General features: G+C 47.5%; 1 protein-coding gene across 1 annotated transcript; it reads right to left on the bottom strand.

Annotated features, from left to right (window-relative positions):
• Window positions 1-3,933: 3,933 nt before the first annotated feature.
• UBE2G1 (ubiquitin conjugating enzyme E2 G1) lies at window positions 3,934-101,275 on the bottom strand (the record flags this gene model as incomplete). Its single annotated transcript, XM_059149971.1, is given in 9 exon segments — window positions 3,934-6,946; window positions 10,759-11,044; window positions 18,249-18,370; window positions 22,025-22,203; window positions 28,089-28,186; window positions 37,174-37,276; window positions 100,960-101,013; window positions 101,016-101,103; window positions 101,105-101,275. Coding segments are annotated over 7 exon segments (780 nt in total), but the record flags the coding sequence as incomplete, so codon positions are not given.
• Window positions 101,276-102,189: the final 914 nt, after the last annotated feature.

The raw sequence follows: 102,189 nt of genomic DNA, 5'->3' as shown, positions 1-102,189 counted from the left end.
AGTGGCCCCTCCACGGATCTCACCATGGACCCAACTGGTGACCCCAAGTGGACCTCAGTGCACACCCCAGGACTCCTCTTTGGACCCCACCAGGGACCAGAGGTCGTTGCTTAGTCATTTAAAGCCCACAGAAGAGGACCCAAATGGGCCAAGAGGCGTCAGGAGACCAGATGATGACCTGAGTTCATGGACCAGAGAGAGACACAGGATCTGGCCCGAAGGCTCCACGCTGTCTCCTGTGCGTGTGGACGGGTGCTTTCCCAGCAGAACCCCCCTTGGGCTGAGAGCACGGATGATGGTGCTGGCCCGGCCTTGGGATTCCCTGCCAGACAGATGGAGCGGACAGCTCAGGTGTAGACAGGTAGGGGCAGGGGGTAGGGTTGTGAAACCCAGGTCCCTGTCCTGTCGAGGACCAGTGGGGAGGCTCGTGTGCCAGGTGGCAAAGGGCAGCTCCAAGCTCGGTAGCCCCGGGATGTGATAAGGTCCAGGACAGGGAGTGCAACACACCTGCCGCAGTGAACAGTTAGAAGCCAGGGAAATTGACTATTGGGACTGAGAGGTAGGGGAGGGAGACCCTAAGCCAGGAGCCAAAACTTCAGTGACTCTGGGGACGTCCCACAGCAAAAAACAAGGTTAAGGAGTAATAGGACCAAATAGCAGAGACCTATCCAAACAGATTTGGAAAGCTAAAGGAGACTCGAGAGAACAGTGGCAGCCGCATCTCTGGAAGCACGGGGACCACAGGGGACACGGTGGCTGGGAGAAGAGCCAAGGGAGAGATGGAAGTCTGAGAACGGCAGAGAGGTCCCAAGCGGGAGAAGCCGTGGGTGCTCTCAAAGGTAAGCACCAGAGGGTAGGAAGGGGGAGTAGAGAAGGGATCTGGAGTATGTTCTGAGGGAGAGGGAGGAATTCTGGCCAAGGGACACGCGGGAGAGGGAAGAGGAGAGGGTGTGGAGACGCGTCAGGACAGTGGCGCACTCAGGGAGATGCTGCTCCAGCTGCGGGGGGACACACAGGTGGGCGGGACGTGGGCCAGGGCAGGTGGCCACGAGGGGCGAGCAAGAGGCACTTAGACCACTGAGGGTTAGGGGAGGACTTGCCGGGCGTGCGGGCCAGGCCAGAGTGCCCAGCTTCTTCGTCTGTGAAGAGTAGTTTGGAGGTGTGCCACACGGTGAGCCACTGGGGTCATCGGTGTGGCCTGGAAAGCCTGTCCCCTTCGGCCACAAGCAGCCGTGGCTATTTGAGCGGGCCCTACGGACACGTGCTGGGTGGTGGCCAAGGAATGAGGGGAGTGTCTGGGAAATAGCATCACAGCTGATGCCTGTTTTGTGACAGACCACTTCCTGGGTCTCACCAGTATCAGCCTGGCACGTGACACGGAGACTGCTGGGCGTTCAAGGTGTGGTTGCCGCCGAGTGAGCTACACCCGCAGTCAGGAGAACACGGTGCGAGTTCTGCCCGGCAGCTGACGTGCTGTGTTGGTGCGGGCCAGGGCCTGCAAGCGCATGCTCCTATCGCCACTCCACCGCTGTCTCATTATGCTCGTAAGGATTCGGAGGGTCAGGACCCCTGTGAGAACGTGACGAAAACCAGGGACTGCAGCACATGTGCGGGAAGAAACAAATTTGGGCCCTTCCAGCTGGCGCCCACAGCCGAATGGAAACCCACTCAGGGGCTGGAGTACCCCCTCCTCTCGGCCTCCCTCGGGAAGCCCTCCACGACGCACGCGCTGTCCTGTTAGGAGGACCCGGAATAGACCCCGATCCTGGGCCTTTGTCTTCTGCCCTCCTTCTGGACTCCTAACTGGCTTGAAAGCCCTGAGCCACGGAGAGGCCCTCCTGGCAGAGCCCGGGACACAAAGCCACACTAGCACTGGGCAGTCGAACTCCAACAGCCCCCAGGCTCTGGGGCGCTCCCAACACTGGAACCACCGGAAGGAGAGACAGTCTGAAAACTCAGCCCTGGAACCTGGCTCACCGTAGACTTGGCTCAGCTTTTGCTCAGACGAAGAACTTGGTGTGGAGTTGTCTGGGACAGGAAGCAGGAGGAGCATGAACGGGAAATGCTGAGGCCTTAAGGGCACACGGGATCAGGCTCTTCCTGGGAGAGCAGCGCCCTGTCCCGGTAAAGGGGAAGGGACGGGATCTCTCGGAGTCCACTGAATTGGGCTCGAGTACCGGCCTTCACGTGCGCATGGTCTGTGTGACCTGACGCGAGGGGTGGCAGTACCCGGTATGGGAGGTGGTGGAACAGAATTCCAGCCGTGAAACTTACTTGCTCTACAGTTTTAACACTGACCTGCACGTGTTTCCGTGTGAGAAAGCATTACTTTGGAAGATCCTTGTAAGAAAGGAGCTAGGTCCCTTAGGAGACACACCTGCGCAAGCCTGCCTCGAAGCAGAAGCTTGAGAAATAGGAATGAGATCTCTGGGGCTCCTTAGGAATGAAGGAGATGCCGCTGTGAACACACAGCACAACCACACTTATTTCTAACGGGATACTGCTGGGAAGGGAGAAAAATCAAGGGTCTTGCCTAGGACTTTCTGTATGGAACCTTGGTCTAAGAGCTGTCTGCTGTTTTGTGAAAGTCTTTTCCTTCTCCTGTGGTTTATTCTGCCGGTGTGAATAGGATTCACATCGTTTCTCATCTTACTACAGCTCTGTGGGACATGCTGGTCCAGTGAAATGAAACAAAACCAAAACCCTAACCCTACCCTGGCATTCATGTTACACACATCTGAAACTGAATAACCAAAAATACCTTATCCTGGAAATAATTTGTTCTGCAAACTGTATTCCTGCTGGGGTTTGCAGTCCTCTGGGAAGGCCTGTCTTTCTGAGGGTGAAGGGGAAAACCAGGGGGTCCTTCCTTAAAGCCCAGAGCCTTGCACACAGCAGACCTAGTCCAACACTGTTTCTTTGCGCTTATTGCTAAAACCCTGGGCAGATGACTGTGCATAAAACTGGCATCTAAAGGGGTGCCTGGGTGGCTCAGTGGGTTAAACCTCTGCCTTAGGCTCAGGTCATGATCTCAGGGTCCTGGGATCGAGCCCCGCATCGGGCTCTCTGCTCGGCGGCGAGCCTGCTTCCCTTTCTCTCTGCCTACTTGTGATCTTTATCAAGTAAATAAATAAAATCTTTAAAAAACCAAAAAACCCCAAAAAACTGGCATCTAAGGTTCAGGAACATCATCTGGACTCTTACAATTTATTGCAAATATATTTATCAGGAAAATTAGATTTTGATAATGACCTCCAATCCACTTTCAAGGACTTTCTGTCTCTAACTCAGTTCTGATTAGAGATTTGGCTTCTTGTTCTTTTCTCTGGAAGGAGGAGGCCTTCACGGCAACAGGCAGCGCAGGTCCCAGTGAACACGACCTCCCCGCTGTGACAGAGCTGTGTGTAAGGGTGCAGGGTGGAAAGCCCGATGGCAGCGTCCTCTTGGGGAGAGAAAAGAAAGGAAGGAAGGAAAAAGTACTCAGTCTTGTCTCTTTTTGCCCTTCACTGACTCAGTGACCCTGGGCAGGTATCCAGGTATCCAGTCTGCTAGTCTGTGCAGAGGAGGGTCGGTGGCACTTGAGATGGTGCCTGCGGTCTGGCCCGCTTCCCTTCCGAGTCTGGGTTCTTCGCCTTCTGGCTCATTATGTCTGTGGTAGAGCCAGTTCCGGCTAAAGAGGAAATCCCTCAAAATGCCCTCAGTCAGCAGGCACAGAGCGCTGGTGAGAAAGAGTGCTTGGCCCCCTCCTAGAAGTTTTAAGACTGTTTCATCAGGTTGGAAGTCAACTTCCCACCCCCTTTCCTCCTTTAAATGCAGTTTGAAGAATTCTTTTTCAAGATTCCCCGGTGGACCTTTTGGTATCATGTGCTGTTTAGAAATAATCCCACAAAGTTGCTTTTGAGACCTGCATCCTAAAACCAAAATAGCTCGTGATACAGCCTCTAAGTCATCATTTATTGATTTACAGAGCACCCACCACATGGCGCAGGGGCTTTACAATACAGCAAACATCACAACAGAACTCACACAGTTAAATACAATCAAGGAGTTACAGAACTAAAAACAGCTGGAATGAAGCAACATTGTGTCAAATTTCAAAGATGCTGGGCGGTGTGGCAGGTACAAAGAAGGTAGTTCCACCAACTGGAGACCAGACGGGCAAAGATAGATACACAGGCAACACTGCCCAAAATGTGATCTGTAGGGGGTGAGTGAGCACACAGAATAAAATTTCACACCCGAGAATGAAGGCCATTGAAGATACCAGGACACCCAAGTGATCAGAGAACTCGTGGCATCGCCTCACAAAGAGACTGCCTTGTGATGACAAGGAAACCAATCCTGCGTGGATTTTAAACTCACAGAAGAGAGGCCAGAAAGCCACTGAGATCATCCGTCCCATTATGAGCACAGACTGAGATCTATAAGCCTTTACAAGAACTTGGAATCAATTTAAGAAACAGCCAACAGTTCTAAAACCCATAAGACTGTGTAGATGTTGTTGATAGTTGGCACAGAGTTGGGGAGAAAAATCCTTTCCTAAAGCAGAGAGGACTCGCCTCACACTAGTGATGAGACACTGGTGGCACAAAAGCCACCTGGATCAGTGCCACCTGAGAGTGGTTGAGTATCAAACATGGAGGTGTCAAGTTCACTGTCAGATGAACACGGGGAAAGGCACGGGAGACGCCCCTGGCAGAGAACAGGCCACACCACCTCCTGAGGCCCGTGTGTCCACATGCAGCACGCCAGGGCGCCAGGTGGAAAGGAGCGCGAAGGGAGGGGCACTGGTTCCTGGCTCGCCCCTTCCACTCCCCTAGATCTAGCCCCAAAACATACACGGTCACACCGAAGTACCTGCATGAAAGTGGCACTTAGGGTTCAGTGAGAGTTGTCCCTGAGTGAGTAGGTCACTGGCTGCTCCCTGAGGACTCAAACCCCAGGTTCGAACCCAACAGACCACGAGCAGGATCACAGCCAAGAGGAGAGCAAAATTCAGACTCCGTTCCGCCTCCTGCAACCATGTGAAGTTTCTGATTTGAGAGTAAAAAGGACTGCATTCAGATCCCAGGAGGCTGTGCAGCACCAGCACTTTGGGGCAACAAGTTTTACAGCCTCTGAGTAAGAAAAGTCACAAAATGAAGTTCTTGAAGAAAATCAGCTCCAAGGGATCCAACACTTTCCACGTTCAGTCATTACACATTGATGGGTCCCTACAATGCTTCAGAGTGCAGAACAGACGGACTCAGAAAAATCACTCTCTGCTGCGTCTACATCCTCAACCATTTTACTTCTGCTGAAAGAAGGACATATGGAGTCGCAGGGATGGGCAACTCGTAGGGACCCTTCACTCTCTGCCAGAGTGTCTCTCCGAGCCCCATAGGCCAGAGACGCGCCGGTCCTCACAGAACCGTGTCCCATTGGGCACTGCTTCCGTTTCTGTCCCTTGCCCGCCAACTACTACACTTCCCAGCCCCAACCTCACACCCAACACAGGGGAACCTGGGCCTGCCGTTCACACCGCACACGGTCACTTCATCACTTCCTGAAGCTGCTTTAGAAGACATGATATGAAGTACACTTATGCTCAAACGTTAATAAAATCCAAGTGCACGGTGTCAGTGACAGAATCGATGTATCAGAGAGCAAAGCATTCACACCCTGGAATGCTTTGAGACCCACATAAGAACCTAGATAGAGCCCAGTACATACACTGCCATGGCCATGGGATTTTCAAGTATTAAGTCTGTTTGCATAAGGAATCAACCTGAGATTTTTCTAAACTGCACTTCTCTGGCATTCAGTATTATAACCTTCATTCAATACAATAAAAGTCAACAACTTGACGATTATTGGAAAAAAATTATATTTTGGAAGAACTCACTACATAAGGTGACAGAATTCCAAAATCAAATTACATGAAAATATACATCGCCATTTCTTTGTACAATAAGTGAGAAAAATCTGCAATATAGAAGAGTAGAGGCAAAGAAACGCGGAGGACCGTGGAGAAGGGGATGGGGGGTCCACAGCATCTGTAAGAGCAAACTCACGAGTTAAGCAGAAAGCCTGCAGCCGTGCACACTAATCCATCCAACCTGAACGCCCAGGGACCAACGGGAAGGCAAAAGCCAAACCAAACCAGATTTTGTTCTGTCTGGGGCAAATTTCAGTAAGTTGAATTCTGAACCAACTCTCTGTTGTTCTCAGGGATGACGGAGTTCAAGAGCTCTCAACAGCCAAAATGTGGTATTGTTCCACCCGATCCAAGAGACGGTGCAACCAGAGCACAAAACGACAAGCACCTAGTGATGACCAATGCTCTGAAGTCCTCGTCAAAATCAAGTAGTTGCTTACTAAGTGTTTCAGTACTGGAACTAAATGACTTGATAAACCTTCCGGCAGAGAGAAGAGAGAAAAGCAAAAGGGAGTGTGTCAAAACAAAGAAGATACAAAAGTTTAGTAAGTGAAAAGAGTTTAATGAAGCCTCAATGGTTTAAAGGAAATTAAATGGAAACTTTTAATCCTAATTGTTTTTCATCTGACATGCTTTAAGGAGTCTTTTAAAACTGATAAGAAACAATGAATAGGGAAAGAAAACCTGCTAAAATCTTTGAGAATTTACACGATTCTTGTCCTACTACAAGAGAGCATTATTTGGTACAAGGTGTATTGGTGGATGTACATGAATGGTATATATATTATCCGGATCATGTTGTGCTATGTACAGGTCTTTACAAGTCTTCCTGAAGGCTAAAACAGTTCATGAGAATTCAAACTGCGCAATCCCCTGTAAGTTGGCACTTGTTAGGCTCTTGTCAGCACGGTACTGGCTTGTTCTACTGCAGCCCAGCTCCAGCCAGTGTCCGCCAACTTGTTACAACAGAAGTCCAGCAATAGGTGGGTAGAGTGCAGGAAAACAGTGCCATGTTTCTCAGTTGGAGACCTGCAACGAAACAACAGCATTACATCATGAATTTACAAATCACAAAAGAATCAACCAGTCAGACATTTTTATTTCTGTTCTAGTTTTTCGGAAACAAGCTCTTAATTTCAACTTAAGCTCATTTTTGTGCTCATCCAACATGGCAGCCAGGTAGGGCCATTTTATGTCAGTTTTAAATTATATAAATGAAATTTACATTTTCGTTCAAGTGCTCAATATGGCTGGTGACTACCATGCTGGACGGTACAGAGGTACAGCATTTCTACCTATCGGCACAGATAGCTCTATGGCAATTCCCGACTTTACATCATTTTCAATATCCCAAATGTCTTTCAACTTATATTGAATCTAGAGTCAAACACAGAAATACTTACAAGTCATGTGATTGGGAAATTTATTAAGGATTTAAGGATATTCAGAAAAACAACGTAAGATTGCCACATTTCGGGGCACCTGGGTGGCTCAGTGGGTTAAAGCCTCTGCCTTCAGCTCAGGTCATGATCCCAGCATCCTCAGATCTCTGCTCGGCAGGAAACCTGCTTCCCCCGCTCTCTCTGCCTCTCTACCTACCGGTGATCTCTGTCTGTCAAATAAATAAATAAAATACTAAAATAAAAAAATAAAAAAATAAAAAAGACTGCCACACTTCCCAACTTGTTAAATTTTATCCAACCCCAGAGGTTCAGTCTAAACCCATTTTCTACGTGAGGCTGCCCGCAACAGACCGTCTACTCCAAGTACAGGTACTTCCACTATGTTGCGTCTGGCCAGTCTTTTGCCCTCAGCCAGCCCAGATGTCAAGAACCCCGTCTACCTAAAAACAAACTTCTCTGGTGCAGTGTTCAGAGGTATCACACGAAGGAACTTCCCCCTATTTCACAGGGTAACTGAGACAAGGTGACGCCGCTGATAAGGGCAGGGTTTCCTGCTCAAAAACTGAGAAAAATTAGGTCCAAGTTAAGAAAAAAAGTCTATGTTAATGATTGGACTTCCATTCAGAGTTGCTCCTGTTCTACTGTGTGCTCTGAGCACACAGGGCAGCAGGGGGGGGAGCAGGGAGGAGAGTGTCGGTCTTCTTCTCTCCGGTCCAGGCGTTCCAGAAACTCACACACCTGTTGTCTGCCAAGCACGCTGCTGGGCACCAAGAACCTGAAGAGAAGGTGGCTGGAGACTCCAAGGATATAATAAGCTCCTAACAAATAAGTCAGGTGTACTCAGAGTTAGGACAAAAATTTAAGTCACACCAGAGTGTGTCTTCCAATGTCCTGAACTAATTTATCAGCACCCAAGTTCAACCATATCACAGCTCTGCTGTGGACAGAAACCAAGCAGCGGGCCTGTCCATGCATGGCCCTGCATATGCCCATTTCCCTGACTTGGGCACAAAAATAGCGCCTGCGAGGCAGGACGACTGCTCAATTTCCTTCCAAAGGGGCTGTGCCAGCTGACACGTTCAGCCCTGGCAAATCTGGCAGTGCACCAGAAACGCGCGTATCACCGTCCCCAGAAGCGGGATCTTCCACTGGCACAAAGACACACAAAGTGTGCAGATGTTCTGTTGGAAGACGGAAAGACGTTACTGAAATGAAGAAACACCATCACAGAACAGGCGTCATGTAGTTTTTAGGTGATGTTACTTGAATGCTTTCCCAAGGACTCGATCAACCACACCCAAACTACTCCCTGGCCATTTAACCTCTCAGGGCTGAAGGAGAGCTGGGGACAGAGACTCTAATCATTCCCCGAGGACATGAACACAAAATTTCAGGGCTCTGAAACAGTCATTTTAAACGGTCTCTTTGTAAGGTTTTAAAAAGAAAATACTCCAGAGGGGACTGACTGCTCAAAGTCATTAAACACCTAAAATCAAGCAACCCAGCTTTAAATAGCATTAACTTTTTCAACAGGAACAGAAAAATCCATTTTCCCCTCATGAACAAAAGGTTCAGTACCGAAAAAGCAAGTCTGTCGGCTTTTCTCTAAAAAGATAAATGTGAGACTCGCTCTCCTGGCCACACCCTGTCCATTTAAACAGATGCTGCTGACCTCCGACGTCACTGACAAAAGTTGTGCATTGTCCTATCTCCAACCGCATCGGCCTGTTACTAAAATCACACACATTTTATATTAATTGAAATTCTTTCAATTGTATGTCTTTATGAAATAACTTTATTTTTTTTTTATCTCAAAACTTCGTATTAGTCCCTATTTTTAATCTACAAATCTGAAGATGGTTTCCCTCTACAGGACATTGGTACCTTGGTCTATTTATTTCTAAAACTAGAATCAAATGAATTTCCTATGCGGCTACACAACTTAATTATTTTTTAAGTCTAAAAAAATACAAATCAGGCGAGCATGCTTCCAAATAAAAACCACTTTTGATGTTAAGGATAATAGTACAAGGAATTCCACACTCTGGAATAAATGTTCCAGTAATCTCAACCATTCTCCACCGAGAGCAGTCCCTGTGTGGGGGGAGCTTCCCACTACCTTCCATACAGAGGACCCCGGTGCCCCTCTGCTTCCTGCCAGGGCCCTCGTGACCACCCAAAGCCACTTCCTTTCTGAGGCCCAAAGTACCTCACACAGTCTGGCTCCCCTCCTGTGACCAGCCAGCCCACAGGTTTCTGTTTCTTCCTTCTGCCCCGACACGTGGCCCTTCTACATGAACGTCCTGTCTACTCTAGGGCCTTCCCATCTCAGCAGGACCCTCCCGTGGCAGCCATATGCCATATATGCCACGCTCTCCCAAGACAACACCACCTGTGCAAATGGAAGGAAAGGAACCAATATTCATTCACAAGAACGGACATGTGCTCAGGCCAGCTGTTCTTGGTGTCAGCTCCCATTTCAAAATACAAACCTTCATCCTTAATGATATGCCACTGTTAAAAAGCTGACCTATGTTCTCACACTGATACACATAAATCATATTGAACTAGCGAAGTATCAGAAAACCATGTTACATTTTTAAAACGTACTCGTCTCTGCCCACATTATTATACGCCCGACAGGGACGAGTCGTGATACATTTTTAAAACGTACTCGTCTCTGCCCACATTATTATATGCCCAACACGGACGAGTCGTTATCACACACCCGACACGGACGAGACGTTATTACACACCTGACACAGACGTGACATTATCACATGCCCGATGCTGACGAGATGTTATTACACAACATGGATGAGACGTTATTACACGCCCAACATGGACAGACGTTATTACACGCCCGACACCAATGAGACGCTATTACACAACACGGACAAGATGTTATTACAAGCCTGACACGGACGAGACATTATCACATGCCCGACACGGACGAGACATTATCACACACCTGACACCGACGAGATGTTATTACACAACATCGACGAGACGTTATTACACGCCCGACATGGACAGATGTTATCACACGCCCGACACCAATGAGACGTTATTACACAACATGGATGAGACGTTATTACATGCCCGACACGGATGTAACTTTATCACAAGCCCGACAACGACGAGGCATTATTACACAACATGGACGAGACGTTATTACACGCCCGACACGAATGTGATGTTATTACACACCTGACACCGACGAGACGTTATTACACAACATGGACGAGACGTTATTACATGCCCGACACGGATGAGACTTTATCACAAGCCTGACACCGACGAGACGTTATTACACACCCGACGCCACGCCCAACGCATACGTGAGTGTCGGGAGGAGTCACATCTCTGAAGATGAAGCCACCGTGTGTCAGGGGTTGACCCATCTGGGAACAGAACTGGGGCCATGACAGGACTTACTTTTCCTCACATGGACAAGCTTCCATCTCCAGAGTGTTGTCATGCCAGCTTTGTCCCTGTAGCTGGGAACAGGAGTGAGGACAGAAGAGGGGCAGGATGAAGAGGCAGGCAGGGAGCAGTTGGGCTGAGAAGGCACCGGGGCAGAGCCCTAGCTTGCATGCGTGAGGATGGAAGACACTTCCAGAGGTACTGTCAACAGTGTCAAGTCAAAGAGATTAAGAATCAACACCATGTGAAGCCACTGGGGCCAACACGCTGTCCCCAATGTCCCGGTCAGTTTAGTCTCCTGAGGGGAGGACAGAAGATGAGCCAACTGTTAAGGGGACAAGGCAAAGCCCCTGCTTCCAGTGCACTCCTCCTCCCAAAGTTAAGTGCCACTGCAATCTTTGCGACTTTTGTGTGTTTCCTCAAGTCCCTGCTTTAGGAGAGAGAGCTCTTTACCACAGAGCAAGTACATACTTTTAACTTACATGAACAGCACCTTACTTGACGCTGTTTTTTCTTTTTTGCAAATTATTTTCCTACTCAAGACTATTTCCTGAGATTGAACCACCCAGTGACCTACAGCTAAGCCTGTACCACGCACACAGCCGGCTGCAGGTAGTTCTCCGCTGCATCAGTCCCAGCTGCGCACACTGCTGACGGGCCTCGTGACGACAACACACAGCATGGCCCAACGCCATGGCTCTCCAACGCCAACACGCCTGCACTCTCGCCCGACCTCAAGGACGCCGCTTCCACAGATCCTCAACAGCACTTGGGTTTCTCGGACATTTTGATTTCTGACAACCCAGTCCATGTGATGGTACCTCCCTGTATCCTCCGAGTTCTGATTACAAACAGTTATTTTTCACATGCGTAACAATTAGCTTTCTTTAGTACCGAGGCAGGTGATTTTCCTTAGTACCACTTGTTTTCTCACCGATTTACCCAAGCTGGTGTAGATTCTAGATACAATCCAGAACATCAGGTGGACGGTGATCTTTTCCCAGTCTATTGTTTTTAAAAGTCTACTGTCATAATATTTAAGTTTTCAGTTTTTTTTTTTAAAGATTTTATTTATTTATTTGACAGAGAGAGATCACAAGTAGGCAGAGAGGCAGGCAGAGAGAGAGAGGAGGAAACAGGCTCCCTGCTGAGCAGAGAGCCCGATGCGGGACTCGATCCCAGGACCCTGAGATCATGACCTGAGCCGAAGGCAGCGGCTTTAACCCACTGAGCCACCCAGGCGCCCAAGTTTTCAGTTTTGACACAGATCGGTTTTTTCTCTTTTTCAGGTGTTTCCTGTGCCTAACAAGTCCTTCTCTGCCTTGCAATTCTCCCTTATTTTGTTCTACAATAGCAATGTTTTTCATACTTAATCTGTTGCCTTACCGGAGATGGCTAACAAGGTAAGGCTACCTGCTGGTGGGGGGGGCCATGCTCCAAAAGCCCTGCAGTGGATTGGGCCAAGTGTTTCTTATGCAGGCTTGCGGCCACACAAGAGGTTAGAAAGATGCAACACGGCAGGAGCCGTGATGGCTGGAAGCCTAGGTGAGACGTGGTATGAAACCCACCAAGGACGCAGTCGGCTTGGGCCCATCTCTTACTCCACATGTGGTCTTGACTAACCACTGGAGAGAATACGCACCCCCCACCACTTGTGCTTTTCACTTTCTCTCAAATAAAATCTTTTTTTAAAAATACTGTTTTGGGGTGCCTGGGTGGCTCAGTGGGTTAAAGCCTCTGCCTTTGGCTTGGGTCATGGTCTCAGGGTCCTGGGATCGAGCCCTGCATCAGGCGCTCTGCTCAGCGGGGAGCCTGCTTCCTCCTCTCTCTCTCTCTCTCTGCCTGCCTCTCTGACTACTTCTGATCTGTCAAATAAATAAATAAAAATCTTAAAAAAAAAAAAATATACTGTTTTAAGCCCGAGGATTTTAGGTAATTTGGAACACAGCGCTAGAGACTACAATAATCCCTCTGGCCTTAAGGCAGAGCAGTGCACAGAGTCTTGCCGTCTGGTGGCTCAGATGTGGTCCCACTGCTCATCCAAGGGATGGGAGGGAGGGTTCACTCCTCCCCTGTGTCCTCTCTTCCTCCCCTCCTGTACCGGAGGCCATTCAGGTCTTTACAGAGGACGAGGTACAAATACGAAGAAAAAGCGCAATAAGGAGACACATACAACAGGACCCCAGTTCTAGGAGACACCCAAGGAACCAAACTCCTAGACGGGGCCTGACGGAGGGACTGGAGAGTGAGAAAAGCGCTTCCGTCAGGAGGAGGGTCTGTCGTGCACCAGGGCCGGTAAGAAGTGGGAAAAGGGCAAACCCATGTTTTTTAAAAAGTGAAATAACGTCCGCATCAAGTTCTTGAATGGTGATACTTCCATCTGTAGAAAGCACACGTCGTGGATCTGGACGGAGATTTTTTAGAACAATTTTATTTTAAATTTTTTTACTTTTTTTTTTTTTTTTAAGATTTTATTTATTTGACCGAGAGAGAGAAATCACAAGTAGGAAGAGAGGCAGGCAGAGAGAGAGATGGGGGAGGAAGCAGGCTCCCTGCAGAGCAGAGAGCCCGATGCAGGGCTTGATCCCAGGACCCTGGGATCATGACCTGAGCCAAAGGCAGAGGCTAACCCACTGAGCCACCCAGGCACCCTTTTAGAACAATTTTAAATCTATTTTTGCTTCACCGCAGGATTTATATTTCACATCTGCAGTCTATGGTGCTGACGGAAGCTGCCGAGGACACGCAGAAACCGCACGGTGATGAGTCACCAAGAGAACCAGACTTTATGAAGAGCCTGAGGGGCAAGCCCACCTGGCCAGGCCTGCGGCCATGCCCCAGGTTCCTGTGATGTAGCCTCCCGCGGGACCTTGACAGAAGGACTAAGGGCACATGAGGGTCTTGCAGGCACCTGAGTCCAGCGTACCAGCGCCATGTGTTGCGGGGGTGGGCGGGGGGCGCCACAGACCTGCTTTTAGAAGGCCTGAGTTGGGGCGCCTGGGGGCACTCAGTGGGTTAAGCCTCTGCCTTCGGCTCAGGTCATGATCTCAGGGTCCTGGGATCGAGTCCCACATTGGGCTCTCTCCTCAGTGGGGAGTCTGCTTCCCCCCCCACCCCCCTGCCTGCCTCTCTACCTACTTGTGATCTGGTCTGTCAAATAAATAAATAAATAAATAAATAAATAAATAAATAATCTTTAGAAGGCCTGAGTTAAGTCATGGATTTTGATGCAAAATTTTTAAAGTCCAATTTTCAAATGGTTTCACTCTCCGTTAATCCAGAGATGACTGGGCTCAGGTGCTCACCGTGGGAACGTGGTAACAACAGGAGTAAAAGAACACTCATCCGTGACTGTGAGTTAGGGCCCTGAGCACTGTGAGGCTCGGGGCGGGGGGAGCATCTGTTGGAAGGGCAACTGCTTCATGAGAGGAGGAGGCCGAGACGGGCCTCGTCCCAGCACGTGGCAGAACGAGGAGACGGGTGCCAGGGCCCAGGTGTGGAAACTAGCTCCCTCCCGCCACACTCAGACACTCCCCGAGTGACGGGAAGATGCGTCCCAGCGAGAGGAGAGCTACAGGAACAAAGGGGGAAACAACTAGGAATGTCTGACACACAACAGAGCTGGGGACTTGCATGCTGGTCGGGCAGGTCCGCATTAATATGCGTTGATCAGTGTTTCCCAAGGAACGTCGGTCGCTGCCCAGGGGTGAGCCAAACAGTCCTTCTGGTGAGCTTTGAACTGATAAGATACTAACTCCTTCATTCAGTTCTTACCAACGTAAGACACACACATTTCAAGCATGATCCTTTTTACCCAAAATCCTGAGCTTAAATAGTAACTACAGTGATCATTCACACAACTGGTTTACTAACTTTCTTTAAAATTCTGCTCTATCAAGGACTCTGGCTGCCAGGCCCTCTGCGGCGACACAGAGCCATCACAATGCACCCGGTGGACAGGCAACACCCGAGGGTGTTCTGCTACTGGCCTGTGTCGGTCAAGATTTCCCATCACTGCTTCCTTCCTCTCTCATGGAGGCTCTCGGTCCAGTGCCCTCAACCACAGTGTATCATATTTTCACTTAACCTGTTCTAGACCATCAGGTATTTTGAATCAACATTATTTCCTGCCTCCATCTTTCTGATGAATGGACTTCACTCTTGGTAAGTATGAACACGTGTGTGTGGTTTTTTTTTTTAAAGATTTATTTATTTATTTGACACAGAGACAGAGATCACAAGTAGGCAGAGAGGCAGGCAGAGAGAGAGGGGTAAAAGGCTCCCCACTCAGCAGAGAGCCTGATGCAGGACTCGATCCCAGGACCCTGGGATTATGACCTGAGCTGAAGGCAGAGGCTTAACCCACTGAGCAACCCAGGCGCCCAAACACCTGTGTGTTGTGAACGGATATAAACTAACGGTAATTCCACTAGCAAAGGAAAGTATAAAATTCCTTACAAAATTTGTCTGTGGCCCCTCATTAGTATGTATATTTAACTAATTTGAAATATACTATCAAGGTAAATATAATAAAATTCTTGGTTATTTCTTAAATCTATTAAGTAGTTTAAGAGATGGAATCGCGCGTGTACTTGGGCTTCAGTATCTGCAGTTCTGTCGCTGTCCAGCCCGTCTCTGACTGGGAGACCGTGTGGGAAGAGTCCCTTAGGATGTGGCCACACGCACGCAAGCACCAATGCAAAGATCGAGAGGACGACCGGCATGGTGGGGCATACAGGACAAGCACCTGGATGAAGGACGGGCAGGAACACCCAAAGTCCCCGCAGACCGAGACATGGTCCAAGAAGAACAGTGGAGGGCACCTGGGTGGCTCAGTGGGTTGAGCTGCTGCCTTCGGCTCGGGTCATGATCTCAGGGTCCTGGGATCGAGCCCCGCATCGGGCTCTCTGCTCAGCAGGGAGCCTGCTTCCCTTCCTCTCTCTCTCTCTGCCTGCCTCTCTGCCTACTTGTGATCTCTGTCTGTCAAATAAATAAATAAAATCTTTAAAAAAAACAAAAAAAACAAAACAAGAAGAACAGTGGGAAGCAGGGACCATGTAGTAGACGGGAGGGAAGGACGCGAGGACAGGATGACTAACAAAGCGTGAGCAGGCGGGACAAGGACAAGCTACTGGAAAGCAGTGTGAAGGCAACGGGTCACTGCTATCCTCGGTCGCAACAGAAAGGAGGGCTGATCAGCGTTTCCGGTTATTATGAGGAGACCAGAAACCAGGGATCTCAAACACGGAAACAGGACAAGTGGTAGGCAGACTCAGTCTTTCTTCTAATTTGTACTTTGCATTTGATATAGTCATTATAGAAATAATAAAAATTAAAACAACATGAAGCTAGTTTAGGAGTAAGACAGGCCAACTCACAGAACACATTCAGGTCCGAAACAGATGAACACACCTGGAAATGGAATTACCTAGGACAATGGACCCTGAGTGTCAGGGGTGACAGAACCTGCCAACAATGGACGTGGCCCACGGTTTCTGCCCGGGGTGCGGACACAGCCACGCCCTGCATGCCCAGCAATTCCAGGGCTTCAACACAGATACCAACGGGAAAACCGTATAACCTTCACCAGACAAGATGCAACGCGAATCTTCTGGTGTTATATAAGAAGCTATAACACAAAACCTAGCTCTGTGCAGGAGAGGTCTAATACCTCTGCATTAAGATTAAGGATCTCCGTTCATCAGGGTGTCTGGGTGGCTCGGTTGAGTGTGCTTCTGGACGTCGGCTTGGGTCATGAGCTCAGGGTCATGATGAGCCTTGTGTCGGGCTCCGTGCACAGTGCCGTCTGCTTGAGACTCTCTCTCCCTCTCCCTCAGCCCCTCCGCTGGCTTCTGTGCACACACTCTCTCTCTCAAAAAATCTGTTCATCCGGAGGTTCCACAAAGAAAGGGAACTGACCAGGGGACAAGTCCAGAGCTAACAAAACAGCCCAAAGAACAGGAATTTCGCAAACAGCCAAACACATGAAACGACAGTCAGCAGCGCCGGCCACACCCATCAGAGCAAGGGATCACCCACCCGCTTCCATATGGAAAACTTCAGAGAATGCAGGGGCAGCTCTGGAGTAAATGGGAACATTATCCTTGTGAAAAGGAGTGAAAATAGATGCAGAACTCTGGTGACAACTTGGCATTATCCACTCAAAGTGATGTGCACAGACCCGAACTCAGTAACCCCACCCCCACACACACAGCCAGAGAGCTCTCCTCACGAATGTGCACCAAGAAACAAGCCAGCCACACCCGCTCTGGCAGGGACACAAAGCAGACATGGGGCTGACAGACCTCTCCCCACACCGGAAGACAACTGCAGTCAGCAGCGAGGGCAAGATGGTGACTCAGCGACTGAGGTCTCACATGACAGTGACAACAGTTGGTACAACCAGACCCAACACAGGCCAGTGACAGGACAAGTCTGGGAGCAGTGCATGGCAGCTCCATGCACGGCGTTCAGAGGCCGGGGGCACACTCTTTAGGACGGACCAACCAGATGAAGGGACAGCGGAAAACCGTGGTAAGCCCAGACTGGGCATGGGAGAGGAGGCTGGGGCAGAGGGGAACGTGGGGTAAAACAGGCGGCAGGTCTAGCATGACTCATGATCCTTTACATGCTCCAAATCCTAAATAATTTTATCACCCCAACATTTAAAAAAAAAAAAAAAAAAAAAAAAGGAAGAAAAGAAACCAAATAACTAAAATGTCACATATTTGGTCAGTGGTCCCCACCGTGTCCCCATCTATCCTAGACTCCATACTGGGTGCAATAAAAGCCTCTGGACACGGTGTACAACCTGAGAGAGTGTATGACACGAGAGAGAACTGTCCTACTGGCCCTAATAGTAATAAACAGGGAGATAAAGACCAATGAAAACATGGAAACTAGCAGCGTCTGGGTGGCTCAGTCAGTTAAGCATCTGCCTTCGGCTCAGGTCATGATCCCACGGTCCTGGGATCAAGTCCCCCATTGGGATCCCTGCTCAACTGGGAGTCCGCTTCTCCTTCTGCCTCTGCTCACTTGCTCTCTTTCTCTCTCTCTGCCTGTCTCTCAAATAAATGAATAAAAGCTTAAAAAAAAAAAAAATTAAGAACAACATGGAAGATGATGTTTAATGGTCTTGCCAGTTCATTACAAAATATAATCTTCCTTTAAAAAAAATTAGGAAATGAAAATTTACATCATCCTTTGCTATAAACCACACAGAAATAGGCACTTTCGTCTCTTACTGCCAGTGAAAAAACAGAGATCACGACCCCACGCCAGCCCGTGTAACACAACTACCTAGATGAAGACGCGGAGTCTGTTGGAGCAAAACGCGATGGGCTACACGGTTTCTGTTGAGAAAACAACAGACCACTGGACACTCCCGCTAAAAAATGAAGCTAGTGAAATCAGGCAATTCAAATATCCAAATCACACAATTCCCAAAAAACGTATATGCCATTTATCACAAGGCAAAGAGTAGGATTTTAAAATGAACTCACCCTGAAATAATGAAGTTATAGCTGTTGAACAAATGTCACTCGAAAGCTGTCTCTTGGCTTTTTCTTACACAGCGGGCAACTTTCCTTTTGAATTCTCCATTTCTGTCTTCCCTCCACTCTTTCTGTAGATACAAAAGTAACATGAAGTGACTTTATCCAAGCTCTTCTTAAAATCTCAAATACAACTTTTAATTCTGAATGTTATCACTTTGGCAACATGCACATTTTTAAAACGCTGAAAAGCTGGTAAGTCGGAAAAAGCAGTCAAATACTTTTGCAGACTCTGCTGCGACCTAAGAGCAGAAATCACTCACGCAAGTCACCTGTGCAGGTGCGGTTCTCCTAAAGAAAGAACTCCATGAAGAACATAGACGGTTCTCATTACTAGAAAAGGCGGTCTTGCCTTACACATTAGCTCTTCAGGCCCTGGGAAGGGCTGCGGGCTCCCTCCGGAGGCTCCAGAAATTCGAGCCAACACGAAAAGCAAAATTTCTTCCAGAAGACCAAAAGCAGATGGCAGAAGCATGAAGCATGCAGCAGAGGACAGAGGTCTCTGTGGAACCAGAGCAAGGAGGGGCAGGGCCGACCGAGCAGCAGGCAGAGTTTAGACCGTCACTGAGATGCAGGACTGGACACAGAGGCCCAGCTCCACAGTTTGGCGTTTTCCTCCCACCCACATCCAAAAGTCAAAGGCTCTCCTGAAACGGTGACCACCGTTACGACGCACAGATGCGCGCATATATGAAGAGCTCTCGACACAGGGCCACTAGTGGGGAGCAGAGGACGGAACTGCCTCTCAGCCTGGGGCTCAGGCAGGCTCGGGCCCTCACACCTGAGCCGAGCAGGCGCTCTGTGCGTGCACGTGCTCTCCTGGACCTGTGTGTCCGGTCGTCTGGGGTCACGTGCACAGCACTGTGCGGTAAGCCCACGGGTTCTGGCGCAGTCTTCAAAATACAGAAGAAACACAAAAGAAAACAATGGCCTCAGAGAATGACCAGAATATAACTTGGAAAATTTTAATTAGAACTCCCACGAGATAGACCTATTAACTTCGTCAAACAGCGACAAGATTTTATGAAAAAGATAATCAATGCAGAAAAGAAAAAGCTACTTCAAATTAAGAGTAACAGCGCCAAAATGAGCATCCACCAGGGACTAGAGTCAGCAGCCGTGGAGGTGAAACCGAACACAAGAGTCAGTGTAGGCAACAACTGCGCACCAGAGAAGCAGCGAGAACCACTCCAATAAGAACTTGATGAAAGACAAGAGGAGAGAACGCTGCACACGAGCTCAAGCCCTGCAAGTACATACTGACCCCAGGAGGCCCCCCCACCACCCAGCCGCAGCTACAGCCCCTGTGGGCTCACCTGTCTCCCAGTCGACCCCGGGCTGTCCAGGAGCAGACAGTCCCCCATAGGACGTAACAGCAGGTCAACAGCATCCTCAGACCACACTGCTGGCTGAGTCGCTCGCCCTGCGGGCATGTGACCCTGTCACACCCTCACAAGTAGGGCGCGTGCGCAGGACACCAAGGTACTGAGAGCCCCACAGTCCCACGACTTTCATCACAGTGCACCATCCTAACTGCCCTATTTCATTACCAGTTACGGCTGTAAACCTCTCACTGAGCCCAACTCATAAACTAGACTTCATCCTGTGTATGTACCTACAGAAGAAATCCTAATGCAGATAGGGTTGGTACCTATCACTGCTTTCAGGCATCCGCCAGGGGTCTCGGAACACACCCCTCACAGAGAAGGGGGGATACCGTACAGAAATGAAAATATCTTAAACTCTACACAACAACATGAAATTCCAAAGACCAAGAATCAGAATAGAATCTGAAGGGAACAGGGAAAACAGAGGAAGAAAGAAAAGCACCCATAATCAGCGACACATCAACTTCCTCGTCAGCAACAATAAATGTGAAAAGATGAATTCTGGAGAAATCTGCACTCCTCCTCCAGAATTCTACAAACTGTCACTTAAGGCTAAGGGCAGGATAAACCCTTCCAGACAGGTAAGGACCCAGGTCTTCATTCCCACCCAGCCTTCCTGAAGCACGACTCTCAGATGAGGTACAAAAACAGGAAGAAGTCAACCCAGAAAAAGGAACTGGGATCTGGGAAACAGAAGAGCAGGAAGGGCAAGTCCAAGGAAGGCAGCTGCGCAGCAGCTGAGCCGACCTAACCCAGAGCCCACGGATGGAGGAGTCCAGGAGAGGGATCACCAAGAAAAATGCAGGTTTCCTGGAGTAGCTTTCGCTGACTGAGAGGTCAGAAAAACAAACAGAAAACCTATGAAAATATGGCAAGGTGTACAATGCAAACATGAAAGGTAAATGAAACCGTGGCTTAACTAGGAGACGACTGACTGGTTATTTCAGCAAGGGCAGCAACGGCTTTCTAGCGACAACCGGACCAGTGCTGCACAGCCCATGGTGTGCAGATCTGAGTCCCATCTGCACGGCTCAGCTCCACACAGCATCAGGCCAGGACGGCCCTTCCTCAGGAGGCCTATGGTTCCAGGACCCAACTGCCTGGAAGATGAAGTGACTTCTGCAGTCATTCATCAGATACTTGCTCTGAATTTATCCTTAACTTTAACCTTCATGAAGATTAAGATACAGTTTGTCAGTTCTGATGTTACTGCAAAGAGGTATAGCTGATCACGAATCAAAGTGAACAAAAATTAGTTCTCACTCACAATGATGACCAGGATTCCTTCTCCCTCACACGTCTCTGACAGTGATCAGACTGACATTCCACTAAATAAGAGGCTAGGATGGCATTCTGTCAATTTTTTACTTCAATTTGATCACTAAATTAAAAAATCAAAGGCATACATTTAAAAAGAGTTTATCGAACTAGTGTTTTCCCACATAGACTAAATACGAACTCACCCCAGGGTTAGTCACCCATGTAACAGGCTAGTAGCAAAGTGAATTTCATCTCCTGGCTTTGATACATACTAACAAAAGTTCTAAGAATGAGAATTAGAATGAAAGGCTTTTCAAAGGAGAAGAGAAGGCTGAGGCACTAGACTACTAGTAAAGGAGACTAATAAAACATGAACACAAGGGGCGCCTGGGTGGTTCAGTGGGTTAAACCTGTGCCTTCGGATCAGGATCTCAGGGTCCTGGGATCCAGCCCAGCTCTTTGCTCAGGGGGGAGCCCGCTTCCCCCTCTCTCTCTGCCTGCCTCTCTGCCTACTTGTGATCTCTGTCAAATAAATAAAATCTTAGAAAAAACAAAACAAAAAAACCCTACAAGAACACAAAATGAAATGAAATGCGGGTTTCCCAGATTCTGGATTTTAAAAAAAAGAAAACAAAAACCCAGATACAAGGAACAATACTGGAGCACACACCTGTGCATGCGACAGTATTATTGGAGGCAGACTTGTGCTGTGGTTACAAGGAAGGATGTCTGCACTCTCAGAAGAGGCCACAGCAGTACGCACACGTGGAGAGCCAGGGCATCGAAAGACTCATCAAACAGGTTAGGGGAAAACAACATCTCCATAACCAGCGAATCTCAGGGGAAGAGTGTTTATAGCTATGAAAGACAGGTTCCTCATTCCTAAAAGATGAGGTTCAAGTACTTAGGGGTAAAGATCAGTTACATCTATAACTATTTTTGTGCAGATTGAGGAGAAACTTAACTGTATGTAAATCGATCTGCAGATAGATACATACATACACACACACACACACACACACACTCGTCATCAAGTGTAGGGGAAGGGGAGGAGAGATTCGGGCATGACCACCTTACCGCAGCATCAACGTTAGCAGGTGAGTCTCCATTAGGGTCTGCCAGCATTGAAATGACACTAATCATGATGGTTTCCACAGTGTGAATAGGGAGCCAGCGTTCCTCTGGCTTTTCATAACCGTATTTATCTTCCCCGGGCTCATGAAGAATGGAAATGCATACATCACCATTTTTATCAACTGCAAAATTAGAGAGTAACAGTACTGTTTAAAGTATTTAAAATAACAAAACAAAAAAAAGTATTTAAAATAACATGGTTAGGGCGCCTGGGTGGCTCAGTGGGTTAAGCGGCTGCCTTCGGCTCAAGTCATGATCTCAGGGTCCTGGGATCGAGTCCCGCATCGGGCTCTCTGCTCAGCAGTGAGTCTGCTTCCTCCTCTCTCTCTCTGCCTGCCTCTCTGCCTACTTGTGATCTCTCTCTGTCAAATAAATAAGTAAAATCTTTAAAATAAAATAAAATAAAATAAAATGGTTACACATAAAGTACCTATTACAGACGTGGCCCTGGCTCCCGCAGTCCTTTATAAAACACTGAATATATACAGAAGACGATTTCCAAAATGGACCCCGTTCACCTGTGGAATACCGCAGGTTTTACCAAACAGGATGCACATGTCGGAGCCAACAGACACAGACATGGTGTTTCCCACTGGTGCAGGACTCCCTAGACAGCTGGCCCACCGACGGAATCTAGCATTTACACGCAGTGAAGACAATGAACCTGCTCTTTGTACATAAAGTGCACCATCCAAACACCAGAACCGAGTCTCTGTGTTAATGATGGCCTAGACTCCCCACTAACGGATCTACATGGGCAACAGTCAAACATTCTGAGACTCTCCTAAGAAAACAATGACAAGTAACCTCATAATGTACTTTTCAAATCACAGAAAGGCAAACTTACATTTTCAGGGAAAGAAGTGCACTCAAATTTACAAAAGGAACATGTCATATTGCTAGTGAAAATACATCAACATAAATGAAATTCATGAGGCATCTTTTCCATAAAACTAGGATTTAAAATCCAAGTCATAAATTAATTGTTGGTCAAAACAAAGGTGAGTTTCAACTCCACCAGCTCACTTTAATCACACAGACACTCCTTATTGCTCAAACTACCAGAATCGACACAAATCTCTTATGGTGAAGTTTGCTCTACTGCAAAATACAAAATAATAGTACAATAAAGTATGCTTACTTAGAAAATATAAGAGAAGACAGAAAAGTAAAGAAATTTTGGTGTAAAAAATGTCAATCAAATATCCAAATCCCATAAATCATCAATGGCAATATGTACGTCTGTTTCATTCCAAACTTCCTACCTAAAGGTCTAAGAGATTTTTAAAACATTTTATGTAATTATTTGGCAGAGAGAGAGCAAATGAGAGAGCATGCACAAGCAGGGGGAGAGGCAGGCAGAGGGAGAAGCAGGCTCCCTGCAGAGCTCCATCCCAGGATGCTGGGAGCATGACCGGAGCTGAAAGCAGACCTCCAGCTGACTGAGCCCCCAGGTGCCCCAGATCTGGGATCGGTATCATTCTCAAGGTTATTTTTCATCTCCTGACTTGGGCACTTCCCTGGCTGTTAAAAACTCTGGGGAAGCCGAAGCCAGGGTCTGCACACACTGCTGCTCCCTGACAAACCCTTCCCAGTGTGCACTGGGCACACGGGCATGGAAGCGCAGACGGTGACAACCCCATGCACTGCGGGCTTGACTGGGCTCCTCTTCCCAGCGCCCCGTAAAATCTGCTGCGTGCAGTCACTAGATCGAGAGGCAAGAAAACTAAAAGGCTGTGAGCACACTGCAAAGTCCAACACGAAATGCTATTACCATCTCTTTTAGATAACCTCCTCACACTTTACTTAAAAGGGATTTTTCCAAGTCATTTTCTTTGAAAACATAGTATTAAATGTTTCTATAAAACTCTATCAGAGAGAGAGAATCAATGTAAGATCATTTTCCTTTATTGGAAATTACTGTCATTATCTAGCATCTTTAAATGTTTAACCTTGAGTCCTTTCATTTTAAACGTAATTTTTTTAAATGAAAGGGTTCTTAGGCTTCAGACTTATTACCAAATTACAGTTTAAAATGGGAAACATGGGTGGAGCATCTGGGTGGCTCAGTGGGTTAAGCATCCAACTCTTGGTTTCAGCTCAGGTTATGACCTCAGGGTCGTGAGATCGAGCCTCATGTTGGGCTTTGGGCTCAGTGGGTATTCTGCTAGAGATTCTCTCCCTCTCCCACTAAAATAAATAAATAAGTCTTTAAATAAAAAGGTGAAAAATAATCTGGTTTCTCTAAATGCTTTTGGGGGTGAAATTTCTCTAAGTACAGAAAATACACGTATTTCCTCTGGTGCAATGTCTGTTCTTATTCTTCACTCATTTATAGACCCAAATGTCTCGCTTTTTTTCTTGCCGAACTGCTTCTTTAATTTTCCGCACGTAACTTTCACCGCTACTTTAAGGCCCCAAGAGCGGTCTTCTCCCCGCCCTCAGTGACACGAGGCTCACTTGCCAGTCCTACTCTGCATTCGCTGCAACATTTATCTTTACTCTTCAGGCCGGGGTGCATGTGAAATTTTCTAATTTTCTCATTCTTGCCCCTAACACCCAGCAAACAGCTAATATTGTTTCTTTTAAGCCGCTGGCAAGTGTAGACTCCACTCACAGATTGGGAGTTTCCATCCCGTCTTCGAAACCCTGCCCCTGCATGCAGTGGCTGCCAGCCTCCCATCCACCAGCAAACCTCGTAAAGCTCCCAGGGACCCCCGAAGCTGTGCATGGGAAATGACAGAAACCAGCTGACGCCAGCCCCTCCGGACACCCACAGTACAGTGTCTTCTCTCCCTCTCAACCTCTCTCCCGTCGCCAGGCTAGAAACTGGCTTCCCCCCTACCAGGGCACCACCACTGCTCAGGAAACGGTCTGCACAACCCTCTCCGTGGTGCTCACTGCGTCTCCCTTCCTGAGTCACAAGGACCGACCCGAGTAAGGACGGCGCCCTCGGCCTCCGCTACCACTTCTTGGCGGGCTGCTGCCGACCTCACCCGCCCACAGTCCTCAGTCCGGCCTCCAGAACGCTCCCACTCCGCAGCACTCGCCGGCTTTCTCGTGGGAGAGAACTCGTTCCTCCTGTCACAGTGCTCCCGGCCCCTCTGCTGGGCTGTCCTGATGGGGACCATGCAGTGCCGTGAGGGTGCGGCGCACGGTGACCTCAGACATGCCCCCATCACCCTGATGCGGGTCACTGTCAAGGCCCTACCCTCATGTTCACCCAATGAAGCAGACATGGCCAGGACGCCTCGAGAAAACTCCTGCGGTGCCAGTGGCTCCGTGGGTGAAGCGTCCGCCTTCAGCTCAGGTCATAATCCCACCATCGGTCCTGGGACCGAGCCCCGCATCGGGCTCTCTACTCAGCGGGGAGCCTGCTTCCTCCTCTCTCTCTACCTGCCTCTCTGCCTACTTGTGATCTCTGCCTGTCAAATAAATAAATAAAATCTTAAAAAAAAAAAAAAAGGAAAAGAAAAGAAAACGGAGCGCACGTAAGCCACACACGTCTAGTTGCACCTCAGAACCCCGTTCCCGGCCACACCGCCAGGACAGAGGCGCACGACAGTGGCGTCTCACAGGCTCACAGAGCAGTGAACTGTCGCCGCGATCCGCCCCGACGGCGCATCAGCCGGAGAGAAGGCGCATTCGCGTCAGCGCTCTCTCCCCGGACTCTGCGCCCTTCCTCGAGCAGAGGCGGCATGACCCGACCTCCTCGCTCCAGGTCTGCCCGTGCATCGCGCCCCGCTGGGCTCCTGGGACCGGCTCCGCGAGTGACGGCGTCGCCCTTGCGAACGTGCGGCTGAGGGGAGCGGGTTCCCCTCGTGCGTGCGGCGCCGCGCCCCACTGTTCGCACCGTGGGCCGTCGGGAACGCAGCTGCTGGGACCGCTCCAGGCAGGTGCTCTGCGGGCGCTTGTCCAACGCTGTGGCTTGGCTCAGCCGCTGTGGCTGCGCCTCCCGCCGGGAGCACAGGAGCCGCGCCCGCGCGCATCCCCGCTGGCACCCCTCGCCTGCTTCCGGGAGCGTGTCTGCGGCGCTACCCAGGCCGCATGACCTGGTATGTCACGCTTGGTTCTGCAGAGCCGCGGCGGCTCGCTCCGCCCTCCCTGCCACCCCACACCTGCAGCGCGGGAGAGCGACGCCACGCCTCTGCGTTCGGGCATCCACGGCCGCTGGTCACTGGCCACAGCGTGCGGAAACGCACCGCAGGCCTGTCACCGCCCAGCCCGGCCTTCCCTGGCGGCGGGTTCCCGCATGAGACAGTCACGACCGACTGCCGCAAGCCGCGCCCTCCACACGCGCTCTGGAGCGCCACCCGCGACCGACGGCCACGCGACAGCAGTATCCCCTTGGTGGCCCGGCACGTCCGTTCCTCCCACGCCCGGGCCCGGCCACCCTCACAAGGGCGGCGGCTCCCGACCCGGCATCCCTGCGGGCAGCGCCCCTGCCCGCCCTCTCTGCAGTCGCCTGTTCCACTGGCCGCTTGCCTCTGCTCCCCTCGGGCCTGAAGTGTGAACGTCCCCTCGACCCGACCACACACACCTCGCGTCTGCCGCCGTCCTCATGCCGCCCCTCAGCTGCCTCCCCCATGGCCAGTGGCCACCGCATGCCGCCCAGGCTCCCGTCCACTCCTCCAGCAGCCTCGGCCCATGGCCCACGGCCCATGACGCACCAGGGGACCCAGCGACGGCTGGACAGACGGCCAAAGCCTCAGCAGACAGCGGCTCCGCAGCCTGGGGCAGACGGGGCCGCTCGGGCATCCGCGCCCCACGGACACGGTCCGCACCAGCCGCCTGCGGGAGACGCCTGCCTCCCTCAGTGCTGCCACAGAAGGAGCAAGCCATGTCCCTCCCCGGGACACCCACCAGGGGGCACGCGCACCGCGGGGGCCCCGTTCCCGGTGGCTGTCCCCTCACCAGTCCATCTCCCCAGACCCGCGCATCTCACAGGCCACTGGGCCCCGCTATGACCCAGTCCCCGTGGCAGAGCCTTCACACCCGCCCTCCTCGGACGCAGACAGGAGCCCCTCTCCCCGCGATGCAGCACCGCCGTGACATGCAGACCACAGCAGGGCACCAAGTCAGAGGCCACAGCTCTCCTCAGGAAACACTGACTGCCAACACACTCAGCGAGGAAATGCGTGGGCTCCAGCACACAAAACAAGGCCAAAGTCCAGAGAGACTGCGCATCAACACATGGATCCAGCCTAACCTCTGGCTCGTAAAGTGGGTTTTAAATGGGGACACATCTTTGGATAAAAATATTCAGCGTCACCACATCTCAGGCACAGCAGGACTGGGCGCTTTCCAGAGCTTCCAACACGCAGTGCACATCTCATCTGACCCTGCCGGTCACTGACGAGGTGGGCAGGACGTTCCCTGCTTAGCAGCTGGTCTAGGGAAAAAGTTAGGAGCTGCCCATGGTCTAAGAATGAAGATGAGAAATATAAATTTTTTTTTTTTAAAGATTTTATTTATTTACTTGACAGAGAGAGATCACAAGTAGACAGAGAGGCAGGCAGAGAGAGAGAGGGAAGCAGGCTCCCCGCTGAGCAGAGAGCCCAATGCGGGACTCGATCCCAGGACTCCGAGATCATGACCTGAGCCGAAGGCAGCGGCTTAACCCACTGAGCCACCCAGGCGCCCCAAGATGAGAAATATAAATTTTAAAACCAGGTGTGGTTACTCCTATGCTCTCTGTAGTACCAATGAGTCACCTAATACCTTAGAAATTATCTCAGTTACAAGAGCTGTACTCACGTCAAGTATCACCCAGCAACTTGTCTCTAGTTTGGGACATCAGGATTCTCAAAAAGAGTTGAAGACGAAGTAGTAAATATTTTTATATGATCTCTATTCCTCCTGTTGTTCTAAACAAACTAATACAAGGCCATGTGCATAATGAACACAGTGAACATCACCGAGAACTACATCTTTCTTACTGACCTTGGAAACCTCAGTGACAGGCCACCACATTAGCAAACGTAAAAGTAAAACTTGATAAACTTACCATTTGGGTGCCAGATCTCTGTAATGAATTTCATTTTAGGAGGCCGGAGGGGATAATCTTTTGGGAAAGTGAGATGAGCCTTAAAAACACCACCTTCACTGGAAGAAAAAAAAAACAAGTTCTTTCCTGTAAGTTCCCGCATAACAAAGGACAATTATCAGACAAACATGAAGCCATGTGCAAGCGCTGACACTAGAAATGAACGGAATTAATAATCTGGATCTCAAGCAGATCACCGACTCACACACTCACACCTGCTATCTCACCGGACTCCCACCCAGCCAGGAAAATGAAAGAAACAGTTGCCTGGAAACAGGCGGCTGTATCAGGTCACATGACTGCTGTGCTAACAACCTTTATCAAGTCCCATGGCACTTACATCAAAGTCCAGAGGCTTAAGTTGCCCGTCAGCTCTCCCTGCTGACCTCCAACCACCACCATTCCCCCCATTCCAGGCCGTCTTCTCTGCTCTTCAAGCACAATAAGCTCTTTTTCACTCAGAACGTAAACACATTTTGTTTGTTCCCTGTGTGGAAAGAGGTGCTGACCTTCCACTCATCCATTCATTTATTCATCTCATCATTTAATAAATATTTATTCAGCCTCTACACGTCAGACACTAGCAGTGAATGAGGTATAAGGTCTCTCAAAAAGTTTGTATTCCAGTGACTTTCCAAAGCAGTGCCGTCCAATGCAGCTTTCTGCGTACTGAAGACGTCCCGAGTCATACTGTCCAAGGTGGTAGCCACAAGGTCCTTGAAACAGGGCTGGTGCAACTGAGGAACTCAACTTTTAATTTTTAAAAAAGATGTATTTATTTATTTGAGACCGAGAGAGAAAGTGCTTATGCAGGGAAGGGGAAGGGGGAGAGAAAGAATCTCAAGCAGACTCCCTACTGAGCACAGTAATGTGGGGCTTGAACTCATGACCCTGAGATCATGACCTGAGCCAAAACCAAGAGCCAGTCACTCAACCAAATGCACTACCCAGATGCCGTTGAATTTTTAATTTTATGTAATTTAATAGCACATATGGCCAGTAACTGCTATATTCGTGCAGTCTTAGGTCAGTGCCACTTAGGAACTGTACTTGAAGAACTGTCAAAGCAGTACCAGTCATACTGTGTCAACAACAAACACCAATGAGATCAAGTCAGCCTCATGGGGCATATGACTGAGTTCCTGCGTTATGTCAGTACTAACCATTTCCTAAGCCTGAAATACCCTTCTCCCCTTGTCCTCATTTACAATTCAGCTTTGGGGCCCCTCAGTGGCTCCACAGAGTTGGTTAAGCATCGGCCTTTGGCTCAAATCATGATTCCAGGGTTCTGGGATCGCGCCCCACATCAGGCTCCCTGCTCAGCAGGGAGTCTGCTTCTCCCTCTCCCACTGCTCCTCCCCTGCTCTGCTCGCTCACTGGCTCATAGGAGTAAGATCTTACAGAGAGAGACTCAGCTTCAACGTTACCTCTTGAGATATCACTGGATTACCTAGTCCGAACTCTCTGCGGTGCCCCTGCCACACTGACCCCCTCCATTTCTTTACTCCAACACCTATTTGCACACCCTGTTCTCATACTGTTCCGTGTGCACTCCTTCAGAGCAGGGCCATGTGAGTGTGTTTGTTTCAGATCCACTGAGAAGGACAATTCTGGCTCCTCAAATGGCTTTCATTCACTGAACAAAGAACACCGATTACCTGCCTGTGTGAGGAACTCTTTTATGTAAAATAATAAAACAGAGAAGACATTAGAGATGCTTGGTTTCGAGCACTTACCATTTTGGTAACAGAAGAAAGTATCAAGCAAAATACCACTGACAGCCCCTGGAATGGTCTGGGTGATCTAGTACTAAATGTTTAAACAGCCACGTGTCTATAGGATAAGCCCATTTGTCCTTACAAAGGGAAAATGGGGGAGTGCGCCTACACAACACAGAGAGAAAACCACCTGCAGACACAACCCCAGTACACAGCAGTGGTTTTTTTCTGGGGCGCGGGATTATGGACATCTTTTCCTTTCTGCTTTGTACATTTCAACACAGAATTCTAAGCACAAGTAAGTATTAATTTTTATTGCCTTTTTCTGAGCATAAAGGATTTGGGGGGAGGGGGATTTAAAAACAGAGAGGCAGATCATTAATACCAAATACCTCTCGATACCTAGGGAAGGCCAATGGGCTCCCAGCACACAGGGTTATCGTGGTAACACAATCGTGATAAAAGCAACAGGAGGCCACAGAGGGTCAACGAGAGAATGGGGTGTCAAGGACAAGCATCACGAGCAAGACAATCTGAAAAGTCTGACAGTTTAAGGAACAGGGTAACTAACTAGATGGGGAAAGAGCACAAGGGGAAGACTTTAAAAAGGAGGGGAAAATCCTATCTGTTTACAAGGAGATGGGAAGGTGCTGGCAGAAAGACTAGAGACACTAGAAAAAGCAGAACTGAGCCATCAGAAGAGGAAAGAAAGTAAGAGGAGCAAGGGGCCTCACCAAGAAAAAGAACATCTTTTCCTTTTGCACTGGAAAAAGGAGAGAATAAATGTGGTACAGATATCCAGGGGTAAAATGGAAGAAAATGGACAAACTTTATGCCTGCTATATGGCCTCCATTTCGTAACTTACACAGTGATTTACTGGAGAGGCTCTGAGAGGCACATACCACACCACCCATCACCCCTGCTACCCTGACTACGCGGATTAATGCCTGATGGGCCCGGGGAACGTTAACTGTGTGGACTCCATTTTCAAACTGGGGGTGAATCACTAACCAGTCTTTTTAACAAATAAAAATCCCAAAGAGGGGCGCCTAGGGGGCTCAGTGGGTTAAAGACTCTGCCTTCAGCTCAGGTCATGATCTCAGGTCCTGGGATCGAGCGCCGCATCAGGCTCTCTGCTCAGCGGGGAGCCTGTTTCCCCTCTCTGTCTGCCTCTCTGCCTACTTGTGATCTTTGTCAAATTTGAAATTAAAAAAGAAAAAAAAAAATCCAGCAGAAAACATGGCGCTATCACAGTCTGGCTTACTTCATCTGCACGCATGTTTCTACTCACTACAACATACACCCATGATCTCCATCGAGTCACGATGTGGAATGTTTATGATTGTGGGCTGTGGCGAAAAAAAGCCACAAACATAGAAAACAGCTAAGAATCTGTGCGAAAGGACCTCAAGAGAGCCTCCTATAGGCCCTCACACTCCATCCACTGGGAAGGCTACTCCACGCAGGAAATCGCCTTCCTCGGTCCCCTCCGTCTTGGTTGAAAAGACCCACTTTGTAGCAGCCGACTGGAATCCCTGTCCTGATAAACCGTCTCCGTCTCTTAAATTATCTTCAATCTTTAAAGCATCAAATTTCTTAACCGATGCATCTCGAAAGGTGTAAAAGCACATGGTTTTCCCTCTGTCCGCAGTACCCTCCCCACTCTGGACCAAGCACGTTATTCCTTCCAGTTTTTCTCCTATGGTTGGGCTCCTTCTCTCTCAGTTGGGCCATCCTGCCTGTTCCCCTGAAACCGAGCTCCGGGGTCCTGGCCTGCAGGAGCAAACTGCCTGTGAAGAGCCAAATCAGCGAAGAGGGACACGAACCCCGAGGACGGGGACACCGTCACCCGAACGTTAACACATGGTACAGTCACTACATTTCAAACACTCAAAGACAGCACTGCGATGAGTCAAATTGACAACCTATGACAAAGCATCTGGGAACTGAAAATACGCCCATTACACACACAGTCTCATCACACGTACGAATCGTACACCTACCGGCAGGAGGGTAAAGAGCAGTAAAACCAAAAAAGGGTCACATTTGAAGAGACTGAGAAAGCTAAGCCTGGTTCAGCTTTCTTCCACGAGCCTCGCTATTTTTATGTTGAACTGCGAAAATCTAACCTGGACCAGATCCTGTCATTCCATTCTGCCAGAGCCCACCCTTCCGTCGCATTTACTCGACTTCAATGCCACGCCGTACGCTGCCATCTGAACTTCTGCTCGATACTGTTCTCATGGAAATGTTCCTGGTGATCCCTGTTTCTTGTCCGCTTCACCTGGTGCGTTTCTCCATGTACTACCACACTCGTGACTACCATAGTCGTTCTGCTACTACATGCAGGACACCAAACATCCCTAACCCTTCCTGGCACAGGTTTCTGCCCTAAACCCAAAGCTGCTAAGACCCAGCTGAAGCCATCGTTCAAAGTCCCGCAGCTAAGGCAGGTGGTGGGGTTGGGGAACTGCGCGGAGCCCCCAGCCCGCGTTCTGAAGCCCAAACAGGAAGGGCCGGGGTGTTGACGCCGCAGCCTGTGTGTGCAGCAGTGCTCACCAGACAGCGTGCGGGGCCTGTGTGCCCACGTCGGAAGGACAACTGTAAAGGGACTCTTGACTGTAATATCATTCCCACAGTCTGGGGAAGCGACTCTACATCTTCTGCATGTACTCAAGGAAAGGCAATACAACGAAATGCACACAATCTTCATATTCTTCAGTTTCCCACACCCTGGCCAGCAGTGAGGGACAAAGGAAACCACACTTCCCGAACAGACTGACCGTTGAGATGAGAGAAGAAAAAGCAATAGAAGATGGTGCGCGTTCACCATTCATGAAGATTTTATGAAATTTATAATGACATGGTGGTTTCCGAGTGTCCTGAACTTCCTTGGAAAACGTGCTGCTGCTCTTGCCTGAAATGTCTGGTCCGTGGACACTGCCCGGTCATCGCAGGCTGGACGCAGCGGACATGCACACCAGTTTCGGCTTCCACAGGCAGACAACCCAAGGAGTCCGTTCTCCACGGATGATGGGGCAGAGCAGTCACGAACCTCAATGCCATGTAGTGACAAACGGACCGGCTGCACTCACGCTCATGGCCAGGCTCCGTGTCCCAGGAATGCTGGAATACCTGGGTTCTTGATCACCTGAACAGAAAAGGGCACAGTGCCCTCTAGTGACTACATGAAGGCTAACGACACCCCAGAAAGGACACAACTGCTTTCCAAGAAGGTTTGCACATGAGTAATTCTTGCTACCACTACAGAAATGGCCTAACTACTAAGTGGTGACTTCATTAGCTGGGTCTGGGTTCCATCTAAGCCCACACTCGCTTTAACTGATTTACACCTGGGGTCTGCGTGCCCGTGCCCAGAAGACCCCTCCACCAACTGCAACACGGCCTCGCTCTCTCCACGCTGCTAGAGTACCAGAACACCAGTAACTTCCTTCCTGCTAAACCAACACACACCATAAAATACTGGATTCCTGGCACTTTCAGGGAGCTTACTTCCAAACACACTTTCCTCTCTATCCACCCCCCTCGGAGACCCCCTCTCTGCACACACTCTCCTTCTCTCCCCACAGGCACCCCCCAGCTCCCAGCCCATCTTTTTCACTAGAGACAAACTTTGAGGATAACAGTGTTAAGAGCAGATTTTTGTTGCAGAAATAAAATGCAAGTAAGGTGAAGGAAAATGAAATCCATGATCCCAAAATTAGGGTACCTGGGTTGTATGCTAGAACCCTAACTGGTGACTCCTGTTCTCAACAGTTGTGCTCTGTCCTCAGGACCAAAGACTAACCCAAACTCTTCAGCAGTGTTTATGAACTTTGAGTAGCCCCCTCCACTCCCTGCCCAGCCTCATTTCCTGACATCCTGTGTGCTCGCCTCACTTCTTGGCCACACCACGACCCAGAGCTCCCCTGGGAAACGCTGCAGCTCAGTCACTGCCCCCACGTCTCCCCACCTCTGCCAGAACACCTCTCCGGTTCACTCTGACCTCGCTGCTACTAGTTCCAAATCCTTTCCACTGCAGAACTGGTCTCTCCCAACTGCAGCCACTTCATTCATCTCACCAGTTACTGGGTGGCAGTGAGCAAGACTGCCACACAGGAGGCAAGAGCCAGTCAGCCGCAGAGCTCCTGCTGCACACAACACACACCACACTAGGAAGAAGTGTTGCTTGCAGCCAAAAGCCTCCTAACTCTTTAGTTCCCACTTCAGATGGATCCTCCTCTGGCACAAGGCTGATCCATCCCAAACCTGCCACACCCCCAGTGAGTGCCCCTCTCTACCACGGCCATCAGCAGTCAAGTGACCGTGTGGTGACGTGTCTGCTCTCTGCAGTCAGGGACAACACTGAGCTGGTATCAGGTCACGCTCCCAGCGTCCAACGTAAGACCTCTAGAAAACGACTGAGCGAGATGAATGAGCAGTGTAAGTGCTGGTGTGATGCTCTATTTTTCAATCATTCTAAGTAGAAAATTGCCCAAGGGATGGCCTAGACTCAGTAAATATTAAATAATAAATCTTAAACCTCTTGTTTTGAGAGCTTTAAAAAAACAATCTCAGGGCGCCTGGGTGGCTCAGTGGGTTAAAGCCTCTGCCTTCAGCTCTGGGTCATGATCCCAGGGTCCTGGGATCCAGCTCCGCATCTGGCTCTCTGCTCAGCAGGGAGCCTGCTTCCTCCTCTCCCTCTATCTGCCTCTCTGCCTACTTGTGATCTCTGTCAATAAATAAAATCTTAAAAAAAAAAAAAAAAAACCAATCCCATAACTTCCATCACACTTGGATTTCAGAGATATTAACAAGAAGGAATCATGTCCAGGTTATTCCGGACGACGGTTACAATGTCTGTCAACTGCCATAAGGCCTCATTACTCACAGGGCATTCACCGTGCATGTGGCATGGAGTTCAGCTCCCGCCCAACAGTCCCATCGGAAGGACTGTGCAAGTGGCTGCCAGCCATCTCCTTGGGAAGCCCACACTCCAGAGGGCCCGCCACAAAGGCTTCTGCCATGCACATCTCACACCGGCAGCTGGCACTTTGTAAAGATAAACTGAAGGCCAGAAATAGTTTTTAGTTGGCAGAAAGAATGGACTATCCGTCAGTACAGGGAGTGCTGAAATGTGGTTCTTTTTGGTGACGGTGAAGGTACACATCAAATACAGGGGAGATGTGCCACCACGGCACAAGAAAGTGTGAGAATTCTGGGAGGCCCTTAGAGATGGAGCGTGGCCTGGAAGCCCAACTAACCCTCCAGACAGTCACCAGTTCAGAAGAATTCCTCCCGTTATCCCCTGTCGACAGCAGGGGTAGGTAACAAGATTCTGTCACTGGACTGTCACTGTGTCTTCTAAATAAACCTTCACGCAGTGTGATTAGCTTGAACACCTGAACTTCATCAGGCTTATAAACCAGGTTATTTGTACAGTTTTACGTGCAAAATTTAGTGAAAAATTTGCTTTAAAATAATTACATTAAGGTTGTGGGGGATACCTCAAAGACGGTTTTCAATGGCTACTGTTATCTACCCAAACAAACACCATGGAATGACCAAACTGAGTTATTTTAGTTTTCAACAATCAGCAATACAAACATTGCACTGAGAAATACATCAGAAAAAAATTCTGGGGGTGCCTGGGTGGCTCAGTGGGTTAAAGCCTCTGCCTTCGGTTCGGGTCATGATCCCAGGGTTCTGGGATCGAGCCCCACATCCGGCTCTCTGCTCAGCAGGGAGCTTGCTTCCTCCTCTCTCTGCCTGCCTCTCTGCCTACTTGTGATCTGTCTATCAAATAAATAAATAAAATCTTAAAAAAAAAAGAAAGAAACCAGGGAAATAAGTGTGACTGACTTCTTAAAAAAAAAAAAAAAAATCTGATTGGAAACAATCATGACAAAACATGAGTCACCTTCCAGATGACAGAAAACCCAAAGTCCACACCATAGCTCGCCCTGTTTGTCCTGTGGCAGCCTGCCCTGGTACCAAGTAGCCAGAATTTTCTTTTCCATCAGGTAGGTATGACTATGGTGGGCAGGGCTTCCCCATCTCTGAACATCTAAGATGAAACTACCGTGGGGTGCCTGGGTGGCTCAGTGGCTTAAGCCGCTGCCTTCGGCTCAGGTCATGGTCCCAGGGTCCTGGGATGGAGTCTCACATCGGGCTCTCTGCTCAGCAGGGGGCCTGCTTCCCTTCCTCTCTCTCTGCCTGCCTCTCTGCCTACTTGTAAATCACTCTCTGTCAAATAAATAAATAAAATCTTTAAAAAAAGAAAGAAAGAAAAAGAAACTACTGTAACCGAATCGTTGCCTGCTTAGCGCCACAGAGGACCAGAGCTGAGTGAGCAAGTGCAGTCCCCGAGAAACTCCGCTACACATCGGCCCCTCCATTGTGGGGCCCAGTGGTGAGTGAGAAGGTCACTGCATTCTGTGCCATGCCGCCGCTTCCAGAAACAATATGGAGCTTATACTAGTCACTAACACAATTGGGCACAACCCATCTTCTAGAACACTATTCCTAACTTTCAGTCAGTCTGCAAAACTCCAGAGCAGGAAGTAAGGCTGTGGCTTTTGAATCTAAACCATGGGACAGGACACTGAAGACATCGCGCCGCTCTCTCCAGCTCTTGGACTCCACTGCACTCTGTTGGCTGACTTTGCATAGGTAATGAGGGCTAATTCAAAGAGATTAGCCGTGACCATCACAGTTACGAACTGGGAGAAAGTAAACATCAGTTCTCATCAGTGCGGACCCAATTCAAGCAGTGCTCCAAGTGATGACCTTGAGAGTCTCGGCCTGCAGACATGCCGTGTGAAACCGTGTTCCATATGAGTCTCCCAGGTGTAACACTGTGCTTTAATTAGACTGACAACGAGCTGGCAGTGGTAAAGACGGCTCTTTGAAATGACAATGTTCCCTTTGCAGGGGAGAAACATTTTAATAAAGACTTTCCTTCTAACCCCATCCTGCCAAAATTAACCCAATACCCAAGAAACAAGCAAAAAGTACATTATTTATACATACGTTCACCTTAAAAATAGCTTTTCTGTAATAAATGTATTCTAGGTATTAAGAATATCTGAATTTTTGAAACTGTCATATATTTAAGAAAGCAACAGGTTTTAGACACTAGAATTTCAGAACAGAAAAAAAAAAAAAGAACACAAAAACCCTAGATATGATCATTTAGCACAAACGATTTCACCTAAACACAGCCATTTTGCCTGCTTTAAAAAATAATTTCACTTCAGTTTACCAAAGCAGTTTCCATCTGAATTAATTAAGAGAGCTACTTTAGTGTCTGTTCCATGGTACTTACTAAAGTGTGTCAGGGGGACCAATGATAAGGACTTCCCACCGGTAAAGATCATTGTCATCTATTAAACCTGCTGAAAAGCCTTCCACTGGATTTTTGTTGAGTTCTGTGGAAAAAAAAAATTTTTTGATCAAAACTTTTAGGCATATAATTTTCACTCGACAGATAAATTACAGAACCTGAATATACATGATATAAAGTGCAAACCGTTCAGCAAATATACCTGGGTCTAGAAGCAAAACACTACTTGATGGCTGGAACATTCCCATTTCTGCACCAGAGGGCCCCAGTGGGGCAGCAAACTGTGCAGATCACATTCGGACCCCTCTCCCTTGCACGGTTGTTTCCAGCTGGGCCCTTAGCATCCCAGGGAGCCCTGCGGTGGTAGATGGAGCTAGTTCAGACCCAGATACTCAGGCACACCCCTCGCAGACTGTGCCCGTGACTAACCCCAACCAGCACCCCAGTCATTCTTCCACTGTGGTCTTCAGGGCACACTCTCAGAAGCACCAGCCGAGGCCCTAATACCCGTCTGTGGGAATTCACCTAAGTTAGCCAACCTTCGTTTATGCCAGCGCGCATCCGTGTGACAAGCCCTCTGTCACCTTTGGGACACACAGCTACAGCTGGTGTTCAGGTGGGGCTCGGCAGACTCCATACTCCACACACATGGGGAGAGCAGAATCCCCAGGACTCGCCCGTGTGTGCTGACCCCGATGCCAGCCAAACTCCCAGCACACAGGACCGGCTTAATGGTAACAACCAGAGATGCGCCCAGAGGGCTCCATCTTGATCTCAGGGGCCTGGGTTCGAGCCCCACATGGGGTGTACAGAATGGGTTTTGAAGAAGACAACGGAGGAGTAGGAAGAGGAGGGGGAGGGAGGGGGAGAAGGAAGAGGAAGATAACAACAGCTAGAGCCTATAGGAATGGCAGTGGCATCATGACTGTTTTCTCTTCCAGAGAGAGGGTGCTGTGGCGCCGATGGAAAATGATGGAAGCAGAGGGCCAGTGAGGTGGTGGCAGCATGGGGGGAGGGACGGTGGGTGGGGGGCGGGGACCCAACAAGGGAGCTTACTGGATCAGGTCAGGAGTGCCATCTGACAGTTCCTAGACATATAGCGCTTAATAACGACCTACTGATGATGGGTATTATGAACAGACTTATCTAAACAGCTGTTTAATGAGGCATAATTGACACTCAGTGAATTGTACGTATTTAAATTGGAAAATCTGATACATATTAATCCACATACACTCCTGCAAAGTAGTAACACTAACACTGCGGTAACCAAGCACACACACTGTACACAGAAATCAGCAACAGGGAGGTCAGACGGGGAGCAGTGGGGGCCAAGCACTGGAGACAGCGGGCTGGGAGGAGTGTGCCGGAGGCCTCAGTGGCATGTGATTCTCACACCCGCCCTGCCATCAGCCTCAAGCATCTGATGGTGACCGTAAGCATGTTGCAGCCCAGAGCGCTTTGACAGGACTGAACGGAGAAGATCTTAATTCTCTGAGGGATAAGGAGGTGTTGTGATTTCACTAACTAGGAGTTAACACCCCAACATGCCAGTGAAACACAGAGCTTAAAGGCACTTTGCCTTTGAATTTGCCTTTAATAATCGCTTCTCGGCCTTTTGGCTAAGATCAAGTGTAAATTTGCCTTTAATAAATAAATAAATAAATAGAATAAATTTGCCTTTAAATACAAATGGCTTTTCTCAAAAGTTGAAAGATTTTTTAGAAGTCTAAATGTTTGCCTTAAAGGCAACACAGACCTAACGTTTTAAATCAGTACACTATTTCAAAATGCAAGCAATGTATTTTTACTTTTACTTTTAAATAGCTTAGTCTAAGACGTTTTTAAAAAGATACTGAAAATGGAAAGACATGAAGATAGGAACTGCATTTCGTTCCTGCGCGTAAACAGTCCCTGAGCAGCGGCGGCCGCTGTGGGCTCACATGCTGGGAGGTGCCCCGAGCCCAGTCCCCAGGGCAGGACGCAGCACACAACACTGCAGGGATGGGCAGCCATGTTCTTTTTCTAGAGGAAAAATCATATTTCATTTTATCACATTTCTCAGACCGTTTTCTTCAACACTGTATTCAAGTCTTGTGGAAGATTCTAGAACTTATCTAGAAAATCAGTCTTGCTGCATTTTCCGTCAGAATTCCAGTGGGGTTCTATAAATGAAGGTGGGTAAGTTCTGAAATTAGCATATATGGTCAAAATTACCATTGAGAATTCCCTTATATGTCCCATAAAGTACATCACTGCTTCTCCCCTTTGTCAATACATCGTAATTTGTAAAACTCTCCCGCACATGCCCTCCTTGCTCTTCTCCTACAGGAGCGATCACACCCATGTTGAAGATGTCCACTACCTCACCTCTGGTGCGGCTTTTGCCCCGAGCAGGGGTCCCCCAGGGCCTGCACCCTGTCAGGTATCTGACACTCTGACACCACACCTGCACAAATGCTTCCCTTTCCCATGGGGTCGTCCCTAAATAACTGACCAAATAATGGTCTTTTGCCTTCTGTTAAGTTCCCAGTAATTACACTTCTAGCCCACACTCCACCCCTGACACTCGAATCCTGCGGAGTCTCAACCCGATTCCCACGGAAGTAAACAGGTGAGCATCATGAGTGGTAAATGGGTCAACAGCAGCACAGAAATCTGCAGGGACACAAAGAAGGGCACCTCATCACCAGGAAGAGGCAGAAAAGGGCTTCCAGAAAGACAGGAGACACCATACCACCCTGAACGCGCCTGATCTCGTCTGATCTCGGAAGCTAAGCAGGGTCGGGCCTGGTTAGTACTTGGATGGGAAATAAGAGGATCTGGGTGGCTGCTGCGAGGGTCACACAGAGGGTTAGTACACAAGAACCTGAAGCGTGAACATCAGGAACTGCCTCCAACAAAGGCGACATGTGGCCGAGAGCCGCAGGAGGTCAGAAGCCAGGAAGCAAAGGGCCTTTATAAGCCCTGTATCCAGAGGGCAATGACAAGCCTTTGAAGGCTTTGTGTCTTGTTTTGTCTTTAAAACAATGAGGTGACCATGAGATTCACATTTTCAAAAACAAACCTTGCAGAGCATAGATGATACAGAATTAGGCCCTAGTGACAACCAAGAAACCAAAAAGGAAGCCATCAAGGTAACCCTGGAAAGCGTACCTTTAGTAGGATGACCCTGGGAATCATGATTGAAAACAGGGACATTTAGGAGAATCAATCAACCAAACTTGGTGATGTGAGGGGTAAAATGACACAGATGTCCTCAGAAGGGGGGATTAAAAAAAAAGCCACAGAAGTGACAAAGAACAGGAAGACAGTGAAATAGGAAGTAACCCAAGGAAAAAATCATATTGAAGAAGCCAAAGGAGAAAGTGGCCAACAGTAATAAACAGACAGTCCTCGGGAAAAGGGAGGTCTGAACCCAGTCCGCCAGGTGCGGCAGGAAGCAGCCCAGGGATGCCCCAGGCACGACGAGTCTCAGGGTGATGGGAAGTCATGGGCCACCCAGGCAACACTGAGCTGACAAAAAGATGAGGGGAAAAAACACAAGGCGAACCCTTTTCTAGAAATCTGTGGACAGAGAAGTGTAGCAGCCATACGAAGATGAAATGCCAGGTTTTTTCATGGAAAAGGCCGAAGAAAAATGTCCAAGCACCCTACTGACACCTAAATGTTGATAAGGGTACTTCACGCTACGTTCAAACCTGGGTGCACTGCAAGACGTAATTAACCAATAAAACTTAATGAAAAGAAAATAGAGAATTTTTTTTCATAATGGGTTGGAGGTGGCCTTCCTATGCCACCTCCAACAACCAAAACGCAACACTCAGATGATATTGCACAAAACATTTTAAATCCAGAATAAAGCTTTAACACAAAGCAGAGACCAGGAGAGACTATCTGCAATGTAACGCGTGAAAGCTCGTGGCCCTAATACAGAAGAGAGGGGAGGCGTGCACCGTCCAAGTACAAGGCGGAGTGGATGCTGCGAACAGAGTCCGGGCCTGCTGAAGACACGCACACACAGCCGTGACCCAGCCTCTGCCTATACTCCATAAGGACTGCAAAGACACTTTCCATGGGACAGACACGGACATTCAGCTTTCCGAACATACCTAGATACAATTTCAGGTGGAAAGAGCTCTCTTTTCCACAAATCACGACTGCTAAAGCAAAATTTTAAAGTTCTAAAACAGGCAAAACTACTAATGACTAGTACTTTTTTTTTTTTTTAAAGATTTTATTTATTTATTTGACAGACAGAGATCACAAACAGGCAGAGAGGCAGGCAGAGAGAGAGGAGGAAGCAGGCTCCCTGCTGAGCAGAGAGCCCGATGTGGGGCTCGATCCCAGGACTCTGAGATCATGACCTGAGCCGAAGGCAGCGGCTTAACCCACTGAGCCACCCAGGCGCCCCTGACTAGTACTTTTTAAAAATTTTTATTTATTTATTTGACAGAAATCCGAAGTAGGCAGAGAGGCAGGCAGAGGGAGGGGGGAAGCAGGCTCCTCGATAAGCAGAGAGCCCGATGTGGGACTTGATCCCAGGACCCTGAGACCACGACCTGAGCCAAAGGCAGAGGCTTTAACCCACTGAGTCACCCAGGCACCCTAATAATGACTAGTATCTGAAATCAGGACAAGACTGTCTTTTTTCCTTTTCTTTCAGAAAGGGAATGAGTAGTATCTGGAAGGAGGCATAAAAAGGGGCTTCAGGAATACTCGTAATGGCAGCTGCACAAAATACGCACTTTTCTTTGTCTATGTTCTACTTCGATTTTTTTTATATGAAACCTTTGTCTTTTTCTAAAAAAAGAGATTTTATTTATTTATTTGACAGAGAGAGAGATCACAAGTAGGCACAGAGGCAGGCAGAGAGAGAGGGGGAAGCAGGCTCCCCAAGGAGCAGAGAGCCCGACATGGGGTTCGATCCCAGGACCCTGAGTCCATGACCTGAGCCGAAGGCAGAGGCTTTACCCACTGAGCCACCCAGGCGCCCCACTACTTCATTTTTTTTTTTTTAAGGTTTTATTTATTTGAGAGACAAAGTAAGAGAAAGCAAGAAAGGGCAGAAGGTCAGAGGGAGCAGCAGACTCCCCACAGAGCTGGGAACCCAGTGCAGGACTTGATCCTGGGACTCCGGGATCATGACTCAAGCCGAAGGCAGACACCCAGCCAACTGAGCCAGTCAGGCACCCACTACTTCAATTTTTAAAACTCAGTAAATCCTGGAGTGTCACATCATTGTTAGATAAGCATTATGCATGTCTGCAGTCAATCTGGAAATTGCTGCAGGCCAAAGTGGTCTACAGAAGATGTCCTTGAGAATAACCATCTGCAGAGGGGTAAGGAGCGGACAATAATGCATGTACGCTCCTGAGAGAGTTGTTACTCGAGGTGAGACCAGAAGAGAATGGGAATGGGGAGAGCATATGAAAACTAAGAACTCTATAATTTTGAATGTGAATCACAAGTTTCAGTAAGAATCCATGATTTAGCTTTAAAAATTCTGAGCTGTGTCCACTGAAAAGGTGGAGGAAAAATGACCAGCCCTGTAGAAATGAGCATCCCTAGTTCCCAGAATATGACTCCCAATAGGATTTCCTACTTACAGGGCCCAGGGATCTTCAGAGGAAGTGTTGATGGCAGGTCTAGGGCAGGACAGGTTCTAGGCTCATCTCATACAGACCAATTAAAAAGGAAGCTGTCAAATAATACCATGGTCTTCTTAAAAGGACTCATCCAACTTAGAGAGGTCGCCACTGGTCATATACAGGACAATCTGGGTATCAATGAAGCCAGTAATAATGAACAGTCTAGAATAAACAGTGGTATCAAAAGCAACCCACCTATTGGTTCCACCATTTCTGGATGCTAATTATCTTTTTGTTTGTTGTAAAACCCAGTTTTTAAAAGATTTTATTTATTTATTTGTCAGAGACAGAGCACAAGTAGGAGGAGCAGCAGGTAGAGGGAGAAGCAAACTCCCCACCAAGCAGAGAGCTGATACAGGACTCAACCCCAGGACCTGAGATCATGATCTGAGCCGAAGGCAGACACTTGACTGACTGAGCCAGCCAGTCCTGTAAAACCAATTTACAACAGCAAAAGATTCAAGATTTATTCTTCCTTTTATATACAAAATTGTACTACCAAGTAATCAAACAGTAATTAAAATTTGATCAAATAAGGTATCTCTCTATAGAAATAGCCCAATTAAAAAATGAAAAATGGACACACTGCCATGCTGTCACTTTAGTGCAGGTACTTTAAGAAGGAAGACAAGCAGGTGCTATGAATCTCCGGATGACCAAACTCCCATTCGGGAAGTGATCTTGCCTTACTACGCTGAGCCTGTCCACGCCCCGGACACAATGATCAATTTCCGGAACACACAGAGAAATGTGGTTACAGACGGCCCAGGAAATTCTAAAGGGCATGGCCTGGAGCCCTCAATAAGGACATCACGTGGGAACAAGAGAGGACCGAGCTCAGACTTCAGAAAGAATGTGCCCATCCCTGGGCACTAGAGATGCTCATTTCTACAAGTGAACATGAGAAGGCTGACCAGGTATTAGTAGTAAGATGTTAGTGCAACCTTAATAACACGAAACAATCATTGATTCTTTAGAATGTGGTAAGGTCGTCTACTGGTGTTCCCACCCCAGTTGTTAGAGATGCAGACAAATGGTCACTGACATAGGATACTTGTGACGAGCCTCAATACCCTACGGGACAGGGGAAACGGCTGCTCTTGACGGACAGCTGAGGTTAGAGGAGCCCACGGAGATCATGACCCGAGCCGAAGGCACCTGGGTGGCTCAGTGGGTTAAGCCGCTGCCTTCAGCTCAGGTCATGATTCCAAGGTCCTGGGATCGAGCCCCGCATCCGGACCTCTGCTCAGCAAGGAGCCTGCTTCCCCCGCTCCCCGCCTGCCTCTCTACTTGTCATCTCTGTCAAATAAATAAAATCTTAAAAAAAATTTTCTTCAGGAAAACTTCAGAAAAAGAATCTCAAAGAAATTACTATGAAATGATATCTTTTTAAAAAAAGACCTGAAAGAAGACATTAATTATAAAGCAACAGAGACATCCAAGCCAAGCAGGAACAACGTAAAGAAATAAAAGGAGAAAAAACAGAGACACGGATTACTGTCACATTGGAAAGGACAAAAATTTCTTAGAAATTGGTGGCTCAGTCGGTAAAGGGGCTGCCTTCGGCTCGGGTCATGGTCTCAGGGTCCTGGGATCGAGTCCCACGTCGGGCTCTCTGCTCAGCGGGGAGCCTGCTTCCCTCTCTCTCTCTGCCTGCCTCTCTGCCTACTTGTGATCTATCTCTGTCAAATGAATAAATAAAATCTTTAAAAAGAATACTAAAAAAGTCTGATAACGGGCTCTACTGTTTTTTATCGATCACATGGAAACCAACCATCACTGAGTCTCATCAGATATGGCAGGCCTGGGACAAACAAGTTCAAAGACCCAACTATGTACCACTTTACACTTGACTCTTAGGGAAATAAGCTGCTTTAACTCTAAGTGCGCCCTGCCAAGAGCACGGCACCTGCTCCAAAGCCAACAAACACTGGTATTCGTAGCCCAGCACGGATTTGTTTTAGCTTTGTAAATTTTCATTTTTTTGCTAAACAGAAGTTCAAGGAATGCACATTAAAAACAAACAAACAAAAAAACAAGCTTCATGATTCCTTAGTCTGTCATGCATAGAAAACCCCCTCTGTCCACCCAGACTAAAATATTCTGGACTGCTTTCTTCTAACAGTCTTATCTCTTGTTTTATTTCAACTACTGGCTAATGGTCTGGGCATAGTCAGGTTCCAAATCTGCCAAACGGGGACAGCAGTGTCCACTTCATGTTTGAGGAATCGACTCACACACGTCCAGCATCTAACCTCGTACTCGGCACGTGATAAACACTCGGTAACTATCATGATCCTTTTAGAGTTCAGACAAACATAAAGCTATGGTCCCAGCTCCCATCTACCAATCGTAAACGGGATCAGTCAGTTGTTCTGGCAGTTTATGAAGTAAGCCATCCTTTCTCCAGGATCTGGGTCCACCTACTGCTGACCCTGGATGGAAGGTGGTCAGGCCCTCACTCACCACTCAGCTTCACACCCGTCTGAAACGGCACTTCTCTCCCCTTGCGTATCTACCAAGAAACTGGAAAACCCCCCACCTGAAAGTCTATCATTTGTTGTGTTGTAAACACACACACACACCCCTAAGTTGGCTACAGGGCACCTAGAAAGGGTTCCAAATAAACTACTAAAAATTAAACCCCTACATTTTCTGTAATACTTGTTTTTATGACTGGAAAAAGTGTATTTCAGGCAATGGGGAGAAAGGAAGAACTTAATGGTAGGGAATCTTTTTTAAAAATAGTCGGGAGTGGGCAGCAGCTCAGTGGGTTAAGCCTCTGCCTTCGGCTCAGGTCATGATCCCAGGGTCCTGGGATGGAGCCCCGCATTGGGCTCTCTGCTCCACGGAGAGCCTGCTTCCTCCTCTCTCTCTGCCTGCCTCTCTACCTACTTGTGATCTGTCAAATAAATAAATAAAATCTTAAAAAAAAAAAAAGTCAGGAGCTAAAAGCTGATGGGGTGAGTGCACACATGTGCTTTAGGTCTCCACTGGCTTTTCAGCATGTCTGTAATGACCTAAGACACGTGTTCTGCAAAGTCCAGATATAATGTATGACAGACATGTGGACTATTTCCAGCTGGGGGGGAATAGCAGATCCCTAAGAAAAGAAATGGAAATATACTATCATATAAGAAACAAAACAGAAATAAAATAAGTTAAAAGAAAAGGGAAAAAAGGGACTGGTACTGAGCTCGAGGCAGCTGGCCACTGACCACCCTCACAGAAAGCCGGCAGCTCTCCAGGCGCGGGAACCAACGCCCGAGGCAGCTCTCTGCCCTCTGCCGACCAGTGCTCTGGCTTCACTGCTTTCACGGCTTTAAAAGGACATAAGGAAACAACCACAAAGAGATGAGATGCAGCAGCCTAGGCCCCTGGAGCAGGGTTAGGACACACCCGCTGACGCGCCAGCCATCCCCTCCACCCCACCCAACTTCCCGGATGAAGTCTACACACTCAGACGCCACAGAAGGTGTAGGATGTAGGGCCAAGGGCACGTGGTGCTCACAGCAAACTGCCCTCGTTCCCTGGAGCTAGAGGCCAACACCTGCGAACAACCTGAGACGTGGATGCGCCAGGCGAGTCCAGCTCTCTTGCTGAGTCTCCAGTGCTTCCTATGGAGGGAGAAAGAGCCAGGCTGCGTGTGAGACACTGTCGGTCAGAGTGACCAGCCTGGTCAGACAGGGCTCCCAACCGTCAGCAAAGCTCTGCACCAGGCCCTGCCAGAGCTCAAGTAGGAAGTCCTCTCAGGGCCTTGGTTGCCGTGAAGAATGTGGAAGCACACATTTGTTTAAGCCAACGGTCCCCACAGAAGAATGCAACCCAGGGTTCGAGAGGTGTTCCTGCAGATGTGCTGAATTCTGTCTAGTAAAGTCCCTACCTAAAACTGCTCAGACGCACAATAGCCCCAAACAACATTCTGGATTCTGATCTCGTAAACAAAAACCAACCCACTGTTCAATTAGGGTTAATTTACCTAAGAGAGGTGAATTTTATACACAAATTACCAATAAATAACATGGCATTCCTGTCACTTACCTTTTTTACGCTTTTCATTTCTCTTAACTCATTTATTAAATAAAATCATCAATTTTTAAATATGCATTCAGATACCAATCTTAGCCCTCCTTTCTAACTTTCAGTTGATTTTCCTGGAGTTTTAAAGGAGATCTGCCTTTGGTAACACATCATTTGATTCATTTCCATTATTTCATGTCTTGCTTTTTGTCTTGTTTTGCTGTATTGGCTAGAACATTAATAACAGTATGAACAATAATGGCAATATACACCTTTTTAGTATTCCTGACTTCTGATTATACCTATAATTAGTGCTGATTTTCAACAACTATTATTTACACATTAAAGCATTTCATTCTTTTCCTACGGCTCTAAATTGCTTTTTGTTGTTGTTGCCGTCTGGTTTCTAAAGGCTGAAAGCTGGATCTTTTCAAATGCCTTCTGACATGCACATGTACCGTCACTGCCCCACACAGCCCACAGGACCGCAGCCCCTCTGATGCACCCACGTTACGGCTCCAACCGTGTCACAGGAAGACACCACCTGCACACTCCTCAGGAGAACCCCACTGGCCGTTTACTGTCCTGCAGGTTTCAATTTGCTAAGATCTTACTGAGGATGCTGGCATCTATACTGGGATTGGTCCAGAATGTTTTTAGTCTAACTGACACACAATGTTACCTTAGCTTCAGGTGTACAGCGCAATGGTTTGATGACGGTCACCACACGTGTGGCTGCCACACGACCCTGTCACAGTACCACGAACCCTATTCCCTATGCTGTGCCTTCCACTCCCGGGGCTCACTCGGTCCGCACCTGGAAGCCTGCTTCCCACTGCCCTTCACTCTCTCTGCCCACCCCTCTGGCCCAGAGTGTTTCCTTGCTGTCTCAGGTTTATAATTTTGGTCTCAGGGTTATAATGAGCTCAAATGAAATAGGAAACTTCATAATTTTCATGATGGAGTAATTGAAGTGAGATGAATAAAAGAATAATTAGGTCAATACAACATAACAGGCTCTTTGGGAATTTATAAAATTGTCCACTGGGGAAGAGAGGAGCAAGTCGAAAACTTTTATCACATTATACATTTACACACAATAAAAATTTTACCAAAATAATTTAAGTTTTGATTTTTTTTTTAAAATTCTCTAGCTGGACTAAGCAAGATAACAGAACTCAGCTTTGTCTGCCCAGAAATGAATGATAAGGAAAAAATTACTAGGGGGACCTGGCTGGCTCAGCTGGTGGAACACATGACTCTTGATCTCAGGTTTGTGAGTTCAAGCCCTACGTTGGGCCTAGAGCTTACTTTAAAAAAAAAAAGAAAGAAAAGAAAAAAAAAAGAAACGAAAGAAAGAAAGAAAAAAAAAATTCAGGTGCCTGGGTGGCTCAGTTGGTTGGGCGGCTGCCTTGGGCTCAGGTCATGATCCTGGAGTCCCAGGATCGAGTCCCACACTGAATCTTGCATTGGGCTCCCTGCTCAGCAGGGCATCTGCCTCGCTCTCTGACCTTGTTCCCTCTCATGCTCTCTCTCACTCACTCTCTCAAATAAATAAATAAAAATCTTTTTAAAAAATTACTCACACATGACCAAGTTTTAATGCACTTTTGGTGCCTGTGTGAGAGGACTCCTATAACAAATACCAGAAAAGGTAAGGCACAAAGTAAAAACTAGGGTGGGTGATACATAGTAAGTCACAAATGTGTCTCAAACTTAATACTGACTCTTGGTTCTCTGAAGCAGGCCCAATCCCCGGGCCCTTGCGATGGAGAGACCACCTATGCAGCAGCCCGGCCAAGACTTCTTCCAAAGAGGAGAGACAGCAGGATGTACTGCTGCACTGACTTATGCCGTGTATTTGTGTGTGCACGCATGTGCTTATATACGCATATACGTCACATGTACTTACATGTATAAATGTACTAATTCCTATGTTATTCATTAATTCATTCATGAATACATACTATACGCATCAATCCATTTTTCGGCGCCCCTCCCCCATCACACCTTGAACTCCTCTTCAAACCCTTTCCTAAGGTAGCACTGACAGCCGACGTCCTTCTAATTCTAGTCACCATTTATTTGTGTGTGCTTTTTTATTATTGTAGTCACACCGGTGAAGGGAGAGGAGCCGGCTGCACGGCCAGCGATGCAGTGTGACAGAGCCTGACCCGCCACGCCCCCTGTGCGTTCCAGTGATCTGTACATGAGGCAAACACGGCTGCTAAGAAACCGGGACGTCCTGGGAAGATGCAGGTGAGCGCTGGCAGGAGGCCCAGAGGAGCACAGCCCTCCCAACAAAACCAACGACCACAGCCTGACTGTGACCGCACCTCCCTCTGCCACACATAAGACTTTCTGTGCGGAAGTAACGACAGAGATGCGGCCGGCCAGCATGGCACGGTGCTGCTCTGAGGAGCAGGGAGACCCCTGCACAACGCGTTTCCAACCAGAGTCTGCACGGCCACCACCGAGCACCACGCGGGCACAGCAATGGGCTCTCCAAGTCGGCAAAGGTGTGAAGCGGCAAAGAGCCAGACCAGGACGCAGCAGGAAAGTCACAATGCAGGGCAGGTCCTAGACCGTCTCAGAGGCTCAGAGCAGGCGCAAGACCACGTGCATTCAGTGTCACTGGTCACACAGCCTTTGCGGAGAGAAAGGCACAACACAGTCCCTAGTGACCGCAACAACTAGTAACAGACACGGTCACATCAGAAAGCAAACCGCTTATCTCTACAACAGGCCCTTTTTGGAAATGAAAGCCATCTTAAGTTTCCATTCCGCAAGGCTAACAAGGCTCACACACAGAAAAGCTGACAGAGAGGCTGACCGAGGCCCCTGGCGGTGTCACTCTGACAACACAATGCTGGAGGGCAGCCTGGGTAGCTCCGTGGGCTGAGCACCTACCTCTTGATTTCGGCTCAGGCCGTGGTCTCCCTGTCCCGGGATTCGCCCCATGACAGGCTCCACGGTCAGTGCAGAGTCTGCTTGTCCTTCTCCCTCTGCCCCTCCCAGCTGTCTCTCTCAAATAAATAAAATCTTCTGAAAAAAATAAAATACTTGAGAAGATGTTGCAAAATGTTTTTTTAGATATACAGCTTTTTAGTACTTTTTAAAAATTATTTTTATTTATTTATTTTTCAGAGAGTGAGCAAGCGAGCACAAGCAGTGGGAGGGAAAAGCAGGAAACAGGCCCCAGGAGGAGCAGGGAGCCTGACTTGGAACTCCATCCCAGGACCTGACATCATGACCTGAGCCGGAGTCAGACACGTAAGCAACTCAGCCACCCAGGCATCCCGCTTTTTAGTATTTTTGAAAAAAATGGGGAGGGGCACTTTTTAAAAAGCATTACGAATATTTTTATAATCTAAAAACAAAGCAAATTTTCACGGCAGGAGGGGTACTGAATCTATTTTCATCCTACACATTCTCTCCCTTCTCACCACCGCCCAAGCCCCATTTCCTGACCCATGCAGGGTCAGGATTTACTCCCTGACTGCCTCCCTTCCATTTATGACTAGTCCCCTCACTGTAAATAAAAACCCCCTAGAGGCACCTGGGTAGCTCAGTGGGTTAAGTGTCTGCGTTCAGCTCAGGTCATGATCCCAGGGTCCTGGGACTGAGTACTGCATGTGGGTTCCCTACTCAGTGGGGAGCCTGCTTCTCCCTCTCCCTCTGCCTCTGTGTGTGCTTTCTCGCTTGCATGCTCTCTCAGATAAATAAATAAGATATTTTTTTTAAAAGACTCTCTGGTCACCCACTCTTGATGTTCCTTCCTTCCAAAATGTCTCTAGCGTCTCTCTCCTTCCATCATTGCTACTGTTAACATCATTAGTCTAGGTTTAATCCTAAAACATGATAAAACTATCCCAACTGTTTTCCACCCATACTGAAAGCTGTCTTCTGTATTTACTAGAAGGACTTTTTTGAGGGTGTTACTTATTATATTCAAATAGTACCTTCCTTATGAGGGAAGGCATTCAAGAGAAATAGTTTTCTGACCTCGGCAATGTGTAGGCTTCTTTGGAGCAAATGGCTTATTTTTTTTATCTTATCTATTCGATGATCTGTGTAACTTACCAAACTGGCCTCTGAATTTTGCTGTGAGAATACTGAACAGCCAGTTTATACCGGCAGTAAGTACACAGAATTGCTTGGTATGTATTTTTATTAAAAGCTAATTTTAGTGAATACTCTGCCTGTATCCACTTTCCCCCTTTGCTCTCCCTTTTAACAGCTGATGTCAACTTGCCTAAACGAACTCATCTATTCAGAAATGTCCCTGAGGATGTGCTAGGCACTGAGACACAGCAACGAGCAGGAAGCCGTTGCTCCCACTGCCCGTGAGAGAAGAGTCCCGTGGCCTGTCCATCTGGCCAGAAACACACGCACACGAGTACTATGTACAGCAAGTGGCAATGCGTCCTGGGAAGGAAAGCGCAGCCGCATTAGAGAACGAACAGGGGCAGGTCCGGCGTGGGCTGGAGACACATGCACACATTTAGGCATTTCAAGAATCCCCATAAACCACTGTTTGAGTAAGAGAGGAAGAACCAATAGTCCAACAACTCATCAAGCCAGCATATATTCAAACAGCCCTTTATGTCACAAGCTTCCCTACTTTCTGGGGATAACTAGAAAACTATTTCTCTTGAATGCCTTCCCTCATAAGAAAGGTACTATTTGAATATAATGTACTTTCCCTACATCTTTCTGGGGATAGCGATAGCTGCACAACCCCATGAACAGACGTCGTACCACGAAACTGTACCCTTCCAGATGCGTAACCCCTCTCTCCCTAGGAGAGCAACAGCTTCCTTAGAGCCCCATCCTGCTCATCTCGTGCCCTGGGCTTCCCCAACCACGGAGCTGGGCACACCGCCTGGGTTTAGGGATTACTCTCCCTCCGTACTTCCCTTCCCCTCCAGCCTTCCCTGCCTCGGACTTCAGTGACCGTCTTCCTTCATTCCGCCCGTGCTTTCCCTCCATCTGCCCTCCAACAAGATCCCATCGTCTGCCCTTGTCCTTCAAGGGTGTGCACACAAGGAAGGCTTCAAGTCCCACCTTGTATAGGCGATTACTCCCAAGTTTACCTTTCACAAGGTTTGGACAGTCCTACCAGAGCTCAACCTGAACTCACAGCCCCTCCAAAACCATTCTTCCACTTGACCTGACGTCACTCCCTCTCCTCTCCTCAGTCGCCCAGCCCTGGAGCCGGCTCCCAGTGGCCGACCTCTCTCCAACGAGCCTGCACGGCCTTTCCCAGCAACCCCACCTGCAAAGTGCCACCCGATTCTTCTTTCTCAGACATAATTCTGGTCCTCTGTGATCCAACTTCAAAATGTGAAGTTTTCCATTTACCTCTTATTATATGCCCTCTGCACCCCCAAGCACACCCACGGGGTGCTCGTGCTGACAACTGCTGAACTCCTTCCAAACAATATCCGACGCCCTGTCCACATACCAGACCAGGACTGTAAGTTAACACTCTCATCTGTGCTCCCCGGCACCTTGCATTACTGGGTTTGCTGCAGTCTGGCTCTACAGATTAACTTGGGTTTATTGTTAGAACGCAATTCTACTCTACGTGCTCAAGGAGCGCGCGAATATAGGGCAGAGGAAATCACACGTGAACGCTTTGGCAGACACCCTACACTTGAATTAAGAACCATGCAAACACATATTCTAGACCGCGCTTGTTGATCCAGAGAACATCTCTTTTAAGATCACATTTCAACCCAAGCAGTTCCAACGGACGCCCAGGTCCTCCTGACGAATGCGCAGAGCACGGGCTCGGGGGGCCATCACTGGGCCCGTCACTGGCGCCGCCAGCTCGCGAAGGTGGCCTCCCACCAGCTCTCCTTTATGGCGCTGCGGCAGGCCCTGCTTCCCAGCGCCTCCGCTCCCCGCCCCGGCCCTTGGAGCTCCCGCCTGCAGATGACAACTTCACACGACGACTTCACACGGGCACCTGGGGTCTGGGCAGCACTCTCGGACGGAGATCCAGGCTCCAGGCGGTGTCGTCCTCCTGTGACCCCAGGCCCCCAGGAGGACATCCGCCTCCTACAGTGTTCCTCCTGGAGCATCCTGAGAAACTGGCTTCTGTTTCCGGACCTCAGCTGACTACCCAGACTCTGCTTCCATGGTTCTGAGGCGTCACACAACCACATCGCCACCTGAGAGGCAGCAACGCGCTGCTGTATCTATGGCTCTCTAAACCACGTGTCACATGCTCACGCCCTGCATGTGAACACACAGCCTAAGAGTAAGGACAAACACTTGAAAGAGACCGAAAAAATATTTTTTTTAAAATGAGACCCTTAACCAAATTTTTACTTCAAATATGCAAAAAGTCCACCCAAAGAGATGTACAGATTCAATAAAATCCTTATCAGAATCTCAAAAGACATTTTTTGCAAAGAAAACCTAATATTCATACAGAATCTCAAGGGACCAAAGTGGCCAAAACAATCTTGAAAAAGAACAAAGATGAAAGATTCCTATTTTCTGATTTCAAAGCTTCCTACGAAGCTGCAATAATTGAAACAGTGTAGCAGTGACAAGAAAGGACACACAAGTCAATGGATTAGAATAAAAGCCCCACAATAAACCCTCACATACACGGTCACATGATTCTCGTCACCGAGACCAACAGCACTTAGCAGGGAAGGACCGTGTCTTCAATCAGTGATGCCGACTCCTACGGCATCCAGATTCAGAAATGGCGGTGAATCAAAGACCTGCACAGAACGACGAAAGCTATGATACTGTCTGAAGAAAACACAAGATATTAGATTTGGCAAGGATTTTTTTTTTTTTTGGACACCAAAAGGAGAAAGGGTAAATGAGACTTCATCAAAACGAAAACCCTGCGTGTCATAGGCTCCCCACAGGACGGGAGAGATATGCCCATCGCGACACAGGACCGAGGCCCAGGGCAGCAAGTTCATTCGCGCTCACACACGAACACCCAGTTCAAAAGAGGGCGAAGGGTCTGCACAGGCACTTCTCCAAAGCAGACCACAGACAGCTAGTGAGCCCTGGACAAGATGCCCAACATCACTTACCACCCGGGAAAACCAAACCAGGCTGCCGGAAGATGCCCCTTCACACCGATTAGGATGCCTATTATTTAAAGAAAAACAGACCAAGTAGACAAGAATAAAACGAGACACCACAGGATGGAGGACGGCACGCACCCCTGTGCACGGCCAGCAGGAACGCCGAGCCAGCAGCCACTCACAGTGCTCTGAGGAGAGTCGCCTTGCAGCCCAGCGACGACACCGCTGGCGATCTGCCCCGCAGATGAGAAGCAGGCGCCCCGACACACAGCGGTGCCAGTGTTTACGCGGCGTCTCTCGCAACAGCCCAACTGCACGTGGAATATTAAGCTTCCTTTGAAAAGGAATCGACACACGCTACAATACGCACAAGCCTTGAGAACATGCCGCGTCCGACACAGGACACATACTGTGATCCGAAATGGGGTACCCAGAGCAGTCCAACGGAGATAGAAAACAGAATGGGGGCTACACAGGGCTCGAGGGGGACCACAGGTACAGAATCTCAGCACAGGATGACGGAGACAGCCGTGGAGTGTGCTCACGGCCAGTGAACGACATGCTCAGGGTGACAGAAGTTCTGTTTTGAGTATTTCATCGCAACAACAAAAGCCCGAAGTCCAAGTTGGATCAGTGGGGAGCCTGCCAAACGGAAGGCCAGAGCCGTCCTGCCGCCTCATGTGGCAGATATGAAGCACTGACCACGGGCACCCCTGCTCGCACTCCCTCGCCAGCCTGGGAGTGGGCCGGCCCGCACATCAGCCACCAGTCCTGGGGCTCCAGACTGCTGTACGCCACCCGCTGGGCAGCCAGCTCCAGCTGCACACACGCGTGAGACCGAAGTGCCTCTGAAACACACCTGCCCTTCTCCTCCTGCGACCAAAGGGGCGGTGTTCCCCTCTGTTCTCCACAGGTGACAGGTCCACCAGCATCCCCGAGGTACCAGGAAGCCAGCACCCTCACCATCGCCGCAAAAGGCTCAGAAGACAGAAGCAACCTGCATGGACCCCAGACTGCTGGCGTTTCAAGGACACGTCAGATTCCACCAGGCTGAGGGGCCATCACTTCTACAGAATGGGAAGTCCCAGCCTAGACTAGTAAAATCAACAGCTAGTCTGGGTCTCCCAGCTTCAGACCAGAACAAGAAGATAAGCCAGTGTTGGTTTAAAAAAAAAAACAAACAAAACTAGAAATACTTTCCACAAACTAACATTTTTTTTTAAAGATTTTATTTATTTGACAAACAGAGATCACAAGCAGGCAGTGAGAGAGGAGGAAGCAGGCTCCCTGCTGAGCAGAGAGGCTCCATCCCAGGACCCAAGGATGATGACCTGAGCCGAAGGCAGAGGCTTTAACCCACTGAGCCACCCAGGTGCCCCGACAAACTAACATTTTTAAGTACGTGTACAAGCTGCTAGTATTTTACACTCCTCAATGAAGTGACACACCGAATTATTTTTGCATAAGCACTTCGGTGCCTCATGCGTACCAAACTCTCGCTTCTCCTAGGGGGTAAACAGATATCATGAATTACAAATGGACGAACATCTCAGTAAGGCCTAAGGTTTGGCCTGAATTGCTGGCCTTGTGTGCTGATGACCAGAGGGACGGAAGGCGGAGTGCCAAGAACCCAGGACACAACTCTGAAATCATTTCAGAGATACTGAAATGCACACAGGAAACCTAAGCACCTACATGGAAAACTGGAATTAAAACATTTCCAAAGAAGTCTAAATGAGAAATGATGTGATGGGCTCTTGTGTTGCATCCCCACGCACACTGAAAACAGCACAGCCGCACGGGTGACATGCGATCACAACACACGCAAACAAAATCAACACGAACAGTGAAGACAACGGCACAGCCACACAGGCACTCTTCAGTAAGGAGGGCAACACATGGGATTATGAAATATCCAAACAAATCCATATTAAAAAGGTGGGAGAGGGGTGCCTGGGTGGCTCAGTGGGTTAATCCTCTGCCTTCGGCTCAGGTCATGATCTCAGGGTCCTGGGATCGAGCCCCGCATCGGGCTCTCTGCTCAGCGAGCTCTCTGCTCAGTGGGAAGCTTCTTCCCCCTCTATTTCTGCTGGCTGCTCTGCCTACTTATGACCTCTCTCTCTATGTCAAATAAATAAATAAAATCTTTGGGGGGGGGGGGAAAGGCAGGAGAAAAAAATACACCAAAAGCATAAGTAATTGTGTTCAATTACACAGATTTTTCTCTTTACAATCAACATAGGAACTTTCTCAGATATAGGAATCTTAAAGATTTTAATACTTTGAAATTTCAGGACATTCTTCTGATAGTTAAGGATTCCAACGACCTCAAAAGACAGATCACCTCAACATAATACTGATCTCTCTTCCGCAGCCAGTTCGAAAACCAATTTCTTACTTTCCAGTATTAGCTCACTGTGCTACATGGCCCACTACCATGTAGACTTTTAAACATTTTTATAACATGTTGCTACATATAAATACCTTAAAATGTCAGTAAAAGTCCTACTAGTTTAAAATTAAATATGTTAATTTCTCCCCCAAAAGGACTAAACTATCACCAGAAGTTCCTAATGGAATTATGCCAGATAGTGACAAACCCTCTGGACACACTCCATGACTCGTCAGAGAAAAAGCTCATGTAGCACGGCCTCTGAGGGTAAGACTAGTTTGGCCAGAGGACCCAGAGCTCCAGGCTACTAGCAGTAATAACTCCTCAAACATCTAAAAAGCTTTACACGTTATAAAGTACTTTCACGGAAGCCTCAACTAATTTAGCACCTCTCTAGTACAAAGCAAGACAGCTACAAACCAAAACTAAACGACCAGGGTGGATTTTTCTCAACACAAGCCAAAGGCCAGCTGTGTTTAAAGAAACTGCTGTCAAGTTTCTCCCCCAACTTCCCGTTTCCAAGCGACCTTCAGATTTTCCATAGTCTTACCTGATCTTAAAAATAGGAAACATTTTTTTTAAAGATTTTATTTATTTGACAGACAGAGATCACAAGTAGGTAGAGAGGCAGGCAGAGAGAGAGAAGAGAAGGAGAAACAGGCTCCCCGCTGAGCAGAGAGCCTGATGTGGGGCTCGATCCCAGGACCCCGAGATCATGACCTGAGCCGAAGGCAGAGGCTTAACCCACTGAACCACCCAGGCGCCCCAGGAGGAAACAGTCTAAGTGTTCAAGAAAAAGAAGAAAACCCAAGAAACTGGACAAGTAAAACAAAACAAAACAAAACAAAACTCCCTGTCACAGCAGCCACAACCAACTGAGAGACAAACAAGTGCTGTCACAAACCTCTAAAACACACAGACACACACGAAACTCAGAACCGTCAAGAAGGGTTCCAGCTTTCTCAGCAATTATTAAAACAGTCTTTTTACCGGCAGAATCAGACATTTTGAGAAGCCCCTGACGAGAGTGAGAACACAGGAAGACGTGAACTTGAAGACAATGACAGTGAGAATATAAATTAGCACAACCTTCCCAGAAGGCAACTGGGATACTCAAGAAGAACCTCAAAACAGACAAAGTTCCGGTTACGAGATAAGGTCCAACGTCATGGCCATGGCAGTGACCCCTGAAAGTTCTCGTCAGAGGGGGAGAGGAACAACTTTCCACTCTGTGACTGTGTAGTGATGAAGGCTCACGATACTCGTGTGTTGTGCTGCCGCATACCTCACCTGCACACGGTGCTGTGTGCCAGCCGCAGCTCAGAACTGAGAGAAAAGGGACCCTCAGAAACTGTTTCTCTTTGACGCAATGGCCACCACACCTAGATACTTATCCCAAGAGAAAGTAACCCAAGAGAACATGTGAATACTGTTCGTAAGGAATCTCCACAGAAGCATGAGCTATAATTTAAATAATCTGTAATTATGTATAAATCAAAACAACCTCCAAATCAAAGTTTGGGGGATATTCTGGTAATAGAATATGGAAAATTGCTATGCATCTATTTAAAGTACTTCGAAAGAGCATTTAATGACACAGAAATGTTTAAAATCTGTTTTAAAAAGACCAAATACTATAAATATTATCTCTGACTGCTAACAAACACACACAGCACGTATGAGAACACAGACAAAAAGCTGTGGCCCACTTCCAGCTCTATCCCGTTCATAAGGCCAGTGTGAGCCCATGTGTTCACTTCCTCTCCTTCCCAATAATCAAATTCCTCTGAACAAATGTTAAAACCACCATGTGGGTGAAACTGCTCTGTTTAAAACAAGGAGACTAAAATAAACAAACAAACAAACAAACAAATAAAGCAAGGAGACTGAGCAGGGCTCCTGATGGCGGGAGCGGGACAGGAGGAGGTGAGCGGATCAGGCCGAGTGCAGGGCACAGCACGGGCACCCCCAGCACAGTGGCTGCCGGCGGTGGGGGGGGGGGGGGGGGAGGGGCGGTTCACCTTCTTGGCTGAGCCCCGGAGCCGCCTGCACCCCTCCATGAGCACCGGCGCCAGTGAGGAAGGTCAGCAGTGAGAAGTGGGACTGAAAACATTGGTCACAGCAACAAGTCAACAACGTCTAAAGTTGGCAAACAAAAATAAACACTACAAGCCTATTATTTACAAACGAGGAGCCCACAAAATCTGTACCAAAAAGGGGTTTCAAAAGTGGCTGGGAGTGGGCAAGCCTCATAAGCAAGCCTCTGGACACCCCACATTTAATTGCAGTTTAAGCGAAGCATGGACGTCATGTTGACTTGAAGTTCTTACTCTTTTTCATCACACCCCTCCCCCTCTCTCCTTACAGCCCCACAGCTTCCCTCCCAGGGCGGCAGAGGCAGAGGCCACACGGGCACTCTGCAGGTGTTTCCCAACCACGAGTCATGAGGTCACAAAATAGATCTGCAGGCCGGGGTGGGTGGGGCTGGGTAACAGCAACACCTTCTTCCTAATACAAAGAAACAGTGAAACAGAGATACTGTTGGTGAAGCTTTCATTTCGGTCTGGAATGCTCACTCACGTGTGTGGGTTGGTGACGCTGTGACTGAGCGTGTCCTCAACCCGGCAGCCAGCGGGACCTTGTGGCACAGGTGAGTCTGGATCAGGCCAGCCCAGGGTGGCCTAGGCCCTGGCCTTTCAGAACCTGCCAGCATGTCCTGTCAACCTCCTACCCCCTTTCCTTGGGCTTTGGCTAACTGCTCTTTCAGTGTCGGCCAAGTTTGAAGCACAACCCCCACACTCGCACACTCTCCCGCTGTCATCCCCTCTCCCTGTTTTATATCCCCCAGCCCTCCACAGCATTCCCCCAACTCTGTGCACCTCCCCCACCCCCACAGAGCACAGCTCTGAAAGGGCCCGGGTGTCTGCTTACTGACGGGGCCCCAGCAGTCCAACTGGGCCAAGCTCCAGGCCTGGCAGGGCACACGCCCTTAACTCTCCGGCCATTAATGGGGGAGTTAAACACCCGAAGATCTCAGGAAGACACAGGCAAACAAGCTCTCAACTTAAGTGTGTGTTTAAGTTTTAAGTCTGGAACCCTTAAGACATGGATCAATTACAAAGATAAGCTATAACGGAGACTCTGGAGTAGTAAATTCAGGCTTTCCACAACAGAGTATGTTGCTGGGCCACACCACATGCCACACCGAAGATGCGTCTACACCGCTTACACACACAGTGACATCAAGAACGCCAGTGTGCTGGCCACAGGTAACGACAAATGGACAAACAGAACCTTGGGAGAACCAGTCGCTGAACAGCAAGATACTCTGAAGCACACACATCTTGTGTAGAAGCCACAGTCTCGTTCTGAGGAACCACAATGTCCACACACTCAGTTTCACTGTGCCCTTCAACTCGGAAGGAAGGTCAAGGGCATAGTGCTGATCACCTCCCTCTTTCTTCAGAATAAAACCAGAGCAAGTCAACAGAAGGACAAACCCGCATGGATGACAGCCCTGTGAGGCATGATTTCTATGAGGTTTCTCCTAGTTTACAGCTCACTGAATAGAAAAAGAAAAAAAAAAAATCAATAAATTTAATGATTAATAGGAAAGAACAGAAAAAAAGTCTTGAACTCATCCACAAAAGCATACACGGCAGAAACAGACTTCTATCATGTACAAAGGAAGCTTATCCCATTGCAAAAAGAAGCACCTTTAAGCCCACTCATGAATAATGGCTTTTCCCTAATTCATGCCATTAATAAAAGCCATCTAACAGCATACCTGATAAGTCAATCTATTAAAACACTTGTTCATGTCCTTGGCGAATAAATTTTGTTATTAGCTGCTTTGTAACTGGTTTTACCCATCTTCTCAAAAAGATGTGGTTTTATCTATTTTACCACAAGAAGTAATAAAGGCTTTTTCCAAAGGCGGAGAGAAACGAGACACACTGAAAGGGCTGCTTGCAGACGCTCACGCACGCACCCGCCAGTGTGCCGAAGCCTCCGGCCACGTGAGAACCACCATCAGGAAGCAGCAGACCCCACGCTGGCGAGAACAGTGCTGTGGAAGGAGAGACTATCTCAAGCGGGACATAGAACACAACAGAAAAGGACAAAGGGAGCATTCCAACAAACAACAAAATAAGGGGCAGAACAGGGAGATAAACGAGCACAGAAGTGCTGTTTCCTGAGGAAAGAAGATTCGGAAGGAGAGCGCAGCAGCCTGTTTTCAAGGAGGCGGTCTGACCGGACTGACATGGCTAAGGAGGAACAGGAAACCCTGCCAGGGACTCCCATCCAGACCGACGTCCCAAAGAAGTTACTGCACTTCCAGGACAGAGAAAGAAGCCTCCCAACCGGGCAGAAGCAGTCGCCTTTCTCTGGACTAATAACCCCAGATGCCAGAAGACAACAGAATAATGTTTACTAGGCTCTAAGGGAAGGTAATGTAACTCAAAACTTCTATAATCAGCCAAAATATCAGGTCACTTGTGAAAGCCACTGACAGATACTTCTAAACAAAGAAGCATTCCTCAAACAGACACCTACTGGAGAAACATAAAAGACAGTATATTAAAGCTACAACTTTATAAATAACCGCAGAACGATCACCAAATCGCCTGATCATTTTCACCTGTGGCGCATCTGAACGCAGCACGTGGGTTCCAGTCGCCAGCGCGCCCTGGTTTCTTAGGCAGCACCTACCTAATTGGCGTAGCAGCTATCAGAGTTACGAGGTACCCTTACCGTCAAGGATACCTCAGACATCACTAAATAGGAAATAGGGTATGTACCTTACAAAATGACATGGGGACAGCAAGTAAGAAAATAAACAATGTACCCTAAGGAGGAAAAAGAGGGGTGCCCAGGTGGCTCAGTCGTTAAGTGTCTGCCTTTGGCTCAATTCATGACCTTGCGGTCCTGGACAGGTCCTGGGATGGGCCCCCCACTCTGTGCACAGCAGGGAGTCTGCTTGCAATTCTCTCCCTCCCCCTGCCTCTACCCTGCCCAGGCCTGCACACACACTCTCTTTTAAAAAGTAAATAAATTAAATGCTTTCACTCGAAAACAAGAGAGAAAAAAAACAAACAAGCAGAAATAAAGAAAAGAGTATTACAGAAGCAAAACCAAACACATGACCTTAATGTAAATGAACACGAGGCCTCCCACACAGGCCCACAAAGCCTGACGTTCAGCCAAAAGGAGGGGGGTTTCCACGGACAAACATAAAAACCAGACTGTGGGAGGTTAGAAATGAAGGGAAGACACAAGTATACCAGGCCAGTATCAACAAGCTCCTAAAACCAGTTCAATTCCAAGTATACATGAAAGGTGGCAGGAAAGGGCTGCTTTTTATACTGATCCAGATCAGTCTATAAGGAAGATACATTTATAAAACAATATATAACAAAACCTTCAAAGTAGATATATTTGGAGCCAAAACTTCAAGGAAACTGGGTAAACATAGAGGTGATCACCATTTCAGTCCTAAAAGACCAAAAGACAAAAATAATAAAATGGTTGACCACACAGCAGGAGAGCAGATCACTGATTTAGGCCACAACACCTCAAAATTTAGCCATCGAACTACTCCACTTGGTGAAGGAGACTCGACCACTTACGAGCTACCTCGTCCTCAGGTACTCCATTCAAAGATGGAATCCAGGGGCACCTGGCTGGCCCAGCCAGGAGAGCGTGCAACTCTTGGTCTCACAGAGTGTAGAGTTAAAGCCCCAACCTGGGCACAGAGCTTACCTATTTAAAAAAAAAGATGGAGGGGCGCATGGGGAGCTTAGTGGGAAACGCCTCTGCCTTCGGCTCAGGTCATGATCTCAGGGTCCTGGGATCGAGCCCCAGGTCAGGCTCTCTGCTCAGCAGGGAGCCTGCTTCTCCCCCATCTCTCTGCCTGCCTCTTGCTCCTTGTGATCTCTGTCAAATAAATAAATATTAAAAAAAAAAAAGATGGAAATCAAAATTAATACAGATTACCTAATAATTATAAAAACCACCTAGATAGGTGCGCCTGGGTGGCTCAGTGGGTTAAGCCTCTGCCTTCAGCTCAGGTCATGATCCCAGGGTCCTGGGATCAAGCCCCACATCGGGCTCTCTGCTCGCAGGGAGCCTGCTTCCTCCTCTCTCTCTGCCTGTCTCTCTGCCTACTTGTGATCTCCGTCTGTCAAATAAATAAATAAAATCTTAAAAAAAAAAAAAAAAACCCACCTAGATAAAAGCCTTTGGTACACAAATAAAGCTATCCCCAGAAGAAGATCCAAGACTAAATACTATCAACCTAGTCAAGAATTAAAATTAAATGTATTAAGCTCTCAACTCAAGGACAGAAAATAAATACAACTAAATAAAAATCAGAATAAAGGCATTAAAGAAACACAAAGTTACTCAGAAAACAGAAGCTAACAGATTTAATTCTAAAACCTAGAAGCTACGTTTTGAAAATAACAAAAATAAACAGATAAACCGTATAGCAGGACTAAAAAAACAATCATGTGAAAGCAGGGCTGATAAAGGAGGAGTTAGATGAAACTGAGGAAGCCAAAGTAAGTATGAGGTAAGTTTCCAGGAGGGCCTCCTGGGTGGCTCAATGGGATGGGTGTCTGCCTCTGGCACGGGTCATGGTCTCAGGGTCTCAGGGCCCTGGGATGGAGCCCTGCATCGGGCTCTCTGCTCAGCGAAGAGCCTCTTCCCCCTCCCTGCAGCTCCCCCTGCAGCGGCCTTAATTAAGTCCTAAAAAGAAGAAAAAGAAGAAGTCTCCAGCAAAAGTGAAGCTACTGAATGTTGTGACACAGACGAAGTAGATGGTTTTCAGGGAAAACCCAGAGTGTTCTCTAGTTCCACTCGATCCTACTGGACAGACGCCGCAGTGACCTCCACAAGGGTGAGTGTGAGGTCTGTCCCCTCCCCAGCAAATGCGGACAGCCGCCCCACACGTTTTCACAGTGAATTCAACTCTTCTGCCTGAAGTTACTGACCTTTATTAGACCACAATCCAGAACACAAAGTCTCCGATCCCGTGAAGCCGACCGTGCGTGCGCGGCAGAGAGAGCACCATCGACAAAATCCCAAGAGTAAGAGCAAACTCTCCTGCATAGTATTTGCTGTGCTCTGGACGCTCGTCAGAGGAGCAGGGTATGTAACACTTGGTCCCCAAATGACCCGGCAAGCTGGAGGGCCAAAACATTTAGCAGCAGGTAGAGAAGACGCGCAGCCTGTCCGATGGGAGGAAGCCAGAACTCGGCTCTGTGGGAGCACAGCCCTGAAGGCCCTCTTTTGGGCCATGCATGACTCCTTGACTGGCCAGACCACAAGGAAGAAGAGGGCAAGCACATCCCAACACCACTGCTTGTTCCGACGGGTTGACGAGGACTCCCCGCCTTGAGCTGCCGCCGACCTCTCCACTTCACGGTGAGGAGGCCAACCTAAGAGAGCTTCGGTAACGCTGAGGCTGAGGCTCAACCCACACAATGAGGCCTCAGAGACTAGGCACTTAATCTCTCTCTAAAATAAAATATTAGTCAATATAACCCAACAATAAATTTCAAAAGTGTCAATCTTCCACAGATTCAAGAAAAGCTCGATCTTCTAGCAGACAACACATCAAGGCCCAAGGAGAAAAGGCATTAATCCTCACTGTTGTTGAAAATCCTCCATAAAATGCAGTATACATGATCTATTTTATGACACTAAATGGAAGAGAACCCCAATAAAACAGAGACAGATATAGTACCAATACAATGTCACTGAGAAAGACACACCACCTAATATACATTAAGCTGCAAATATGTGTGTATTCACTAAGGATCTTGTATACACACATAGCGCATCATGCCACTAAGGAGGAAATCACAAGTTTTCTCATTAAAGTCAGACAGCAAGACAAAACAAGGTCACCTGCCATGACAACTACCTCAGAAAGCAAGAAATGAAGATGAATAATAAAATGGATGTTCCTTGAGAAAAGAAAAAATAAAGACAAAAGTTAATGTACTATTATATGTTTATAAAAAATAAAAAATTAAAAAAAGTTAATGTACTATTAATAAAAAATAATATAAATATTTAACACTGTTTTAGAACAACTGGGCAATGGACACAGGTTAAAAAAAATAATTAAAGAGATCTGCATGATTACTGTACAGTTAGGAAAACTAAGCAAACCAAGTAAACACTATTAACAAAGCGGCTATTCAAAAATTAAGTAAATTAACAGGTTTCCTAAACATAACTACTAACTAATCAAAATACACTAAAAATGACTCTGTCCCCAGCAGGAACTGAAGTCTAAAGAGAACACAGGGGGCACTTTGAAATAAATGAATAAGCAAACAAATAAAATGCCCACTAAAGACATGATATGTAGGAAGTCAGATTCTGCCCCTGGAAACATAATTCAGTATGGGAAAGATATCAAATCTCCCTTAATTGATCTCTAAATCCAATGCTACTCACTGCATCCAGACTGTGTGTGGGGGAAAGGGAGAGCGTGGCAGTGAAGGGAACTTGACAAGGTGATTCCAGGGTGTGCGATCCTGGAGCAAACAGATGCCAGCATTCCTTCCTTAACATCTGAAGACCAGTATTAACATTTGCATTTTAAATAGTGTTCTGTATTTTTAAGTTTTTAAATTTGTAAAAATAATCTCAATGCAAAAAAAGGTTTAAATTTTAAGAAATTTAAACTTATTAAAATCATGTTAAACATACAGTCCAGTATTAACTGCTCACATAAGCTATTCAAGAACAAAACACTGGGGGCACCTGGGTGGCTCAGTGGGTTAAAGCCTCTGCCTTCCGCTCGACATGATCTCAGGGTCCTGGGATGGAGCCCCACATCGGGCTCTCTCTGCTCAGCAGGGAGCCTCCTTCCCCTCTCTCTCTGCCTGCCTCTCTGCCTACTTGTAATCCCTGCCTGTCAAATAAATAACTAAAAATCTTTTTTAAAAAGTACTAAAAAAAAAAAAAAAAAAAAAAGAACAAAACACTGCACCAAAAATTTACTTACTTAAAACACACACACAAAAATATTTTAAGTCTGATCTAAAAAAATGTACAACTATTGTACCATTTGAATTTTTAAGCATTTGGGGGCAAACTTTTCTAGCTGTGGGAAAAGTGCATTCTAACTACTATTCCAAGTACATCTTCAGTAAGGCTGAGAGGTGAGTCCTTGTGTCAGAATGATACTATTCCAGTAGGAGTCAGATGGCGGCTGGCTGACGGAATGACACCCTCCACGGCTCTCTACCCAAGTGCCAGCCCTGGTCCTTACCAGGGCCCACAAGACACAAGAGAACCAGACACACGCCGCCTTCCTCTTCAGCTGTCTGACCTCAGCTCCCACTCCTCTCCTACTTAACCTCCCTACACGGTCCAATCAAGGTAACCTTATTAACAGAAGTTCCAGAAAGAGGTAACAGAGGAAACAGAAATGAGGTTACACACACAATTTTGTGAGAACTGAAAAATCCAAGTTTATAGCAGGGCCTTCAAAGTGCCCAAGATATTTAATGCAAAAGCTCATACTAAGAAGACACACACACACACAAATTTCAGAACACCAAATCCTGAAAGCTATAAGACAGAAAAAGTTGACTTTTCTTTTCAACCAAAATTTCAAAATTGAACTTCCCCAGTGATAAGGGACAAAGCACTGGTTTGAAATTTTGGTATATAAGGAATGACATTTCAAAATCAGGAGTGGGAAAAATGGGCTAGTCAAAACTGATGTGTTAGGACAGCTGGTTCATCCAAGAAAAAAGCCCGTCTCTACCTAAATCTTACAACAAAAAATGTCCAAATACAAAAAATGTAAACATACAAACCAAAACCATAAAAGTACAAACGAACATATATGGGAGGATGGGGTGGGAACATTCCTATGATCCTGGTTTAGGAAGAGCCTTAAATCTTAAAAAGAAAACCTTGAAGCAATAAATGATAAAAATGAATCTTGCAAGAACTCTGAATTTCTGAAAGGTTTAAAGAGGGGGAGAAGGAATCCAAAAGACAAACTGAGGAGGAAACACGCACGACAGGGGTAATGGCAAAACAGGTAAGGAGCACTGACAAGTCAATGAGAAATTAAACCGAACATCTGCACAGAGCCGTCAGTACCCATGTCCGATAGATGTATGTTAGCCTGTCTTTTAAAAATACAAGGAAATCACTTATATCTTAAGATTGGGAAGCGATCAACATGGACAGGACTGGAGGAGATGATGCTGAGTGAAGTAAGTCCAGCAGAGAGAGTCAATTATCATACGGTTTCAGTTATTTGTGGCACTAAAGGAACAGCATGGAGGACATTAGGAGAAGGAAGGGAAAATGAAGGGTGGAAATCAGTGGGGGAGATGAACCACGAGAGACCGTGGACTCTGAGAAACAAACCGGCTTTCAGAGGGGAGTGGGGAGGGGAGGAGTGAGCCCGGTGATGGGTATCGAGGGGAGCACGGGCTGCATGGAGCTCTGAGTGTTCCACACAAACAGTGAATCACAGAACACGACATCAAAAACTGATGACGAACTATATGGTGACTAACATGACACTAAAAAAAAGAAAAAAAAAAGGTTGGGAAGAGATTCTCCATTTTAACCACAATTGGCAAAGACACGGGCCAACAAGCAACAGATGGAAACGCCAACTGATACATTTTTATATACAGCAAGTTGGCATTATTGGACTTTATTTTTTACCCTTTTGTTTACACTCAATTTTTTGGTTATTTTAGAGAAACACTGACACAATTGAGAAAAATGCCACTTGACTTCTCCTAATGCACCATACCTTCAAAGTTTTTAAAAAGTTTCTCATCAATTACACTCACATGATATTCACAAATACTTTTACTCACTCTTCCTAAAAACTCTGTGCTCCCTTTCTTACAGTTGCCTATCTGTTGCATTCTCTGCTAGATTTCTTCCATTTTATCTTCTAAGAGTTTCTTTCCTTTTTCATGGAGTTCTGTTCCTGTTGACAAATATCCAAGAGCGTCTTGACTTTTTTAAATGTTTTCTTCTCCTAGTCTGAGTTGCACTTCCTCCTAATTGTTTTTCCATTTGTCAGTTTCTTTTGCGCAGGGACGCTCTTCCCTCATGGGATACAACTCTTCCCCCATGGGATACAACGTGATGGTCGGAAGAGTGGGGGACTAGTGGGAGGGGGGCTGGGGGGCGGGTACCAGTCCCACCAGGGAGGTCTGAGGAGGGGCAGGCTCCTTGCCACTAAATGGTACGGCTCGTGATTGGGGCAAAGAGAGAATCTCGTATAGCTTGAACACAGCCTCCATGAGTGAGTGAAGTCCCTGTATTTTCAACATTCTTCAAAGCCTTGTGTAATCTTCCATAATAAACTTCCTGTCCTTGTCTGTTTTTCGAGTGGGCCCTTGTGCTTATTTATTTGTAAGAAATTTATTTCAAGAAATTTTCTTTTTAAGTTGGGGCATCTGGGTGGCTCAGTGGATTAAAGCCTCTGCCTTCGGCTCAGGTCATGATCTCAGAGTCCCTGAGATGGAGCCCTGCATCGGGCTCTCTGCTTGGCATGGAGCCTGCTTCCTCCCCCCTTCTCTCTGCCTGCCTCTCTGCCTACTTGTGATCTGTCAAATAAATAAGAAAAATCTTTTAAAAAAAAAATTAGACTTTGCCTGTGTTATTGCAATTTTTAATAAAATTCACTTTAATTTTAAAAACTAAGAACACGGTAAATTGTTTTCCTGTGCTCACAGCTTTTTCCATTTCTATGTTCCTATGCTTTCTGAGCATATTCCCTTTCACGATGACAGAGCAATTTCTTTACGCGGCTGATAACTACGGGCGTTTACTTGTCTCACTCCTCACCCTCTACTCTTTCCCACCCGCCTACCCACAAGCTTCCAAAGCATTCACTGGGGGGAAGCCAGTGCTTGGGGGGAGGAAGGCATGTTCTGAGAAGTTCATTAGGATTTCATTTTCACCGGAACAATGTTTACCACGTCCAGACTCTTTCCTACCAATAACGGAACGGTCACGGAGACGTCCTCTCCAACACCTCCACCGTCTAGTTCCAGCAGCCGTCCGACAGCATCGCCTCCTCCTCTCACTAAAAGCGGTCCCCTCCTCCGACAGCATCCCAACACTTACCTTCCTTTTGGAATGTTACCTCCCCTGGCTGGTAAACAGACTACAGGATCCATGTCTAAACACATATTTTGTATTTTAGAACACTGTTTTCAAATGAAAACTCAGTGGAGAGGTGCCAGAAAACATAATTATAGGAAAATAACTTAGGTCCAAAGGCATTCCACACAGCAAACTTGAAATTCTTCTCAATCACCAACGTTTGACTCCAATCAAGTCCTCTTTAACTGTCCCCGTCCGGTTTCCAGGGCCCCCAGATCAAGCCTCCTCAAGGTTTCTGGCCGTCCTAGGTCTTGCCCTACCAAACCCACCTGCTCCCGTCTTACCACCTCTTACCTAATAACCCAGTCAGAACCTGGGATCCAAGACCTTTTCTCCGTCAGAGCAACACCGTCTCTCACAGAAGTTCTGGATGTCTCCGACCACATGTGGACTATCTCCCTTTTCACCCTCACACCCTCCGTGTCACCCTAAAATCACACTCATGTACTTACAGATTTTAAGTATTCTCATTTTCAAAATAGGAATATTACCTAAAGCCAGTGACAGTTCAAGAAGAATTCCCAAGTCTCCCCAGGTCCCACTCTCCCAGCTTCACATCTGGTCCTAAAGCTGCCAATACAATTCCCATGAGTACAGGGGGATTTCCCTGCTACTTCTATCCTAACCAAAGTAGAAAAAGAATTGTTTTCTACTACACAATGTTACAGTTGGGTTAAAGGAATTTTCATTCACTTATTTAAAAAAACAACCTTCAAAACCACCCATATCAACTACAGTGTTTCTGATTCAAGGGATGGAAACCCTGATTTTCTAGGTTCATCTGCTCTGAGTAGCTGCACCTCTGGGGGCTCCTCTGCAGAAACCAGGACATAACTAGAAATCACTGCCTGATCCCCTGGCTGGAGTGAAAGGACAGTATTCCCAGAGGGTCAGGCAGAGATTCACAGAAATAACTAACTTTGTAGACAAACTGACCCCCTCCACAGCCTCATACACAAATGGCTTACAGCTCTCTGGAGTCGACAGGGAGCACAGAGTCTCCTGATCACTCCTGATCCCTGGGGAAGGACTAACCTGGTCAGTCCTCACAGAAATCCCAGAGGGTAAGTACTGAAACTGACTACACCCCCCTGAATCTCTGTCCATACCCCCACCTATCACCCCACCACCTTCTCTGTGTTCTGGATGAACTCACCTGCTCCTCACTCAGGCTTCTCACCCGGCTGTAATGAGACCTCATCTCCCCTGCTCAGACACACGGCTCTGCTCCAGAAATTCCCACCTTCTCCTCGTCATCAATGCTCCCTTCTCTACTGAATTCAGTCCCATCAACAAACACGCTATCATTTCTCCAGCCTTTACAAAAAACAGGAAGCCCAAGCACGTTTCAGTTACTGTCCCATTTCTCCGCTCCCGCTTCACAGCTCAGCTTTGGAGGTGGGCGCTTTTAGGAGAGCTCCTTTGTACCTATGCTCCCCATCCCTCCCTCCCATTCCCTCCCATTGATGTGACACCTGCCCCAGCCACACCCCTGAAACCGTCCTTCTCAGAGCCAGCATTCACCTCCAGTGATCCAGGTCACCTCCCTGTCTCCTTGAAACTTTCTTTGGTTGGCTTACAGGCTACCACATTCTGCTTTTCCACTTACCTCCCTGACCACTCCTCCTCAGACCCCCCCCTTCACGACTTTCTGCTCATTTCTCTGACCACTAAACACTGGTGTGCCCCCAACTTCCTCCTTAACACTCTTCTCTCTGAAGCCATCCCAGCCTCTCGGTTTACATACAATCACGTAACAACTTCCCAGTTACATCTCTGAGCCAAACCTCTTCACTGAACTTTTTTTTTTTTTAAATGATTTATTTATTTGACAGAGAGTGACAGAGGGAACACAAGCAGGGGGAGTGGGAAAGGGAGAAGCAGGCTTTCCGCGGAGCAGGGAACCCAACCATACAGGGCTCAATCCCAGGCCCTTGGGACCATGACCTGAGCCAGAGATAAACACCCAACGACTGAGCCATCCCAGCACCCCAGAATTCCTGGTCCTATCTGATAAGCTGCCTACATGACTCCTTTGCATCGGCATCTAACGGGCCATTCAAAATTGAGCCCCTGGTCATGTCCTGGTCCCACCGTCTTCCCACCTCACTGCCACGTCCATCCTTTCAGCGGCTCAGGCCAACAACCCCAGGTGCCCTGATGCATTCTCACACGTGGACCACTCCGAAGAACATTCCATCCACCAGTACACCCCGAAGCTCTGTTCAGAAAACAAAGAATTCAACCACTTATCCCCACTGCCACCATCCTGGTCCCAGCCAATGCGGCACAGTGACTGACCTACTGCAGAAACCTCATGCCCGTCCTCCCGCAGCCCACATTCTTACACCACACGTCAAGGCGGAGCCTGTTCAAACAGGAGTCAGACCACGTCCCCCCACCCCAGCATTTTTTTTTTTTTTTAGATTTATTTACGAGTGAGCTAGCAGGCATGCCCCAGAGCAGCAGAGGGAGAGGGGATCTCAAGCAGACTCCCCACTGTGCATGGAGCCCCACCCGACGGGGGGCTCAAATCCCAGGACCCTGACATGAGGATCAGAGCAGAAACCAGAGCTGGACGCTTCACCGACTCCACCATCCGGGCACCCCATGCTGAAGAACTTCTACTGGCTTGTTTTACCTCCGAGTGAGAGCCAAAGCTGCCACTTCCCCCGCCCCAGCACCCTGCTAGGCTGCTTTCCCACCTTGGAGGGCCAGGGGTCCAAAGCCCGAGAGAACGCCAGACACCGCCACGCCCCCCCACCTGTTCATTCCCTCTCTGCCTTCTTTTCTTGCTGGGGCACTTATCACAATCTAACACACCACATTTTTCACGTAATTATCTAGTTTATTATCTTCTTCCCACACTAAGTGTAAATGCTGCACCAGCAAGACTTTTACGTGCCGTTATCGTAAGTATTACTCGGAGAGAAAAAGGTACCCAAATATTTGTTAAATGGCTACAGAATTAAACTTATGGTATGTCAGCATTTTATTTTTTTTTTAAAGATTTGATTTATTTGACAGACAGAGATCACAAGTAGGCAGAGAGGCAAGCAGAGAGAGAGGGGGAAGCAGGCTCCTGCTGAGCAGAGAGCCCGATGTGGGGCTTGATCCCAGGACCCTGGGATCATGACCTGAGCTGAAGGCAGAGGTTTTTTGGTTTTTTTTGTTGTTTTTTTTATTTGACAGAGAGAGATCACAAGTACGCACAGAGGCAGGCAGAGAGAGAGAGAGGCAGGCAGAGAGAGAGAAAGGGGAGGAAGCAGGCTCCCTGCTAAGCAGAGAGCCCGATGCGGGACTCGATCCCAGGACCCTGAGATCAAGACCCGAGCCGAAGGCAGTGACTTAACCCACTGAGCCACCCAGGTGCCCTGAAGGCAGAGGTTTAACCCACTGAGCCACCCAGGTGCCCCGGTATAATTTTTACATGATCCTATGGCTTAAAAGCTATGAAATTTTCAAATAACATCAAGCCCTCTTTCCCTGTATAAGGGTACGAGATTTTACCATACTCTTCTTCAAACCGTTTTTCCAGAAAGAGGAAAAAAAATTACTGGTAAATTTCTCTTCGGTTGCAGCAGATACAAACTCTGGGGACCAAAGCCCCAGGGACATCTCTGGAAAAAAGCGGCAAAGACTTTTAGCCAAAAGAAAAAGCCTGAGGCAGACTGGTGCCCCAGCAGGTTTCCAAAAGAGCACTAAGCCCTCCGCAGACTGAAGGCAGAATCAAGGTTATCCTCACCGTTAAAGCAAGTGACTGTGAGGAGTCAACAGTGTGACACAAAAACAAACAGTGAAGAACAGCTACTCACTGGTACGGACACTGAGCACACGACCTGACAGTCTGTCCCTCAAAGAATGTACAACCAGGAAGCCCAGTCAAAAATACAAGAAAAGGTTCTTAACACAGCTTGCTCCAGTCATCAAACAAATGTCTGAGTAAAAGGGCCTTGGAAATAATTTTAATCCTATATTTAAAAGAAAAATCCGTTGCCCAACCAGGAGACCCATGAATAAACGAAGAAGGTGACAAAATAAAAAACTCTAATTACAGAGGCGCCTGGGTGGCTCAGTGGGTTAAGCCTCTGCCTTCGGCTCAGGTCATGATCCCAGGCTCCTGGGATCCCGCCCTGCATTGAGCTCTCTACTCACGGGAGAGCCTGCTTCCTCCTCTCTCTCTCACTGCCTGCCTCTCAGCCTACTTGTGATCTCTGTCAAATAAATATATAAAATCCTTAAAAAAAAAAAGAAAACTCTAACTACAGAGAACACAACTTTGTCAGATTCGTGGGCACAGAGCTCTCCTCCTCCTCGGCCAGGCCCCCTTCTCGGGCATACATACGAGCACTCCAGGCCCATTCCACTGACCAGCAGAGAGTTGGGAAGGGACAGTCACAGGCTTCTGTGTGACCAGCTCATTGCCCATCAGTTTCCAGATCTACTGGCACCAGCTGGCACTGGTGCTCTCACCGGTATCACGGGGTCCACCCCACCTCCTGTTTGTCACAGAGCAGGGCCTAGAGGCCAGCCCCTTCTGAAGCCGGGCACTCGTGGCTGCAGCCGCAGCACAAAAGGCGCACCAGACGTCCCAGTTCCATCCACCAATATTTCAGTGCAAGTTCTAAAACACGACCCAATATTATCGTACCCTGAGACAGAGTTCCAACCTTAGCACCACCTATCTGCACTCAAATTTCCCCTTTTGCTCCTTAAGGCTAATTTAAAATTAGTTGGTTAGAACCAGGATCCATCCAAACAAGATCCCCATGTAAATATGCCTCTTTAATTTATAGGTTCCCTGAGCTGTCTTCTTTTCTTGTCACTTACTTGTTGAAACCAAGACCCCTGTCCTATCGAGTTTACTTCTGGATTTTACAAGTGCACCCTCCCATGGGGTCTTCATGTTCCTCTGTACCTTGTATTTCCTATAAATTGGCAAATCTAAAAGCCTGATTAGGTTCAGAATCAGGTTTTTTACAAGAAAATTGCACAGGGTGCCACTGCATCACATCAGGACACACATGTCTTGGCTGGTCCCTCTTTCTATGATCTGTGGGTGCAGGAGACCTACCGGCTTCAGCAGTTGTCAGCGATCACTGCCTTTGTCAATTTCATTAGGCTGCGACACGGAGATATCCTGATTCTTTCACTTCTTCATTAGCTGGGTTACTATTACAAACAAAAACTCCTCTTTATCAACTACTGGGTTACCGAGGACAGTCCTGGAAGATGAATACTTGATTCTTTACTCTTACCCTGGAGTACGCTGGTGCCACATCTTCCAAGGCGACCGTTAAGATGTTTTGCTGTTACAGCTGTTGTTGCTATCACTGGTGTTAGGATTAAGAAGTCATGGACTGTGGGATGCCTGGGTGGCTCAGTTGGTTAAGCAGCTGCCTTCGGCTCAGGTCATAATCCCAGCGTCCTGGGATCGAGTCCCACATCGGGCTCCTTGCTCTGCAGGGAGCCTGCTTCTCACTCTGACTCTGCCTGCCTCTCTCTGTCTGCTTGTGTTCGCGCTCGCTCTACCTCTCTCTCTCTGACAAATAAATAAATAAAAATAAAATCTTTAAAAAAAAATCCAGAAAATTAAAAAAAAAAAAAAAAAAAAAAGAAGTCACGGACTGTAACACACTATGTTTAATCCATGATTAGTACTCATTTTATCCACCCTAACTGTCCCGTGGACCGATCTGTCCAATGGGAACCCTGCCCAGCGATAAAGTTGTCTGCCCATCGACCTCTGATAACTTTCTTGCTTTCTGGTACATAAGACAGGATGTTCTGAACATTTCCAATCCCAGACAAATTACCCATTTCTCTATGGTTTTATGTAATGAGAGCCAGTAATAAGTACGTTCTCACAACCAGTGGGCCTTTCTCCGGAAATCTCCTGTCCTCCTTCTCCACACCATAACAGCGTGGACACGGGCACCACTGCCTATCCAACAAACAAAGCTCCACATGGCTATCTACCCACATCCAGTATGTCTATCTCACACAGATTAAGGAAAAAAGGGGAGAGGGGAGCACGCAAAACTCAGGGGGAAAAAATGATATAACTTAAAAAACAACTGAAGGACTTAGCACACCAATGTCAAAGATCAAACTGAATATACAAACAAACCAGAATTTAAGAAGTGGTTAAGAGTTCAAACGTAGGAAAATGCTGAATTAAGTGTTCTAACTGCCTTTAGAAATTTCCTCTGATTCAAACAAGTTTTGTTTACTATATGCATTCACGTGTTTAAGAAATAAAAGATCAAACTTTATCTTAAAAACAAAATTATCTGAAAATTTTACATCAGCTTTGCAAATAAATGGACTCCTAATTAAAGTCTGATATGATGTCCTCTTAAGCCAGACACCCAGAAGGAACCAGTGGAATGATAACATCAGACAGCCAGAAATGCAAGCTCCAATCCCCTAAACAAGCAACTTAATGTGAATCACTTTGAGGGGGAAAAGGGCGTCATTAGGTCTTCTCTGCAATGTTAGCAAAGGGAATCTAAGTAATCAAAGAATTCAACCCAGCCCCAAGCAGGTCCTAATGCCCTGGAAAGAATAAATGTTGCTGCACTTGAATCTTATACAGTACGGTTTCACTTTCATTTCATAAGGAAGATGTGGTTTGGTCTACAAAACATTTTTTTTTTTTTTTTTTTTTTTTTTTTTTTTTAAAGATTCTATCTATTTATTCGACAGAGAGAAATCACAAGTAGGCAGAGAGGCAGGCAGAGAGAGAGAGGAGGAAGCAGGCTCCCTGCCGAGCAGAGAGCCCGATGCGGGACTCGATCCCAGGACCCTGAGATCATGACCTGAGCCGAAGGCAGCGGCTTAACCACTGAGCCACCCAGGCGCCCTCTACAAAACATTTTTTAATTCAACAGTCCTGGCTTCCAGTAATTCGTAAATATTTCATATATATTTTACTTTCAGTGGTCCCTTAAAAAAGAGCTAAAAAAATAAACATATAGAATATAAAGCTTCAAAAATGCTCCTTAAAAAAAAAAAAAAAAAAAAAAAAAACCCACTTCTAGCAACCCCTCACAGAAAAAACCAACTATTGCATTTATTCTGGAATTTTCTTTAGTCACAGTACCACGAGACATTTCATAAAAAGAAATTGCTGTTACTGAAAACACCTGATTCAATGAATGTTTACCAACTTACTAAGAACTGTTTACCCTAACAGTCACCTATTACCCAATTCTCCCCTTACAAGAGATCTCTCGTTGATCTGCAGAGCATGAAATCAGAGACTGCCTAAGGACGCAGGCCCACAAGTAAAAATAGAACAGACTCCAGAGACTCACACGGAGAAGGGGGAGGAAAAACACAGCAAACCGTGTCTAAGAAAACAACCTTGGGTACAATGCCAAAATCAAAAAAGGGATGGTATTTCATGTAATCTGAACAGAGAACATTAAGGAAGTCATGACGGCGCAGCAGGACCACTAACGGGATAGTAACATCTGCTCTTGATGTGTCAACAAATAGTACGCAGAGCTGCGATGCCACTTACAATCGCTCTTCTTTATGAGAACGACTACGATTTCCTTAAGACACGGATATCATCTCCTGCCTTTGACGTGAAGGCCAGCGTGAGGCTCACGGGAAAGTGTGCCTCGCACCTACTGAGGGAAGGCTGCAGGCGCCCGCCGTCTTCACCCTGGCCCGGGAGCGTCAGTGTCGGGGTGGTCAGGGGTGAGTATCAACACTGCATCCAGACCGAAGCCAAAGTAACCCTCAAGACAGCGATTGGACAGTCAGACAGCTGCCACCGCCCGCAAAGCAGGTAAGACACAGCTCACACTTTCGAAAGAAGGCATGAGAGGAGGGGTCACCAGAGGAAAGGGACAAAGATGCCTGAGAAGAAGGTACTGATGAGGAAGCAGACACAGCGGCAGAAGTTCAAGAATAAAGACCGCCTGCAGGCGCCTGGAGCTCTGCGGGTTGAGCAGCTGAGCGTCCGACTCCTGGTTGCGGCTTAGGTTGTGGTCTCGGGGTCGCCAGACTGAGCCCAGGCAGAGCTGAGCCGAGCCGGATGTGCAGTGTGCTGAAGAGTCTCTCTTCCCGGGGCACCTGGGGGGCTCCCTGGTTAAGCGTCTGTCTGCCTCCGGCTCAGGGCATGAGGGTCCTGGGATCGAGTCCCACATCGGGCTCCCTGCTCAGCTTGGGGCCTGCTTCACCCTCTACCCGCTGCTGCCTCCTCTCCCCCACCGCCCCTGTCAATCGAACAGAGCCTGTCTCTGGCCGTGTCTGTGATGCTCACCGCACCATACGAGAAACCCAGAGAGCAGAGACCTCTGCCAACCTGAGCCCACGAGAAATCAACCCATGTTTTAAGCCACTGGGACTTAGCCCATTCTAACATAAGGAGTGATCACGTATTGATCATGTATGATCCTACTGATCATGTCTCTCCTCACAAGCGGCCTACTGCTAAGCTAGGTCTCCCTGACCTCATACAATTTTTTTTAAAGACAAATAACTACTAACTACTATTTAAGCAAACTTCCTGACCAACTATAGAAAACTGTCTAAATCCTGATTTTATCAACAAACCTAATGGTTATTCAATTTCTGTGATTCATACAAATTTTGTATATACAGTAAAGTCTTCAAATGATTACTTTTTGGAATGTGATCGATCAAGTTCAGGAACCCTGAGGCAAGCCGGCAGAATGTCCGTCAGGACTAATACAAGCCAATCACTCGCCACCACGGTTATAACTGTTCAGCTGTACACACGTCCCATCTAAGATATGCCTTAAGGATAAAGAAAAAACTTGAGCAGAGAGGGTAAAAGTTCACTAAAAATAGGTCGGGCCCTAATCTAGACATGTTCTCAATGCCAATGGCCTTGAAAAACTATTTCGCAAGGGTCAGGGTGTTGGAGAAGACGTCCAAGCAGCAAAAACATTTACACTACTGGTCCTTTACCATAAAGGGTGAGTTTGTTTTACTAACCCGAGATGGGAAAAAGAACAGAACAGTCTTAAGTAAAAAGTATGTGTTACATAGGGAAAGGAATATGTAACAAAAGACGAAACCTCTGAACACAGAGGGGTTTTTCCTTTTTTAAGTATCCTATCCTGCCCCCCAAGTAAAATATGCTTTATAGAGATACATAAAATACAAAGTAAGTTAGAAACGGAGGAGAAAGAGAAACCATGAAGAACATTTAATGTAATCAGAAATACTAACATTATAAAAATGCATAGGACAGGGCACCTGGGTGGCTCAGGGGGCTAAGCGTCTGCCTTTGGCTCAGGTCATGATCCCTGGGTCCTGGGATGGAGCCCCGCATTGGGCTCTCTGCTCAGCAGGAAGCCTGCTTCTCTGTCTCCCTACACCCCGCCCCTCCCTCATGTTCTCTCTCTCAAATATTTTTTTAAGAAATGCGTATGACTCTCCCTCCTCCTTCCTTCTGTCCTTTTTTTTCTCTCTCTCAAGTAAATAAATACAATATATTTAAAAAAGAGGGGAGGCCCTGGGTGGCTCAGTCTGTTAAGGGTCTGCCTTCAACTCAGGTCGAGCCCCATATCGGGCTCCCTGCTGCATGGGGAACATGCTTCTCCCTCTCCCTCTGCCTGCTGCTCCCCCTGCTCCTGTGTTCATGTGCTTTCTCTCTCTGTCAAATAAATAAATAAAATCTTTATTTTAAAAAAATATTATATAATATTTAAACAGTTATTTGCATTGCTAGCAAAAAAAAAAAAAAAAAAAAAAAAATCTTCTCCTGCAGGCCTCCCTAGAAAGGACACTGTAACGCATTGCCTTCATAATACCCACGCGCGGGCCAGGGGGCTGCCGACAGCACAGCTCCCTGGGTGGCAGACGGCAGTGACAGCATCCCAAGTACAGACCAGTCAAGACCCCTCTCTATGGGACAGGTGTGCAGCTCTTCACAGCCTGACGAGGCCCTTAAGGGGACCCCAGCAGGAGTCGGGGGTGGGGACAGTTAGGGGTCAGCTGAAAGGTGGTCTCAAGACCCTGTGAGAATCCAATTAAAGGGACAGGTACTCCCTTCCCTTCACCCAAGACACAATTCTGACTATAATTTCAAGGGATTGCAGACTGCAATGTCCACAAGACCTCCAGAAGAAGGGGCGGTCTGCAGAGCCTTTAGTCAACCCTCAAAGACGGTCTAGGCCAGGCCGCACAGAATACGGCAGGAGCAGATGGCAACCGCACATGCTGGCTGGAGACCTCAAGTGCAGTCACGCAGAGCCCACGTTGACAACGGAGAGTGACGCAGGGGAGAGCGGACGTCCTCTCAGTGGTCACTTACAATGGCTCAACACTGCTCCCAGACTGCCACCATCACCCCCAACCACTCTGGACTTCTTGTGGTTTAACGTGGAACTAAAATTCTATTCTGGGCAACAAGCTATCACCAAGCTCATTAGGCTTTTGGCCCGTTCTGACCCTTTTCAAGGTCTGGCGAGTTCCTACTAACCTTTAGTCTTAGCTTGGCTGTCTTCTCCATAGCGATGCTCTCCCCAACTCCTCCATAAAACACAACCCCCACATTTTACGGCCAATTACAAACGTGACCGTCTTCCCTGCTCAACAGACAAGCTTCCTGCAAGAGCAGTTTCTCCAGGGTCCCCAGCCCGCCAGCACAGCCAACTCTCCAACAACACGGGTTTGAACTGCACAGGTCCACTTACACACGGATTTTTTTCAATAAATGTATTAAAGTTTTTTGGGGATGGGGAGAAATACAGTTCTGTAAATGTATTTTCTCTTATGGTTTGCTCAGTAACATTTTCTTTATCTCACTTTTCTGTCAGGATATAGTACATAATACACACAACACACAAAACATGTGTTAATCGAGTCTTTGTGTTATCGGTAAGGCTTCCAGTTAACAACAGGCTATTACTAGGTAAGGCATGGGGAGTCGAAAGTCACACAGAGATTTCCAACTGTGCAGGGAGTGGGCACTGCGAACGCTAACATTGCTCAAGGGTCGAATGTATCTAAAGTCAGCGCTCAAACATTTGCCTGAAGAAGAAGACCACCTCTGGTGAAAAGGCAGTTCACCTAGAAGTGTTATGATCTCCCTTCTGACACACAAATGAGCAAACTTCTGTCTCACAAAATATGGCTCAGGCACCTAGCGGAGAACATGGTCGAGGCAGTCATATCCAAATGCCACCCTGAACACTTCAAAATAAATAATAAAGCATTCAGAGAATGTCTGGCTTTGAGCAGTTACCTTTTCCTGTCCTCTCCAAATTAAACTATTTGTAGAAAAGGCACCCAGGGACTGAAAGAAGCAACTTATAATTAAGTGGCAGGGCCACTGTTATTTATCTAAACCACTGTTAGATAATCTATCTCCATCCTAAGACTGCCTTCCCATTCTCTCTACAGAAAAAGCTTCCATGTAATTAACTCAAAAGCGGTATCAGATCATGAAGGAGCCATTAAAAAGGACACTGGCCAGAACACAATCATTTCTGCCTCTCCAATGTTCATCATTACTTGACCCATACAGAAACAGTCTCCCAGGGACCCTAAGAATGATCCATATGGTAAAGTGAAGTGTACCAGTCAAAGTTCAGGGCAGAAAACAGGAAATAGAATAGGTGTTTCAAGGACAAGGAATTCAATGAGGAAGTGGGTGCTTACAAATTACTAGAAGGGCTAACAGAAGGAGTTAGAAAGACCACCAGAGAAATACAGAAATGACCCACCCCGAGCCCTAGAGCTGAGAGTTCAGGAGTACAGTGACTGCTAGCCACATTCAGAAAGATGAAATCAAGGAGAAATGACATTACTTGAACTTGCAACACTGTCCTGCAGATAACAGCCAGGGCAATAAGAAAAAGAGGGGCGCCCAGGTGAGCGCAGTCAAGCCCAGTCAAGCCTCCACCTTCGGCTCAGGTCATGATCCCGGGGTCCTGGGATGGAGCCCCGCATTGGGCTCCCTGCTCAGCAGGAGCCTGCTTCTTCCTCTCCTCCTAACTCATGCTCTCCCTCTCTCAAGTGAGTTTTTAAAAAAAGAAGAATAAGAAAAAGAAATAAAAGGCACACAAATCAAAGAAGTAAAACCATGTTGATTTGCAGACCATCACATATGCGGAAACCCCTACAGAATATGTAAAAAAGCTAACTCAATTTAGTAAGGCTGCACAACACATGGTTAAAATTCAAACACTTGGGCGCCTGGGTAGCTCAGTGGGTTAAGCCGCTGCCTTCGGCTCAGGTCATGATCTCAGGGTCCTGGGATCGAGTCCCGCATCGGGCTCTCTGCTCAGCAGGGAGCCTGCTTCCTCCTCTCTCTCTCTGCCTGCCTCTCTGCCTACTTGTAATCTCTCTCTGTCAAATAAATAAATAAATAAATAAAATTAAAAAAAAAAAAATTCAAACACTTTTTTTTTTTTTTTGAGAGAGAGAGAGTCAGAGAGATAGCCTGGGGGCGGGTGGGGGACGCAAGGGGAACGCAGGGGTGAATGCGGTGCTGAAGAGGTCTCAAGAGAATCTCAACTTGGTGCCACACCCAGCACAGAGCCTAACGTGGGGCTTGATCTCAGAACCCCGTGAGATCATGGCTTGAGCCTAAATCAAGAAAGAGTTAGACACTTAACCAACTGAGCCACCCAGGTGCCCCTGTTTTATTTCTATATATAAGCAATGAACTGGAAAACAAAATTTTAGATAATTTAACTAATGGCAACATTAAAAAGATGAAATTTGGATGGATATGTTCAACGAAACAGGTATAAGATCTACACACAGAAAACGACAAACTTTGCTAAAATGTAAAAAGACCTAAATAAATGGATAGGTAAACCACATTCACAGGACGGAAGACTCAAACTGTTCACTCTCTGCAAATTCATCTAGCTGCTCACTCGACTCCTCTCAAAATCACGGCAAGGCTCTTCTGTGGAAATCATCAAATTGATCTGAAAAGACTTCAACATACCAAAACAATCCCCACAAAGAAAAACAAAGTTGGAAGGCTTCCACCACATGGTTTCAAGATTTAATATACAACGATAGTCAAGAACTACGACAGTGGCTGAAGGACAGGCACAAGAGACCCAACGTCACAAAATACAGCCCCAAAGAGATCTGCACAATAGGTCAGTCAACACATTTTCAAAAGTTTGAAGATAATTCAGAGCAGGATAGTGCTTTCAACACTGATGCCTGAACAACAGCTCTCTCCACAGCACGGATCAACCGTAAAAATAATATGCCAAGGGAAAGAAGCCATACACAGAACACATAATGTATTATCTCATTTACACGAAATGTCCAGAAAAGGCAAGTTCACGGGGACAAAAAGTAAATCAGTCGTTGACTGGGAAGATGACCACTCACAGGCACAAGGTTTCCTTCCGTGGTGGTAGAAACATTCTGAAATTACGCTGTGACGATGGTTCCAACTGTAAATGTACTAAAAGCACAGAATTCTACATCTACACCAAGAAGACTTTACGCACGCAAATTAAACCTCAATAAACCTGTTTAAAAAATAAACTTCTGGAGGGAGAAAAGAAGAGAAGTTGTTCTTGGGTATTAGAAATACAATTGCCAAATGAAAAACTTCAGTGACCAAACTAAATGACAAAACCAAGTCACTAACATGGGAGAAAAAGTAGAGAAAATCTCCAAAATATACTAACAAAAGATAGAAAATGAACAATGTGAAAATAAAGAGGCAAAGAAACAAGATTAAGGAGCTCCAACACCTGACCAGTAGAAGTTCCAAAGAATGGGTTCTGCTGGAGAATGCAAAGATGACAACAGAGCAAAAGAAGGACATTCCTGAGCTGAACACAGACCTAAGCCCACAACCCAGAAGAGCCCACTGACAGTCTGAAACAGTGAATATTTACCAGACACACATGGGTAAAACTGTACAAGTCTACGCATAAAGGAATCTCTTTGGAACCTGACAACAGTACCCCACAGGAAGAAACAGGAGACTGGCCGTGTGCTCCCGAGGAGCTCTGGGCACCACAGACCCCATTCTGTGGGGAAAAGAGGCTGAAGCCAGAACTCCCAGAAAACCCGTCAGTCGCATGGCAGGACAAAACAAAGGCATTTTCCAATGTGCAAGGACTCACAATTTGCAACCCACACATGCTTTATAAAACTAAGAACTACCGGGGACGCCTGGGAGGCTCAGTCAGTAGAGCGTCCGACTGCCCTCCTTGGCTCAGGTCAGGGTCTCAGGGTTGTGGATCGAGCCCCACGTCAGACACTGCACTGGACGTGTAGCCAGCTGAGGAGTCTCTCTCTGCGACCACCCCCTCCCCTGGGCACCTCTTTCTCCTACTCTAAAAAATAAAAAATAAATGAAGAAATACTAAAGTAAGGACAGTGTGAGCTAAAGAAGGAGTGGCACAACCCAGAGCACAAGGAATGAGACTTGGGGTGGGGATTGAAAATACCCTCTAACAGAGTTTCACTGACGAGAGTGCACACCCCCCTCTTTAGGCCCCAAATCATTATTTGGTATTACAGTGAATACATTAACATAATCACATAAATGCTATTTTTCTCGTTTTCCTTTTCTGAGACTTGATAAGCCCAGAAGACTATTTCAGTTATAAAAGAGAATGTAAGTGTTATAAACCCTGACAATATAAAAATAATATAATCAATTAACAAAATCTGTAGGAGGAAGATAATCAGGGACAGCTCATTTCTTTATCTTTCACAGCAGGGACTCCTAGGTAAGACTGATGAATCACTTCATTAACAGTAATAAAGACAATCAGCAGAAGAGCTACAAGTATATAATAAGAATTAGGGAAGGGTGTTACTACATTAAAATCTTCACCCTTCACATAAATCATACTGGTAACCACGCACATCAACTTTGAAGTCCTGTCTAGAGAATGGAGGAAGGAGGAGATCAGACCTTTCAGTCTATTCTCTTTTGTAGAACTCATATTTTTTGCCAGGAATATGCAATACTTTCATAATTTAAAGAATTGTTTTAATGAAAAGTGCATAATGTTTTAGCCATACAGTGGAACACGGTGTAGGTTTCCAAGAACAAAGTAAGTTCTCTATGTGCAAGTCCATAAGGAAAGCTCCACTAAGGGCACCTGGGCGGCTCAGCCAGTTAAGTGTCTGACTCTTGATTTCGGCTCCAGTCATGATCTCAGGGTCATGGGCTCAAGCCCTTGGGTCCAGCTCTGCACTGGTCAGAGTTCACCTGGGAGCCTCTCCCTCTGCCCTCTCCCTCCCCCACCACATTTTCCCACACACGTGCTCTCTAAAATAAATCAATCTCTTAAAAAAAAACTAAAAAAATTATCTCCCTCACCCAAAAAAAGATGGCTACACCGTATTAGGTGAAAAATCAAGATTAAGAACAAAGCATCAAGATGGTACGTATTTAGGGGTCCTGGGTGGCTCGTTAAGCGTCTGCCTTTGGTTCAGGTCATGATCTCGAAGTCCTGGGATCAAGTCCCACATCGGGCTCCCTGCTCAGCCAGGACAGCCTGCTTCTTCCTCTTCCATTCCCCTGCTTGTGCTCTCTCTCAAATAGATAAATAAAATATTAAAATTTAAAAAAGGGGGAGGTAGTACATTTTTAAAAATAAAATGTGGGGTACAGTGACTTCAGAAGACAATTTGGCAGTTTCTTATCAAGTTAAACATACTCCTACCACACAATCATTAATCATACTCCTCGGAATTTATGCAAATGAACGGAAAACCTATGTGCACACAAAAACATGTACACAAATGTTGGCAGCAGCTTCATTCATGGTCCTTAAAAACTGGAAACACCACGAGAGCCTTCAGCATGGAAATGGGACAGGCAAACTGATCCAGAGAAATACACACAGCAGGAGGGTATACAAGGGAATGACACTCACTGACAAAAAGGAATGGGCTACTAATTCACACACCCGCGTGGACGAATTTAAAATACACACCGCTAAGTCAAAGAAGCCAGACCCTAAAAGCTGCATATGATATTCTGGAAAAGGCAAACTACAGGAACAGAAAACAGATCAGTGTTTGCCAGGACAGGTGGAGTGGGGAGTGACTGCAATGGGGACATCTGGGGGAATTTCAGGTAATACAACTAGTCTCGGAGTCCTGCAGTGGTGCACAGGAGACTCGACACACTTGTCACACCCACAGAAATGTTGATCTCAAAGAATAAACTGTGATGTATGCAAAATCAATTTGAAAAATCAACATGGACAGAATGAAGACTGTTACAAATAACTTTAACTGTATCACTAACGCGTGACAAAACCTCACTGAAGGGATGGCAGGGAAAGGAGAAGACTTAAGTAACACTAAATATCAAGGTTCTGACTCTATAAACTGGAAAAAGAAGGACAAGAACTGTGCATTAGAGCTAAGTTCTAGCAGGGAATCTGTTTCCCACAAGGGTATTTAGCAATTCTGGAACTGCTTTCACAGAAGTGGTAGGGGCTGGTTTCTCAGCGTCAGAGGGAGGAGCTAAAAAAAAAAACCCCAGAAGGGAAGGCCAGAAGGGACACCCAGCACCCTGGCACTTTCTTGGAGTCAGAACCATCAGGAGGAGGCTAGGTGTGGTCTGACCGAGACACAGACGGACAAAGAAACACTGCAGATGCACACACACCCAGGTGAGTGTAGGCACAGTGGGCCTACCTCCTACGAAGAACAACCCACCAGGAGCAACAAGTGCCTCCAACGCCCAGACCTGGGTTTCTAGATACGTTTCACATTGGAAAGACGCTGATTCTCAGGCTGGGCTAGAGAAAATACAAGACAGGTCTGATGCATTCTAGAGTCATCAGGAAAGAAGGGTGCTCAAAAATTTAAAAAATGAGTGCATGTCAGAGGAACACCAGACGACCTGAAAGAACTCTCAATGACCAACGCCGGAAAAATGTGAGAACAAAATAAATGACATAAGAAACAAAACACGTGCCAGTTCATTTTATGTGACAACGTTACCAGGCCACAGATATCTGATCAAACATTACTGCAGGTGTTTCTGTGAAGGTAGTTTTCAGGCAAGATCACAATTTAAATCAGTAAATTTTTTTATTTTTTAAAGATTTTACTCATTTATCTGACAGAGCACAAGGAGGGGAAGCAGCAGTGGGAGAAGGAGAAGCAGGCTCCCGCTGAACAGGGAGCCCAAGGCAGGGCTCAATCCCAGGACCCTGAGATCACGATTTGAGCCAAAGGCAGAGGCTCAACCAACTGAGCCACCCATGCGCCCCTAAATCAGTAAACTCTGAGTAAAGATGATCCCCCTCCATAAGGTAAGTGGGCCTCATCCAGACTGTTGAAGGCCTTAATGTTTCGAAGGCTGACGTCCCCTGTGAGGGCGTTCTGCCCTCCGGCTACCTTTGGAGCCCAACTGCAGCACCACGTCTTCCCCGGAGCTCCTGGCTACCCTGCAGATCCAGGACTAGTCAGCCTCTACGACTGCACACCATGACACATGGGATACACAGGTACAGACACACATATACGTCTCCATCCCATCGGCACCATTTCTCCAGAGAACCCTACTAATACAAATTTTAACCCAAAGTAGAAAATAAAATACACAAGTCTGTGGGGGACCTGGCTGGCTCAGTCAGTAGAACCTGTGACTCTTTATCTCAGGGTCAGGAGTTCGAGCCCCACACTGGATGTGGCACCAACTTAAAATTTCAACATGCACACACACACAGGTCTATACACAATACATGACTGAATTATCAAACAAATGGGGGAGAAGGGACAAGTCTTCCTGAGAGAAGAGTTCCGATAACATGAAGTAAATATTCTCTCTGACATGAGGTGGGGGGTCTAGTCCCTCCCTCCCCCATGAGTGTGGGCTGGACTTAGCAGCTTACAAACAAAAGGGTAGGAAAGGTGGAGAACTAACTTTACAGTGAGGAACCTGATCAACACTGCCTTACCCAAGTGACCAAAGTTCACACAACCGTTGCTGTCGTGTGGTCACCGTGGGCCACCGGGCTGATGTGACAGGAAGCGCACTGCATCTCTGCAGTTTTCTTTCCTAAAACCCACTACCCCATTCTAATCATGAGAAAAACATTAGAAAAAAACAATTTGAGGGACATTCTACAATATACCTAACCGGTATTCCTCAAAACTGTAAAAGCCACAAGAAACAGCACTCTGAGAACAGAAAACTCCCAGCACAGAGCTGCTTCCTAGAAGACCAGGAAGAACGCTGGCTAGATGCGAAGCGGCGTCCCAGACGGGCTCCTGGAGCAGAGAAATGGACGGCAGCAAAACCCAGGAGAAACTGAAGGGCGGACTCTAGGTAGTGACACCGTGTAAGCGCTGGTCCACTCGCTGCATCGGATGTACCACACTCACATGAGACGTCAGCAGTGGGCGCCCGGCCACAGAGCGCACAGCCACTCTCTGTACTGTTGCTGCAAGTTTTCTATAAATCTGAAACTGTTCTAAAATTAAAAGTTTAGAGAAAGAAGAAAAAAGCCTATCACAGTGGTGCTCCCTCCCTGCCAGCCACGAACCACATGTCTCGGACCCCGAAGAGAACAGTAGGAAACACGGGGCTCACCCAGACACCTGCAAGAGTTAAAACAGAAACTAAATTGGACGACAGTTTTGTTCTGTTTCCACCAAGCAAATGCTAAAGGTAGAAGCAGCAGCAAGAGTATAATCCTAAGGGACAGATGTAGAAACAGCCAGAGAAGACACTGAAAAATACAGTACCTCCCGGGGGAACCACCACACCATCAAACAGCAGTGTGAAAAAAGACATCAGCATGTCCTAAAGTCCTGACCTCTAATGACAACATAAACTACGCCTTGCACCGCTAAGTAAGTAAATACATAAAATCCTCTATTTACCTAGAGTAAAAAAGGGAAGTAAAGTCTCAGGGTAACACCCCTCTCTACATAAGCCTGAAACAGACATTTTAGTTTTAGAATCCTCCAACACAAAAGATGAGGAACAAACCCAAAGTATCAGGTGAGGCCATGAACAATAGTAATTTGCCTCCTGAAAGTCACCAGGATTTCAGAATTTAACACACAACGTGCTATTATGTTAAAAAGCACTAGTCTTAGTAATAAGGCGACCTAGTTTGAAACCTATTGCTGCCACTTACTTGCTAAATGAATTTGGAAAAACAACTTCTTGGTCTTAGGCTAGGTTTCTTAATGGTAATCAAGCATTTAAAAGGAATATCAATGAACTCAACTCCAAAGAATATGATTTCCGCTAAAATTCTTAACACTAAAGATCCTTCCTTCCAGAATTTCATTTTACTATAAAGGCAAAATACAACAAAAAGAAAAATAATCAAATGTTAACAGAAGCTTTAAAGGGATGGCTGATATTTCTATCACATATATATATTTTTTCAAAATCTACATTAATCATGTTCATTTGTAAGTTCTTTTAAAACATATATATGACATTTTCCTCTAGACTATCTTGATTCAGGTTACCTAAGATTTATTCAAATGCATCTGACTCACCCTGAGAAAAGTAAAAAAACCAAAGGGACATATGACTGCAGAGATACCCTAGGACTTAAGTAGAAAGGGGTAACTGAATCAACTCACTTTTATATTCTCTATGTAGATCTAATTTAAATACTGTTAAAGACAGGCTCAGAGATTAATGGAATCTAGTTGTCTTGGTTTTGCTACTGTAAGTAAGTCAAACCTAGTTAGTTTCCTCTTCTGGAAAATGTGGTCAGCCACCTGGGTAGAAAGCCTAAGGGTAGGTAAGGTAGAACACCAGAGAAAAATCTTTGAAAACATTAAAAAAAAAAAAAAAAAAAGACAAAGAAAAGCCAAAGGCTTGGGAGGCAGGGTATAACCTTTAATTTCTCTGGCAATTCATAAATTATTAAGAGTTGTGAAAACTAGGGATGACTGGGGGCCTCAGTGGGTTAAGCCGCTGCCTTCAGCTCAGATCATGATCTCAGGGTCCTGGGATTGGGATCTGGGATCGAGCCCCGCATGGGCCCTCTGCTCAGTGGGGAGCCTGCTTCTCCCGCCTCTGCCTGCCTCTCTGCCTGCTTGTGCTGGCGCGCGCTCTCTCTCTCTCTCTCTCTGACAAATAAATATCTTAAAAAAAAAAAAAAAAGTTGTGAAAACTATGGCCATAGTAGATAGAACTGCCCATTAAAAAAATCGCTTTGAGAGAAATAATTTGAACCCTGCTGAAACACAGAAGATCCAAGAGTCCTTTGGTCAAAGCTACACTTGTAGAAAGGGCACCAATGTCTACACGAATGTGCTGGAAGAACCACTTCTAATTATTAACAATGTCTATAAAACTTTGCCTTCCCCACTAGAAAGGGGAGCCAGGGACCCTATCATGTATCCCTACAGCCAAGCACAGAGAAGGAATTAAACGTTTACTCAATGGAAGGATCTTGCTTTAGTTTCTACCTCACATGTCCTTGAGTCCTCAGGGAAACAAAATCGAGTATTCTAGCTCTAACTCATTCAATACCTACTACTCGGTTGCCTGCTACATTTCAGTGACCCTTCTAGGCATCTGTGTGGGCAGCTACCAGACAAAAGCGAGCGTCTCTGTGCCCAGTGCAGGCCGAGGGAAACACACACTGGGGACAAGGGCCGGGCTCTCCTGACGCGCGCTGGGAAACGTACAGGGCTATCGAATGCACGAAGGCAACACAGCTGTCGCTCACACCGGACTGAAAACCTCTGACCCGACTGCATTAACAGAATGCAGTCCCAGCGCCACCCCGCACCCTGTCCACAGCCGCCACACTCAAAGCCCGCGCCATTCACAGCAGGCCGATTCCTGGTCTGTGATGCGGGAAGCTGGAGGAAGGATCCAGAAGCTCATAAAAGCAATCGGAAAGGCACTTCACATGAACCTAGTATTACAAAGGCTGGGCTCAAATTTATGTCTTTTTAATTTAATTTCTCTAAAAACTCATCTTTATTGTTTTTCTAAGTACCATTACAAATAAATGAGAATTTTCCTTAGAGTTAGTCTTCCATCACAGATCATTTGAGCAGCACTGGTCCAACTCACTTTGACCACATCACTTCTCCCCTCCTCAAACAGAATAAAACTTTCAACATTTTAAAAATTTTCCACAAATACCAGCCTTTCCAGATATTGTTTTCCCACTAGATGAGTTTATCATATGCTCCAACCACACTGAATTGTTTTCAGTACAAACCTTCTGTCTTGCTTGCTCTTTTCCCTCAATGTTAAATACTTTCTCATTTATGTGTCATCAAACTTTATAATGCTTTAAAAGTCAAATGCCACCAACTCCTCAAAGCCTTCTACCAACCGGACAGGCAGAAGTAAGCATTCCCTGATGTTCTCCGATACCTCAAAGCAGCTCTCACAGGACTTTCTACAGAATACAAGTTTCTGGAACCTAAGAACAACACTGCATTCATCTGGCAACCCTACAGCACACAAAACGGGTCACCCAACTTGCTGAATGATGTTAAGACACAGCATTCTATATACGTATGCCTACGTATATACAGAGCATATGTACAAATGAACTTCACTCAAGAGATCAGAATACTCTGAAATTATACCAAACTAAGTGTGTCCACTTTTCTTAAACTGTCCAGAGTCTTAAGAAACTACTACTCTGGGAAGAGCTCAGGTTTCATCAGCAGACAGACCTATTTCTGCTGCCCAGGTCCACCAGGGCTAGCTTGGGGAAATTACCAGATAGACTATAAACCTCAATTTCCTTACCTCAAAAAGGTGGTAACATTTACTTCAAACATTTGGTGTGAGACCTGAATGTGACCACCAGTGGAAAGTCCTGGGATCAGGAAGAGTATGTGACAAGCACTCAATGATTTGCTTCCTTTCTGCCCTCCTCTCTCTTAAATAAGTTACTATAGCAGTGAAGTGAGCAGGCTTAGGTCCTTTAAAGCTGTCTTAAATTACAAATTGCTGCCATCCCTTGAAAGATGTGTTCAGACTCTTTTCTTGGAAATTGTCAACAGGGTTAGCTGTCTCTCAGAAACACCTATGTGTTTCAAATTTGTCAACTTTAAATTGCAGCCCACCAACCAATTCTAATTACTATTTTTTTTCCTGATAAACAAAGGATTTTCTTAAAAGTATATAACCCAACACTCTTAAGAGAAGGGACATCCTGATTTTAATGCATCCAAATATAGCTCTTTTCCTAGGAAGCCTTCCCTGACCTCACTGTACACCCCCCGCCCCCATTAATCTCTCTTTCTTCCACACCTTTGGGTTTACACATCCATCAACTTCTAAGTAACACCACACCTCAAGGGAGGGTTAGTTAGCACTTCGTCCTCACATCCCCCAGCATTTCTGAGCACAACTGCACAAAGGAGCTCCATAAATCAACTCGGATACCTTCCTTCCATTTTCCAAATGGCAGCACAAGATGTTTAAATAAGGGTTATTTAAAATTAAGATGGAATTTCTATCTCAAACTGTATTTCAACTTCCCGTTCTCTCAAAGTGTTAATGCAGCAATTATACTGTTGCTTGCAACTATGAATAGTAAGTTTAAAATGGGAGTTCTCATGAAAAAACATTGATAAAAATGCTTTGGCGACAAGTGACATTTTAAAAACTTTTTATTTTGAAGTACAGATCTATAGGACAACAGAAAACACGGTACAGAAAGGCCTCCTCTACCCTTTACCCAGTTCTTCCCCAGTGCTGACATCCTACATCACTTGGTAGATCAAAAGGAAGAAAATGGCGTGGATACAACCCATACACTGTATGTAGATTTCACACTCAGTGTTTCTACAGCTCTATGCAATTTTATCACATTTGCAGATCTGTGTAACCACTACAAGATACCACCAAGATCCCTCAGACTCCCACCACCCTACAACCACACACCACTATCGTCCCAATTCCCTGAACACCACCAGCAATCCATTCTCTAGCTCCATAATTGCATCATTTCAAGAATTCTATACAGGTATCAAGACCACTCAGTTTGGGAAAGCACCGTCTCTTCAAAGAATGGTGGTGAGAAACCTGGATATCCGCATGCAGAAGATAGAAGTGAACCCTCATCTTATACCAGGTACAAGATGAACAGACGATCTCGCGTTAAGACCTAAAACTACAGAACCACTGGAAGAGCGCACAGGACAAACGCCTGATGGCACCAGGCGACGGTCTCCTGGCTACAGCACCAAAGGCACAGACAATACAAGCAGAAACAGACAAATGGAGCACCCAACTCGAAGACTTTCGTATGCCAAAGGACACAATCCAGAGTGAAAGACAACCTACAGAATGGGAGAATACTCGCAAATCATATTTATTACCTAAAAAGGACTAATATCCTGAGTACATAAAGAACTCACACAACTTGACGAAAAATCAAATAACCTGGTTAAAAATTGGTAGAGACCGGATAATGACAAGTGTCGGCAAGGATGTGGAGAATGTGGAACCCTTGTGCACTGTGGCGGGAACGTAAAACGGTGTTACCACAAGGGAAAATATGGAGGTTCCTCAAAAACATTAAAAACGGAACCGCTCAGGGGCGCCTGGGTGGCTCAGTGGGTTAAGCCGCTGCCTTCGGTTCAGGTCATGATCTCAGGGTCCTGGGATCGAGTCCTGCATCGGGCTCTCTGCTCAGCAGGGAGCCTGCTTCCTTCTCTCTCTCTCTGCCTACCTCTCAGTGTACTTGTAATTTCTGTCAAATAAATAAATAAAATCTTAAAAAAAAAAACAAAAAAAACAAAAAACGGAACCGCTCAATGTAGGTTCAACAACTGTGACACAGGCGCCCCTCACTGGGTGTGCACTGATCATTAGGGGAGAGGCACGGCGCATGTGGGGGGCAGAGAGTGTACGAGAAATCTCTGTAGTGTTTGCTCAATTTTGCTGTGAACCTGAACTATTCTAAAAATAAAGTCTATTTAAAAAAAAAAAAAAAACACCCAGAACTACCATATGATCCAGCAATCCCCCTTCTGGATTTATACCCCCAAAAACTGAAAGCAGGATCTCAAAAAGGTATTTACACACCCATGTTCACAGCAGCAATAACCACAAGAGGCTAGAGGTGGAGGTGAGCCAGCGGCATGCCTACGCATGAATGGAGAAACACCACAAGGCAGACGCTTGAGACGGAACACGACGTAGCTTTAAAACGGAAGGACCCCGTGTCTGAGGCTACAGCTCGGATGACCCTCTAGAGCGTCACAGTCAGTGAACAAGCCAGCCAGAAAACACCAATACTGTAAGATTCCACTGACAGGAGGTAAAGTTATTAAATTAGAAACAAAAAGTAAAATGGTTACAAGCGAGGGGCAAGAGGGAAGGGGAAAGGAAAGGGACAGTTGTTCAATGGGTGATCAGCTTCAGTTTTTCAAGATAAAAAAGTTCTGCAGATCTGGTTCCACAACTGTGTGAATGTACTTAACACTACTGAAATGGACACTTAAAAATAGTTAAGATGGCCAATTTTGCAGTTTTTTACCACAATAAAAAACATTTAATGTAAATGGAATCATTTGGTATTGTAACCTTGTGAGATGAGCTCTTCTTCACCTGGCAGAACTCCCCCCGAGAGTATCCCGCGAGTTTTGTCACCAGTCGTTGTTTCTCTGCCCACTGGGACGTGGGCTCCACAGGACGGACACACTGCGGTCTATTCACCCCCCGAAGGCTATCTGGGTCATCTGCAGTTTCAGCTCTACTAAAGCCACTACAACCGTTCACAGGTTTTTACAAGGACGTAAGTTTCATTTCTCTAAATGCCCAAACGTGCACCTGATGGGCGCTCAGTTGTACAAGAAGCTGCAAACGGTCTTCCCCAGCGGCCGCTCTGTTTCACGTCCCCTGCCCCCCGACAAATGTAGGAGACCAAGTTCTTCTGCACCCACTGGACAGCATTTGGTGTTTCTTTACTTTTTTTAAAAATTTTAGCTATTCTAGTAGGTATGTAGTGACAACTTAGTGTGGTTTAAACGTGCACTTCCCTGATGTCTAATAATGTGAACCATCTTCTCATCTACCCATGTGCCACCTGAAATGCCTGTTCACACCTCTTGCTCATTTTCTAAAAGGACTGTTCTTCTTTGTTGCTGACTTTGGAGAGTTCTTTACATACTCTAGCAGGAACCCTTGCCAGATATTTAATGTGCAAATATATTCTTCCTGTCTGTAGCTCACCTTGTCATTTGTCTCTCACAAACCTAAGTTTTTTCATGTTGGTGATGCCCAGTTTACCAATATTCCTCTTTAAAAAAAAAAAAAAAAAAGATTTTATTTGTCAGGGGGCGGGGCAAGGCAGGGGGAGGAGCAGGCAGAGGGAGAAGCAGACTCCCCGCTGAGCAGGGCTCCATCCCAGGACCCCAGGATCATGACCTGAGCCAAAGGCAGACCCTTAACCAATCGAGCCACCCAGACAACCCACCAACAGTCCTCTTAAAGATCTTGCTCTCAACGCTGTGCATGGAAACTCTCCACCTAGCACCCCACTGTCTTGAAACCGAAACTCTAATACATACACGAGACATAAGAATAAGAAAAAGACTACACGCACCGTTAAAACGTGAGCACACTCAGAAGCAAATCCACAGGATGCCTCCTAACATAACGGACACTTAGGAAAAAGTCCTAAATGTGATTTACTGTTCTTTAAAAGCAATGCTTACTTTACAAGATTAAACCAAAAACAGCTTTAAAAATGTTTACTGCCAGGTAAAAATTTAAATAGGTTCTTTGTTGTTTACACTTTTTTAAACAGACCCTAACCAATGGGAATATGGACAAGAAAGCTGGAGAGAAGTCAAGAAGGAGCAAATGCAGCTTTTCTAAGTTATTAGATGCTCACAGAAAGCATAAATAAAAGGAAAATTTCCTCTTACCAAGCTTAACTTTTCACATATCTTCTAGAACTGCACATCATAAAAAGAGGAATACATCTCTATAGCAACAACAGAAAGATACTGTAACTTCCCCAGCCCTTTCTCAGAGTGCCAGAATCAGATGCGGGAACAGCACTGATAAAAATCTCTGACTTACCTCAAAAAGGCTAATACTACCACCGTGCATTAGGGGGAAAAATTTCTAACGCAGTATTTTAACATGCATGTATCTTATTTCCTAAAGAGGCGTTTAATTCTTATACTCCCATCTGTTCCCTGGGAGGCAATAATTTGCAAAATGTTTGTTTTTCCTATCTGTACTTTACTGTACCTGGACAATGCCATCAACCAGATATAACACACCATGTTTACCTTGTTAGACTGTTTCCATACGCATATTCTGTGCCTTTTCCTACAAACATGGTATTAAACAGAACTTTGGAGTCATTATTTCATGTTTCAAATTCTAGCAAAAATATTTCTCAATAATTAAGAAAGGCAAAATTTTTACTCCTGAATGAAACTGGGTCTGTTAAAACAAAAGAACACTTGACATCTACTTGCTTGAAGCAAGAACACATTCACACCACAGTTAACCATAAAATTAGTGTGCCCCCCCTCCAAAGAAAACAGAAGAGGAAGAAGAATTTGCATTGAAGGACCCAAAACCAAAACCAAATAATCCAAGGACTGAAACTCACGCTGATCATGTAAACGAATACTCCACCTGAGGAAAGGAAATCAAAAAGCAGCAACACAGAGACTGTCAACCAATTCCCAGGTTTCCCCACACAGGACCCTGCTCTACTAAGGCTCAATGCATCTTCGCGTCAGGATCACGTGCACAAGCATCACCAAACACAAGGTGTATTTACACAGAAACTACATAATAAAACCACAGACTCTGGTGGTATGTTACAGCAAATGCAGAAGACTATTATACTAACATCTACAGATAATATAATTTGCTTCAACTTTTAATATGCTCAGCAACATTTCAGGAACTAAGATCATCCATTACAAAAGACTAATGGACTATGTTTCATTCTGAGGTAGTTTATAGGAAATTAAACTACTATTGTTTATAAAAAAACTAAATTTCATTGTATTATCAAAAATAGTCACTGAATGACAGAAATTATTACTTAAAAATCACTGACTCCCTAATGTTCAGAAAATTCACTTACTCACTGAAATATTAAGACTTTCCCCCATTGGGGTGTCTGGGTGGCTCAGTCGGTTTAAGCATCTGCCTTTGGCTCAGGTCATGATCCTGGGGTCGTGGGATGCAGCAGTGAGTGGGCTTCGCCCTCTCCCTCCTCTGCCTGCACTTTCTCTCATTCACTCTCTCTTTCCCTCTCTAATAAATAAAATCTTTTTAAAAAAATTAAGGCAGACTTTCCCCCAGTTTCATTGAGATGCAATGGACATCTAACACCGTACTTTTAAGGCATACAGCATAATGACTCGATGTGTGTGCATACAGCAAAATAAGGCTGAGAGTCTGGGCCATCACACATCACACACACAATTCCTGCACTACAGGGGATGTGGTAAATGACTGAACACCCCTCCCTCAATCACACTGTTTCACTTATGCTTTTTTTCTGACAGCATAAAAGATGTGGCAGCTCCACTATTTCCATAATACAAGAATTCACTTCTGGATATAAAAATTCCCAGACTGTTAAACATTTAGGAGTATGATGCAATATAAATTTACTTTCAGACTTCCCCTCCATTTCCATATTTTTAAACATTTTCTTCCATATGAGTTAAACAACTATTAAGAACATTAATAATTAGGAGGCACCTTAATGGATTCAGTTGATAGAGCTTCCTGATCTTAGGACTGTCAGTCTGAACCCCATGTTGGGTGTAGAGATTCCCTAAACACATTTTTTTAATCTTAAATATATATATATATTAACAGCATCTAATAAAGGGGGGAGGGTTGCTGAGCAGCTCAGTTGGTTAAGTAACCAAGTCCTCCTCCTGGCTCAGATCATGATCTCCCGGTAGGTCCTACCATCAACCATGTCAAGCTCCGCCCCTAGTGGGGAGTCGGCTTCCCTCCCTCCCCCCTCCCCCACCACCTAGTCCCCCCCAACCTCCCCTCACCCGTTGCTGTACACAATCTGAAATGCACATGCACTCTCTCTAAAATAAATAACATATTTTTTAAAAATCCATTGAGGGGCACCTGGGCGTCTCAGCTGGTGGAGCATCCAAGTCTGGAATCCGCTCTCGTCTTGATCTTGGGGTTGCTCAAGTTCAAACCCTGTCCTGGGCTCCACAATGGACATGGAGCAGACTTAAAAATATGTATGTGTGTGTGTCTGTGTGTGTGTGCATGTGTGCATCTGTATAAAACATCGTGTTCATCACAGAATCTTCCACCACTAGAGTATTCCTGTCAATTTCTGCTTGTTTTAAATCGTTAATGAAATTGTATGTTAGAGTGCCAATATATTCTAGAAAGGCCAAGAAATATTAAATCTTTCAAACACCTCCTTTTAAGTGTATTCTTTGAATATCCTACCAAGCCCAGGACTGCTAATGAAACAGCACAGCACAAAACCAGGAACTGCAGGGAGCGCGGCAGGGGAAAGTGCTCAGAGTACCCACCACAGTACGGCTCTGAACCCCCCGCTTCACAGCCACCTACAGAACTCCTTTCAAAAGTGGATTATCCTGAGCATCAAGATATGTAGACTCTTTGGGCATGAGACCAGGAATCTGTGTTTCCCCAAGTGATTCCACTGCACATCAAGCCTAAGAAACACTTAACAAACTCAGCCCAACAACCTACTTTATAAGGGTAGTCAAGGAGATGGAAGATTTGGGAGTCATCCGGATTACTTTAAAATACACAATCAAAATTTCTACAGTAAAAGATGCATAATTATTTCATTGTTATTGTATAAAAAAATTCTTCCTAGTTCTGGAATGACAGGTGCCTACAAGACCCTAACTCTTAAAAATCTATTCCCCCAATGTTTAAAAAAAAACCTCAAGTCATCTTTAAAAAAGGGGGGGAGAGGAGGCAAAAACTTCCTTGTATTCCTTATAAATGCTTGCCATATCATAAAATTGAGTACAGTAAGAGTAGAGAGCAAGTCCAATCAGTCCAAAGGGCGCCTGGGTGGCTCAGTTGGTTAAGCAATGGCTCTCGATCTCAGGGTCATGAGTTCAAGCCTCACAACTGGCTCCACGCTGCGGAGTGTGGAGCCTACTTTTTAAAAAAAATAAATAAATAATGTTTCTAAGTCCAACTAGTCCAAAATTTTTCTCATAGCTAACCACCAACACCAAAAGCTCAGCCCTACTTTCAGCTTAACTCCCTGATTCTGCACTGTTGGCCTTAAGCACACAACGGCTACAATGTTTTCTCATCATTACTTTAGGAAGGAAGACCCCTTAGATTTTAATGTGTAGTATTTTGTACAACACATTTTATTAAGATAGAAACATTTCCACAATCATTCTGGTAGTTACTGGATAAATTAACTCTGAATATTAAAATTTATAAAATACTATTTCATGTTTGTGGTAATTACTGTTCCCTGGGAGGCAATACAGCCAATTAAAAACAACAAAGACAAAAATAAAACAAATAAATAATAAGCAAATAAATGCAAACAACAAAGTCTGCAAAATAAGAAGGCCCGCAATTTGAATGCACCTGGACCACGCACTTATTCCTACCCCTCGACTCTAAGCACGTGACTCAACCTCTGGAAGCCACCATTTCCTTATCAGGAGGATTAAATGAGATAATCAAGGTGAAGCAGGCCACAAGAGTGCCCAGCACCGGCTACTCCTCAGGAAAGGTATGTACACATGAAAGAGATACAAGAAAGTCTCTGAAAAGGCACCCAGGAATACCACTGACTGCTGGGTCTGAGCACAGAACCTGGGGCCCTCCGGGGGAGTGGAAAGACTACACCATTTTGTGCTCTGTATTTTTAACCAGTGCACGTAATACTTTCCCGAGAAATAAAACAATTCTGAAGTACCTGTGACGGGTCAGATTTCTCAGCGTTGAGGAGCAGGCTCTGCTGCTGAACCCGGGAAGGAGCCAGAGTCTAAGAATACCCACAAAGAAACACATGGCCTATCTGATTTCCAGCGCCTGTCAGGTGATCTCATTTGCTTCACAACAGCCACCATGATCTTAACCAAACAACCCTAAACCAGGGATTTTTCAGACTGGGTTGGTTTTAATCCCTCAGGGGACACTGGCAACAGAGACAGGTCTGGCTGTCACAACCAAAGGGGTGTACTACTACTGGCACCTGGTGGGTAGAGGCCAAGAATGCTGCTAAGCATTCTGGAAGGCACAGTATCTGCCCCAAATGTCAGCAGTCCTGAGTCGGAGAAGGTCTGCTACCAAAGGAACCAGGCTCCTAACCCCAGTTCCCAACCAAAGAGACACACAGAGTAAAATGTCCCCTCAAGTGATGCGTGATGAATTCCAACCGTGACAGGTCAGCCTCATAAAGCTAACCAGCACCGCCACTGCTAATTATGCCTCTGAAATCCCAGCAGCTAGAACGGCTTCTAGGTTCATCTTCCAAACTCCACTCAACTCATTTCAAGACTTTAAAGCATTTATCACTAAGCCTGTCAAAGTTCACGCTCAATGACTTTAAGAGATGACCGTTCTTTCCCGTTTCCAAATGACATTTGAGGAGCCACAAGCTCAAACGATGCCCTACTGATACAACAGGGCCTTGGCGCTAGCAAGTCGTTCTCACGTCTTTCCAGAGACCGTGATATTCTGACGTTTCACTTAATACACTGTCTTGGCATACTGTTCTGTCCATGTTAATTAAAATCCTCCAAATGCTGAAGAAATTAGGAAGAGTCCGTTGTTTCTGATCAAGAAGACAAGAAAAATTAATCAGCAGTTCAGCAACTTTATAAGGAGGCTTGGAAAACGACACACCATAAATTCTCCCCTCTTTAACCGGCCTTATCACAAAGTCCACCACTGTGGCGCGGCTGGCTCCGTCCGCGGAGCGTGCGGGAGTCCTGATCTCCCGGTTGCTGGTTTGGGTCCCATGGGAGACCTAGGGATTACTTAACAATAAAATCTTAAAAAAGAGTCAACCACAAATGAAGAACTTTGGAAAATATTTTATCAACATTTGGGATTCGTCTTGCCAAAAAGTGCAAAACTGAACCGAGAGGACACCGATCTCTAGCGTTGAGCAGGAACGTCCCTCTGCGGACACTGTTGGTCACACTTTACTGTCCTGGTAACTGCCTGGCTTCTCGTGCCTCTTTTAAAGTGCATGTGCTCCCCGCCAGGCGGGCGCCAGACCCTGTCTTAACACACCCAGTATGCCCGCACTAACAGACCCTCAGGAAGGACCCCCCGCGAAGAGAAGCACACCCTGATCCTCCCTCCGAGACCAAACAGACACACCTACCACAACACATCCACAAAAACCCGAGGTGCGGCAGAGCTGCCCCGTCCCCCCGGAGTCCCTCCCCGTGCGCACCCACAACTTTGTCCCGGTCCAAACCTGCTGGTTCATGATCTAATAATAACCCTAACCCTGACACGGTCTCTACCAGCCCCTGACGACCTTCTTCTGGAGGCCACCGGGTGACTGAGGCAGCGGCGGCGGTCTCGGGGCGCCGGGGGAGCCGGGGGGACTCGGGGGGCTCCGGACGCGCCCCCTCCGTCCAGCCGGCCACCGCTCGGCCGCTCCCCACGCCTGCAGCACGTGTGCCGGCATTGTGAGCCCGCGCACCCCCCGCGCACCCCGCGCACGCCCGGCCCAGTGCGCATGCCCCGCTCGCACCGTCCTGGCGGAGTCGGAGCCAACCCCCTAAAAAGTCCACCTGGAAGCCGCAAACGGCCGAGGCCGGGACGATGGGGGGAGGGGGCCGCGGGCCCCGCCGGGAGGCCGCCCCGGCCGCCGTCCCCGCCCGGCCCGAGCGCCGCGGCCCCCGGGGCTCAGCAGGCAGGCGCGGGGGGCCGCGGCGTTCAGAGCACAAAGCCCGGGGCCGGCCCGCTCCCACCCTCCCCGGCGGGCGGGCGGGCGAGGCGGACGGCGGGAGCCGTGCCAGGCGAAGGCAGGCCGGGCGGCCCCGCGCACCCGCCCGCCCGCCGAACCCCGTGCGCCGCGGCCGCCCAGGCCGGCGCTTTTGTTGTCCGCCCCAACTCCGCGGCGCCGCGCGGCCGCCAGAAGTTTTGCGCGCCTCCCCTCCGCTGCCGGGCCGCCTCCCCTCACCCGCCCCGGCCCCGCCCGCCCCGGCCCGGCCCCCCGCGGCCCGCCGGCCCCGACGCCCCCCCCCCACCGGACGCCCCCCTCCCCACGCCCGCGGCACCTGAGCCCCGGGGCCCGCCCCTCCGGGCACCCGCAGCCCCTCCCCCGCAACGTCCTACCGGGTGGTGGGGGAGGGGGCGGGCGCCGGGCCCGGTGCCCGCGGCGGGGCTGCTTCCCCGCTCCCGACCCACCTCCAGACGCCGGCCCAGCGCCGGGCCCGGCCGGAGGGGCGCCCCCGGCTCGCCCGCGGCCCGCCCGCCCCGGAGGAGGGAGTACTCGGCGGCCGCCGCTCCCCGCGGCCCGGTCCGGCCGGAGCCCCACCGCCAGCCCGCGCTCACCTGCCAGCTGTCTCCGCAGCAGCAGCGCCGACTGCAGCTCCGTCATCCTCCCGCCGAGGGCCCGGGCCGGCGCCGGGGCTTCCGGGAGGCCGAGGGCGGGCTGCGGCGGCGCCGGGAGCCGGAGGTGCTGAGGAGCGCGGGCCCCCGCGACGGGAGCGCCGGAGCCGGGGCAGGCCGGGCCGGGGCGGCGGGAGCAGCGCCTCGCTGCCGGCGCGGGTCCGCTCGGCTCGGCTCCGCACAGCGCCTCACGCCCGGAAGGGGAGGGCGCCCGGGCGGCCGCGGCGCGCACTGGGACTCCGCTCGCCCGCTTCCCTCCTCAGCCCGCCCGTCGGCCCCGCCGGTGCCTTCCCCCCGCCACTGCCTCACTGCACGCAGGGCCGCTCCGCGCAGGCGCGCTGGGGCTGCCCACCTCGACTCGGTCCGCCCGCAAGCCCGACCCCTCGGCGGCCCGGCCCCGCCTCCGGCGACGGAACCCCGCCCCCCCCGCGCGCCGCCGCCTGGCCGCCGCCATCTTGAGGAGGTCCGGCGCGGCCGAACCCCCCCCGCCCCACCGCCCCGCGGACGCCATGACGGGGAGGTTTCGGAGCGCCCGGACGTCACCCCCCGGGTGGCGGCAGGTAGGCGGGAGCGCCGGGGCCGACGAGGGCGGCGGCCGGTCGGTCGGTCGAGCCGAGCTTGGCCCCGCTGTGCCCCGCTTTAAGTGGACCCCAAACGGGCTGCCCGTGCGCTGCTAGTTCACGTTACAGAAGGCGCGGAGACTCCGGGGGCGCAGGGCCTCGCGGCGACCGACACACGGAGCGACCCCGGGGCAGGGGCAGTGCGGAGAGGCCGACTCCGGCCCGTGCGGTTCAAAACGCGGTGCAGGGGGCGCCTGCGGGGCGGAGATGCGGGGCGCCCCCTGTCCCCGCGGCGCCCCGGGCCGGAAACCGCGAGGGCGCCGGCGCGCACCCGTTCCCTCCGGACGCCGGTCCAGGCCGCCCGACGCCGCCGCGGGCGCGGGAAGGACGCGGGCAAGTGCGGCCCCCGCCCACCCAGAGCGCCTTGAGTCCCGCGAGACCCCCGCGAGACCGCGCGCGGGGAACGCTAGGCGACCTCGCAGATCCCGGCGCGTGAGGCCGGACGGGCCCCCAGCGCGCTCGAGGGTGTCTTCGTGGAGGCGGCGAGCCGCCCGGGACGGCCCGGGTCTGGGATCGCTTGGGCGGCGCTCCGGAGGGCGGCCGCCCCGGCTGG

This window comes from Mustela lutreola, chromosome 15, assembly GCF_030435805.1.
Source record: "Mustela lutreola isolate mMusLut2 chromosome 15, mMusLut2.pri, whole genome shotgun sequence".
Lineage (NCBI taxonomy): Eukaryota > Metazoa > Chordata > Mammalia > Carnivora > Mustelidae > Mustela > Mustela lutreola.
The sequence above is the reverse complement of the archived record's forward strand: the minus strand, read 5'-3'. Positions and strand labels throughout refer to the sequence as shown.